General features: G+C 29.4%; 2 protein-coding genes across 2 annotated transcripts; one reads left to right on the top strand and one right to left on the bottom strand.

Moving 5' to 3' along the window:
- Window positions 1-37,731: 37,731 nt before the first annotated feature.
- Window positions 37,732-127,577, bottom strand: Ccn. The gene is made up of 9 exons (XM_065504106.1): window positions 127,520-127,577; window positions 94,657-94,755; window positions 93,816-93,837; window positions 78,776-78,855; window positions 68,332-68,476; window positions 64,104-64,483; window positions 63,796-63,948; window positions 59,786-60,079; window positions 37,732-38,682 (listed from the first exon to the last, which is right to left on the bottom strand). Exons 2-9 carry the CDS (start codon window positions 94,750-94,752, stop codon window positions 37,732-37,734), a joined length of 2,121 nt encoding a protein of 706 aa, XP_065360178.1. The 5' UTR covers window positions 94,753-94,755; window positions 127,520-127,577.
- Window positions 44,082-46,017, top strand: LOC135954070 (spermine oxidase). Its single transcript, XM_065504125.1, has one exon. It carries the CDS (start codon window positions 44,239-44,241, stop codon window positions 45,697-45,699), a length of 1,461 nt encoding a protein of 486 aa, XP_065360197.1. The 5' UTR covers window positions 44,082-44,238; the 3' UTR covers window positions 45,700-46,017.
- Window positions 127,578-144,179: the final 16,602 nt, after the last annotated feature.

Here is a 144,179-nt window from a genome sequence, read left to right as displayed (position 1 = left end):
CATTCATACACAATAGTACACCGCCAGTTCTTTTGGGGGCAATGTACTCATTTTTGCCAGTTAAAAACACGAATATTTTTGACTAGCGCAAAGAATGTTTCTAATTGTCAACTGGATTCCATAACAGCCAGACTGTTTCAGGCTATTGTGCAATCAACTTACATTTTGCTTTAATCAAGTTATCGATTACGAGGATATTGACTTTTTATATATGGCGAAAATATTGTCTACTCCTACTATCTTATCACATCTGTATAGTTAAATAGCACAGGAGCCGAAATAAAGTTAGTTTATTGTAAAACAAAATTTGACTGTATTCAAGTTAATGAGTATGTGGTAAAATTACTGCTGATCCCTTTTGCCTAGTTTAGCAACATCCCAGAACTACAGGGAAACTCTATATGCTAAGTCAATGAGTTAATGGATAAATTATATTGCTGTTTATGTAGTTGTTGTTGTCTCTGCCGTTGGGCTATCTATCTATATGTCAGTCAGTCATCGACAATTTGTCAAATTAACTTAAAGCCACCAAAAGTTACAATAAAACCCTACAAAAATTAAATAAAATAATAAAAGCAGCAAAAAGAAAAAGAAAAACAACAGGGTAGAACTTAATTTTATTGCTTTTGACAGCTACGATGACACAAAATATGAAAGAAAAAAAAGAAAAAAAAGCATAAACAAAAAGGAAGGAAATTCAGAAGAAAGTATTATGGACAACCCAACTAACCAACAAAAAGAAAAAAATGATGTTAGGGTTTTTGATTTTCCAAACTTTTTTGAATTAATAAATTCCAGGGAATTCCAGAAATATACATATCGCACTTGATCAACAAGAGGGTATTACTCAAAATTTTGAAAATTTCACTTTTTTCAAGAATTCAACTAACAACATCAGTATCTATCTAATGTAAAAATTTCAACGTATTCCGATTACTCTTTCATCTCGAAAACAACATTTGAGACCATTTTCGTGATAATGTAGTGACTACTTTTGTATCAACAAAAATGTATTATTTCAAGTTAATACAAAAGTTGAAATAGAAATGCATCGTATATTTTCATAAAGAAGGTATTATTTTGATTTGAGTCTTTATTCAAGTTAAAAATAATCAAATTGTTTTATTTATATTTGGTTGTATTTTGAGTTGATACTGTTTTGTTGATACAATTTGTATTACTTTATAATTTTAATTCGAAATGTGACATTTTTTATAATAAAATTGTTCATATTTTTTGAGAAAAATTGTATTAACACAAAAAATAGATTTTTTTTGCAATATTTGGAAAATTTTTAAAAAAAAAAAACAATGCAAATATATTTTCAAATAGAATTTACATACTATGATGTATTAGGATTTTCAAATTCTATTAAAATGTAACCACAAACAGTTTTTAACCTATACTGAAAATTTAAAAATTTTGAGTTAATACTAGGACGGGTCGAATTGTATGGACGATAAAAAAGTAAAAAATCGTATAACAGAAACGCAATCTACGGAAAATTCTAAGAAAGTTTCCTCAAGAAACCATAGGTCTAAAATCAAATCCTATCTTGCGCATTTCGACTTTTATATATATTTTTTTTAATAGTTTTTTTATTGGATAAAAGTCGAAATGCGCAAGATAGGATTTGATTTTAGACCTATGGTTTCTTGAGGAAACTTTCTTAGAATTTTCCTTAGATTGCGTTTCTGCTATACGTTTTGTTATGAAAAAAAATGACTCGGCCTAGTTAATACTCTCTTGTTGATCAAGTGCGATATGTATATTTATAATGTAAATTAGGAATATTATAGCCAAATTTCATATAAAAACCCAAGTTGTCTTAATAGGATTAAATATATCCTGGTTGTATCTAAAGGAAATGTTTTTTGTTAGTAGAATCTAAATTTAGATATCCCTGAGTGCATCCTGTTAAAATTTAATTATGTCGGTCTTAATTCCATTTTTGGATACAAAAAAATTAAAATAATGTGTAAAAAAATCTTTTCAGCTTTTGGGGGAAAACATTTGGATTCCAAATTCCCCACATTCCCGACAACAAATATAAGATAAAACCCTAACTGATATACATAAATACTTATCTATTAACATACAATATACATACTATAATATAACATACACAGACACAAACCTAGACAGACAAATTTATACACATCTTTATTATACACAAAGTGTTAGACTAACAGTAAAGAGCAAATGTTGCTATTTACTAGGATATTTTAAAATTTGTAGCTTTTATTTTGAAACATTTGTGCAATGTAAATTTATTAAAAGTGTTGGCCATTGTTAGCTATGACCTTTTCCCATCTTTCTGGCAACATAAGAATTCTGAGCCAAAAGAAGTGCTCATCTTTTGAACTTAAGAACCAATCAAATCAATCTCTGATACTCTGTTCCAAAGTGAAGAGTATCCCAGAGAGAGCGTTCTGATGCCATCGAAACACATAGTAGTCGGACGGGGCAAGGTCTGGACTATAAAGCGGGTGAGGCAAAACTTCCCAACCACTTCACTCGGTGCCCGAGTGTTGTCATAATGATATATTATAGTTTAATGTCTGGCCGCATATTCTGGGCATTTTTCGGCCAATGCCTTCTCTGTGATGGTCTGGTCGGATTTCATATGTTGTTTTGTTGGTACAAAATTCGACATTTTCGAAGCAGAAACAAACTTTGTTGTTTACACTAAAATTATAGATGTGCACTCTTCAAAAATACATATAAGTTATTAACAAGATACGGCATCTGTTGTAAATGTCGATTTTTTATTTCAAGAGCTTGCAAAATCATTGGGAGCTACTCAAGCGGCAATTTGAGAGATTGACTGCTTGAACGCTATAATAGAAAACCATTACGATAACCCGATGTGTGAGAGATCGTATCTAAAGCCCGGACAGCCAGCCGAATCGACACCAAAGCCAAATATACATGGTAATTCTCTTTATTTGGTGGGAGAGATGCTGAAATCTGACCAGACCATCACAAGGAACCAAAGCACGGCCGTATTTTACAATACCTATTAAAACGTTTTCAGAATGAAGTGGTTGGGAATCTGCTTAGCTTCACCTTAGAACAGAGAGAGAAACTATGACTTTTTCGGGATGCGTTGGTCGCACTTGGATCTCATGTTGGTTGGTATCGTCTCAAATTCGACAAGTTTGTTTTTTGACGAACCCATTCATCCCGAAATGGGCGAATGTCCAGAGCGTGGACCGAACAGAACACCTATTTCAATAAAATAATTTTATCATTTGCCAGCGTTGTTGAACGCTATATCCATCCATTGTGATTTGGAAAACCAAACTGAATAAACGACAGCAAATTCTACAGATTTAGCTTGAAAGTTATGGCTAATATCAACTGCCAAAGTTGGGAAGTCTTTATTGGAAAACCGTTTATATCCACATCACAACATGTCACTGTGTGGTGCTGATTTTGGGCTGAACGCATTATTAGATCTACTTCATTCAAAAAGAGGTTGTTCCAGTAGTGACTGATGCTTTATATCGCGATGTGATATCAAGTTTCTTCTGTCTAAAATGGATGATATTGATATCATTCATTTATATTAAGAAATAACGCCAATACATGTATATACAGATAAATAGGCTATAATTCGTTGCCCAATCAGTTACAAAGTGGCCTTAGTATCTCATCTTCTCGGATGATTGTACAGCTTTCTATGGTGACATGTTTGGATATTTGTAAAGTAAATGTAATCATCGAGAATTTTTTTCTGAAGGAAGTCGAAGGTAACGCGGTGCGATACTGAAACTTGACTGAATGTGTGGTAACGTGATATAATTATTTTAAGCCCGCCTTGCTATATAAATTTAAGCTGAGTTAAAAAAATTATTTGTTTTTTTGGATATTATTCTAGACCCTAAATTATCATGGATACTGAACATATACTTGTTTATCACACATGTTGTAACATATAATTCTTTTATATATAATCTGGTCTCGATATTGTGGTACATACTGTCAAAAACTAATTCAATTCGAATTAACTCTTATATAAACCTGTGGACCAATAAATTAAAAAAAGCTTGTCTTCAGTGAAAGTAAATTCATCCTCAACCAGAGTTGTAATCTATTATTCGTTTACCAGATGGACAAGTGAATTGATTTTTGGTTCTTGATAAACATTCAATACCTTTATTATACTTCACTGTATTTCAAAGACAAATGCATACGAGGGGATAATTGGAATTAGGATACTTTTTGAAAATTATACCACAAAGTCTTATCAGCACAAAATATATTTTTTATTGATTTAAGAGTGATAAATTCTAGAAAAATTAGGAACAATTCTAGACTATCAACACTTATCGGTATAAGATAGATGATTTCTAAAACCTATTAGTTGAAATTTGGCTCCTCAGTAGAGCAAAAATAGATGTTCGGTCATAATGTTTATTAAGAAGTCTCGCCTTTTTGTTAAAAATCATGCAGATTAGAATGGGTACCTTTTCATATTGTCTAAAATCATAAATTCTCTTTACATCCTTCGTAACTGCAAACAATATTCATTACAAAGGCAGCCGTCTCCTCGCACTCGCATACACAAAGCATATGGTTCGCATTCAACAAAACCGCAAAACCCAATATATTCTTTATTACAAACTTTACGAATGTATTAGTCTGTCTGTCTGAGTGTATGTTCCTGTGGCTATGTGTGTGTTTTTGTGATTGCAAGACTGTGGTCATAGAAAATAGAAAATAAAAAACTAAACCACAACAATTTTTACATAAAAACCACAACACTATTTAACATTTAAGACACACAAACCCTAACACATTTGTCACACACACACCACCCAGCACTTCTATGAGACAGTTCCGAACTAGTGATTTTACCCATCATTTAAGGTAAGAACTAGTTACTTCATAAGCTACATGACTAAATAGTTATTTTAACATGTGCATGTCCTAAGCAAGGGATCATTGACCGTTTTTGATTTGAATTACTCTTAAAATTTTTAAAGTGACTACACTCTAGATTACTTAGAGATACTTAAGTGACAATTGTCTTTACGCTGGATTACCTGGGATGTATATAGTAACCAATACGTGTCAAATGACTCAAATATATAAATTGGAGACAGCCAAGTGATAGGACATTAGTGACAATTACTGTCTATAGAGGATACATTGACTACTTACTTAACTGCTGGGCATAGTCAGGCTCATACTTCATACGACATGTGTTTGTTATAGTTGAGGCTGCCTAATAACTGCTATTCTAGAACATTTTGAGTGGGATGCCAGTCTCTTTTTGAGTCTGGTGTTGGGTTGTATGATTTTTGCTTTAAGCTTGTTGTTGTTCTTGTTGTTTTGTCATCATTCTTTTGGAGGGGGTGGGGTGTCGAGTTGTTATTCATATTTAAGTGACATTTTGTAGAGGATTTTTTTAAAGAGCTTTTGCATATTTTTGTTGTTGCTGTTATTTTTCAGTTAGTTTTTTATTTTGTTGTTTTTTTCTATAAGTTTACAAATGTTTTGTAACATTTAACATCCGTTTCCGGTATGTTATTTAAAACTATATTCTTTTTTGGGGAAGAGGGAAGGTTATCTAAGGTTAAGTATACTTCCTGAATAGTTATTTGTAAAAGTGAAAACAAGATTTTAATAATAAAATATGTCAGGATGTCAGGTATTTGTGGAACAATAAATTAGGTGAATATGCATTAAATATTGGAAAAATGGCAGTTATTTTGGGACCGAAATACAGTTTTGTATGATAAGTTTCAAATATCTGTAAGCGCCAGAAACTTTTGCATATTACGTTTATTTGGGAACAAACCCTGGATTTTTTTTTACTGAAAAGTATAAAAATCTGTGATCGTGAATGGTTCTTTTTTTTAAAGATCAATATTGGAGATATCCACAGTGATTTCTCAAAGTCTTGATTAATTCCACAGTGCCTTCTACATATTCATCTTTGGACCATCTCATACAGTTTTCTTCTCGGACTAGCACTCAGAGGATGAGCCTACTCATGTAAAACTTTGTGTTGTAACCAATAAATTATGTTATGAAAGGTTGGTAAGAATTTTTGTGGATATTTTCCTAAATAGAAAGTGATAAGAAAGACTTCAGCAGGAAGTTTATTCCGCATACGAACAGTACGCTTAAAGAACGAGTTTTGACTGTTATTTGTTAAGCGGTTTACTGGATAATCGAACAGAAATGGATGAGTTATTGTTTCAAAACGTGCATTATCGGAATTATGGTATCAATATATCACTGAAACATAATCCACATTGCTACGGAGTTCCATAAATTAACATACACTGTAATGTAAATGATAAGTCCCCCCTGGGGTATGTTATCTTGATGATTACCTCACAATGATGTTATTGCAATCCAGGGGATATGAAATGTCACCGATACCTCAGTCTGCACGGAACATAAAATTGATGAGAGTTTTAAACATGCAGCTAATTTGTGACTTATCCGGAACTACGGAGACCATAGGCATCAGAATTTGTCCTTCTGGTTGTTTGTTGGGGCTAGAAAACCCGAAACCTTGGCTTGTATTTGAGCTAGTGACAAATTTCCGACAACAAAATTGTATGTATCTCTAGGTGCTATTGCCGAAACAACAGAGCCATTGAATGAATGAAGTGATGGCAATTGGCTTTGTACTGGAGAAATGTATGGGACAGAACAGATTCTGTTGAGTTTGTTCTTTTGGATAATGGTATCAGGCTTTGCTGCTTAAATACGCTTTGGATGGCGGAGATGTGAACACTCAAGCTTTTTATCAAGGTGCTTGTACTTTGATCCCTTCAGTCATGTCAGAAGAGTTCACAATTACATGTTCTTTGCAAGTCTTAAAATGGTGGTGGTGGACTCATTGTTTCTGCCCAGTTTTTAGAGCACCCACAGATTAGGCCTACACAACAGGTACTTAAGTTAATCTCGAACACATTTGTCACTAATGAGCACTTTCGCCCTGTATAAAGTCGAAACTAAAGTTAGAAGAATCTGGAGTTGTAGTTCATTTTGGGTCCGGTATATTTAGTTTAAAGAGGTAGATGTCTAGATAGAGTGGAGAATTTTCCAAACCATTTAAAAAACCGAGACACTTCAATGTTTCCTTAAACACTTACAGCCATATGCATAAAAATTTACAGAAGGTTTATAAACCAATTATAGGAAAATTTTCATAAAGTTGTATTCATAAACGATTGATAGCTTAAAACATAGAGAATAGACATAGAGCGGAAACTCTCCTGTCAAAGACCTAACTCAGCTGTCAAAAACCTAAGTGGTGAGAATGTATTAGTAGAAAAAACTATGTGAAAACAAAAACAACATTCGTATGTGTGATTATTTTGAGTAATATTTTTGTTTGATTTTTTTCTAGTTTCCCCTCTATGTTCTCTATGGCTTAAGATACCTTTGATAAACAATTGTTAAGTTTATCAAACCTATTTTAAGGAATTCTTTTTACTTTTTATCTTAAAAAAACGAGGATTTTAAAGATAAATTTGGAATAATAGACGATACTATTGCTATTGCTAAACACTATTTCCACTCCGCTGGCGAATAAGTTTCATTTTAATAGTATATGATTTTGTTTGATATTCCTCCGGCAGTGATCTACATGAGGTGCACAAGTTAGTTTGATTGCCATTTTTGTCATTTACTTTTAACCTGTAACTCCATGTTGTAATAAAATGTGTAAACATTGTGGAAGAAGGTCCACACAATCGAATATACCCACTCCGGAATTAAAACTATGTGTTTCCGCATAGAAATTCATAAAACAAATTATAAAATAGTGATGTTTATTTTATCACAGAATATTCGTCAGTCGAATACTTTTAATAATAATTGTAATAAAATATATAAAAACGTTTGTATATTAATAAATTTTAGCTTAATATAAATTTACTAGAATCAAATATTAGTTTTTATCATCAAAAATTTATTATTACTAAAAACAAACATGAAAAAAGAGAACTAACGAATATTTTATCCTAATGTCAAGCAACACTAACAACGAAAAAGGAGAAACAACTGAGAAGCATTGCCAGCTTAGACAAAAATTAGTACATTAGTTATTGTGCCTTTAACAAACGTTTATGAATACAATACTTTTATAAATGGTTTTTAAAGCTAAAGTGTTCGTTAACAAAATTGTGTTTTAAATCTACAATAAGGTTTTTTATGCATATAGCCGTTAAACAATATGTTTCAAAGCGAAGCGTATCCCAGAGATTGCGTTCTGCATCGATCAAAACCAATAGAAGTCCGACGGGAACGGACTGTCCTTTAAAGCGGGTGAGGCTAATCTTCCCAACCACTACAGCCGATCGTTGTCTTGATGAAATATTAAGGTTTCATGTCTGGCCGCATCTTCTGAGCATTTTACGGTCAATCCTCGCTTCAAACGAATTAATTGCATTCGGTACAGGATCCCAGTTCAGCAGCTCATAATAGATAACACCCTATTGGTTCCACCAAAATACACAGAATTATCTTAGCGCATTTGGCTTTGGAATCGGTTTGCTTGGCCGGGCTTTACATACGATCTCTTACGCTTCGGGTTATCATAATGTATCCACTTTTCAGCTCAGTTAATGACTCGATGGAAAATCATTTTTTTGTAGCGTTCAATCAGCATTTCAGACATGCAAACGCATCTTTCAAGGTCTTTCAGCTTCAATTCATATGGTATCCAATTTCCCTGATTTTGGATGAATAGCTCCCAATGATTTTTCAAACTCTTGTTGAGTTTGACAATAATATTCATGCAGTAATGCCTCCTATTCTTGATCTTCAATATTTTCTGGCTGGCCTGGACGATCTTTATCTTCCGTATCAAAATCACAACTTCTGAACCGGACAGACTATCTCTTTCACCTTGAAACCGATAAGAATTGCTTTGCTGGCAGAAAATTCGACATTTTCGAACCAAAAAAAAAAAAAATTTAATATTTACACTAGAATGTTCAATAACTAAGTGAGAATGAATGACAGATAAGTTATTAAAAACAAAAACCGTGTTCAAAAGATACGCCATCTATTGTAAATCCCATATTTTTAAGTAACATACCCAATATAACGACTGATCCATGTTCCAAATTTCAGGTTTCCTTCCTTGAACAACAAAAACCTGAATTTTGTTTGTAAACTTTTTTTCCCTAACAAAAATTCAATGATTTTTGAATACAATTTTACTTTTACTATTGCTAGACTCTCACTACCGGACGATTGTTGCTTGCTCTCACTGACAAAACTCATGAATTATTAATTTTTTGCTCTAGTAGTTTTTTTACTCAGCAACATGCAATGGCATGTTGCTATAATATTTTTCGTTAGACTCTAATATTTCCCTTAACAACAGCAGCAAAAAGAAAACATTGTTTACAATTTTTCCTTCCTTTTTTTTGTTACGGTCATTAGTAAAATAATGAAAAATATCAAAAAAAAAAAAACAAAGACAAGATATTTAACATTTTGTTTTATTCACAAAATTTCGCTGTCCTTTTTTATTTTGGTGGTTTCCTATTAAAATGGCAAAAAAAAACAAGAAAAATCGTTTGAGTGACATTTTTATTAACAGTGACAAATCAACCACAGCCGACTTATTTGCGCTGGCGATTTTTCTTTGCTTTATTACGCCGAACAGCAGCAAAAACAACATGTTTTGCGTCCTTTTTTGTTTTACTTTCCATTAAAATCGAATGGTTGGCTTATCTCTCTGCCGCTTTTTATGTGTGTCTGCTTATATCTCTTCTTTTTTTTTTGGTTTATTTGTCTATTAAAACCAAGTTGGCCTTTAAGTTTTCTTGCCATCAATCAATCATTCAATCAAACTGGATTTTATTTGATTTAGTATACAAACTGTCAGACTTTTTTATACACCAAAACCAGTAACAACAACAGTTACTACAACATCAAAACCATGTAAAATGTCTAAAGGAAATCAAACAGTGATAAAGGATTTGCTTAACTAAACACATTTTTTTTTTGGTTGTGTGTCCTTCTTTAACTCATTTTAACAAACCACTTTAAAGAAAAATATATTCAAAATTGTAGTATACTGTTTTGCTATATCGTTTTTATTATCTTTATTAAAATGGAATATTTATTTAGTGGAGAATATTGGAACATAAAAAGCTTTTTTTTTGATTTATTTAAGTTTTAGATTTTTTTAATGAATTTGGGTTCACAATATTAAATGGAAAACATTTTAACAAAATATGCTAGTTTTTCCACATGCTCTCTTATTCAAGCGAAATTGAGAAAATTTGAATTTAATGGAAAATTGTTTTTTTGTGTTGTGAAAAACCTACAGTAAATGTGATTTATAAATATTTTATGAAGAATTTTATAGAAATAATTTCACAAGTGTTTTAAGTGCCGGTTAGTATGATACGATTTAAAGGATTTTCAGAGTGCTGCTCTGTAGTAATTCCATTGAAGTTTCAATGAAAACATCGCAGAATCTGTACTGCAATGGTTACAAAAACAGTCTTTGTAAATTACTATTCATTGTAAAATGCGGTGGTTATGGAATTTTCGTAGGTCGATATTGAAATGAAACAGACTGTCTGAGAGATATTAACGAAATTATGTTTTAGTTCAAGGGCTTTTCAGTGACTCTGACATATGAAGGGTGATTCATCGTGAGGTTGGATTTTCAATATGATTTTTTTACAGATTACGCGTGACTCATATCAAACGGCTTTGTCATTTTTGTACAATATAGTTTGGCAACTATTTAAAGAAAGAATTGTTCAGCTGTATTACGAAAATCAGAGTTCTGTGGGAAATGTTTTTCATGCAATTCGAGGAACTTACAGTGCGCATAATCGACCTACTGAAACCACTATTGCGAACACCATTCGCAAATTTGAGTCCCAGTTTAAGTTAGTGGATGATGAGCAACCCGAAGAGTACCATTACATTAAAACAACGGTATGATGTGGTTTATAAGGTGGTGGAAACATTGGTCCAGATTTCTTAAAAAATGTTGAAAATCAGAATGTTACCGTCAATGGTAACTGTTATAGCACCATGTTAACGGGCTATGTTCTTCCTGAAGTTCGAGCGTATGATCTCCATGATCTCTAGTTTCAACAAGACGGCGCTATGGCCCATAAAGTGCGTCAAACTATGATCTTGTTCAGAAATCTTTTTGGTGAGCACTTAATTTCACGTAAATTGGCCATCTAGATCGTGCGATATCACAATTTTCGATCATTTTCTCCGGGGATATGTAAAGTTTGAGATCTTCAGTAATAAGCCATCAACACAGAAAAAATTATATTTCAATTCAAACATTTATCACATTTACCCCCATTAACACCAAGTCTGGTTATGTGTTAACTAATAGTTAAACTGACAGTTTTCATACAAAAATATGTTTAACCGACAGTATAACTATTAGTTAGAGCATAACCTGGCTTCGAGTTAATGGGGGTTAGAACTGGTTTCAATTAAAAAAGCTTCATAACTTTTCCCAACATATACATTCAAATAATTGAAAATATTTTTCAATGAAAAAGTAAATAAAAAAAGAAATTTCAAAAAATTAAAAAAACAAAATGTACATAAAATTTCAAAACAAAAAGCTTTTTCTGAAATAATAAAACAACATTTTAAATTTGTTTTATGGTACGAAATTTAAAATAATAGTCAACTTTATGGACTTAAAATAGACTTTAAGGCTTTTGTAGTTAGGCTGTTTATGTTCACCTTAAAAGTTACGTGTTTTATCACCCGTTACATCCGGCGGAATTTGAGAGAATGGGTTATTTTTACTTTAGGGAGATCATTCAATTGCAGGCTAGATTTGCGACATCAGGAAATTCTACAAAGTTTTGCTCGGTTGCACACATATAACTTTTCGGTTCTATCAACAGAAAGTCAGTTGTTAAAGAAGAATTTCGGATGAAGCAACCAAACATTTGTTACCCCTTCCAAAATTTTGTAGCCACAACAGTAAAATTCGGTTACTAAGGTAGAATCATTCGATTGGCAACAAATTCGGTTGCTAACACGAATCTGTTTTCTCTGTGTAGTCCTTTCCAGTTCTATACCAAATAACTGTATTGGAAAGCATAGCCCCGGTACAACATCAAAAAAGCATATTTTTCATTTCGTTTGTGTCCTTATGATATTCTAAGACGATCTAGTTCTGGCCGTCCTTTAGTCTATCTGTTGAAAACATGCTAGGTCCCAAACGTAATGAGCTAGCTGGCTGAAATTGTCCACAAATTCTCTCTGTTGATAAGGTTTGATATTGAAAATGGGTAATATCAGTCCATGATTTCACCTTGCACTATCAATTTGAATTTAACGGTCTATAACGACTGCTTGCAACATTCATCTTATTTATAAACATGTCCATCAGTACACAGAGAAAACCGATTCGTAGTAGCAACCGAATTTGTTGCCAGTCGAATGATTCGATTGCAGACATAGAATTTTTCAGTTCTATAAATAGAAAGTCATTTGATAAAGAAGAATTTCGGTTAAAGCAACCAAACTTTTGTTATCCATTCTAAAATGTTGTTAATACAACTGTAAAATTCGATCACTAAGGCATCAAATTCGCTTGCTATCACGAATCTGATATCTCTTTCTATATAATTATCAACAATGTTTATAGTGCGCAGTTATTAGCATTGTTTGTAAGCTGTTATTAGCATTTTTTGCTAACATTAACATTGAAGCGGCTAAAAGCTGTAGAATTCGAACATTCTAATTTAGTCCGTTAAAATCATTCATTAAGCAACTGGAAGGAAGATGGCGCTGTGTAGAAATAGTGGCAGAGGTTGCAGTTGGTAGTCAGTATATTATAGGCGGTGTTAGAGTTAACATCAACTGCATTCTTTTTCTACAAATCTTTACTATCTAATATTGGTTATCTAAAGTTTGATTATGTCTGATTCTTGTAAAATTTTAGATAAAGTAAAATGTGCCGAAATTAATATTAAATTTCGGTACTAAATTTGAACTCAATCTGATAACCATCTAGTATGTATGTGAATTTTACCAAATAAAAAAAGATAATTTTTTGCAATTTACGTTGTCTGGTATGTGGCAACATGAAACAGCAACTTAAATAAATATTAAAGAGAGGGAAACATTTCAACATTTTCATGATGTTAACATGTGCATTTTGATTTATGTGTAAGTGTTCACACATCCATACATAGACGGAGAACAACAGTTTCAACATCGATTTAAACAACAATGACGACGACAGCAGCAGCAGCAGCAACAACTACATACAACAAAATAACCACAAATGATGGGCCATCAAATTGATGTTACAGTTAATGTTTGTTAAACCAATCAAAATAATGTTGATGTTGTAAACAGATAAAAACCAAAAAAAAAAAAAATACAGGCGCAAATAAACATAAAACAACAACGACAACAATCTCAACAGCGAAATTCTTAATCGCATAAATGGAAGAAAAATTGTGACAACAAGGACAAGCGTAGAAAGCACGACACGCATTAATGTATTTTTGTTCACACACACTAACTCTCACATAATAGTTGTGTGAATATTGGTTTTAGCCTACAATTTAATGAGGATGCGGATGTGTGTGGATGTATGTTTGTACGTGTGGTAAGTTCTTGTATGTGTTTTTAAATACTTAAGCGTATTTGTAAGAGAATTGCATGTCTGCTGCTGCTGTGTAAATGTGTGTGTGTGTTTATAAGAATGTAAATTATTTGATGACATAAATAACAAGTAAACACGCGTAAACATTTCGAGGATAAAAACACTGTATTTTGTATTTTTCTTTCTTCCTTTAATACCAAATGTCTGTCGTTTTTACCAAAAACATGCACCAACATTTTTATCATTCATTATACATGGCTGTAAGCCAACAGCAAAACAACATGAAATACAATTCTTGTATACAGCATTTACGAGTTTATTTTTTTATTATTCTCACTTGTGCTTTTGGTCGTATTTCATTAAACAGGAAGCGATATTTTACACCATTTTTCATTTATACTACTCAGTTTTATGTCGGTTGGTGTTGATGGTTTCTGTTTTGACCATTTATAAACTGGCAGGGATTGAAAAGTTTATGGTATGGCAATGTAAAACTAGTTTTAAGGAAGTGGAATTTGTTTTCCCATTAACACTTCGATATCAGGCTCTTCAAAACCTCTATCCTGATATGACTTTGTCAGTCTTACCACTGCAGTTCCCAATACTTCAGACAAGTCCTTAGGTATATGTTTGTTGAAGAACCATTTACATAATGAGAGAGACATTCATAGTGAAGAGGAAAATCTATCTCCTCTTTCCCAAAATTCCTACAACTGTGACAATTGTTATTGAAAGGTGCTCTGATTTTTAACTATAAACATGTTGCTGCAACATTTTTACTAGACTCTTCAAAACCTCCATCCCGATATGACTTTGTCAGTCTTACCACTCCAGTTCCCCATACAACTCCTTCAGTATATGTTGAAGAACCATTTATATAATGAGAGAGACATTCATAGTGAAGAAGAAAATCTATCTCCTCTTTCCCAAAATTCCTACAGCTGTGACAATTATCATTGAAAGGGGCTCTGAATTTTTACTATAAACATGTTGCTGCAACATTTTTACTATAAACATGTTGCTGCAACATTTTTACTATAAACATGTTGCTGCAACATTTTTACTATAAACATGTTGCTGCAACATTTTTACTATAAACATGTTGCTGCAACATTTTTACTATAAACATGTTGCTGCAACATTTTTACTATAAACATGTTGCTGCAACATTTTTACTATAAACATGTTGCTGCAACATTTTTACTATAAACATGTTGCTGCAACATTTTTACTATAAACATGTTGCTGGAACATTTTTACTATAAACATGTTGCTGCAACATTTTTACTATAAACATGTTGCTGGAACATTTTTACTATAAACATGTTGCTGGAACATTTTTACTATAAACATGTTGCTGGAACATTTTTACTATAAACATGTTGCTGGAACATTTTTACTATAAACATGTTGCTGCAACATTTTTACTATAAACATGTTGCTGCAACATTTTTACTATAAACATGTTGCTGCAACATTTTTACTATAAACATGTTGCTGCAACATTTTTACTATAAACATGTTGCTGCAACATTTTTACTTCGAACATGTTGCTGCAACATTTTTACTTCGAACATGTTGCTGCAACATTTTTACTTCGAACATGTTGCTGCAACATTTTTACTTCGAACATGTTGCTGCAACATTTTTACTTCGAACATGTTGCTGCAACATTTTTACTTCGAACATGTTGCTGCAACATTTTTACTTCGAACATGTTGCTGCAACATTTTTACTATAAACATGTTGCTGCAACATTTTTACTATAAACATGTTGCTGCAACATTTTTACTATAAACATGTTGCTGCAACATTTTTACTATAAACATGTTGCTGCAACATTTTTACTATAAACATGTTGCTGCAACATTTTTACTATAAACATGTTGCTGCAACATTTTTACTATAAACATGTTGCTGCAAAATTTTTACTATAAACATGTTGCTGCAACATTTTTACTTCGAACATGTTGCGCAACATTTTTACTTCGAACATGTTGCGCAACATTATTACTTCGAACATGTTGAGCAACATTATTACTTCGAACATGTTGAGCAACATTATTACTTCGAACATGTTGAGCAACATTTTTACTTCCAACATGTTGAGCAACATTTTTACTTCCAACATGTTGAGCAACATTTTTACTTCCAACATGTTGAGCAACATTTTTACTTCCAACATGTTGAGCAACATTTTTATTTCGAACATGTTGCGCAACATTTTTTCTTCGAACATGTTGCGCAACATTTTTACTTCCAACATGTTGAGCAACATTTTTACTTCCAACATGTTGAGCAACATTTTTACTTCGAACATGTTGCGCAACATTTTTTCTTCGAACATGTTGCTGCAACATTTTTACTTCGAACATGTTGCTGCAACATTTTTACTTCGAACATGTTGCAGCAACATTTTTACTTCGAACATGTTGCAGCAACATTTTTACTTCGAACATGTTGCTGCAACATTTTTACTTCGAACATGTTGCTGCAACATTTTTACTTCGAACATGTTGCTGCAACATTTTTACTTCGAACATGTTGCTGCAACATTTTTACTTCGAACATGTTGCGCAACATTTTTACTTCGAACATGTTGCGCAACATTATTACTTCGAACATGTTGAGCAACATTTTTACTTCCAACATGTTGCGCAACATTTTTACTTCCAACATGTTGAGCAACATTTTTACTTCCAACATGTTGAGCAACATTTTTGCTTCGAACATGTTTAGCAACATTTTTACTTCAAACATGTAGAGCAACATTTTTACTTCGAACATGTTGAGCAACATTTTTACTTCGAACATGTTGCGCAACATTTTTTCTATAGATATAGATGCAGTATGTCTTTTATTGATTCGTATTACTTTATCACCAGTATATCCGCTTGAAAGTTGCATTAAGAAAACGGACTCCAAACATCCTAGAGGTTCATAATTATCGATTTGAATTAAGTGGGGCAGAGTGGGGTCGTTCAAATAAAGTGGTAATAAATAGGAATCTTCTGAACATAGGCAACCATTACCGAAGACGAAGATTTCAAATATCGTTTAAACTATAATGGATGACTTAGTGAAATTAACAAGAATTTCTTCACCTTCCCACTTGCATTATAATATGTCCTCTTCTACGATTAATTTATTCATCATTTTGCAGTTTAGAAGATTTGTTACTAATGCAAAAAACCAAAATTTCAAAATTAAATGTATATTAAAGTACAAGATATAACTTAGAGGATGAACATGTACGATTCGTTTATACAAAATTTTGGAATTAGAGCAGCTCGACCCCATTGTGCGTTGGTCCATTCCATATATAAGATCCGCGACTTTTCAATCCTTGTAGAACGAGTAGTAACTATATATGTAACGAGTAGCACTATTACTGTTTATGTATCATCTCAATACAAGTTCATGGAAAAAGATAAATACGTATGGATGTGTGTATGTATGTATTTGTTATGAAAAATGTCTGTCTGAGTGTGAGAATGTATCATTGATAATTCGCCAACTGTAGCCGGAAAGCAAAATGTTCAACATGAACGCTTTTGAAAACCTCCAATAGCCGGCAGAGCGTAATGTGTCCTATAAACCCTTTCTCTATCTGTCTCTGGCCACCACAAACAATTCCATTTAATGCTGTAGTGGTAATAGAGTTGATGATGATGATGGTGAGAACGAACGTTGGACGTTGTAGATGATTATGACAATGACACTCCGAGGAATAGCAACAGTAAAATAAGCGTAAGTTAAGCACAGACAAATGCAGTTTAAACTGCATTTTGTGGCAACATCATGCAGGAAGGGCATAACCGGTTTGATGGCAAAATCTCTGTCGATTGTTGGGGTTTTTAAGTATGTGAATTATTTTAAATGTTTCCTGTGGTAAGTAAGTGTTTTCTGCTATTGAATAGATCTCATGTAATAAACAGTTTGGTTAGAGTTTTGGCAATTATTTTTGTTACACTGCTGGTAATAAGTTTGCACTACCTATTACCACTAATAACTTGTTTTCATAAACCAATTATCTTAAATTTTCTAAACATGCTACATTATTTTGGAACATAGTTTGTATATAAATTTATTCCCTGTCATTTTTCTTTCTTATTTTTGTAATTTTCTACTTCATAAAATGGTTTTAACATTTTTACGACAAATAAACTTTATTTCATGAGTTCAGTTTTGTTTAACGAACAGATACATTATATTTTATATTTTGGGCTTTAAATGTAGTCACAAAAGAATACGTTTATTTTTATTATTATTCTATTTTTTTGTTATATTTTTTTCGGGAAAATGCTTACTTAGCGGTCTGCTAAAATTTTTTTTACAACATTTTGATTTTTATTTTTATGTTTATTGACATTTGATTTTGTGTTGTGTTTCAAAATTTAGTAAACGTCTGATTTTCTTTACTTTTTTCCATTTTTACGATTCATTTTATCTGTCTGTTACATTTTTTTTGTTGGTAAGGGCGATAGTAAAATAAATCAACTGTAAAATGTTGTAAAAACAATATGTATTGAAAGTTAATATAAAATTTTAGAGGAATTTTCTCAATAAATTTATATTTTTTTTAATAAAATGAAATTTGACTGAAAGTATTAATATTTATTAAATTTTTTTTTTTGCAAAATAATGTTGATAAGGAAAAAAGGTAGAGAAGCGGAAATGCTTACTACTGAATTGTAAAAAATTCACAGTAGAATAGTTTTTTATATTAATAATATGGAACTGAATCATGGATTAAATTAAAAAAATGTTAAATGAGTTAAAATATTCATAAACTTAAGCCTCAATGCTTTTATGATGAATTGGGTGCTTATGTTTATTGAAATCGTTTCAGATATTGTTTTCGATAAGACTTCCTCGTTCTTGTAAATTTAATTGACATGGCTCCATCATTAGTAATTTTAAAACAAATAGATAAAGGTGAATTTTTATAGACAAAATGTCGAATAAAAATGTTTATAAAAATAATATTAGGGCAATATGTTGCAACATGTTTATGAAAAAAAATGTTGCATAAACATGTTTAAGGAAAAAAAAGTTGCAGCAACTTATTTGTAAAAAATATATAGCAACCACATAATGTATAGTAAACAATTTTAAAAGTGAGAAAATGCTTTAGCAACATTTTGGTAGAAAAAATGAGGAATTTACGATAGATGGCGTATCTTTTGAACGCGGATTTTGTTTTTAATAATTAATATGTCATTTTGAAGGGTACATATCTGTCATTTATTTTCATTTAGTTATTGAACATTATATTTAAACAAAAAAGTTATTTTTTTGCTTCGAAAATGTCGAATTTTGTGCCAACAAAGCGTCATATGCGGGAAGTTTTGCATTACTTCTTAAATTTGAAAAAATTACGCTGAACCATATCGATTGCTCACCAAAGCTTATGGTGAATGTGTCCCATTGGTTTCAATGTGCGAGAGATGGTTTGTTCAGCTCAGAAGTAGAGATTTTGACACGGAAGACAAAGATCGCCTAGGTCAGCTAAAAAGTTTGAAGACCAAGAATTGAAGGCTTGGTTTGCGAGCAGAAGGAAAGCAGGGAAATTGGATACCATACGAATTGAAGCTTAGAGAACTTGAAAGACTATTTTACATGTCCAAAATTATGCTTAACTCTTTGCGGATTAGTGGTCACTTTACTAACCACCTTTTCCACAGTCTTTAAAACATAGTTTATTGGGATCTATTGGCATTTTGCTAAACATTTATATTTTTTGAAGTCATCGTTTATGTTTTTTTGCAATACTTTGCCATCGAATGCTCTTGTTAGATAAATTTATTAAAAAAAAATCAGTTTTTTCGTTCACTCATTCAATAAAAAAAAGCACAGAGTGTTTATTGTTCAACGAATTCAGTGTTACTTTGCTATTTCCTTTATTTGGTAAGAAAATTTAGTAAAAAAATATTCAATTTCCAAAAAAATTTACGAAACGAAAATTTTTATCATAATTGTTTTTAATGCCAACCGCCACGGTGGTTAGTAAACTAACCACTTCTCTCCACAAAAACCCTTGGAATGGGGTGGTTTTTTATGTTTAGATTTATTTATTCCTACTTTTTATAATAAACTAACATGTCTACAAGATTAGATTATCGAAATTCGGTTCTGGGATTTCATTTGCAATAAAATTTATTCGAATAAATTTTATGCAATTATCGACAGATTGTGAATTTATTCGTATCTATCGTAATAAATAGCTCAATCTGATACGCTAGAAAAGACCTTATATTTTAAATTGGAAAAGCTCGTGTGAGTTGAGTCTTCAGGATTCTTCCAGAAGCGGTACAAAATTTTAAAACCTTTCATCACATTATTTCTTTGAATTTTTCTATTGAATATGAACTCTATTCATCAAAATGGAGAATTAATAATCCTATAAATTATGAATCAATATCAATTTGTTCAGTAATTTCTAAGTTTGAATGAGTTAATTTTAATAACAAAACAAGCAAGAGCCCAGCTTGCAAAATGATTTGAAGTTATAAAATTTCTTCGATATATAAGTCGATATCACGTCGAGAATGTACGTTTTTTCATATGTAGAGTGCAGAGCGATAATAAGTCAAAAAATGGTTTTATTCTGATTCTAATTTCTATCGCAATGTTTCCATGCTAAATTTTGTAAAAAAAATTAACCCTCTAATGCCCAAGCATACCCTAGGCACTCATCGCAAAAATGCCAATAAATGCAAATATAAGGGATTTTGTATTTCAAAAACTCATGTAACAGTTCCTAAAAAACGCACTTAAATAATTTTAAAAAGCTTTCAAAGTTTTTGAAATCAAATATCAGTTATATTTGCATTTATTGACATTTTGCGATGAGTGCCTTGAGGCATGCTTAAGCATTAGAGGGTTAATTTATTTTATAAGCAAAACTAAGAACTGGTTATCGAAAATTATATCGCTTTTTTATTTGTTATTAAAATACGATATAGTAAAAAAAGAAGATTGGATAGAGCTCCATAATAAATCCATATTTTCGATTTTAATTCGAAATAATTTCGATAATAAGGGAGGACTCGAAACACTGGATACTGGGAGAGCAATATTCGGCTGAACTAAATCGTATATACCCTTCACAAAATTATACTTAAAAAAAAAAAAAAAATTTCAAAATTTAAAAAAAATAAATTTTTAATACTTTTTTGAAATTTAAAAAAAAAAATTTTATTTATTAGTGAACAAAATTTTATGGTAAAAGAAATTTTTTTGTGAAGAAAATTTTATGGTAAAAAAAATTTTTTGGTGAAAAAAAAATCGGGTTAAAATTTCCGAATTTTGACCAATTGTAGGTCTGAATTATTATGGTGTTATATCCTTCGTTGCAAAAAGTCTATCATTAGATAGCCTATTGTCTATATTAATGACTTAGTAATCCAGATATAGATCAAAATTATGTAAAAAAATCTAGATAGTCGTGGTTTTTTGCTTATATCTCAGCCATTTGTGGGCCGATTATCTCTTTTGTGCTTTTTTGTGTATAAGTTTAAAATCAAAACAATTGCATTTTTACTTTAATCAAGGTTAGTTTATTATAAAATGTAAAAATAATCAAAACATGACAAAACCACCCCATTCCAAGGTTTTTCGTGGAGTGATGTGGTTCGTTTACTAACCACCGTGGCGGTTGGCATTAAAAATAACTATGATAAAAATTTTTGTTTCGTATAAATTTTTTTTGAAATCGAATAACGGAAATATCAAAGTAACACTGAATTCGATGAACAATAAACACTCTGTGCTTTTTTTATTGAATGCGTAAAAGTCTCTTAAAAAAAATGATTTTTAAAATATTTTCAAATTAATATATTTATGTAACCAGAGCACATGACGGCAAAGTTTTGCAAAAAGTCATAAATGATGACTTCAAAAAATATAATTGTTTAGCAAAATGGCAATAAATGCTAATAAACTATGTTTTAAAGACTATAGAAAATGTGGTTAGTAAACTAACCACCAAACCACAAAGAGTTAAATAGTAACTGAACCGGGACTATATCGGATATGTTGATGTGTCAATCATGTGTGTAACATATTTGGGAAAGTTGATTTCAACATCGACTCCGCTGTTTATAATGATATATTATAGAATATACAATATAATTTGTGGGGTCGCAAAATTTAAGAATATCAAATGGAATGAGAAAATTATATGTATGTGTTCGAATAATTCGAATAAGAGATTTTAACTTGTTCGAATAATTCGATCACACGTTTAAAATTAATCGAATTATTCGAATAATTTAAATTTTTTTTATTAAAAAAAAACAAAAAATAACGTTAAAGTTAACAATTCAAGTATTAATAATGTTAAAAAACATTCGAAAACAAAGTCCATTATTTAATTTTCAACAGAAATATACTGATCAGATTAACTCCCGAACAATCTACAAAACAATTGACTAGCAAACCCTTTAGTTTCCGTTTTGGAGCTATGCTTTGAAAAATTTGAGCGAGTTGGACATGATCCTGAATTCAAATAGAATATAAACGTATTAAGAACTTTTTTATGTCGTTCATTAATTCGAGTTTTAAATTGAGTAACTGATTCTTTAGTAAATTAATTATTCAATATTTCTAAATTATTTATAACAAATTGTATTATATATAAAGCTCTATCAACGTTGCCGAATCTTTGCTTTTGGGGAATTACACAATAAAGGTAATCTGTCCGAAGTTTGATATCATTGTCAGTGAACGTGGCTAATTTGAAGTCAGACAGTGCATGATTGACGCCATGTTAGACAAAGATGTTCAACGATGTTCAAAATCATGTACAAGACGAACTCCATGATTTTCTTGCAACAAAACGTTAGTTTGCAATATTTGTGTTTATCATTCAATTTATTAAATATTTTGCGGTTAATAACATCACTTATATACATATATTTTAAGATCATGGCCTTCATATATTTCAATGTAATCATTATAAATGTCATACTCAGTATCACTTTCAAAATCACATTCTCCATCACACTGAACTCCACTTTAATCTATGTTAAAATTTTGATTATTAATAGCGATTCTTCAAATATTTCGCCAGCTAAATAACAAATATTTTATTCCGTACCTTTTATTTTCATTGGCTAAAGTCCTGAGTTCAAAATTTTGAAAGATTTGTTTTTAGAATTGTAACTTCTTGCATTAATATTTATATATTTATAGAAGGAGCTAACGGAACACTCATCTACTGTGATCGAAAGTCCCTTTGTCTTTAGTAATTTGTCGAATTTCAGAAACAATACAATTTTTCTGAGTCATTATTACTTATTTAAATTTGAAATTATGAAAAATTTTAAGCAATTTAATAAATTCAAATATAAATGAACATTTATTCGTTTTATTCGATTATTCTACATAAAATTGTTCAAATAATTATTCGTAAGAAATTATTCGATGAATCGAACGATCATTAGTCGAATGAATACCCTAGTATATACCCATTGCCACTCATGTGATGGGTATAATAATACTTAATGTAGGGTCACACATGACAAATATTTGACGAAAAAGACGTAACCACTAAATAAAATATTTTTGAATTCTTTTATTTATTTTCAAAAACTCCTTTTACTTAAGACAATTCAAAACAAATATTTAGTTTTATTTTATTTGATGCTGTTTGATCTTACAAAACACTTGTAAGAGTAAATACGTCAAACAAATTTGTGCTATAAAAAGTGGTTACGCTTTTTTGAGCAAATATTTGCCATGTGTGACCGTACCTTTAGGTTTTAAAATTTACTTACAAAATTAAATATTCCAAAATTGAAAACTTCCTGTTAATCTTTTTCTTCTTAAATATCATTTTTATTCAATATCAATTTTAATTCATGTATGCAATATATATAATTTTATTTCATTTGTATTTTTATTCTTTTAAATTTAATTTAACTTTATCTTAAATTATTATATCTTTTAAATTTTTTATGTTTTTTTTTTACAGACACATTTTATTAAGTTTCACTTAAATAACTACAAAAAGTTTTGTTATATTTGTATGTATGTGTTGGTTTTTTTTTGTTTTATAGAAATATTTTAAAGAATTTAATTACATTTTACTAATTGTAGGTGTATGTGTATGGGTAAGACAGCATATTTGGGGAGTGTGAGAGTGTGGATTAAAGATAGCATACATGTACAAAACCCTGCAGTTTTAAAGGTAGTAAATAACAAATTTTCACTTTAATGTAATAAATTGACTAGTTTTATTTAGGAATTTACTGCACTATTTATTACTATTTACTTCTCTAACTTTTTGTTAACCAATCTAATTTTGACATGTTGTAGAAGTAACTAATGATTGGTTGGTTAGTCAAGGGCCTTGCTAGTAGATTGGTGGGTAACTAGTTCCATGAACTGCAGTGAAATGTTAACTTGTACATATATGATTTATAATTATACATGTGTGTATTCGTCTGTCTGTCTGCCTGTAAGTATGCCCAAGTTTGTGTATAAAAGTTGACGTAAAACATTTCATGTGTTAAAAAAGTCAAGTCATATAAATATTTCATCATCACAAAAAATTACAAGAAAATGTATGAAATGAAATATTCTCGGGTGTAATGATGTGTATCAGTATGGGTGTGTGTGTGTGTATTTGTTTAAGGATCAGTAAATCCTTGAGAGGGTGTAGGAGAGTTAGTGGTGTGTGATTGTGAGAGACATAGAGTTAGGGAGTGTGTAAATGCTTTAATAACCTATTAGAACCATAGCCATTTTGTGATAGAGCATTTCCATTTATTTTCAAATTTATTTCTAGAGTAAAAGGTGTTTACAATTACATATTATTATTTTTATGTCAAATATAAATTTTTCTAAAACATATTGTATTTTTTTTTTGTCAAATAAAACTTATATTTAAATATTTGTTTAGAACAAAGTTTCTTTTTGGGGGTTTTTTTATACTAGTAATTATTTATTTATATATAATAAATAGATATGCAAATGTTACATGTATCTTTCTCTTAATAACGAGTTTATAAATTGCCAATATTGTAGTAAAACTTTAAACCAAAATATTTTTTATTTGGATGTATTTGTAAAATAATAGTTATTTAAATGTTTGTTCGTAACTATCTTACAATAAAATGTCATTTTAATATCAAGTTTCACTGCATTTAGAATTTATGTATTTAAATATGGTTTTAAAAAACTTTTTTTATATTAAAATATTTTGTTATAGTTTTTTTTTACAATTATTTAGGTGCAAGATACTTTTTGGAACAGGGAATCACTAACATTTTGGGTTCCTGCAGCGCGCTGCAACATTTTTATTATAAATATGTTGCTGCGACATTTTAGGTGACAGCATGTTATTGCAATATAATTCAACATTATTTTCTATTAACATTTTACTATAAACATGTCGATTCAACCTTTTTTTTCTAATAAACATGTTGATGCAACATTTTTTATAAACATTTTGCTGAAATATGTTCATCTTATAAGTACTATAAACATGTTACTGCAACATTTTCATTAAAAATATGTTACTTGAATATTTTTTCCTTATTAACATGTTGCCGCATCACTTTTTTCCTATAAACATGTTGCCGCAATACTAGTTTTAATAGAAACTAGCCGAGATATTTTTATTATAAACATGATGCTGCAACAGATGAAGTGTCAACATGTTATTGCATTATAATTCAACAATATTTTCTATAAACATGTTGCTACAAGATTTTTTTGCTATAAACATGTTGATGCAACATTCTATTCTTAAATACATGTCGCTGTAAAATTTATTTCTTATTAATATGTTGATGCAACATTCTTTTCTTATAAACATGTTGCTGTAAATTTTTTTTCTCATAAACATGCAACTTTCTTTTCTTATAAACATGTTGCTGAAACATGTTCATATTATAAACTTTATAAACATGTTACTACAACATTTTCACTAAAAATATGTTGCTTAAATATTTTTTCTTGTTAACATGTTGCTGTAACACTTTTTTCCTGCAAACATCCTCAATATGTACTCTATTTTATTAGAAACTAGAAAACCCGTGTTGCTGAGATATTTTTACTAGATATATATATTGCAATATATTTCTTGCTGCATCATTATTTTCTGATAAACATGTTTCCGCTATATTTTTTGCTATAAACATGTTGGAGCAACATTTTTTTCTTATAAACATTTTGCTGTTAGATTTTTAGCTTTTTATAAACATGTTTCTGCAACATCTTCACTAAAAATATGTTGCTTGAATATTTTTTTCTTGTTAACGTGTTGCTGCAACACCTTTTTCCTATAAACATGTTGCCTCAATGCAATTTTTATTAGAAATTGGCCAACCCGTGTTGTGGAGATATTCTTACTATAAACATGTTGCAGCATATCATTGCAATATATTTCTTTTTGCAACATTGTTTTCTATAAACATGTTGCTGCAAGAATTTTAGCTATAAACATATTGATGCAACATTATTTTCCTATAAACTTGTTGCTGAAACATATTCATCATGTTACTGCAACATTTTCACGAAAAATATGTTGCTTGAATATTTTTTTCTTGTTAACATGTTGCTGCAACATTCTTTTCCTATAAACATGTTGTCTCAATACTATTTTTATTAATAACTTGCCAAATATAACTTGCTTAGATATTTTTATTAAAATTAAGTTGCTGCAACATTTTAAGTGTCAATTTGTTATTGCAATATATTTATTGCAGCAACATTATTTCCTATAAATTTTTTTCCTTATAAACATGTTGTTGAAACATCTATATCTTATAGCCATGTTGCTGCAACATTTTCACTATAAACATGTTGCTTGAATATTTTATGAAAAATGTATCAAAAATAAAGAAAAACTTTACCCCTTAAGTGTTTGAATATGTACCAAAATTATATTTCTCATTTATCAAGATGTAAAGAATATAATTTATTTCTATGAATTTCGGATCAAAAGATACATGTGGACTCCAAAAGGTACCAACATTTTACCCGTTTTATCTCACAAAATATTAGAAATTCAAAAAAGTACCCAACACTTGTAAACTATTGATATAAATAGTTGAAATGCATTGAATTAAATAACTATTTACCAAATGTATATTTTTGCTACCCTAATCCCCTCACTCTTTGTGAGGGGATTTGGGTGGCAAAAATCTATAGTCCAAATTACATATCTCTACCTTTTGGATTTTGATCTGGACGATGTTTAAGCAGGCAGTCATCCAGTAACGTCAATCTTTTAGCTATGTATTGAATATAGAAAATTTTGATTTAATTACTTTCAAAATCGTTTGAATAACTCGAAATATATAGTAGATAGTGACAAGTAAATCTTTATAAATCATCGTTTTGACTTGTCCGTTACTCTAGTTATTAAATGTTGTAGGTCTTGAAAAAGCAATTTTGTTTTATTTTAAAATGCAAGAATCTTCTTAGTACAACCAAAATTTCGATTACCCAGTTCCTTTGCATCCATCACTTAAATAATGTTTAGCTATTTCTATTATTTTTGGGAAGAGGTGGAGGGGTTTTTTTGTTTTTGGATTTTCATTTGTCTGAGTATAATTTTCCATAAATACATTGATAATATTTGTTCACAAAAATACATACGATTTTATCATTATTTATTTATTTGTATCTCTGGGATTTCTATGTATAATTTTAACTTTTATTTTAATTCATATATTGTTCTTTTTTCCATAACATTTTGCAAAGTTCTGTTTTCGATTTTAGTTGTGGTAAATATTTGTATTGTTTTATAATTACAATAATTAAATTGTCTTAAACAGATTGCAGATTTCGTAATCTAATCACACATGTAACAAAATAACATTTATTTGCTGCTATTATTATAAAGTTTAATCATAAATAATTTTATTTATACAGCAATTGTTGGTTTAGATAGATTTATATAATTAATACAAATGTAAAAAAAGTTGTAACGGCTGAATTACAAATTCAAAGAAAATAATTAGCATAATTTTTGGGGATATGTTAATCAAATTCAATTATAATGTTTTAAATCAATCATTATTATTTAAGCTTTTTCATTATTCCCTTCTTGTTATTGTTTTTTTTTAGCATTATAAGCCTAATTTTTCTAATTTAAATATAATTAAATGTTTTTCTTATTTTACATAAATATTTAAAATCCTGCCTAATTTTGTAATTCTAAGATGTATTTTTTTATATTTTACCTTTTTTTATTGTACAAAAATATTTATTTCTACTTGTTAAAAGTTATAAATTATTATTAAGCTTGAATTTATTGAAAAAAATTATATAAAAATAATAAAATTAAGTTATTTATGTTTTAATTCCAGTAGGCATCAATGCTTTGTTTAAGAAAATTTCCTAATTATTCTAATAATGTTTTAAAAAAAGTAAAACCTAATAAGCAAAACTTTATATAAGTAGATTACAATTTACTATAAATATTTTACAATATATGATACAACTTGAAATATGAGATTAATAAATATTACCAGTTGTTAATTTTTACTACCCTTTCACTTCCTTACTCAAATGATTAAATAAATAATGGCGATAAGTTCCATTAATGTCAATAAAACCTTAGATTTTCTGATTTTGTGGTGACACTTAAGCTTAACCCTGTAACATATTTGGCAGCATTAAGGTAGCTACTCTGTATTCTTTCAGTGTTTAGAAAAACTTGAACATTTTAAAAGTAATTTTATTAATATTTATCCCTTAGTAATCCTAACATGCAGTGAGTAAATCATTTTTTTAATTGAGTTTCCTAACAGACTATAATTAGCTCTTTATAACGTTAAAGGGTTAAGGTTCGAAGGACCATCTAAAAGAATAATACATTTAAAATATTTCACATAAATGCCTTGGTTATTACAGATCAAATTATGATCTTCTTTGAATGTATCTGTTTACATTTAATTTTTAAGAAATAATTAAAATAGTAGGTTCGAAGGACCACTTGAATCGTTGTTCACATTCATTAAGAATTGTGTTTGATTTAATTAAAAGTTTGTATTTATATTTGTGTGTCACTCCATTGGCCATTTGTACAATACTCATTTACAACATGTTGAAGTATATATTCTGGATTCTTATTTACGATTTCTGTCCAAATTACTTACTACCTATTAAATACATCAATTTATCGTGTATGCTGTGCAGAATTTCAATATTAATAATCACAAATATCTAATGAATCTGTTAAAAATACTTTCAAGGAAATATCTCAACAAAAATTCGTATAATTGGTTCTTTAATGATCGAGATATCGACGAAAATCCCTTAAAAATACACTTATTGGCTAATAAACCGTATTTTCCTTAAAAACCGGGTTTTGAATATAAATTCGATATTTCGCTGTTAAATTGAGTTTGCAACAAAAAACTTGATTTTTCACTAAAACTCGATTTCCCTCTAAAGATCGGATTATCACTAAAAAATGGATAAAAAAGCCAAGTTTTCACAAAAAAAAACAAACCGGAATGTCATAAAACAAGATTTTTCTTACTAAACGTTTTTATTAAAAACAATTTTCAACCAATTTTAATAAAAACAAGTAAGATAGCTATATTCGAATGTGTCGAATCTTATATATCCATCACCAAACTATACTTTAAAATACAAATTTTAAATATTTTTAGGTAAAAAAAATAGTTTTTTTTCGAAATTTTTGTTTTTAATTTTTTAAAAAAAAAAATTTAATTTTTTTCCATTTTTTTTTTAATTTTTTATTTTTTTTTAAAATTTATTGAAATTTTTCCGGTTAAAATTTTTTTCCCGATTTAGACCCACTGTACATCGTTGAAATGGATTTTGAATATCTATCATTATATATCTATCTATCTATATTAATGACATAGTAATCCAGATATAGATAAAAAATAGGCAAAAAATCGAGGTTGTTGTGGGCCGATTTTCTCGATGTTAAATAGCAACCGAGCCGAGCAATCGCGCAGAGAATTCCTGATACATTGATTTACCCATTTTTCATGAAATTAAAAATTATAAGGTCCGAAATGTCATAAAACACGATTTTTTCTTATAAAAAGATTTTTTTATTAAAAAACGATTTTCAAGCGATTTTTAACAAAGACAAGTAAGAGAGCTATATTCAGCTGTGAATTGTTATTTTAAAATTTTTTAAATTTTAATTTTAAAATTTTAAATTTTTTTTTTTATTTTTTAATTTTTTTTTGGTAAAAAAAAAATTCGGTTTAAAATTTTTTTTCCGATTTTGACCCATTGCAGGTCCACCTTACTATGGTCTTATATACGTCGTTGCAAAGGTCTTTGAAATATCTATCATTAGATATCCATATTGTCTATATTAATCCAGATATAGGTCATAAATATAGGTTGTCCTGGTTTTTTCCTCATATCTGAGCCATTTGTGGACCGATTTTGCAGATTTTAAATAGGAAGCTTCTCGAAAGCATGTCTGACAAAATTATTGAAGATTTGGATCCCGAAGATATTTGGGGTCTTCAGAAAATTGATTTCAACAGACAGACAGGCAGACAGACGGACATGGCTTAATCGACTCCGCTATCTATAAGGATCCAGAAAATATATACTTTATAGGGTCGGACAATTATATTGTGGAAATTACAAACGGAATGACAAACTTCTAACGAAGGAGAAGGGTATAAAAAAAGTTTTTTTTTAGAAAATGATAACACCGTATTGACATAAACAAATTTTTCCGATTTAATAAAAAACGGACGTTTTATAAAAAATCATTAGACAACGATAAAAACCGAATTAACATAAACAACTCTTTACAAAACGCTGTAAACAAAATCCGGTTTACCCAATTTTCATGAAATTAAAAAGGGATAAAAACCAGAAACCATCCAATTTTAATAAAAAAAAAACGGAGTAAAAAAGAAAAATCTGTCATAAAAACTTGTTATTCTTAGAAAACGTTTTTACCTTACAACGATTTTAATAAAAAACTTATTTTCCGTTAAATGATAAAACCGGATTGAAATAAAAAACTTTCTTTCTTAATAAAAATTCGCTAGGCAACGATAAAAACCGGATTAACATAAAAAACTATTTTGTCTTACAAAACGCTTTTTACCGATTTTCAACCGCTTTTACCTATCTATATATATAAAAATGAAATGGTCCATGTATGTAATGGCATCACGTAAAAACGGCTGGAGCGATATGGCTGATTTTTTTTATTCGATTCGAAATTTTCAGGAGATGGTTTGTAAAGAAAAAGAAATCAAAAATTCCGGGTAAAACTCGAATTTTTTTTTGAGTCCAGTCAACTGTAATAAAAAAGTTCCCTAAAGTATGCAGTACAAATTTAGATATTTTATTTGCAAATAAATAAGAACAGGCAGGTGTATGTGGGTTGGAGAAAGTTGAAGAACTAACATTAACATAAAACGTTTTTAACAAAATTTTCCAACGATTTTCCAACGATTTTAATAAAAAACGAATTTTTCATAAAAAATTTATTTAAAAAAAAACGGGAATGTCCAGATTTTATGTACAATCGGTTAGAGAACGATAAAAATCAGATTGGCATAAAACCATTTTTACACAAAACTATTTTCAATCGATTTTACAAAAAATTTCTACCAAAAAACGTCTTTCAACTCGGATTAACAAACATTAAAAACTGGAATTTTTCTGACAAATCGCTTATATAAAAATCGATTTTTTTTATTAAAAACCTGATTGTCATAAAAACTATTTTTTTTAATCAAAAAACTATTGAAACTGATTTTAAACAAAAAATTTATTTTTCATTAAAAATCGAATTTCAAAAAAAAAACATAATTCATTAAAATGAATGGGATTTTCATTAAAAAATATTCCACGTGGAAACACATTTTCACTCAAAAACAAAAAAGTAAAAAAATTAGGGTTAAAAAATATTGTTTACGAACTTGACCCATTTTTGGTTCGAATTTGGAAAGGTCTTCGAAATGTCTGTCATTAGATATCCATATTGTAGATCGAGGTAGTTGTGGTTTTTTGCTCATACCTCAGCCATTTGTGTTCCGATTTCCCCGAATTTAAATACTAACCTAAGCGGGGCTACAGCGGATATATTGATGTGTCGGTCATGTATGTAAGTTATTTGGGGACTTCGGAAAGTTGATTTCAACATACAGACGGGCATAACTGCATCTCATTATTTGAAAATATAATAAAATTTTTGTTTAGACGATGAAATTGTGTTAATACTGAGCGACACTAAGCTTTCAATGGGCTTCGGAAAATAGTTTAATTTAAACTATTTTGACAACGATAAGGGTTTAAAAATATTGTTCTATTTTCACACAATACCTTGCTTAATTATTGATTCTCTTAAAAATGTGCCACCACAAGAGAAAACTGATTGTTAAAAATACTTACATTAAAGAATATCGCAACATTAACTAAAATATTTAGCAATAAGCAAATAATTTAATAAAAAAAATTCAATTTAATTAAATTATTTTCATTACATATTTAAATTTATTATGGTAGTTTATCTTAAAATGACCCTATATGACTTCAAGTAACATTTTTCTTAATTTAAATTTATTTTTATTACTTAAAATTATCAAGATATATTTGTGTTTAGAGATATGTAACTGTGTAAGTTTTTTTTGTTTAAACATTAAAATCCTTTGTTTGAAACACTAAAAATATAAATAAAAAAGTAATTTTTACAATATAATATTTACACAAAATCTAAAAAAAAGCCAGTAAATGTTTGTATGTAATTGTTTCCCTTCGATGATAATTGTTTTACTTTCTCCATAACTTGTATTTATTAGAAATAAAAATTAATTTAACTGAAATTTTTAAATAAATAAGACTTTATTTTTTAAATAATAAATAAAAGATAAAACCATAAACTTGTTGTATACGGTTGGTTTTATTCTGCTTACTTGCTTGGGGTGGTTGTTATTTTTTAATGCTGAAATTCATTTAATTTTTTTTTTATTTATTTGTTTTGTGACATGCCAGTTGCCACAAGAATTTTCCTTTTTGATGTTTGTATATTTTCTTTTTTTTTTTGTTATTTTATATCCCTCACTACAGGATCAAAGTTGGCATTATGGTCATACAGAGTATTTACGTGCTGTTGGTTTGTCAGTTTGTATTTGAATTTAAGCCTTTATTTAATACTTGCATCTGTCAGCAGACTTTTAAATAATAAATAAATCGTAGAAGTACTTGTATAGTTTTTATTTAAATGTTGTTTGTAAAGATTAAATTATAGTATAATGCTAAATATCTGAATCCTTTTAGCAACCTATTTAACTAATAAAAATCAAGGATGGATCAAGGCCATGCAGTAGATAGAATTAATGCTGAAATAGTCTTCGTTAATTGTAAGAATTTATGAAGTAGATAAATTCCTTCACTATATTCTGAATTCTGCAGATTATCCAGGTCCTCAATAGTATCAAGTGAAACGATAATTTGACCTTTACTCCGTAATGACTCGAGTCCCATTGTTATCTAAGCGACATCTCTAGCAACCGGATGCTTTTCTACAGGCAAGAACTTCCAGCAACAACGGAACTATGATAATAACAACTAGATATTCCGGATAAACTTTAAAATACTAAGATTTGTATTTAAGAAAGTCAAGCAATATCTCTTACACAGGGCAACTAAAGTATTATGAGGACACTATAATGGAAAGAGAACAATTATAATTCTGAAGATTAACCAACCTGAACTCTAGTTCGGGTGCTAACTGGTCATACCTAGCTGAAGCACTTCTTATTATTCTTGGATCAGCAATCAGGTTCCAATACAGTTCATGCAAAGAACTGTATTGGAACTGGGAAAATAGGTTATGGGAGGGAAGAGCGAGTGAAGAGTGTTTGTAGACATTCGATTTGACCTTTCCTACATTTAAAATGACAGGAAACACTTTAGAGGGAAGTTTGTTCCACATACCTAAAGTACGACTAAATAACGAATTTTCCCTGTAGTGTGTTGTGAGGTTCACTGGCCAATCGACCACAAATTGATGTGTTTTTAATGAAAGACTTGTATTATGTTAAAATCTGCAGGTATCAGGAACAAGTTCCATAATTTTATCTGAAAACACGTGACGGTGCTACAGCGAATCAATAGAGTTGGATAACCTACTGTCACCAATAATCACCTTCGCTTTCTCCTGTACGCAGTCGTGAAGCTCCAAAATAGGCTTTGAAGCACCGGCCCATACATGGGAATTGTATTCCAATTTCGGTCGGATATAGGTGGTGTAAATAGTGAGGAGATTAGATGGCGTGAAGTAATTCCTACACCGTTTCAGCAAACCAAGACACTTGAATGACACCAGTTGACATCACATTGAATTTGGATACTCAGAACATCAAGAGCTTCTGACTCCCCAATATTTACACCAGCCATAAATACAGATAAAGCGACATGGATTGTGATTAGTTTTTGTGTCAACATGCAATCATGAGTCTTAAAAGCGACCCAATCTCCGACAGGCTTGGTCTGTAACTGAATGAATATGAATGGCAAATGTTGCAAAACTTCAAAAGAATATATAGGGTTGCATATTTGACGAAGGTGGACATTTAGAAAAATAAGAAATAGAGTAGGAGAAAGAACGGAGCATTGCGGTACCCCTGAATATATCTTGAATTCGTTTTATGAGATCCCAAGATCGACATAAATCAAGAGAAGTTAATACCTACACCAAAAGCGATAAGTTTTGATAAATGTGCACCATGCCACACTCTATTAAACGCCTACGAAATATCTAGAGCCACAACTTTATATTAGACAAAACGCTGAATGGAACGACACCATTTTTCCGATAGGACTGCTAGTAAGCCTCTGATAGAGCGTCTCTACGAAAGCCATACTTCCGGTCGTTAAGTAAATTGTTGGACTCCAAACATTTAACCAGATGATAGTTTTCCATACTTTCCATAACCTTGGAAAGCACTGCTTCAAGACCAACACTGGTATTCTATCTGGCCAGGAGGCATATTTACGCTGAGATTCGATAAAACCCTTTTACAGAACGAGTTCGAAATTCGAATTCGTAGCCTAATTCCTACATTTTTGTCATGTAAATTGCACGCGTGTGTACCCTTTTTTTGTACCAGATTGTGAGCAAACGCGGCAGCCATTTTATGGAAAGATTGCTCATACCCAAGTAATCATTCAAAATTGAAGCCACTGAGTCATGTGATGTGAGGCTATGGTTTTCGCAATCTATCGCACTTTCAATCTCCGAACGGGCAACACCATATCGTTATTTTGTTCAATTGTTTCTGGTGTAGAGATCTCAACTGGGCGTCAGCAACTGGGTCGGCCACAACAGAATTCAGTAAATCACTTTTTTTACCATTGAAATTGATGGTGCTGAGTTCCCAAGCATTTATCAAGTTTAGCCTTTATTTTAGTGATGGTTATTTTCCGCAAAAAATAATGATTAATGACCACAAAAACAGCCTACACCAAGGCAGATCTGTGGAAATAGCTCGACATTCGTTAGCTATAGAGTCGTATGTGCTCCTTTGGCTTCATTACTGTTTCAAAAGTGGCCAATCGTGGTACCTAGCAGGGAGGTGTACTATTACCACTTCTGTGGAATATTGTTATGAATATCCTGTTGCTCAAGATGGACAGCAGTCGCGAGAATGCTACTCAACGGAAGGCCATTGAACGAGTTCTAAGGACTATCGCGATACTGATTACAGGCGCTAAAAGGTCCACTTCCTGTATGGTACTTTTTATTCTTTTAAACTGGTTACAATTTAATTTGATGGTAATACAAATAATTCTCAACCCTGCTGTGAGACTGAATGCTGTCTGTTCGTGGTCTGGTAAGGATCTTGGGCATTCTAAGATACTGAATTGCTATGGGCACATAGTATATAGTAATGTCGATTACTGCACTGTAAACATTTTTTCGATGGGCATTTTTATATTATAATCCCGAACAGGGATTAATGGCAATGTGTATCCTTCCCCCCTGATGATGTTATAAGGGAATATACTGACGGCTCTAAAAGGGGCAATAGGATTGGTGGAGGTTTCTACATTGATAACTTTGGTTGCCTAACTTCTGTACTGCTCTTCAGGCAGTTGGCTGATATGTATATTTACTGATAGCAAGGCTGGCGTTAACGGAATAGCGAGTGTGTTCACGACATCTGGGTTAACTCAGGAATGCCGGATATTCCTAAATGAGATTAGCAAGATATTCTAGGATAATGCTTATATGGGTCCCTGGACACAATGGAAATCAGGGTAATTGTATAGTAGATGAATTGGTCAAAAGGGGTGCGATGATGAATGAGGAGGTGATCGACCCCTTTTCTGGTATTTCCCTTGTTAAATGCAAGATGACTGAACAGCAGAAACAATATGAGACTGCACAATATAGGTGGATCAATGAACCATCTTGTGCTACAACGAGGTCGACCAGGCCCGAATAAGAGGACAGTAGGACGAATCTACTTATGGAATTCCGTCGTGAGCAAATTTGCCTAATTGTCTGCGTTATTACAGGACACTGTATAATTGGGACCCATGCTACAAGTCGAGGACTACGATAAAACGACTACTGTAGAAGCTGTCATAATGAAGGAAAACCTTGGATGAGCTATTAAGAATGAATCTTAGACGAATATACTTCTTCATTAGAAAATTTGGTTGGTTTAACTCGGAAGTATTATAAAAAACCATGCTGTTTACCACTTGGGTATCATAATGGGATCTGTTTGGAATGGACCCAAGTGTGCGGCTTGACGAATGGCTGCCAATGAAACCTAACCTAACTCAAAATTAACCTTTTTCCAAATTCTCCTAAAGTCACTAGGTAGTCTGCTATCAATGTCTGTCAAACAGAAAGTAAATGACGCAGCTAGTTCAAATTTTGACAGGAGTCAACTGACAGATGCCTGTTGAGCTGTGTTGCCTTTTAGTCAAGAACCGGGAAATTTAAAATGTCGCGGAGTTATTCACTCACCCTCGTAATTTGATTTCATTTAAAATTTATTTTCTTCTTTTTAATTTGGTAAACAAAAAATATTAGCCGCGGTTATCTGAGTCATTTGTGTGCCGATTTTAAATAGCAACCTAAGTTAGACAACAGCCGATATATTGATGTATCCATTGTGTATCCAGACTTACTCCGACATGTAAATGTATTTTCAAATTTAATTTCCGTTGCACCAAATTTAAGAGATTCACTCTAAATTGAGCCGCACTGCTCAAAATTCGGAAAATTAATTTTTAGTAATCTTTGAACGGGTTTGCATTATCCAATTTGATACTTCTAACTACACGCAGAGAAAAACTATAATTGGGCATGGTTACTGTAACCATTTATATAGTGTTACAAGTTTTTTAACTATATTATATTATTTATATCATATAAATGGTTGTCACAAACATATATATGTTTACTGTAACCATATATATGGTTGAGACAATCATGTGAATCGTAAGTTAACCATATTATGGTTACCACAATCATGTAAATGGTTACTGTGACTATAATATAGTTAAAAAACTTGTAACAATATTGAAATGGTTACAGTAACCATGCCCAACTATATTTTTTCTCTGCGTGTAGTTTCAGTAATATCAAAGTAAGACACATGATATTGGATAAGAAGTGAAAATTAGCATGAATGTTTTGCTGGTAATTTTACAAGGATTACAATACCTAAAGCGAAGGAATCTCATCTTATACTTTGATCCCCAAGTGTAGGGTATATTAGTTTCGTAACTGCTGCACGAAACAAAAACCCCTTTAATATTTTATTATCATGTTTCTTTTTACGTTTAAATAAAAATTCTAAAAATTTTACTTCCTCGAAAACAAAGAGAGAAAAAAAAGAAAGAAAGCTAAACTAAACTAAATAGAAACATCTGACATTTTAGCCATTTGTTATTTTATCTACAAGTTTACTCTTCGGTTTTTGTTTTGATGTTTTTGTTGCATTCTACTAAAAACTATCAAGTTGATGTTTATGGTAATTCTGTGACCATTTTAGATGCTGTTCCTTTAGCTGGTGCTGGTGATGGTTTTGGTGCTGTTGCTGTTGTTGCTGTTGGTGGTCGTGGTATTGTTTTTGTTTATGCTTAATTTGTTTTTGTTGTTGCTGATAGTGATGATGCTGCTATGTTGCCAGGCTTTCTCTTTGATATGGCTTGTTGTTGTATTGTTGTAGTAACCAGTGTTCATAGTATTGTTTTTGTTGTTCTTGTTGCTGCTGATGTTTTTGTTTACTGTGCTCTAGTTTAAATTTCTCTTTTAGCCAGTTTGTTTGTGTGTTTTTGTTGTTATCATTATCATTATTATTGTTATTATTATGTTTATTGTTATTGTTATTATTTTTGTTGCTGTTGTTGTTGTTGTTGCCACTGACTGTATGCTTATTTGCGGAAAATGGTGGTGGCGGATATGGTATTATATCTGGTTGTATTTCATCCGATGATGTTGCCCCACCAACAACACCACCACCAGCAGATGATGATGGTGCTGATAACAACGAGGATGACAATGAGGTTGACCATTCTTCATCCTCTATGTCTTCGGGTTGTATTTCCGGCTCATGCTCTTCATTGTTTTTGTTTGCATTTTGGTTTTTCCTGTTACTGTTGTTATTTTCTTTATAATCTTTTGTTGTTTGTGTTTTGTGGTTGTAGCTGTAAATGTGTTTGTTGCTGTTGCTGTAACTGTTGTTAATGTTTATGTCGCTGTCATTATCCGCATCATCATCAGCATCATTCTCATCCTCATCAAAATTCTCATTTCCATCATCATGCTGCTGCTCAACATTGTTATTGTCGTCTGGTATTTTAGCAATGTGTGTTGCTGCTTTTGATGCTGCTGCTATTTGTTGTTTATAGTCCTCATAGTACATTGAATGTTTCTTATTGTTTTTATGGTTAAGCTTAAAATAGTTGATATTTTGCATATTTTTGTTGTTTGTGTTGTCAGTGTCAACATTTTCATTGTCATCGTCATCATAGTCATGATATTTGTGGTTGTTGCTGCTATCTCTGTCTCTGTTGCTGTTACTGCTACTTGCTGTTGTAGTTGCGTTAACAATCCGTTGACAATTATCCTGTAATTGAAAATCATAAAATATTTAAATTGTTAATGCTGAAAAGTCTTTATTGTAATGAGCAAATAAAATATTTTGTTCACTTTTTTTTATATTTTTGGTTCTTTAATTTATGGTTATGGTTATTGTGTTGCTGTTTTTGTCTTTTGTCTTCTGGCATTTTATTAATGGAATTTATAAATTAACAACTTATAATTTTGCAAAATATTTCCACACAGGATATTTATTTTATCATATAAGCAAACATAAGTACATCAAAAGACTGAAAGTTTTTAATACATATTAAATGTTCTTTGAAAATTAATGAAGAATTTCTCTTTAAAACAAAAAAAAATTTAAAATTATTGTTAATCTTGTGGCTTAGCTTCATGTTTCAGCTTGTGTCCAATATTAATGCTCAAAAATTATTTAAAACTACATAAAGTTGTTTCATATTAAGATTATTTTAAAATATCCTGAAATTTTTAAATATTGCAAAATGGTTAATATCGCAAAGTTCTTATCATTGATAAATACACATACAGTGACTCACAGCTTACTTGATGTAGGTAAAATTACTTTAGAAAATCGAAAATTAGTAGATCGGAAACTCTTCTGTCAAAGACCTAACTGAGTTATCAAAAACCTGTGTGTTGAGAATGTATTAGTAAAAAAAACTATGTGAAAACAAAAACAACACATGTTCATGTGATTATTTTGAGTAATTTTTATACCCTACACCACCATAGTGGGGAGGGTATTATGCGTTTGTGCAGATGTTTGTAACGCCCAAAAATATTAGGCTAACACCCACCTTAAAGTATACCGATCGACTTAGAATCACTTTCTGAGTCGATTAAACGATGTCCGTCCGTCCGTCCGTCCGTCCGTCTGGTTGGCTGGCTGGCTGGCTGGCTGGCTGGCTGGCTGTCCATGTAAACCTTGTGCGCAGAGTACAGGTCGCAATTTTGAAGATTGGCTGAAATCGGTCCATTATTTCACCTAGCCCCCATACAAATGTCCCCTCGAAATTGGACTTTATCGGGCATAAATGTTTAATTTATCTATGTATCTACACAAATTTCGCTCCAAATAAGTTTTATATATACAAAATTCATGTCACCAAATTTTGTTACGATCGGTCCATAATTAGTCATAGCTCCCATATAGACCCGCTTCGGAAAATCACTTTAACGTGCATAAATCGCTTAAAAATGTTGGTATACACACAAAATTCAACATAGTTAACTTTAATATAGACATAAATCACACGACCTAATTTTATGGTGATCGGTCCATAATTGGTCATAGCTCCCATATAAGGCCCACTTCCGAAAATCACTCAAAAATAAAAATTATTAAAATTTTAAAAGAAAAATATTTTTACTCATTTACTTGGTGTAGAGTATTATATGGTCGGGCTTGACCGACCATACTTTCTTACTTGTTTTGTTTGAGTTTTTTTCTAGTTTCTTTTCTATGTATATTTCTCTATGGTTCTGATCGTGATTAGGTCATGTTTTATTTATTTTTAATTACATGTCTGCTCAAATACTTGAGTGGTACAAAATATTAGCTATACAAAGTTTGTATTACAAAGAAATTCATAAAGCTCAGTAAACTGTAAATTTTTAATTCGTTTTTATTCATATTCTAATGTCACGTTCGTGACGGCAAACTATCATTTATTCTCATTACATCGATTCTGTTTGCAAAAACTAAACAAGTTTAGTATGAACAATTTTATTTAAAAGAAAAACTCGGAGATATAAAGTAGAGTTAATTTCTGTTAAATTTCAAAATTTGTTACGCAACGTCACCTAGCTAATATTATCCTAAGTTGAACCTATTGCATAGTGAAATATTCTTATTTTAAATTATTTTGGGTGTATGACTTAAAAATGTGGAATTTACAATAGATGGCGTTATATGCGGGATGTTTTGATTTACTACTTTCATTTGAAAAACAATTTCGCTGAAGCTCACCGAATGCTCAGTTTTGCCTCACTCGCTTTATAATCCTGTCCCTGTCCTAATAATATTTGTTTCGGTCTATGCAGAATGCTCTCTCTGGGATACGCTTCACTTTGAAACAGTTTATCCGTTATTGGCTTGATTCGTTCTTGGTCATACAAGATAAGCAGTTCTTTTGGCTCGGAATCAATATGTTACCAAAAATATGGGAAAAGGTTATTCAAATGTTGTACCAATGTTTCAACATAAAATCTAAATATTTATAAGTCATACTCTCAATATATGTTTTACGCAGATGGATTTTGTTTAATTTCTAGAGATCGCCTTCTGAAATTTGATGCAGATATTGTTCTAAAATAATGTACAATAATAATAGTTGTGTTTTTATTTTAAATTCTATGTCCTTAAATATTTAATTTTAGTAAAATTTGCAGCTGATATGAGTTTATAAAAATCCACAAAATGTTTAGCTTCACGCCAGCCTGACTCTTGAGTACCATGCACAATGGAATAGAGTGGAACTCCTAAGGAAGCAGCATACCTTGACATGGTTTTCTTGCAGCCAGTCAATATTTTGCACTCAATGGTTCAGTAACATAAGTTTTTCCAATATACCGCGGTGTTTTTGAGCTTCATCTTTCATAAGTAATTACAAAAAGGTTTTAAAGCCTTCAGCTTTCCAGTTGAATAATTTTTTTATAAATAAATCTGGTATTTCTAAACAGCTGTTCCGATCGGTAGTATTCGAATTTAAGTTATTAAAATGAGCAAACCACGCCGCAATAGGGGTACCTTCGACATTTAACATTTTTAAACACGTGCCATTTTTTTGTTTCCCATTCGATTTTTATCTTTTATTATTTCTGAGTTATAGGCAATTGAAAATTTAAATTTAAAATTTATTTTTAGTTAGACAACTAAATTACTAATAATATACAGAATATTTCAGAAAAATAGCAATTATGAAACCAAAAATAAATTATTTTCAGTTTAAAAATTAAAAAAATAGTAGATTTTTGCTGTTTTTTGGGCGAAAAGGTGACTTAACTCTTTTTTATTAAAAAAAAACTTCCTTTAAGAACAATTTTATGTTTTTCTGTAAGCCATCTTTATGGAGAACATTATGGTATAAAAAACATGTCTTATTTTTTAAATAAATCGCACCTAGGTCCTTTGGAATTTGGCCAAAGCTGGAATCAGAAAACGGAAAGCAGCTTTGGGAACCTTTATGTGTTTCCTACTTATCCCCAAAGTATTTTCCCAGCTTCGAAGGAAATGTGGACTCTATGGGATCAGCCGTTTACAAATGCCGTTTATTTTCAAACAATTTTGATACTGTCCCACTGTGTGATCCCATTCACATAGCCAATACTCCAAGTGGCTTTGCCAGAAACTTGAAGTAAATGGTTCACAGATTTCACAGAACTTTTAAATTTCTTTAAGCTTTCTAAAAACTATAAGGCCATTGAAAGATCTACTTTAATTGATAATATCACGCTATATTTCTCTATATCACGCTAATATTTCTCCGTAAATTAGCTTTTATAGGCCACTATGCGTCCTTAATGATTTATTTTGAATTTAAAATGAATTCTCGCATGCCCCTCGTACAACTTATTAAATACTTAAGATAAGTAATATTATTTTAATCAAACTATTTGTTATCGTTAAAATTTGCCATACGAACGATTTTATTTTTAATAAATTTAAAATCCTCTACAAAGTTTAACTAATTTAACTACAATTAAAAATACCATGGAATCTATGGTAGGCGTTCATATTGTTGAGGTTACGATGATTTTCGTCAAACAACCCGAATGTGAACAAAAGAGCGTAATAGAGCGTAAAAATACACACAATTCATTCAGTTTCTTGATGTGTTGTGGATATTTTATTTTTACCCAAAATGCCTTTTTTTGCGTACCACTGCCATAGATATTCCCACTTAGAATTTTTTACTGTAAATTAGTAAATTATCTTACTAAATATTGGCTGAGTATTATTTGCTAGCAACAAATTTGATAAGATTTGTTCATTTGATATGAGATACAAGGCGATTTGTAAATACACTGATTAAAATATGAAAGCAAAGACGACTTTAAAGTATACTACAAGAAAGTCGTTGGTTTAGTTAATAATGTTTTCTTTTTAAACTCTCATTCTTAGAAATATTGTTATCTTTTTCAATAGTTATTTGCAGGGATGGCAAAATTGGTACAATTGTACTTTTTTTTGGTACAATTTGATTTTAAAAAGTACAATGGTACACCAATGACTCATTTGATACAATTTGAAAATTTATTTCACAGTTAATATATTAAAACCAATTTACCAATTTATGTTCTCTATCAATTATACCAAAATATTAACAATAAACTTTTTAAAATTATATTTATGAGTTTTTAAAATAAAGAAGAAATAGCGGTATTTGACTAGTCTTGTCACACTCGTAATTTTAAGTGTTTTTCAAGACCAAAAAGTATGTAAACAAATTTAAGCTATTAATATTGCCATTATTTTCTGTTGAATATGAATATCCACAGAATTTGTAATTCTTAGTGACAGAAATTTTCTGCTGTGGCTAAGAAATGTTAGATGGGTGACAAAAATTCGATAATTTAAACTACGATGCTTCATTATCAACTGAATATCTGTTGCTAGAACCAAAGGAATGAAGGGATGCAATGGAATCGATCAAAATTTATTCATTACAACTATTCATTTGTTAATTGTAACTTTAAAAAAAATCCCGAAATTTCAAAAAAATATTCTCGGGAAAAATTTTTCCTTGCAGGAACCCTAGTTTTGGTACAATTACAGTCGAAAAAGTACAATTTCTGATGCTGATTTGGTACAATTTTTAAATTCCACTTAGGCCATGTTTTTTGAATAGAATTTGAGAACTAAGTTTCAAACTAAAATTCTTAGAGCTAAACATAATTTTGATCAACACTATTTCAACAAAGTCCAATATTTTTAAACAGAATACCAAATTTGTAATCAAATGGCATTGTTTTCAAATTTTTCTACATGTCACCAATGGATGGGGAATTACACTACAACCTAATTGTAGCAAAGGGTACTTATAGCTCAAATATTTAAATATATTGATTACACTTTGTGTTACAGTTTATTTTTAAATAATTTTATTACGGTTGTTACTTTTAATCTATTTATTTACATGATAAATAAGATGCAAACATAATATTATAGCTTATTTAGTTATAAATATTGTATATTTTACCTGCTTGGAAACCAAAAAGATTCTAACACAATTTAAGAGCATTTTCCAACACACTCTCTTAATATCCATAAAATACAATAAAACTCTTTGCTAAGTAAATACACTCAGAGATAATGCGCATTTATTAAATACAAAAACAAAATAAAACTGAACTAAAAATATCCAACAAGAGTAATTTTATAATTTAGTAGCAAACACAGTGTTGAATAGATACAAACATAAAGTGGAAATCGTGCGTGTTATTTTATTATTTAAATGAATTATTAACAAAGACTATTCAAACTATAAACTAAACAAATAATAAATATTGTTTATTGATAAAATCAATTATTAAAAGGGTAATAAAAGCTATAACCAACATGTCTGTAGCACCCACTGTAGCTCGCAAGTCTTTGCAAACTGCTCGCGTTGTCATAATCGGTGCCGGACCTTCAGGTATAGCGGCCGCTACCAAATTATTACAGGCCGGCTGTCAAAATGTTATCATATTAGAGTCGGAAAATCGTATTGGTGGTCGCATACACACCATACCCTTTGGCGACAATGTGGTGGATTTGGGTGCCCAGTGGTGTCATGGTGAGAAAAATAATGTCATCTATGAGACCGTACAAAAGTTGAAATTGGATGTGTTGGAGAGCACGGGTAGCATTTACGATGACTACAAGTGTATTAGATCTAATAAAGAGATTATGGATGACAATTTGGCTGAGCAATTAAAATCTATAGCTTTTAATTCTATACCAGAAAGGCAAGATGATTTGGTGGCTTATGAAGGCTCCTTGGGTTCCTATTTGACGGAGAAATACTGGAGTGAGTTGGAAAAATTATCAATTAAAGTAGATCGTTCGCTGGCCTTGGAGTTTTTGGAGAACTTTAAGAAATTTGAGAGTTCAGTGGAAGCAGCCGATCATTTATTTGAAGTTTCGGGCAAAGGCCACTTGGAGTATTGGCTATGTGAGGGGGATCTGTTACTTAATTGGAAAGATAAAGGTTTTAAAACCTTTTTGGAAATACTAATGAAAGCTGACGCTCAAAAACCCTGGGGCATATTGGAAAAGCGCATATTACTCAACCATAGAGTAAAAAATATTGACTGGTTGCAAGAAAACCAAATCAAGATACATTGCTTTAATGGCCAGGTTATAACAGCAGATCATGTTATATGCACCACTTCCTTAGGAGTGCTAAAACACAATCACTCTACACTATTTACACCCTCTTTGCCAAGACAAAAAATTACAGCAATAGAAGGCTTAAAACTGGGCACAGTAGACAAATTTTTCCTAGAGTTCAAAGAAACCTTTGGGCCACCGGAGTGGTCGGGCGTTGGATTCCTTTGGCTAGAAAAAGAATTACAGGAATTAAGAAACTCCGAGTTATTCTGGCTAGAAAGTGTGTTTGGTTTCTATCGGGTCTCCCATCAACCTAGAGTCTTGGAAGGCTGGATTATAGGACCACATGCCCGTCATATGGAATCATTGTCGGAGGATGAAGTCTTAAATGGTCTTTTGTGGTTGTTTAGAAAATTCTTTACATTCCCTGTACCCCAACCCATCAACTTTAAACGTACTCAATGGTATTCCAATGCCAGTTTTCGTGGCAGCTACACTTTCCGTTCCATGTATACGGATGAGTTGCGTACTGGTGCCTGGGATTTGGCTGCGCCTTTAACGGATGTTCAGGGCAAACCTAAACTGCAATTTGCTGGTGAAGCTACGCACAATCATTACTATTCCACTGTGCATGGTGCTGTGGAGTCTGGTTGGCGTGAAGCTCAACGTTTGGAGGATTTTTATAAACTGGTGCCATCTCAGTTGTAAATTTTGTTAGAATGGGAAGGTGCATAAATGCATAGTTTAAAATTGTAGAAATTTTAATTATAAAATATGTACAATATTTAATCTTCTTATCTTAAATCATTTATAAATGCAATATAAATTTAAAAGCAGTACTTATTTTTTTTTTTACGGTTTAATATTAAATTTTATGTGACGCCTAAAATTATGCTTTTTTATCTTAATTTTTTTTCAGTAACATGTACAAAATATTAATATTTGTTTAATAAACCTTTAAGACTTCTGCCGTGTAATTAAAATAAAACAAAGCTATTATAAATAAATATATTTAAAAGAAAGAAATAGTGTCTAGTTTAATTTATTTATATAATTTAAGAAATTGGCGAAGCACAGTGGGGCTGATCGTTAGAAATGGTAATAAGTAGGGGGAGTTATAAGTATGTTTTTTCTAGCAGGTACAAATACCATGTAGACATATACATATTTGCATATTTTGTTATATTTAACTTAAAAATACATATTTATATGAATATTATGCCCATTTTTAATAATAACATATAATATGTTGTCGTGAATACATTGCCTCGACTAAAAGCTTTTTGTTGACTTGGTTATGGAAATATCATCAAATGTTGTCGACTAACATATGTCCACATCGAAGGTCTTAGTCATTTATCAATCAGCAATTGCTTCAAAAAGTCTAGAGATATTTAAAAAGTATCAAAAATTCATTAGTTAAATCAAAAACAATCATATTTTGTTAAATCATTTTAGTACCTAAATATCAAATACCACAGTGGGGCAGAATCAAAATTTTTTGGAAATAAATCCGGCATTTCTAAACCGCTTGTCCGATTGTGATAAAATTTGACGTGGGCATAGCCAAGGAGTATTAGAGTTTATGTTATAAAAATGGGCCCTACAAATGGTCCTATGAGAGCATGTACAAAGTTTTTTTTTAATAAATAAAAAAATTCAGCAAAAATCTAGTATTTTTTTAATTTTTATACCCTTCAGCTTCGTGAGAAGGGTATATATAAGTTTGTCATTCCGTTTGTAATTTCTACATTTTTCATTTCCGACCCTATAAAGTATATATATTCTGGATCCTTATAGATAGCGGAGTCGATTAAGAAATGTCCGTCTGTCTGTCTGTCTGTCTGTTGAAATCAATTTTCTGAAGACCCCAGATATCTTCGGGATCCAAATCTTCAATAATTCTGTCAGACATGCTTTCGAGAATTTTGCTATTTAAAATCAGCAAAATCGGTCCACAAATGGCTGAAATATGAGGAAAAAACCAAGACAACCTCGTTTTTTGACCTATATCTGGATTACTAAGACACTAATATAGACAATATGGATATCTAATGATAGATATTTCAAAGACATTTGCAACGACGTATATAAGACCATTGTAAGATGGACCTACAATGGGTCAAAATCGGAAAAAAAATTTTAACCCGAATTTTTTTTTCACAAAAAAAAAATTGAAAAAACAAAAAAAAAATTTTTAAATTTAAAAAAAAAAAATTTTAAAATTTAAAAAAAAAATTAAAATTTAAAAAAAAAAATTAAAATAACAATCGAAAATTTTTTTTTTCCAAAAAATGAAAAAAACAACTGGAAAAAAATTAAATTTTGTTTACCTAAAAATATTTAAAATTTGTAAGTATAATTTGGTGAAGGGTATATAAGATTCGGCACAGCCGAATATAGCACTCTTACTTGTTTAATTGAAAATAGTTTATTTTTGGATCTAGTATAGATATTGCTCTGAAATCATTTGCATGTTATTGTAAATTTTGTTGTCTAACCAACAAAAAAATTAAAGTTCATTCGGTCTAAAACTACAGCCTATATTTTTAAAAAAGCGGACCAAGGTATGGAAATATTTTTAAATTTAAATATTCAAATGCCTATAACTCGGAAATTATAAATAGGACAAGGCTTAGCCGAGCGCTTTCCAAAAAAATATAAAAATCTTTGAAATTTAAAAAATTTTACATGTCGAAGGTACCCTATATTGAGCCGCCCCTGGAGCATTTGTAGGGTTTATTTTAATAACCTAAACTCGAGTACTCCTTGCCTACCTCCACGTGCAATTAATGTTTAAGTATTAATTGCAAAATATTAGGCGTATCTTTTGAATGCGGTTTTTGTTTTTCGTATCTATTATGAGCTGCTGAAATTTGACCAGATAATCACAGGGAACCTATGCCGCATGCAACTGATTCATTTGAAGCTAATATTGACCGTAAAACGCCCACAATAAGCGGCCAGACATGAAACAGAAAAATTCACATATACAGTTGCCGCTCTTTACAATAATTTATTACGAGATGGAAGTTAGGCTTTACTTCTTTAATTTGAGAAATGTGCAGCGAAACATCGCCCAGCGTAGCCGAGAAAGAAAATCATTTTTGCACCGCAGCATTATTTGCAATGAAAAATGGATTCATTACGATAACCCGAAGCCAAACTCGGCCAACCAGCCGAATCGACACCAAAGCCAAATATCCATTTGGTGGAAGCAAAAGAGTGATATCTATTACGATTTGCTGATATCTAACCAGACCATCACAGGAAACCAGTACCGAATTTGTTTCAAGTGAACAGTGGCCGAAAAACGCCCTGAATATGACAATATGTTGCAATACCTGTTAAAAACTAGTTAAAATGAAGTGGTTTGGAAGTTTTGCTTAACCCAGACCATGCTCCGTCAGACTACTATTTGTTTCGATCGATGTAGAACGCTCTCTCTGATATATGCTTCACTTTGGAACAAATTAAGTATTAAGTATATATCCCAAAATATTATATACATTGTTTTCTCTGTAGAACAACTACAATTTTACGTTGTGTTTTAACAAGACCATGCCACAATTACCCTTGAAGCATTACTGCATGAAACATTTATTCGTCCGGAACTCTCTCATTTCGCTAATCATAATTGACAATTCTATGATAACAAGCCCAAAACCATCAGTGCACTGAAGAAGGAAATTCATAGCTGTAACAGCGAAATTCAGCTACATTTATGCTAAATTGTTATGGAAAATTTTGACGTAAGAAGACCATTTTCCCGATTTAATATTCCATACATAAGGCTATCCTGTGTACTTTATGATTCAATAAAATAACCAATCTGAAGTCTATAATTGCTCCCAATACAAATATGTTCCGTATAGATAGATATCACCTGTATAAATTTCATGACGATCGGTCAATGATTCAGTCAATTCTTTTAAAATAATTTTTATATTAGCGCCACTTTCGAAAATTAAGAATAATAAATTATTGAAATTTTAAACGAAAACTGTTAATAAATTTGTAATATACCGAAATTTATATTCTCAGCGATACCAAACACTTAGATAGTTTCTCTCCAATGTGCATTGTTGGATTAAGTTAAACTTTTAATCCCTTTTTAAGTATTTTATTTACCAATAAGCTAAAAAAGTTATAGTTTATATTAACATTTCCCCCTGCCAACCTGTGGTATTGCATTAAATTACAATTTATAATTTCAACAAAATTTCTTTGTCTAACAAATTCTAAAAGTGCCAGTAGTTTTGCTAAACCAACAATAAAATAACTAAGTAGCAAGATTATTTTCCAAAATGTCTGACATTTAAAATATTTATTTATCTAATATCCATTACAATTTTGTTTTTTATTTGCATACACCAGCTGGTTGTCGGGCTATTATGCATAATAAGCTTTTTCTATTTTTCTTGCACTTCTAACACACAAACAAATAAAAGCAACTAAAAATGCAAATTAAACACAATGATATTCTGCCATCAACTCAACTCACACACAGACAGTCAGCAAAATTGCACAAAAAAGAAAATGGCGGTAAAACATTCATTACGTTTTTGCACTTGACTGCTGGGTCTTTTATGCACTCTTTTTATAATACACAAACACACGTTTTGCTGTGAGTAGCTGTAAAATGCGAAGACAAAGAGAGCAAAATTTGTTTTTTTGTTTTGGTTTTACAGTTACGAGGTGCTTGTCGTGCTGTTAGTGTTGATTTCTATTGTTGTTTTACAGTTATTGTCTAGATGGTGGGGTTGTGTGTGTATCTGTGTGTATATGCGTGTGTTTTGTTTGTGTTGTAATATTGTTTAAGCTTTATTAGCATTTTAGATTGTTAAAAGTCACTCAGACTTTCATTAGAACGGAAATCAAAAAAGACAAATTAGACGTTGTACATTTTACGCTTGATGAAAGTGATAAATGTCAAATAAATGTTTGTATTTCGTGCTCAACTGTTTCTGTTGTGTAAATAATGACTGGTTGGATTTGGTGAGAATTCCGCAATAGAAATGTTAATTTTTTAAAGTCTGCATAAGATATTAGCTGGCAGATTAAGTGTTGCCAGAAAATGTTTTTCAAAAATATGCTAAAATGTGAAAAACAAAATGCTAAATTGTTCTACAGAAGAAAAAAAAGCAAAATTTTGTAAAAGGGTGTCAGTAACAGTCCACTTTTTAAATTTAGTGTCTTTTGTTTGTGCCGTGGAGGCCATTTGACGGTTATTTTATTCCATACTTAATCGGAACATGTCTTCTTTACAATCCAATAAAACAAATCACAACTATATCAAAAAATATGTGTTTTTATTTTAAAATTAAAAAGTGCATTCTTACTGAGACAACCTTTTAATTTTCATGTTAGGGTAATTTTGTTGCTACAAATCACACTCATTATAAACTGTTATAGACAAACTTTTCCATTTAAAACTGTTATACAAATAAGTTTCTTTAAAAAGACTGTTATACACAACATTTTCTATAATAAAAACAATTTCACATTAAATTTTGTACAGATAAAGTGTTATGGAAAATTATTTTTATAAAAAACTGTTATACAAACTAAATGCTGCAAAAGAAACTGATATACAGATAATTTTCTATACAAAAAACCGTTATACACAAACTTTTCTTTAGAATAAACAGTTATATACAAAATTTTACGTAAACTATACTGTTATACACAACATTTTCTATAGAATAATCTGTTATACAGAAATTTATCTATAGAATAAACTATTATACACAAAATTCGAATGAAATACTGTTATATATAAAACTTTCTGTAAAAAACTGTTATACAAACAAAATTCTGCAAAAGAAAATGATATAAAGATAATTTTCTAAACAAAAAAACTGTTATACTCAAAAATTTTCGAAGAAAATATTGTTATACATAACATTTTCTTTAAAGAAATCTGTTATACATTAAATTTTTTATTGTAAAACTGTTATACATCAAAATTTCTATATAAAAGAGCTTGAAATACAAACACAAAATAAACAGTATTATGACACCATTGCTTCTTTGCTACACTCAAATTGGTTCAGCTTCTTTGCAATAGGACCGAATTCAATAAAAACAAAAGAAAAGAAGATTAACATGACATTAACGAACATACTTGTATCGAAGACAAAATCATTCTGAGTCTACAGGAAGATGTAAATTTGTGATTAAAAAAATACAAAAAATTGCATCGCGAGAGTACTAAGCTATTTTTGAACATGAAATAGTATCAAATAAAGAATGTCCGTGGACATATCCAAATAATAATTTGGAACCATTTAATTAAAAGTTGCCACAATAATACTGAAAGTAAGTAAAAATTTTGGGAGTATGACTGAACAATGCGGAATGGTTTAAAATTTTTTGCTTTTATTTTGAAACATTCAATTTATTCAGAGTATTGGCCATTTTTTGACCTTTTCCCATATTTCTGGCAACATATGGATTCTGAGCCAAAAGAACTGCTCATCTTTTGAGGCCAAGAACGAATCAAGCCAATTTCGGATACTCTGTTCCAAAGTGAAGCGTATCCCAGAGAGAGCGTTCTGCATTGATCGAAATAAATGGTAGTCGGACGGGGCAAGGTCTGCACTATGAAGCTTTCCAACCACGTCTTTCTAAATAGTTTTTTAACATATATTGCAACATGTGGTCATGATGGAATATTACAGTTTCATCTCTGGTCGAATATTCTGAACGTTTTTCGGCTAATACTCGCTTTAAACTTCGGACAGGTCACATGGAAGATGGTCTGGTCAGATTTAAGCAGCTCATAATACATAGAAGCCTGTTGCTCCCACAAAATACAGAGCATTACTTTTGGCTTTGGTGTCGATTCGGATTGTTGGCCGGGCTTCACATACTATCCATTTTTCATTGCAAATTATGATTCAGTGCAAAATATGGTACCCATACCGATGAATCCTGCTGCTTTCAAAGGTTTGGCTGCTTGAGTAGCTCCTAGTTGAGTTTGACAAGAATCTTCATGGAGTAATGCCTCCAATTCTTGGTCTTCAAACTATTTTTATGGCTTGGGAACTTTGCCTTCCGTGTCAAAATCACCACTTCTTAACTGTATAAAACATCTCTCGTACATTGAAACCGCTCATGTGTTCCCCCATGAGCTTTGGTGAGCAATCGGTGTGCAAAACTTCCGGCATATGATGCTTTGCTGGCACACAATTCGACATTTTCGAAGCAAAACAAACTTTGTTGTTTACACTATAATGTTCAATATCTAGGTGAGAATAAATGACAGATATGGACCCTTCAAAATTGCATATAAGTTATTAAAATCCAAAAGCGCGTTCAAAAGAGTCATGCACCCAATAATATTTCAAAAATGTTTTTGTTTCTTCTGTAAAATTTTTAAAATTGTAGTCAGCTTAATACAAAAAACTGTTATACATATAATATTCTGTAGAACAAACTGTTATATAAACAATTTTCTTTTAAAGAAACTGTAAAATATAAAAATTTCTGTAGAAAAACTGTTATACAGAGAATTTTCTGTTGAACAAAACTGTTATACAGAAAATTTTCTACAGCAAAAACTGTTATACAAAAAAAATTATATAGTCTGCTTTTACACAGGGCAAGTTTTCTTGCGCAACTCTAGAGTTTATAGGAGAGAGAGGCAAGAAGAAAGAAGAGGGGTACACACTTGCTTGTACTGGCAAGTCTCTTCAATTCTCTTTTGTTTTCTCATTTTCACTATGGCGTCTATAAGGTTTTGACATGCAAAATTGAAAACAGACTTGCTATGTGTAAACAGTCGAGCAAGTTTAAAAGGAAATCGAAGAGACTTGCTTCATGTAAACTTGCTGTGTGTAAAAGCAGACATACAAAATACAGTTATACAGTTATTCTGATACAGATATTTTATTGAAGAAAATATTGTTATACACAAAATCAGTTACAAAAATTTGCCATCCTTCTTGATGTCAGTGTAATAATTTTAAGATTTTAAAATTATAAAACGAGTAAGTGATTGTTACCCAACTTTATGTAGATCTGAATTTATTATACCCTTCACCATGAGTGACAAGGGTGTATATAAGTTTGTCATTCCGTTTGTAATTTCTACATTTTTCATTTGTTATTGATATCGACTTTCAGTAGCCCCCAAATAACTTACAAACATGATTGATACATCATACATACATATCGGGAATTTTTCTGGTTCGGTTGCTATTTAAAATCGAGTAAATCGACCCACAATGCCTGAGATATAAGGATATATAATTGGCTTATTTTTTATCTATATCTGGAATACTAAGTCATTAATATAGACAATATGGATATCTAATGATAGATATTTCAAAGTCCATTGAAACGATGTATAAGGCTAAAGTTGGACCTACAATAGTTCAAAATCGGGAAAAATAATTTTTAACCCGAATTTTTTTTCACAAACAATTTTTTTCACCAAGACATTAAACATTATTTTTTTAAAATAAATTTAAAAATAAACAAGTAAGAAAGTATGGTAGATCAGGCCCGGCCATATAATACCCTACACAAAGTAAAAGAGCAAAAACATTTTTCTTTAAAAATTTCAATAATTTATACTTTTGAGTGATTTTCGGAAGTGGGCCTTATATGGTTGCTATGACCAATTATGGACCGATCAGGTAGTGTGATTTATGTCTATATGAAAGTTTACTATGTTGAATTTTGTGAGTATACCAACATTTTTAAGCGATCTATGCACGTTAAAGTGATTTTTGGAAGCGGGTATATATGGGAGCTATGACTAATTATGGACCGATGGTAAGAAAATTTGGTGACATGCATTTTGTATATATAAAATTTATTTGGAGTGGAAATTGTGGTGATACATATATAAATTAAAAATTTATGATCGATAAAGACCAATTTCGGAAGGACATTTGTATGGGGCTAAGTGAAATAATGGACCGATTTCAGCCAGTTTCAATAGGCTTGGTCCTTGGGCCGAAAATAATATGTACCAAATTTGATCGAAATATTTTCAAAATTACGACCTGTACTCTGCGCACAAGGTTTACATGGACAGCCAGCCATACGGACGGACGGACATCGACTCAGAAAGGTGGATGTTAGACTAATATTTTTGGGCGTTACAAACATCTGCACAAACGCATTATATCTTCACCACTATGGTGGTGTAGGGTATGAAAATTGGAATAAAATTAAAAAACAATTTCGAAAAAAACTTAAATTTTGTTCACCTAAAAATATTTAAAATTTGTATTTTAAAGTATAATCGGGTGAATATAGCTCTCTTACTTGTATTCATTCATATTTAATACGACTATTTTTGAGCTAATAGCTTTATTTTTTAGTTTATTGCAAATATAGGAATTAATACTGTTATTCGATATTTGTCTATTTCAATATAATTTTCATTAGCTAGCAAAATATCTGTATTATATAAATGCAATATAAATTATTGAAAATTTAATTTTGCTATCTTTAGGTCATATTTTTTTTTTTTGCTTTCATTTCAATGAATATTTAATTCCATTAATGTAAACAATTTGTATTAATCTTCCTCTGCTTTGTAACTCAGCCAACATAAATTCAATAAAAAACCCAGCGAAACAAAGAAAACTACAAATCGTAGAAAAAATAATATTTGTGTATGCACTGACAAAACAACATGAAATGACATTATTGCAATAAAAAGTAAAAATAACAGAAACAGTAAGAATTTTCTATTTCCATAGCCATTTCTATTGTCTTGCTGATAACGAAATCTGGCATAAACATTTGTTTTTCCTTTCTCCTGATGTTTTCTTAAGTTTTTCATTCATTTCTCTTTAACATCTATTGTTAGTTTGATTTATATTTTTCGATTTCTCACAAAACAATCATGACAAATAAAAGAAAAATATATACAATTTATTGTAGCTGTTGTTTTTAAATAACAGCTTTTCTTTTCGAGCAGTGTATAGGAATATTGTTTGCATTTGAAAAGGATTTTACCATCTGAAGCGGAAATCAAGAAAGCAAGAAGTAAAAATAACATTAAAAATCTTATTTTAGTATTTGAACATAATGAAATTTCAACCAACAAAACATTTGCGAAAAAATATACTTTCGTTTATATTTTTATTAACGATTTCCATTCAATTTATTGTGAAGCACAGAACGTACATTTATTTGATTGTTTTATGATTATTTATGTACGTATTCCCTGCAGTTCATAGCAATTTACCAACTTTTCTTTGCTTCTAACGCCCATACTACTCATAAGTTACCTTTAAAACCACTGCTAACATTTAAAGTAATGTTTCATTTATAAATTAACTATGATATTTAGTTAAAACTAGTTTATTTGTAAAGTTCAGGTCTTTATATTATTTGGAGACTTCGGTAAGTGAATTTTAACAGAAAGATACAGAAATGTTACGTTTTTACCTTTTAAAAACGATGGTTTATTTATTTTAAATAAACCATATTGTTTTGATTGCAACTAAAAGCAGTTTAGTAGATTAAAATTATAACAACTCTTTATTTATTTAAATTTACACAACAATTTAAATAGTCAATTTCTTTTAACACACACATACACCGATAATACAGTTGATGTTAATTCTAACAGCGCATGTGATCAACAGACTGACTGCAACCCGCTGCTACTATTTATTTACACAGTGCCATCTTACAGCAGTTTCATGAATTATCTTAACGGACAAAACTGGAATGTTATAATTCTAGAACTTTCAGCAGCTTCAGTGTTAATGTTAGCAGTTTTAACATTTAATGTTATCATACTTACAAACAATGTTAATAACTGCGTATTTTCAGTCGTTACATATCGTTAAAACTGATAGTGAAATTTCGTAGCAATATAAAAATTTTATTGTGGTAACAATGAAGGTGCCAAAAGACATTCAGTTAAAATTTTAGTAATGGTTCCAAGAACTGTCGGACAGTTATAAATTCATTGAAATATGTATGCATAGATGAATGTTGCCATGTTGGTTTGTACATTAAGTTATAACATTGTAATGATTTTAAGTGATTTTTTGGTTTTATGACTTTCATTTTATTGTTCTTACCATTTCCATTTCATTTTAATTTTTATTATTTTTTATGTATTAGTTATATTCCTCATATATTTGAATGTAATGGTGTATGTACTTTCATTTTTTTCCGTTACTTGTTTATCTTATAAAAACGATTTCTTTATATAAAACTGAATCTTTGTACCCTACAGTCGGGAGTTAAGAAAATTGTGGTAAAAATATAACTACCCGAAGGCAGGTTTATTAGAGATAGAGACGAATTGAGTCTTTCAACATGTTTAGGGAACATTCCTTTAGAAAAAATACCTTTCTGTTTCCTATTTACGATTTAACTGTAGACAGCCTAATTATATTGTTACGAAATTGTACTTGAATTCAAATATAACGATTTTAAGGGCTGATTTAAAAGTAGCTAATGCTTTCAAATAACAGTGCTGTAATAGCAAACTGTAACATATCTGTGGTCATTATTAAATAAAAGCTTTCAGTTGACCATTGATCGTAAGTTGGCAACGCAGTTTGAATTCGAATATTCAGTTAAAGAACATTGTAGAAAGTACACCACAGATGGCGTATGTATTAATAAGATCTAGAATATTCGAACTTTGACAGTTAAAGTGCAATCTAGAGTGCAGATGGCAGTGTTATAAATAGTGGCAGAGGTTGCAGTCGTTAGTCAGTTTATCAGAGACGCTTTTCGAATAAACATCAACTGAGTGCCTTAAAGTGTGTTGTGTTTTTCAAGTAAATTCGTGTACATTATAAAGTTTGCCTTTAATTCTGCGAATTTATAAACGTGTATAAAAAAAACACTGAGTGACTATTTAATTCTGTTGTTGTACATTTTAAATAAATAAAGAGTTGTTACAATTTTCAAACTACTAAACGGCTTTTATTTGCAATCAAAAGTATCCGGTTTATTTAAAGGAAATAAACCAGCGTTTTGAAAAGGTTAAAACGTAACAATATGCTGTGGTTTCCCTATGAGAAAGTGAACTAACACAAAACATATCATGTGATTAGTTCCAAAGTGATAGCGACCGGTTCTAGTTCAAACTCTTCATATGAAGAGGACATGTCCTTCGCATTCGTTCTGTTTTTAATATTTAAAATTTGATTAACAGTTTTTTCCAGATTCGTTCAAAATTCATTGATAAATTATCATATTTTTGGCATAAATATTAGTTGGTTTTTAAATATCAAAAATTATTATCATACGAAAACGGTATCATTGGATGGTTCCAATTAAGTCATTTAGTAAATTTTTTTAGACAAATCAAACGATACTTACAAAAGAAAGTTAAAGTACCATTACGCTCCATTTACCGTATATCTACTTGACCCAGTAATAAATGTACGTGCTAATGCTTATACTGCTAGATTTATAATGCATCTAAACATAAAAAAGTATCATCAAGACCCATTTGTCTGAACCTGAAGTATGGAAACTAAGTTTACAAATGTTGGTAGGCTAATTTGATTATTTGTGATTTCAAAAGGCATCTTTAAGTAAATTTTACCAGTCTGAATATTCTATGACATTTTTTGTTGAAATTTATAATTATCTGTGTTAATACTGGTCACATAAATTTTGTGAAAATAGAATTATAGTAAATTTTAAATGGCTTAACAAATATTAGCTGACAGAATAACATCTCCGTAGTCAAGAACGCGACATTCGCACGCCTTTGAAGTGAAAAATATAGCGTTACTATTTCTTGTTAGCATTTGTTTTAGTAGCTCTGTGTTTTGTGTGAGTGTGAGTTGCAACATAATTTATTTTTTATAACTTTTAGTATGATTTAGTACGTGACATACATATTTTACCGTCACGGATTAGTTCAAGTTATTTCAACAAAAGCTTCGCATTTATTATTTATTGTTTCGCATTCTTTTTTATACAGTGCTGCAACAACTCTAACTCCATCTCACCCTGAAAAAAAAATTACGATGTTAACCCTCTTGTGTTGTTTTCCACACATGGGTTATGAGTACGTTTATATAAACTTATATAGCAGAAAAAGCATTATTGACGGCAAAGAATGCTATTCCTTGTGCAAAGACATAGAAATTACATATGTGTGAAAAACAACACACCAGGGAAGGCAACGTAACTTTTTAAATTTCTTATTATCAAATTATTTTTGAATAAATTAATGCGTTTTGTATGCTAAACTGATGAAGCAGGAAATGTCAAGAAACTTTGTGAACATCGGTTAACAATTTTTTATTAAATGTATAAGAAGTATTAATTTTTAGTGGTTTTCCACACATGGTGTAGACGGAGTTTAACACTTTAAACAGGCACGGTTGATGGGTAAATGAAGTAAAATTTGTTTTGCCCCCTTTTTATATTAAAACTTTGTTTTTTTTTTAATTTCCTTTTTTTTGATGTGAAATAAATTTGTCAGCCACTAAATCTAGTCAATTATGAGTATTGATTAAGTGGAGTGCTGATCAAGCGGAGTACTGATAACAAGCGATGAACAATAATCCATCTTTGTTTGGTCTCTTTTATTTTCTTGATATTATATAAATATGTATGTAAACCATAAATATTAAAGAGCAAATGTCATTGAAAGTTTCTCAGATCGAATATATTTTCAGAACTTTGTCAGCGTTATATCCTCTTGATAAAGTATAATTTCAAAGCCCACCAAACAAATTAAAATGTCACCAACTAACTCTCATTACCCAATATGCTGCCTTTTTTAATAAAGCAAAATATACTAGGTTTTTTTTGATTTTGTTTCCCAATCATTTACTTATTTTTATTTCAATGGTTCCTTAAGTATATGGCAAACATAAAGCCAAAATATATTGAATGTGAAATGCGTGAATAATGAGGATTTTTATTGTGCGACATCCTATTATTGTATTGTATACGACAATAAAAAATAAACTCCAAATAAAAGAAGAAAACCAGAAGCTTAGAAAAATGCATACAAATTGCTGCGATAATATAATGAGAAAACAATAAAATATCATTTATATGCTCTCGATATAATAATGGATGAACGTAAAAATAATGTGACATTTTAATAAGAATATTAAAAATATTTGTATAAGTGGAATTTTAAAAAGAAAAAAGGTTTTATTTTTGAAGGCAACATTATTAAAATATTACCCTCGCTCTAACAAAATGTTTAATGGAACGAAAAAAAATATTTTTAACTACAGGTTGTACATCAGAAGTTTTGCTAGAAGGGTATTTGTTTATTTAACAAATCTGCCATGCCCATTTTTCTTAGAAATGTAAATATTTTGAGTTGAGAAGCATCTCTTCACATAATGATAACTTTAAAGCACTATTTATTTTTTTCAAAGAAAGCATAAGGTTATAGTTATTTCAAAAGTTCTGTTTCAAAATACCAGCTACATGCTAACATTTATCCACAAAAATCCTTCACTACTATAATCCCTTATAAATACCAAAACAATTTCTAAAAGTGTTCTTTGGAATCTTGCAATTTAATCTGTGTTTTTATTTTTCTTTTGTTTAACAACCTCTTATAATAATTTTTTTTTGCAACTCAAGAAGAAAAGCAGTTCATGGATAGAAAAAAAAAACAAATTTCCTTTTAATGATTTCCAATGAAATTGATGTCTTCCTCTTCAAATTTATTTAATTTCCTTCCTGTCTGCACTTTAGCTACAACTTTTTATCAGTCTCTATATCTTTATCTGCTGTAAGTAACTTTTTTTTTTCCTACAAACACACTTCAAATAAGACGTCCTGTATTCATCATTTATAAGGATATACTTACATTTTTTGTACATTCACATTTTAAAATCCATTCGACTGCAATAAATTTATTTGCAATTTGTATTTGATGCGACTGTAAATATTCCTGATCGATGGCATCCAGCGACTGTGTATCCCATAATGATGTCAATGTTGTTGACGATGATGATGATAAAGTTGACGCTGAGTCTGCTGACATTGATGCTGATGTTTTTGGATAATAAAGTTGCCCCTGTTGCTGTTGTTGTCCAGCAGTTAATTGCTGCTGAACAAAACTAATTGGATCGATGGCATTTAAAGGACAAAGTAATTCCACCTGATCGATTACAATGTTAAAGTAAAAACACAAAATTTGAGATATTAATTTAAATTGTTGAGTGCTTGAATAAATAGAATTAAATGAGGAAAGAAAAACAGAAAACAATTGCAAATTTGTCCACCAAGAAATTTAGTCTTCGTCTAAGACTAAAGGTAGGGTCAGACTACGCAAATTATTTGACACAAGATGTTTCATGTGTTTGATCAAAACTACATCAAATAATTCATGGGTTGATTTTGTGTTCACACTGTACACATTTATTTGCCATATTTGTTTAATCAAACTACACCGAAATACTATCAAACACACAAAGGGGAAAATATATTTGACTTGTGGTCACATTTATGGTAATATTTGTTCTAAATAATTATTAAATAAAGCTGCAAAACAACTTTAATTTCTTTCATCAATAAAAAAGACATTTCTAGAAAGTAAAATATTACCAGATTTTGCTTTACATTTGAAAGAGTTATGAAATTTCAGTACTTTTATTTAAGCGTCAAATATTTTATGTTTCTAGTTTGAACACAAAATATTTTTGCACTGCAAACAAGAAAACAGCTGAATTTGGTCAAACAAATTTATTTGCCAATATGAAAACATTCTTGTAATGTGACCAATGTGTGACCACTAAACAGCAAATATTTTCCTGCATTTTGGGTATTTTTTTATTTGATCTTGCAATTCATTTGCAAGATCAAACAGCGTCAAATAACAGCTGTTGTATCATGTGTTATCGCAAAAGTAGTGTTGCTATATCTTAAATTAAAAATCGCTAAATAATGAAAACAAATCGCGAAAAGAACACAAGCTTGAACAATTTAATAATATAATTATTAAATGTTTATTTATTAAATTATATTACTATCACAATTCATAATTGAAATTGAATGGAAATGTAATCATATTTTATACTTGAAAAATATTTGAAATATTAAATATTTTTCAAACAAAAAACATATGGCTTGAATTTATGTTTCCTTTTTACTGGAGAATGCTATTGAAATAAAGTGTAATACAACTGTAATTCAATTGCTTGACTATAACTCAAGGCTTGAATTACACTTGCTATCAACTTGAATTCCAGTAAAAATGCTTATTGGTTTTTTAATACATATTATTAATCGAACACGACTTTTTCCAAACTTTTTTCATTCAGAATAAGAACATGTTCACAAATATTGTTAAATTTTATGGAAATGTTTACCTTTTTTACATAAATTTTTAATTAATTCCAATTCAATCGCATTATCTAAAAATTTATAATAAAAATTTTTTTATGATACTAAAATCAGAAAAGTGAAAAATGCTATTAGACAACTCTTCTTCTGTAGTAAAAAAAAATTAAACAGATCATACTGTTTAAGAATTATTTTTTAATTACAATCAATTCATACTATTTATGTATGTATAAAAAATTTTCTTTGATTTTAAATTCAATCTGTATAAAATTTCAGTTAATATTCCATATGTACATATGAGCAATTTTAAATTTTGAAAATAGACAAACTCCGTGTATAAATAAAAAATAATCAAACATCAGACTATGTTAAACGTACAAAAATATAAATCGCATAAAATTGTAAAAATCGCAACATAGACTTCATGTCTTCAATTAGTTTTTCTCCCAGTATGTCATCCTATGGTGAATGACTTTTATGTGAAGAAGAAGACTTCATTTATTGATGCAATTATTTAGTGAAAATAATTTAAATAACAAATATTCATGAAACATTGAATATGTATTTATGTTTAAAAAAAAAATAGTGAATTTGTGTCTTTAATTTAGTACGAAAAATATTTAAATAATCTGCTCCTATTTTTCCGCCATGTTGAGCAAATAATTTTCTGTTTTTTCTATTTGATCAAACAATTATTTTATGAAAGTGTTTGATATAGTGTGACCACACGGCAAATATATTTACTGATTCTTTTTCGCAGCAGTTTGGTCAAACAAAAAGTGAAAAATTAAATTCAATATATGATAACAAAATTCAATAAATCTCTAATAATATGATTACTTTACAATTCGAAATAAGTGCTTTAACCTTAAAAATATTTGCAAGATCAAATTATATATTTTTTAGGTATTTATGTAGCTAGTGGTCACACTTTGTTCACATTAAGAAAATATTTTGTTTGCCGACAAATAATTTTGTTTGACTAAAATCATCTGTTTTGTTGTTTGCTCTAAATTTTATTTGTGGTCAGATTCAGGCAATGAAATATTTGACGATAAACGTCAAATATTAGCTGTGTGTGACCGTACCTTAAGAAAGTCTTAGTATAAGACTAAAGTCTTAGTCTAAGACTAAGAAAGTCTTAGTATAAGACTAAGAAAGTCTTAGTATAAGACTAAGAAAGTCTCAGTATAAGACTAAGAAAGTCTTAGTATAAGACTAAGAAAGTCTCAGTATAAGACTAAGAAAGTCTTAGTATAAGACTAAGAAAGTCTTAGTATAAGACTAAGAAAGTCTTAGTATAAGACTAAGAAAGTCTTAGTAAAAGACTAAGAATAAGAAAGTCTTAGTATAAGACTAAGAAAGTCTTAGTATAAGACTAAGAAAGTCTTAGTATAAGACTAAGAAAGTCTTAGTATAAGACTAAGAAAGTCTTAGTATAAGACTAAGAAAGTCTTAGTATAAGACTAAGAAAGTCTTAGTATAAGACTAAGAAAGTCTTAGTATAAGACTAAGAAAGTCTTAGTATAAGACTAAGAAAGTCTTAGTATAAGACTAAGAAAGTCTTAGTATAAGACTAAGAAAGTCTTAGTATAAGACTAAGAAAGTCTTAGTATAAGACTAAGAAAGTCTTAGTATAAGACTAAGAAAGTCTTAGTATAAGACTAAGAAAGTCTTAGTGTAAGACTAAGAAAGTCTTAGTGTAAGACTAAGAAAGTCTTAGTATAAGACTAAGAAAGTCTTAGTATAAGACTAAGAAATTCTTAGTATAAGACTAAAGTCTTAGTCTAAGACTAAGAAAGTCTTAGTATAAGACTAAGAAAGTCTTAGTATAAGACTAAGAAAGTCTTAGTATAAGACTAAGAAAGTCTCAGTATAAGACTAAGAAAGTCTTAGTATAAGACTAAGAAAGTCTTAGTATAAGACTAAGAGAGTCTTAGTATAAGACTAAGAGAGTCTTAGTATAAGACTAAGAGAGTCTTAGTATAAGACTAAGAGAGTCTTAGTATAAGACTCAGAGAGTCTTAGTATAAGACTCAGAGAGTCTTAGTATAAGACTCAGAGAGTCTTAGTATAAGACTCAGAGAGTCTTAGTATAAGACTCAGACAGTCTTAGTATAAGACTCAGAGAGTCTTAGTATAAGACTCAGAGAGTCTTAGTATAAGACTCAGAGAGTCTTAGTATAAGACTCAGAGAGTCTTAGTATAAGACTCAGAGAGTCTTAGTATAAGACTCAGAGAGTCTTAGTATAAGACTCAGAGAGTCTTAGTATAAGACTCAGAGAGTCTTAGTATAAGACTCAGAGAGTCTTAGTATAAGACTCTGAGAGTCTTAATATAAGACTCTGAGAGTCTTAGTATAAGACTCTGAGAGTCTTAATATAAGACTCTGAGAGTCTTAATATAAGACTCTGAGAGTCTTAATATAAGACCCTGAGAGTCTTAGTATAAGAATCTGAGAGTCTTACTCTGAAAGTCTTAGTCAGAGACATGCTGACAAACATATCATAAAAAAAATACTCATTAACCCACCTGTATAGTGGTTGATACTGAAGGCACACAACATTTTGTATTTTGATGACATCGTCCACAGATTTTCGGACGGTACAGTTTCTTTGAAACACACTCTCCCAAACGTATACGCGCTGGTCCCAAACGCTGTATGCTGCGGCATTCATGTCCCTTCTGTTCCAAAAGTAGAAAAAAGCAATAAAACCACACAAAATAAATATTTACGAGTAAGACATAAATTAACAATTTGAATTCATTATTTATTATGATTTTTAAAAAGATAACAAAGAGTAATTAATGTTCCATCATCATCATCTACTTTAACTTACTCTTATTCTATGTTCATGTTCCGGCTGCTCCTGTTGCATTTGCTGCTGCTGCTCTTGCTGGTGTTTGATGTCATGATGTCGTCTTTGCTGTCTTTTTAATTTATGCTTCAGCTGTTTTGTATTCATTAAATAATTTTGCTTTTCTTTAGTTTTCTTTTCCTGTTGTTGATCAGCGTTTCTCACATCTTCTCGCCGTTTATCTGTATTGTCTTGTTGCTGTTGTTGTTGGGTATCGCATTTGCGATTTTCACATAATCGCAAATTGCTTAATTGATTACAACCTGCTGTTGTTGTGGTAAAACGCGTTGATATGCCAAGGCCGCACATTCGACTGCACGGTGTCCACGGGCTGGTTGATGAATTGTGACAGGTGGCATAAACTGCAAATGATGTATAATAAAAAAGAAAGTGAAAATATTTATGATTAATTGTTGCGAAATAATTAAGAGAATTTTAAGAAGGGATTTATATATTAATTTTTTGTTTAAAGAAGTTTGACCCTAGGTATATAAATATGTGCTGAGGATTTAAAAAGTTTAAAATTTAATTGTATTTAATAGAATTTGTTGCTATAGAGTTGCTATAAAGTATTGGCGAGAGCAGCGATTAGTAATTAAGTTGATATCCTTATAAAAATGTTGGGAATTTATTTTTTTAAATTTAAGTTAATAAAGGATGTCTACAAATTTTAATTTACTTGAAACTAAAAATCAACATAATTTCCAAATTTGTTACAGAATAGATGTAAAGTAATAAACAAGTACATCCTAGTTTTCTATTTCTTAATATTACAATTTACATAAGAATGTTTACTGACACTAAAATGTTCAAATACATACATTTTTTAACCCAACATTGCTTTGCCATGACACATCTTTAAATTTTATGATTAGTGACTGCGTTTTATGCTATTTTTTCTATATTTCTGTTCGTTTTATTTCATAATTTTCTCATAAAAATTTTAGAACATTCAGGATGATATCCTTTTTTATATTAAGATATTTCAATAAGATGTTACCACAGTCATCTTGTTGTGCAATTTTATTTAACTCATCTAAATATGTTGGCATAAACAATAAAGATTAAGAAATCTCATAATTTGCTTTAGAAATACATGCAATATCTGCAGATTTCTTTTATTTTCTTTAATAGTACAACCGGAAATTACAAAGCAACCTCGTTTTTATTATCCCTACACGTATGCAATATAAAATAACCAACACACTGGCATAATTATTGTTATCCATACAGACATATATAGGCAACATGTTAACGGTTTCATGCAATAACATTTTGTTCAGTATGAATATTAGACCAGCTCGGATTCATTATAAAATACTTTATGGAAACATTTTGCAAAAATTCACGAAATGATGTTTGAGGTTGGGAGATTAAAAGCGCGAGATATTGTGGAAGCCATGGGCTCTTACATGGCTTTGTGGTTTCAATTATGAGAAAGCTTTTTAGTCCCGAGTAATTATTTCATTTTTCCAAATCTGAGAAAATGGCTTGTCAGAAAGAGATTGGAGTAATATCGATGAACTCATTCCACAAAAAATAATTATTTTGATGACCACAACAATTTTTGAAAATATGAAAAAGTGCAATATTTTTGAAGAACTAAGTTTTAAAGTGGCATATTTTTTAATCTAATTGAGATATTGACTTAAACATTTTTTTTGCAAGACCAAAAATTAGCTTATCTAAACAAAACAAAATTAGTTCGGAATAAATGTGGATCAAATTGTTCCTAATATTTGCAATCCAATTAAAATTTTAATACAAATTTTGGTTTTATAAACTAATAAATAAAACTCAATGAAATTTTCAGCGTTGTTTATACTTGTCATTCGTGTAAAATGTAGAAAAACATGTGAAAAGGTCAAAGGGAATTCCGTAATTACTATAAATTGGAGCGAAAATCCCAAATATGGTATTTTTTTACAATTTTGCCCTTAGGGTCCATATTTCCTTCGGGGCTGGGAAAATACTTTGGGGATAAATAGGGAACACATCAAGGTTTCCAAAGCTGTTTTCAGTTTTCTAAACCCGGCTTTGGGATTTTAGAAGATGTGACCCAATGTGGAAATTTTGACATATTCGAAAAATAGGACATGATGTTTATATCAAAATGTTCTCCGTAAAGATAGCTTACAGAAGAACATAAAACTGTTATATGATCGTAAAGAAAGTTTTTTTTTTTAATAAAAAAGAGTCACCTTTTCGTCCAAAAAACATAATTATACCCTACACCACCATAGTGGGGAGGGTATTATGCGTTTGTGCAGATGTTTGTAACGCCCAAAAATATTAGTCTAACAACCACCATAAAGTATACCGATCGACTTAGAATCTGAGTCGATTAAACGATGTCCGTCCGTCCGTCCGTCTGGCTGGCTGGCTTGTTGGCTGTCCATGTAAACCTTGTGCGCAGAGTACAGGTCGCACTTTTGAAGATATTTCGATAAAATTTGGCACGTACAATTTTTTCGGTCCAAGGACCAAGCCTATTGAAACTGGCTGAAATCGGTCCATTATTTCACCTAGCCCCCATACAAATGTCCTTCCGAAATTGGACTTTATCCATAAATGTTTAATTATACCCTACACCACCATAGTGGGGAGGGTATTATGCGTTTATGCAGATGTTTGTAACGCCCAAAAATATTAGTCTAACACCAACCTTAAAGTATACCGATCGACTTAGAATCACTTTCTGAGTCGATTAAACGATGTCCGTCCGTCTGGCTGGCTGGCTGGCTGGCTGATGTTTGTATACTCACAAAATTCCACATAGTTAACTTTCATGTAGACATAAATCATACCACCTAATTTCATGGTGATCGGTCCATAATTGGTCATAGCCCCCATATAAGGCCCACTTCCGAAAATCACTCACGAATATAAATTATTGAAATTTTAAAAGAAAAATGTTTTTGCTCTTTTACTTAGTGTAGGGTATTATATGGTCGGGCTTGACCGACCATACTTTCTTACTTGTTTTAATTTGAAAATAGTTTATTTTTGGATCCATAATTGATATTCCTCTGAAATCTTTTGTATGTTATTGATAATTTAGTTGTCTAACTAACAAAAAACTTCGAGTTTATTCGTTAAAAAATACTCCCTATATTTTTAAAAAAGCGGACCAAGGTATTGCAAACTTTTTAAATTTCAATTTTCAAATGCCTATAATTTGGAAACTATAAGAGAGAAATATGAATCTTTGAAATCGGATGGGAAACAAAAAATGGCATGTGTTTAAAAATGTTGCATGTCGATGGTACCCATAGCGCCGCTTGTGGTGCATTTGTAAGACCCATTTTAATAACTTAAACTCGAATACACCATCTACTCTACTACTCCCACGTCAAATTCTATCCAGATCGGACTAGCCGTTTAGAAATGCCAGATTTATATCCAAAAAATTTTGATTCTGTCGCACTGTGCGTCAGTAGAAATACGTTAAAGGCAAAAGTTTTATTATGCTGTGCAGTCAATAGGTATAGTCAGTAGTTCAACAAACTACTGGCTGATTTTCAATGTCAAGCTAATGTTAAATGTAAATTTTTTAGCAACTTGCTGTTACTATTTATATACACAGTGCTATCTTCTAGTAGTTTCATGAATTATCTAACGAAAAAACTGGAATGTTCTATTTCCACTATGATCACATTGAAATCAACTTTCTCACAAGTAATTAATCAATATATTCGCTATAGTCCAATTTAAATTGTTATTGAAAATCGAGAAAATCGACCCAATCAATTTTATCAACAACATTTTTTTTCACCAAACTTTATTATACATCTTATACTTTGGTGAAGGGTGTACAAGATTCAGTACAGACAAATATAGCCAGCACTCTTACTTGTTTTCATAACTCATGATTTGTAACATTTTGAAGTATTTTTACAAGTAAGGTAAAGACAGTAAATTTTGAGCAAATATCACAATTTTTCTGCTGGAAAATAATCTAATTTTAGTCATTAAATTAATTTAATTTTAAGACATTTTGTAAATTTCCTATTTTAGTGTTTGATATTTTTCCATGAGCCGTTCTAATATAGTTGCTTTTGCACGTGTATGTATTTTAAATACACACGAGTTTCCTTAAAGCTTATTTATGTTTGAGTCTCTGTGTTTGTGTGGGATTCTATATATCCTTTCTCAGTTGTTTATTTGTGTATGTTGAAACTTGCTTTGCTCATTTTATAAATGTACTTACCATCAGCTGTTGGATTCTCACACAACCACATTTTGCAACAGTGACCCGGCACTTCTACCAAACGTGGGCTTCGGCATGATATTGTATCCTCCGGTGCCGGAAGTTGTTCTTTCGGACACAACGAAGAGCAGGCATGACGTCCATTCTAGAAATTAGAAAAATTAGAAGAAGAGAAATATACATAAAAGTTAATGTGAACAAGAATGTGAACAAATATGAATGTTAAATTTCTTAAATTTTTGAAATAGCATTTTAAAAACAAATGTCGTACAGCAAATAACTATAACCACAATAAGAAAATTATTGTTGGTAACCCAAAAATTTGCCAAAACAAAACAAAAAAACTGTATAAAGTCATGACTTTTCAGAAATGGTTTTGTAAAGTGGAAATATTTTAGTCCTTTTTTTTTCTCAAAATTTTTTTTGCAACTTGAGCTTTCTTAAGCCAACCACAATAACAGTAATAACAAGTGGTAGAGATATTCTTAGTTGTACAATGTTGTACATTCAAGTGATGCTGCCTTGAGCAGGTTGGTGTAGTTACTCTCGCATTATTTCCAGAGGAATTGTAGTTTTGTGTTGTGCTCAGAAGTTGTTAGTCTGTCTATTCAGATTATAAATTCATAGAAAAACACTTGGCTGTTAAACAGTGGAGGGCAGCAAAATAGTACAAGTTAAAGGGTTTAATGAAAGTAAAATTTTAGTTATATGTATTAAGGGTTAGTGTGGGGACCGTTTTGAAATTGTGCGATTTCGGAACGGAATTTAGTTTTTTGTCACAAATTTGTGCTATTTACCGAACCTCCTCTATACATTCACAATTCCCAAATACATTTCCATTCATATTTTATTTGCCAACTCTCGAGTACTGTGTTTTATTTTCATCTTAAATAAATATTATTTTGTGTTTTTATACCCTTCACCATGAGTAGCAAGGGTATATATAAGATTGTCATTCCATTTGTAGTTTCTACATTTTTCACTTGCGACCCCACAAAGTATAAACTCGGGATCGTTATAGATAGCGAAGTCGATATAACCATGTCCGTCTGTCCGTCTGTTGAAATCAACTTACCGTAACCTTCAAATAACTTACGAACATGATTAATACATCATTATATCGGGAATTCTCCCGGCTCGGTTGCTATTTAAAATCGAGAAAATCGGCCCACAAATAACTAAGATATAAGCAAAATACGGGACAACCTTGATTTTTGGCCTATTTTCGATCTATATCAGTATTACTAAGTCATTAATATATACAATATGGATATCTAATGATAGATATTTCCGTTGCAACGATTGGCTATAGTAATTTGGACCTACAATGTGTCAAAATCGGGAAAAATATTTTTTAACCCAAATTTATTTTTAACAAAAAATTTTTTTTTGTGATAAATTTTTTTCACTAATAAATTTAAAAAAAAAATAAAATTAAAAAATCAATTTCGACAAAATTTTTTTTTTTTTTAATTTTAAAAAACATTTTTTTAGCCTTAAAAGCCTGATTTTTTTTTGAGCTGAAAAAAATTCGCGTTTTTGAACAACTTTTGTTCTATGACTTTGTTCATAGGTGTTTTTTACCTGAGCTAAGTAAGAAAAACCTGGTTTGTTCTTTGCGGAACCCCTAGGCACCCGGAGATAACAAATTTTAAAGGTATAATTTCTATCAGAGAAATTTTTTTTTAACAAAAATCAACATTTTTTATTCAGGTAATTCAAAAAAGTTACAAAAACAATAAAGAATTAATAACATTAAGATTTAGTTTTTGTGAAACTCATCAAAACGTCGAAAAACACAAATGTTTATCATATTTTTGGCATCGAACTTTTGTTCGGGATGTACATTTCGGATTTTTGCATCGTTACCCTTCCTTGACATATTCTGATAAATGGCCAATTTTATCAAGGCGAATGTCACGCGGCGGCATCGGAGCAGACATTGGGCGACTTCGAGACCTTTCGTTGTGACTTTATGCGGATATGACTACGGCCGAGTAACGAATCTAAAAGGTCAACACCTCCCATGTATTTGTTATGTTCCTGAAGTATGTTTGGACATGGAATGCATTACCTTTTTCTTTTTATTATATCGCTCAATGGTTGATGCATTCTCAGGCGTTTGACTATCGGCCAAAATATATGGCTTCATTCCAACCATTGTTTATGCCATATTTACAATCTTATTGTTTCATTTCATGAAACATTCCCACGTATTCTTCGCAATCACCTCTATTGGCGAATTTCTGTGGTAATTTTCATAATGGAAGTCGTGGGCAGCGATCTGTTTCAAGCGAATAGATGCCTTGTGTAGCAAATATATCATCAAGGGAATCGATGTGTAGTAATTATGGAGTGATTTATGAATCGAGGAACACAGCGAGGCAATCGCACCACAACTTTCGCAGATGCACCCAAATTCGGTTAATTTTCCTCACGATTTTTACGTATTTAACACCAAATTATTTTTCTGAAAGTACGCAATTTCGCAAAAGTTGTTTTTTTCGAGGTTCCGACACCTTACTGAACATACGTCAGTCAAATAAAGTCGGTTTCAAGTGGCAATCGGCGCAAACTGTGGCGCTCGTATCAAGAAATATCCTTAAAGTCTCAGTGGGAAGTTTAGACATAAATCGTTGAACAAAATTTTAATTTTTTTTTTGTTGGTTCCTGGCGGTACCAGTGGGATATTAAGGGTTAAACATTTTGAAAAACCTTTTAAAATTATTTTTTTGATTTCAAAGGCAAAAATATTTAAAATGGTTCGGTTGCAATTTAAAATCGGAACAACCTCGATTTTTGGCCTATTTTTGATTTACATATATCTGGATTACTAAGTCATTAATATAGACAGATATCCATATTGTCTGATAGATATTTCAAAGTCCATTGCAAGGCTATAGTAATTTGGACCTACAAAAAATTTTTTTGGGAAACATAAAAAAAAAAATTTAAATTAAAAAATGAACAAATTCGTAAAAAAAGTTAATTTTCAAAGACAAAAATATTAAATTTTTTTAAATAAAAAATTTTTTTTTTTTTAAATTTTCAAAAACAAAAATATTTAAAATTTGTATTTTAAAATATAATTTGGTGAAGGGTATATACGATTCGAATATAGCTCTCTTACTTGTTTATAAACAAATTCTTCTTTTTAATACAAAAAGCAACTATATAGATAAATAGAAAAGAAAATTGCTTTGTTAGTGCAGCAATATCCATATTTTAAATATCTTTCTCACTCCAACCTACATGTAAAAAAAAATATATATTTTTCCTCTTCTATCCTTTATTATAAAATGTATGATTGCGTTTCGCTATTTGTAGTCAGCTTTTTGCTTTACATTTTTTGTTCTTTTTTTCCTGATGGCTTAAAACATTTTGGTGAACAGGATTATATTACAAGTAGAATGAAGGATTATTTAAAATGTATGTCTGTTTGTTTGTGGGAGAGCAAACTTTTTTTTTCTGTTAAACTTAAATTGAGGATCATAAATTCTGTGTAACACAAAGTCTTTTTTAAGCATGATGTAGTGAATTTTTTTTTGTTTGTTTGTTTGCCACTCGTTTGGTGGTTTAGTGTGGAAAAACACCTCAGTTGTGTTATTTTGCATATTTATTATTATTTTATTTATTTATTTGACTGGAAAAACTGCATGAAATATAGTTGGTTTGTAATTCCAATAATGGAGCATTTTATTGTTAAGAATCTCTTATGAATGATTTGATTTATAAAAAATATATGGAAAAACAATCAGAGTTAAATAGCTTTAACTAAAATGAAAAATAACGTAACATCATTTCAAAAATGTTTAAAGTGATGGGCAAAAAACGATTGAAAAGTTAAATGTATCTATGATAGTAACTTAATTTCTCCCATTTGATCATTAAATAGAATGACAAACACATTTCCAAAATAAAATTTAGCTTTTTCTGTGTTAGAAAAAAATATGGCGAACGCGACACAATTTGTCGTTTTTTGTGAAAATGTATGTTTAACAGTTGAGGATTTAACACTTACTTCGGAGGCCCATAGTGCTGTTAAAAGTTTGTAGAGCCCAATATTTTACTGCTTTTAAATATTCATATTTATATATTTTTTTTAATACTTCTGCCACATACTACATCCATTCATGTATGCATATGTGCAAGTGCACTAAGTCGTTTTATCTATTGTATTTTTATGTAGCCAACTTTCTTAGCTGGCGGAAACACATTAAAACTTTAAGACTTCGCTATTAAATCCAGGCTGTTTGGCTTCTATTTCTTTTTCTTTAATATGAGAAAATAAGCTTTTGTTTTATGTGTAAACTCCTTGAATGAAGTTATAAATATTAAAAGAATAACTTGCAGATAAAACTTTTGTTTCTGCTTCTGTTTTAAACCCAGCAAGTTATTAAATATGCAATTCTTTTATACAAAAAAAAAACAAAAGTAATAAAGTAAAACAGAAGAAAATATTTGACTTTATTAAAATATAAAATATAGAAAAGAATTAAAGGCATTCTTAAGAAAAGAAAACAATATAAATATTAATTAATTTAAATGAATAACATACAACAATTAGCCCTGAAATAACAGCTATAATTTGCTTTAAACAAATTGTGGATTTCCTTAAAATCTATGCGTGTCTACAATAATCCCCAGACATTAATAAAATATACAATTCTTTTTTTAATTTTTTTCCGAAAACGCAAAACATTGTTAAGCCATTAATACAAATTTTTTTATTTACTTTTTAAATTCTTTGATAAAAACGCCCTGTACTAAATGGCCATTTCCAGTTGAAAGCAAACCAAAATAGAAAAGAGAAGGAAAACCTAACGAAATGAGAAAAAGGGTTTTATTTAATAAAAACCCATTAATCTTAATTGAAATGTTGTTAAAATGTCCTAATCTGTGATGGAAAGTGAAATAAAAAAAAACATACATAGAGGGCATAGAAATGGAATATAAAGTAACAAAATAAAACAAATCTACATATACACACACACTGTACTCTTACATACACTCATACATAATAACAAAATAATACCAGGTAGTTCGAAAGACGAAAACTGATTTGGATACAAATGTATATTGTCATCTTCATGTTCAAGAACGCGACATTTGTACTTTATTTATGTGCAAAATATTAAGAAATCTTAACGGTTTCTTGGATTTTAATTTTTTTATATAAAAATAGAAATTTGGGATCAAGAAAAATTGAAATTTCGACTTTAGCTAGAAGGATGAAAAAAATAATGTTCAGTGTCGTCTTGATTTTTCCAATATATTATATATTTGGATCAAGAACGTGACTAAAACTAAAATCCAAAGGATGCAATTGGGAAAAATTATGTTCAGTGCAAAAAATAGTTTTGTCGTTTTGATTTTTCCAATTATTATCAATAAACTTAGAATCCAGAACGTGACTAAAAGTAGAAATCGTTTTTGACTTTATCTAAAAAAATTCAAAAATGATAAAATTAATGTTCAATCGTTTTGATTTTTCCAATATTAGCAATTAACATTGGATCAAGAACGTGACTAATAATAGAAATCGTTTTCGAATTCATCTAGAAGGATGCAAAAGTAAAAAAAAATGTTCAATGGAAAAGATAGTTTTGTCGTTCTGATTTTTCAAATATATTATCAATAGACTTAGAATCAAGAACGTGACTAAAAGTAGAAATCGTTTTCGACTTCATCTAGAAGGATGCAAAATTGGGAAAAATTATGTTCAGTGAAAAAAAAGTTTTGCCGCTTTGATTTTTCAAATATATTAGCAATAAACTTTGGATCAAGAACGTGACTAATAATAGAACTCGTTTCCGACTTTATCTAAAAAAATTAAAAAATAAAGTTCAATCGTTTTGATTTGTCCAATATATTAGCAATAAACTTTAGATTAAGAACGTGACTAAAAAAAGAACTAATTTTCGACTTTATCCAAAAGTGAAAAAAATAATGTTCAGTGCAAAAAGTAGTAAAAAGTAGTTTTGTCGTTTTGATTTTTCCAATATACCTATTAGCAATAAACTTTGGATCAAGAACGTGACTAAAAATAGAACTCATTTTCGACTTCATCTAGAAAGATGCAAAAGTGAAAAAAAAATGTTCAGTGAAAAAGATAGTTTTGTCGTTTTGATTTTTTCAAATATATTAGCAATAAACTTGAGATCAAGAACGTGACTAAAAATAGAACTCGTTTTTAAATTCATCTAGGACGATGAAAAATATTTGCATAATTTTTTAACTGAAATAGATTAATGTGACTTTCTGTTGTTGGTTGTCAAGTTGAATTATTTGTAAGCTTTCCACAACCTTAAATATGTTTAGCACGCGACATATTTATTTTCCTGGCACTTTCGTAATAAGGGTTAGTTCAACTAATGTCAACAAATTACATTAACTACCAAAATGCTTCGTATTTATTTTTTATGAGTTTGTCATTCTCTTCAGATTGTGGTTCACTAACTCTTCAACTAAGTCCACTGGTAATATATTTTCTACCTTCTTTATCACTTTTCCCTATCGCATCTTTCTATCGCTCAACTTGTTAAACCTTCTACGATATTTTCCTTCTTTTTTCGGCAGCTAGCTGTATAGCAATATTCATTAAACTTTAGTGGATATCTGTTAATTTTTCTCAACTACAGCATTGTTACTTGTCTACCTTCTTTCAGCACATGTTTTACCAACTACATAATGATGTATGTATATTGAAATAATAAACAATTTGTTTTTAAAACCAAATTCAATTCAGTAGCGAACGCGACTCTTTTTGAAAATCCAAAGTAAATGTTTAGTGTGATCATTTCATGCAGTAACTTTTTGTAATTTTTTTACAACGAAAGTAGAGTACTGATAACAAATAATGAGTTAGTTAAGCACAAGAACGCGACATTAGAACATTAACCAAAGAAGGAATCCAACAGACCTGCGCTGATGACAGGATCTATAAATTAAACATAATTTTTCGTCCAACTGTGGTGGGACGTAAATAAAAACAAGTAAGAAAGTATGGTAGGTCAAGCCCGACCATATAATACCAGTTTCAATAGGCTTGGTCCTTGGGCCGAAAAAATAATATGTACCAAAATTGATCGAAATATCTTCAAAATTGCGACGTGTACTCTGCGCACAAGGTTTACATGGACAGCCAGCCAATCAGCCAACCAGACGGATGGACGGACGGACATCGTTTAATCGACTCAGAAAGCTATTCTAAGTCGATCGGTATATTTTAAGGTGGGTGTTAGACTAATATTTTTGGGCGTTACAAACATCTGCACAAACGCATAATACCCTCCCCACTATGGTGGTGTAGGGTATAACTAATATTTAGATTTAAGATTTGAAAAAATTATTGATAGTTCACATTACTTTGTGAAGATACAATAAATAAAATATGAAAAAAAAGAAAAAAAATAACCAAATCAAATGGTAAAATTACCGTTTGGCCTCTATTTTTTTTAATAAAATTTTGAAAAAAATCATACGTATGATATTTTCGACCATCTACCTACTCTACTTTGATTACAAAGAGACAGTCTCTCTTTGTAATTAAAGTAGAGTCGATTATCTTTTTAATAGGACAATTATTTACTACAATGCAAGTTAACTAGATAGTTAGTTATTAAATGGCGATCTTGAATGTTAGCTAGATCTTTGGTTAGGTATTACTAACCAGAACAGGTGGGTAAACTAAACAAAACATTCTAGCAAGTCCTGATGAATACTCGTACATATGTATGTGTAAATCCTTGAAGGTAATGTTTAAATGTATAAGTATCTATACGAGTAGTGTTGATAACGTTAGTTAAAAAGTATGTAGTTACAGTAGTAACTGAAACATATAAAAATCAATTTAAATTTTTTTTATAAATCTGTTACTGTTACACAACTATAAACTACATTATAAAACACATGCATATATGAATACTAGGGTGGCGCTTATTTTATACTTTTTTGGATGATGCTAGATGCTCACAATATTGTTTTCCGTGATATACAAAACCAAATTCTGAAAATTTGTGCAAAATAGGATAACGTTAAGAGGTTGCACATTAGGGTGGGTCAATTTTTTGGTCAACAAGCGTGTAGCAAAAACGTAATCTACGAAAAATTTTTAGAAAATGTCCCCAAGAAACTGTGGACCTAAAATCAAAACTAAGTTCCCGGTGAAAAAATTTCTAAATCTAGTAAAAATAGTATAAACGAGCAAGTAAACGAACAGAGCATAATTGTTGAATAAAATCAAGTTAAAATAAGTTTCTTTACTTCATTTATAGACATAGATCATTAAATATGTTTTAAAATTATCTCAATTTAAAAATAATACTTTGAAAATCCAAAAAGTGTAAAATAAGTGCCACCCTAATAGATATATACTTTCATATTTACACATGTAGTAACACTATACGGGTACATGTTACTGTATGGCTGTAGTAAGTAAGTAGAACTTTTATAACAAAAACTATTAGGTGTGTTAGGTATTGTATTCTATACACCTGTATGTTGTTGTTATTGCTTTTATAGTTTAAACTATGAATGGTCTGTTTATTGGGTAAGGTAAGATTATACACGCAGAGAAAAATATAGTTGTAAATGTTTACCATAAACATTTCAACATTTTTACAAGTTTTTTTTTACAATCATACATATTATGTTTAAGTTACCATTAACGTGATTATGGCAATCATATATATGATTGTAGTAATTAAATATATGTTTCTGGTAACCATGTTTATAATGCAGTACTTTACCATATTATGATGTTCTTGGATTTGGCTACCATAAACATACAACATATTATGATATAATGATTCATCATGAACGTTATTGCCATAAACCTATACATGATTGCTACAATCATGCGAATGGTAACTTTACTATACTATGGTTATAAATACAGTATAATATAATTACAGTGATCATAATATTGTTTAAAAACTTGTCAACACCCTGAGAAAACTATATTTTTTCTCTGGTAGTAAAAATGTATAAAGGGCAATAAACAATTACACAGGTCAACAGCAAAAAAAAGCTTAACTAACCATTATATAGATTTGATGCATCATCGCTTCCTAAGTACAAAAATGGTAATATTTATACCATACACCACCATAGTGGGGAGGGTATAATGCGTTTGTGCAGATGTTTGTAACGCCCAAAAATATTAGTCTGACACCCACCTTAAAGTATACCGATCGACTTAGAATCACTTTCCGAGTCGATTAAACGATGTCCGTCCGTCTGGTTGGCTGGCTGGCTGTCCATCTAAACCTTGTGCGCAGAGTACAGGTAGCAATTTTGAAGATATTTCGATCAAATTTGGTACATATTATTTTTTGGGCCCAAGGACCAAACATAGCCCCCATACAAATGTCCGAAATTGGACTTTATCGGTCATAAATGTTTAATTTATAAATGTATCTCCACAAATTGCGCTCGAAATAAGTTTTATATATATAAAATTCATGTCACCAAATTTTGTTACGATTGGTCTATAATTAGTCATAGCTCCCATATAGACCCGCTTTTGAAAATCACTTTAACGTGCATAAATCGCTTAAAAATGTTGGTATACTCATAAAATTCAACATAGTAAACTTTCATATAGACATAAATCACACGACCTAATTTCATGGTGATCGGTCCATAATTGGTCATAGCCCCCATATAAGGCCCACTTCCAAAAATCACTCAAAAATATAAATTATTGAAATTTTAAAAGAAAAATGTTTGTTCTCTTTTACTTAGTGTGGGGTATTATATGGTCGGGCTTGACCGATCATACTTTCTTACTTGTTTTTACTAAATAACAAATATTTTATTCCGTACCTTTTAAAGTGATTAATGGGATAAGTTTGAGCATGCCTAAGTATCTGCGTATAAAACTACAAAATTTTTGATTTTCTTATATATTTGATCATGATCAGAAATACGCCATAATTCATCTGTACATCTGGCAACAACCATAATATGGTCATGTTTACAGCTGGAATTATAATAAGGAGCTGAAATAACAATAGATATAGTTGGGCACAAGATCATATCAGCTAACACTCTTTACATTAAATTACGGTAGAGGTTGGACATAATCATATTATGGTTGTGCTACTATTATAAAATGATCGTTAAACCCTAATGTGATTACCAAGGGATTTATTAATGGTTAAGTTGGATTATATTATTAAATGTTAGATAGTAATAATATAGCAGTAATTATAAAATCCAATCATAATATGACGCTGTTCAATTATGGTCATGACAACCATGTTTTTTCCTTTGTGCACAGTTATACGACTTTATTTGCTATTTTGGTAACTGTATTTTCACTAAACCACAAAATAGTTTATTTTTTTTTTGTGAAATCTAAGGAAATTACTTTCGCTATTACCCCATATTTTTCGAAATGATTTTTCGTATTGTTTTTTTATATTTCATTGTAACTTACCTCACAAACACATTGTGTTTTACAATCCAATTTAAATGTCTCTCCATGTGCATACGTTGTATTGGCAACATTACAGTTTGCTACATCAAAGTATGATCGTTGTTAGTGTTATTATTGTTGTAGTAGTCGTTGTTGTTGTTGTATCACATTGTAATGCATTCAGATACCAAACCAGGGAATAAAACGGAAGTCAACATCATGTAAAAAGAAAGAAAATGAAAACAAATAATGAAAAAACACTGAATAAGTATCTTTATTCGTACAGATACAATGACTTGTTCAGGTATACAATACATACATAGATATGTTTCTAAAAAAAATCGCTGAAAAAATGTAGTAAGCGCAGCACTAAAGCTAAATGTAAAATAAAGTAATGAAATTGAATTGCATTTTGTTATAGTTGTATGATTATTTTTTTTGTTTTTGTTCAAGTTTTAGCTTTTGTTTTTTAACTTTTATATTACTAAAAGAAAATTCTACAACAGATAGCAATTCTAGAAGAGAAAAGCAATATTTATAAATTTAAAATAAATCTTTTTCAAGCGAATTTTTGGTAAAACTCTAAGAAATAGTAAAAAATAACACTATCACATCACATTCATTTATTAAGAAATTTAAATTAAAAACATTTTTTGCTATGATTAATAAATTGCCCCTACAATCTGCCAATAATTAATAGCTGATAAAAAAGCAAGAACAGAATCAACCCTCCTTTCCAAGAACTACTTAATTTAACCTTCTACTCACCCCATTGTGTATCCCTTTAATCAACTCTATTTTTATAAGCTTGTATGATTAATTGATTACTTTCATTTATTTTATTTTCTATTTTTTTTTTTTTTATTTTTCTTAATTAAATATTTTTCATTTACAACAGTTAGGTTTTCATTAGTTAAAATTAGAAATGTTGTAATTGATTTTTAATGAAACTCAACAGCAACAGTAAACAGTTGAACGTTTCTAAGAATGTGGCAAAATGCACTCACTGAGTTTATGTGAAACCTGTAGCAAGCAGCACAATCTAAGTGAGGAAATTAAAATATTTTCTAAGGAAATTGATTGTATTGATGCAGGAAATAGATTTTGTAGTAAATAATATTAAAAAAATAGTTTTACACTTACTAGGAAAATAAATAAGAAAAAACTTATTTATCAAGTCATTAATTTAACCTTAAGTAATATTAAAGAGAATAGGAATTTATAGAATTTGAAGTGTGTTTTTAGATAAAAGCTGTTGCTTCAGATTTAAAAAAAGCTTTGTCGTAAAAATTTAGTTTTTCACAAAAGCTTTAATTTTATTAACCTATAAGCTTTCCACAAAAACAATAAGTTTTCGAAAAAGCCCCGATTTTCTTGTAAAAATCCACAAAAGAGCTTTTTTCTCAGACATGATTTTTTTAATAAAAACTTTTTTACAAGACTTCAGAAGTGTTTTGAAACATTTTAAGGAATTAAAGTTTTTTGAGAAGCGAAAATTTAATAAAATTGTTTTCGGACAATCAAATTTTTTGCAGAAAAAAGCTTTAATCACATTTTTCACACTAACTTTTGTTTAAAAACCCTTTTCTTTATCTCTTTCAACAAAAAGCTTTTTACACAGACAATTTATTTGCATAAAAAACACTTATCAATATAAAAACAATTTTTAACATTAACAGGAAGTAAGTTTTTTTGCCCAGAAATAAATTGAAAAAAAAGCTTTTTTCGCAAAAGTTTATGGAGGACTGTTTTAGGTAATTCAAAGAAATTGGTGTGTTTTTTGATTCGTAATTAAAAAGCCTATGTTTTGACAAATCTATTTTGCTTTAGAAGGAAACTTTTATCACATTATTCGACAAAGGATTTTTCAAAAAACTTTTTATGAAAATAGCTTTTGTAAAAAACAGTTTTTCTCATTGAACGATTTTTCAAACAAAAAACTTTTTCACAGAAAAAAGCTTCCATTCAAAAAAGCTTATTTTTAGAAAAAAAGCTTTTACATATTTTTTTTAGCAAAAAATCGTTTTACACAGAAAGTAGTTTCGATAAATGATTTTTCATATAATTTTTTTTTTTTAAAAAAAGCTTTTATCATATTTGTGCTGGTGTGCTGGTAAAAAATCTGTTCCTCTCATTAAAAGATTTTTAAAAGAAAAAAGTACAGAAAAGCTTTTCACAGAAAATGCATTTCCATTCATAAAAGCTTTTTTAGATACAAAATTTTTAAAACCCCTTTTTTAAAAAAAAATAATAAAAATAAATTTTCACGAAAAAGCTTTTTTCTAAAGAAATTTTTTTTTGAGAATAAATCTGCCAGCAAATAGAACACAAAGCTTTTTTATGAAAAATAATTAATTTGGGGAAAAATCTGTCAATAAACTCGGTTGAGATTTTTCATATTAAAAATCGTTTAATTGAAAAACTTATTTTAGTGGCCAAATTAATTAAAGTTTTTCTGTAAAAAAATTTAAGAAACATTTCTTTAGAAAAAAGCTTTTTCATGAAGATTATCTTTTCTTAAATTTTTCTTACAGAAAAACTTTTCCTATCAAAATATTTTTTTCGTTTAAACAAGTCGTTACATGAAAAATCAGAAACGAGCTTTTTCCCCAGAAATGTTTTCTTTCCCCAAATTATTTTTTTTCATTAAAAAGCATTGTGTTCAATTTGTCTGTCAGAAACTTATCCACTTTTACTCTACATCAGTTATTTTTTTCACAAAACTATTTCATAGAAACTTTTTCCCAAATTGATTTTTCTTTTTTAAACACATATTTATATATTAACCCTTCTTTTGTCTTTTGTGTTATATTTCTAAAAACTTGTATATAATTAATGTGAAATACTTTTGAATTAAACCCTAGCATGTTCATTTTTATTTAACTTCAACTTCAATTAAACAACAAACTATTTAAGTACTTACTCAACTAACTTTTTATACATACACATGCAATACAATATAAGTATTTATCATTATATTTTTTTCATTTTTATTGCAAGTGCTTTTCATTTAAATTTCCATTATCATTATTATTATTACTTGTATTTGGCAATTTCCAAAGAATAACACTCACTAGTTCCCTCTCTTGTACACACATTCATAGGTTAAATGGATGGACGGACAGACGGACTAGTCCAATATATGAAGTTCAATAAGCTAAAGTGCCATGACTAACAATTTACCAGCGTAGTTTTTCTTTATTGTGTCATGGTCAGTTTGTTAAAAAATAAATTTAACTTTAAGCCATAAAAACTGACAGACAGACGGAGGGACAGAACGAGAGTTAAGGGCAAAGAAAAAAAACTGGAAACAACACTTTCACAGTACTGACTATGGGTAATGAAAATGGCTGTTAAAAATTACACAAATACAACATAAAAATACAAACACAATAATAAAAAACAGAAACAGAAAAATAAAATCATATAAAGCTGAAAAAAAATAAAATAAAATAACATGTAAGAAAAAGGTAAAGTTGCTGATATGAATGCAGGAGAAAACATTTTAAATATTTCGGTTGAGAAAAAACAAAAAAATACGTAAATTCTCGACATACGTAACGTATACGTACTATTTAATAATGTTCATAGGTGTTTGTTGCTCATACGTAAAGGTGTCCCAAAAATGAAGCATTTCGAATTGTTAAGTAAATAATTCTTTTATTGGCAGGAAATAAAACATTGTAGGCAAGGCATTAGACCTTACCGTTAAAATTTTTTTTCAAATTGGTAAACAGGTTCAACATTTTTAAAAATCAATGAAGCCGTGAGACACCCTAACTTACTTAGAGATATATTTAACAAAGTTACGTCAAAAACAGAACTTACATAGTATGAGTTGAACGGAAATGTAAACAAAACATCACACAGACAAAAATAAGTAAAATATATTAGTCCACAATGGTATTTCAATGTATAAACTTTTCAACATATAAGCAAAGGTTTATATAAGACAGCATGTGTATGAGTCCATATATTTATCAGACTGTGAAGTAAAATGTTATAAAGCTAGAAAAAAGGGTTTGTTTTTATGATCACAGACAAAGTCAAACATACAGCTACACATGTGAATACACGCTCCTATGTGTATTTTCTGACTGTAAAAGAATTTCTATGTATATTCGTTTGTGTTAAAAACATCATCATTCTCACAAGTCTATTTACTTAAAATATATGAACACGTTCGCATATATTGGTTTCTTTGGAAAATAAACTAGTGAATAAAAACTAACACACTTGCACTCACATTTTTACGGTTCCATCTAGCAGCTTGTAACGGTATTTATATATAAATCTTTAGACAAGACAACGTAAACGAAAGTAATATTGTTGAAAAATCTGTCTGTACAATCAATCAATGTTATGGCGGGCATTTAAATTTGTATTAAACATAGACTCTAGATGAATGGAATTTCAACATATTGACACAAGTGAGAGAATCAATCAATTAAATATTTATACATTAAAGATGGCAGAATATTTTGGCAACAAATAAGTAATTCGTTATAAGTTAAAGTTAAGTTAATATAAATGTTACAGAAACCAAATTTTAGGGAAAGCAGATAAAATTATATTATTTAAAAGTACTTTCATTGAAAAGGTGCTTTCTTTAAAAAGGTAGTTTCTTTAAAAAGGTACTTTCTTTAAATATGTACCTTCTTTAAAAGGTACTTTCTTTAAAAAGGTACTTTCTTTAAAAAGGTACTTTCTTTAAAAAGGTACTTTCTTTAAAAAGGTACTTTCTTTAAAAAGGTACTTTCTTTAAAAAGGTACTTTCTTTAAAAAGTTACTTTCTTTAAAAAGGTACTTTCTTTAAAAAGGTACTTTCTTTAAAAAGGTACTTTCTTTAAAAAGGTACTTTCTTTAAAAAGGTACTTTCTTTAAAAAGGTACTTTCTTTAAAAAGGTACTTTCTTTAAAAAGGTACTTTCTTTAAAAAGGTACTTTCTTTAAAAAGGTACTTTCTTTAAAAAGGTACTTTCTTTAAAAAGGTACTTTCTTTAAAAAGGTACTTTCTTTAAAAAGGTACTTTCTTTAAAAAGGTACTTTCTTTAAAAAGGTACTTTCTTTAAAAAGGTACTTTCTTTAAAAAGGTACTTTCTTTAAAAAGGTACTTTCTTTAAAAAGGTACTTTCTTTAAAAAGGTACTTTCTTTAAAAAGGTACTTTCTTTAAAAAGGTACTTTCTTTAAAAAGGTACTTTCTTTAAAAAGGTACTTTCTTTAAAAAGGTACTTTCTTTAAAAAGGTACTTTCTTTAAAAAGGTACTTTCTTTAAAAAGGTACTTTCTTTAAAAAGGTACTTTCTTTAAAAAGGTACTTTCTTCAAAAAGGGACTTTCTTTAAAAAGTACTTTCTTTAAAAAGGTACTTTCTTTAAAAAGGTACTTTCTTTAAAAAGGTACTTTCTTTAAAAAGGTACTTTCTTTAAAAAGGTACTTTCTTTAAAAAGGTACATTCTTTAAAAAGGTACTTTCTTTAAAAAGGTACTTTCTTTAAAAAGGTACTTTCTTTAAAAAGGTACTTTCTTTAAAAAGGTACTTTCTTTAAAAAGGTACTTTCTTTAAAAAGGTACTTTCTTTAAAAAGGTACTTTCTTTAAAAAGGTACTTTCTTTAAAAAGGTACTTTCTTTAAAAAGGTACTTTCATTAAAAAGGTACTTTCTTTAAAAAGGTACTTTCTTTAAAAAGGTACTTTCTTTAAAAAGGTACTTTCTTTAAAAAGGTACTTTCTTTAAAAAGGTACTTTCTTTAAAAAGGTACTTTCTTTAAAAAGGTACTTTCTTTAAAAAGGTACTTTCTTTAAAAAGGTACTTTCTTTAAAAAGGTACTTTCTTTAAAAAGGTACTTTCTTTAAAAAGGTACTTTCTTTAAAAAGGTACTTTCTTTAAAAAGGTACTTTCTTTGAAAAGGTACTTTCTTTAAAAAGGTACTTTCTATAAAAAGGTACTTTCTTTAAAAAGGTACTTTCTTTAAAAAGATACTTTCTTTAAAAAGATACTTTCCTTAAAAAGGTATTTTCTTTAAAAAGGTACTTTCCTTAAAAAGGTATTTTCTTTAAAAAGATACTTTCCTTAAAAAGTTATTTTCTTTAAAAAGGTACTTTCTTTAAAAAGGTACTTTCTTTAAAAAGGTACTTTCTTTAAAAAGGTACTTTCTTTAAAAAGGTACTTTCTTTAAAAAGGTACTTTCTTTAAAAAGGTACTTTCTTTAAAAAGGTACTTTCTTTAAAAAGGTACTTTCTATAAAAAGGTACTTTCTTTAAAAAGGTACTTTCTTTAAAAAGATACTTTCCTTAAAAAGGTATTTTCTTTAAAAAGGTACTTTCCTTAAAAAGGTATTTTCTTTAAAAAGGTACTTTCTTTAAAAAGATACTTTCCTTAAAAAGTTATTTTCTTTAAAAAGGTACTTTCTTTAAAAAGGTACTTTCTTTAAAAAGGTACTTTCTTTAAAAAGGTACTTTCTTTAAAAAGGTACTTTCTTTAAAAAGGTACTTTCTTTAAAAAGATACTTTCTTTAAAAAGATACTTTCCTTAAAAAGGTATTTTCTTTAAAAAGGTACTTTCTTTAAAAAGGTACTTTCTTTAAAAAGATACTTTCTTTAAAAAGATACTTTCCTTAAAAAGGTACTTTCTTTAAAAAGGTACTTTCTTTAAAAAGGTACTTTCTTTAAAAAGGTACTTTCATTAAAAAGGTACTTTCTTTAAAAAGGTACTTTCTTTAAAAAGGTACTTTCTTTAAAAAGGTACTTTCTTTAAAAAGGTACTTTCTTTAAAAAGGTACTTTCTTTAAAAAGGTACTTTCTTTAAAAAGGTACTTTCTTTAAAAAGGTACTTAAAGGTACTTTCTTTAAAAATGTACTTTCTTTAAAAAGGTACTTTCTTTAAAAAGGTACTTTCTTTAAAAAGGTACTTTTTATAAAAAGGTACTTTCTTTGAAAATATACTTTCTTTAAAAAGGTACTTTCTTTAAAAAGATACATTCTTTAAAAAGGTTCTTTATGTAAAAGGGTACTTTCATTAAAATGTACTTTATTTAAAAAGGTACTTTCTTTAAAAAGGTACTTTCTTTAAAAAGGTACTTTCTTTAAAAAGGTACTTTCTTTAAAAAGGTACTTTCTTTAAAAAGGTACTTTCTTTAAAAAGGTACTTTCTTTAAAAAGGTACTTTCTTTAAAAAGGTACTTTCTTTAAAAAGATACTTTCTTTAAAAAGATACTTTCCTTAAAAAGGTATTTTCTTTAAAAAGGTACTTTCTTTTAAAAGTATTTTTTCAAAAGGTACTTTCTTTGAAAAAGTATTTTTTCAAAAGGTACTTTCTTTGAAAAAGTATTTTTTAAAAATGTACTTTCTTTAAAAAGTACTTTTTCTAAAAATCTCTACAATTTTGCAAACATCTATATTTAATAATTTTGCAATGTAACCCACCTTCAATTTCTATAGGCCATCTCTGTCTTCATATTGATATATTTATTTCCTACATGTTTTCTACAATCAGTTTAAAAGTTTTTCAAACTGAAACAAGATGAATGAAATAAATAAGGAAAAGAGAAATAAAAATCAGTAAAAACTAAAAGTAGTAGTAGTAATGGATGCCGATGCAGTACATTAACCAAACGTACTATACTGCTACTACAGAGTATGAACAGAAAAAAAACAGAAAAACATTAATGTTAGCAGTTCTTTATTTCTGTGTTATTTTTATTTTTACATTTTCATTTTGATGAAAAGGATTTATATTTGAACATTCGAAAAGATTTATTTATGTCTTTTAATATTGATGTATGGGCAAATGGTTGCATGTAATCGCAGGTGGTCAATAACTTCAATGTTGCTAACGAGCTTAAAGTGATTTGGAAAATGTAAAATAAAAGAAATGATATTAAGTAATAAAGCAAAATATAGTGTTATACTTTGTTGAAAAAATCATAGGAAAGTTTAAGAAATTAAAAATATTTTATTTCTAAAAGATATTTAAATATTCATAGTTAAATTAATAACAAAATTCTGTTTTTTGTAGGGTGAGGGAAAATATTTATTTTATTAATCAACTGGTATTTAAAGTTACATTTATGTCATTATGTCAGCATGGCACAGTCTTAATTTCAAACAAAATAGAGCGTTAATAAAATTTTGGACAGGTCTTCACAAAATCAACAACCGTCACAACCACATCATCATTGCAGTTCATGTTATTATAATCGCGGTTGTTTTCAGGATAATAAAGATTTTTATGATGGCATAAAGGAAATGTAAAAAAAAATATATATAAATCATGTTGATGGAAAATATTATTTTAGCCAAAAAAATTTATGAAAATTGTAAAATACCTGGTGAAAAACTTTAACAGATAAACGATGTTTTTCTTATAAAACATAATGGTCTGTCCAAACCTTTAGATAGTGCATACTTTTAGGCATTCCAGCCAATAGTTACACCTTTTTTTTGAAATAATAAAGCTTTTATAAAATATTTATACTTTGTAATAAAAACATAGACATTTTTTGTATATGGCTATGTCTGTTTATGCTGTTAATAAAATGCGTTTCTTTGTTTTATTCGAGTTTTATTGCCCAAACACAGTGGTAACGATTGGAAAAAAAAAATGGAGGAAAACCCCAATTTAATCGTGAAAATGTGGGCTTTATTTTATATAGAGGAACTAGTGGCTAAAATCGATTTGTATATCCTTTAACATCATGATAAGTTTATATGGTTTGCTCAGTGTGTTAGCTCATTTACACACTGAGCAAACCATATAAACTCCGCTTTTATATAGGTGTATTTCGACGGCCCCAAACATTTGTAAGCCTTTAATGTAAAAAATAAAAAAAATAATTTTTATTTATAGATTTTTAATATTTACTGAAAAAGATAGGCTCTGAACATGATATCGATAGCAGTGAAAAAAAGTAGATTATTCCAATATATTAGTAATAAACATGAGATCAAGAATGCTACTAAAATTTTTCATAAGTTTTTAAAGCGATTTGTTTTGAACTAAATTCGAAAAATATGGCTTTCAATTGATATTTGTTGAGTTGATATATTTGCATTCGATTCTTTTTAAATTTTTGTTATGATTTTAGATTTAGTTAGTTTCGATTAGTTCAAGAAATTTCAACAAAAGCTTCGTATTTATTATCTATTGAATGGTTCAATATACTTCCTATTTACTCTATAGAATACAGAAAAATGCAAAAATCTGCGAATTAAAACAAACATTTTTAAAGCTATCTTTTTTCAACTAAGAAACTAGAAAATGCGGGTGAGGCAAAACTTCCCAACCAATTCATTCTAAATACATTTTAAAATGTATTGCTGATGATGGAATATTACGGTTTCATGTCTAGACGGATATTCTGGGCATATTCAGTTGCGTTCGGTACAGGTTCCCTGTGATGGTCTGGCCAGATTTCAGTAGCTCATAATAGATATGACAATTTTGTTCTCACCAAATACAGAGAATTACCTCAGCGGCATGAATATTTGGCTCTGGTGTCGCTTTGACTGGTTGGACGGGCTTCAAATACGATCTTGGGATTATCGTAATGAATCCAATTTTCATCGCAAGTAATGATTCGGTGCTAAATTGATTTTCATTTGGGACATGCAAAATCGTGTTTCAAGGCTTCATTCAATTCCTATGGTACCCAACTTCTCAGCTCGAAAATATTTTTAAGTTGCTGTTTGAATATTACCCAATTATTTTGCAAGCTCTTGCTGAGTTTGACAAAAATCTTCATGGAGTAATGCCATCAATTCTTGATTTTCAAACTTTTTTGGCTTGGTTGTCTTTCGTGTCAAAATCACCACTTCTGAGCCGCCCAAACCATATCTCGCTTTAGTTAGGAATCTATTTTAAGTCATACACGCAATAGTTTAATGTGGAGTACTGTTGATAGTTGTCATATTGAAATATTTGCAGACGTGTTTTAAAACCTGTAATATGATTTAGTACGCGACATATTTTCCCGTCTCGTTTTTAGTATATATTGGTTCAAGTAATTTCAATAAAAGCTTCGTATTTATTATTTGTTTAATATCTCTTTCAATTTGTTGATTGCAAACGCGACACTTTTTGAAAATCAAAATAAAGTGTTGGCCTTGATTATTATATGTAATCACTTTTTTTAATTAAAGCCACAAAAATTTTATTTGAATTTTTTTTTTGGAAAATTGCAGATTAAATGATTAGATCGATCTTGGGTACTGATAACAAACGATAATTGAGGAAAATCAAATGAAATATTTACTGTTTATGGAGCATTGTTTGGTTTGTTTAAGATTTCATATAGTGTGAGCAATAAGAATTAAATATAGTGAACGCGACATACTTTGAACATGTTTAGTGTGCTTATTATATGCAGTAATTTGTTAGTTTAGCTAAATATACTAAATTATGATTAGAATTTAAATTGTTAGCCACTCCGATCGAGAAGTACTGAACGCGACATAACATCAAATGAAAAATTAATGTTTGTTCCCAGATGACTTTTGTATGGAATAAGTTATAAAAAAATATATAATTTTTGTTCATTTATGTATAAATGGCTATTTTTTTAAAAATGCTAGAATTAACCTGATTTTTATGTTTTTTCTAGTATGTCATGTCTTGCATGTTGGAAGCAATGACTTGACAATTTTCTTTATGACACTTGTCTCCATACTATTTTTAAAGAAAAAAATTCTATAAAACAATTTTTCAAATTTCTAATCCTTTTTGAATTTCCTTAAAATTTATAAATATTAGTACATATCAATACTGACATCTTAAACCACTGTCCACTATGGCAGGCTTGTTAATGCTCCATGCTTTTACGAACGAAACAGAAAAAAAAACAACCTAAATGAGAAATAACTTTGTCAGATTCCCTTTCTTTTTTTTTTGCTTGTCTTTTGTAGTTCTCTCTTTGTTTTTACTGCTGTTTGGCTTTAACATGAAAGAAAGGAAAAAAAAACTGAATTAAAAATCATTGTTGTAACACTGTATGTGTACGTGTTATAGCCGCGATAATTGACAATGTTCAGCTTTATAGAGACACAAACACTGATGGATCAACACACATACAAACATTATAAATAGGGTGGCTTGATTGTTAGTGGCGATGAGAAGACTGTGTGATGTTGCTTTTGAGGATGGTAAGGATGATGATGACAATGATGACTATCCTCTTTTTATATTTTATTCTGTGTAACATTTTGATTGACAAGATTTCATAAATATTCTCATACACAGCCATATTTACAAATTTAATAAAACACTCACACAAAGAATTTTTAGAGAAATACCCCAGTTGTTAAGCATATAGTCAATGTAACTCTTATAGACAGTAATTGTCACTAATGTCCTATCATATGGCTGATTCCAACATATATTTTGGTTTATTTGATACGTTTTTAGTGCAGTGAGAAGATAATTGGTTACTTTATACATCTCAGGCAATCTAGCGTGAAGACAATTGTCACTTATGTGTCTCTAAGTAATCTAGAGTGTAGTCACTTTAATATTTGTAAGTAATTCGTACAAACTGGTTTTATACAAATTGTGTTGATATAATTCTCATACAGTTTATTTTTAGTTTTGCTTAAGTTTACACACCAGAATCAATTTATTGGAGAGTTGTCGGAGGATGGTTTGTTTATAAGCAATCGTTTATTGGACTGTTTATGATGTGTCTTTTTAGATGACTATTTGAGAGTAATTAGTACCCGTACATGTTAAAATAACTAGTTCGGGACTGTCACCTAGAACTTCTGGGACTTCTTTATATAAATGTATGTATATATATGTTTATGCGTTAGAACCATTAATATTATAAAAGGTGTCCCCAAATTCACACTATTTGTACAGTGAAGTGTTGCCAAAAATTAACAGATTGAAAGCTGACAGTTTAGTGTTTATACATCTGTGAAGTTAATAATTTAAATATTCAGGGAGATTGAATCAAGTGGCCTCCAAAAACAAGCAGTTCAAAAACAAGCCACTTGTGTTAATTCGTGCTAAAGAATTACAAATTCCAAGAATCTTTCTACAGCGTTGCAGGATTATTGAACATAAACTCGTGCAAAATTATCCTAAGCGATGAACTACATATTCATCATGATATCTTTGTTCATCATCAAAATTGCTACGTTTGGAGTTCAAAGAAGCCACGTGAAACATTTTGGACCATACTACTTCGAATATAAGGCTGGAGCTGGATATTGCTACACCGAAAGCGTTCCTCCTGCCTAGATTTGATGATATTCATAAAGACGACATGTGGTATCATGTCATACAACCCCAGAAATAATTAAATTATTGTATGAAACATTTCCTGCTTCTGTACTCTCTCTCTTCTCTGTAATCCGAATAGGCCACTAGATCGTGTGGTATCGATCTAGTCAAAGGGCTATTACAATATTATCTGAGGACCCGCACATTGAAGGAGGAAATCTAACACTGCATTAACGATACTCAGCTATTTCATCTGATACAAAAATTAGTTTCACCAGATTTACCTTCACTATGCATTCTAAAAGCTTTTTTAAATCACCTAATCAGTCGCGTTTGTAAAGCTACAGTGAAATGCTACACTGCTCAAATTAAAGGTATCGTTTCAGATTTATCACTGGTAGATATTAATTTATGACTGCACAATTATGAAATTCTAAATTAAGTGTGTGTAAAACACTCTCGCCTCTTAAATACGCAATCCAATGTAATAAGATTTATCCAGAATATTTATCACTGTATTAGGATAGTTGCTATTGAAAATTAGTTAAATCTGGTTATTAGAAATAATGTTGTGAAACAAAATTTAAGACCACCTTCAAAATTAAGGCCCTAACGTAAGATATTTTCAATATTACACATTTCCAATAAGTCTTAAGTCGAGGACTCAAAGAAGGAATCACAAGCATCACTAAATATCAGCAACATTTATTCAAAATGGTTTTGAAAATTTAAAAAAAATATTGCGAATGTGACAACACAGCAAATGTGCTATTTCATATATAACCCTAATTGCCTAATTTATGATTCAATAATAAATAACAATCTAAAGGAAAGAGAACAGTGTTTAATATTTAATTGAAATCTTGGGTAAATTTTAGGACACCTTTTACCGAGTGAGTCTGCATAAGTATATTTCAACTAACAACAAAGGAATGTTAATAAAATTGTTACAGAATTTTGTTTGTGACAAGTGGTTGTGAACAAATTTCTCTATTTTTAGCCATCATATTTTAATAAAGAAACGCCAACAGAGGCAGATCTATAGTTTTTATAACCTCCACCCACATTTATAATAACAAATTGAGTGCGTGTATCATGAAAATGACAAACTACAACATTATTGTTTGTAAAGGACAAAAGGCTTCACTTTATGGCTTTCTTGGTTTATCATACTTTAGATAATTCACAACAAAAGAAAATTAAATTAACTATTTAATAGTTGTGTGAATGGTTCACGAAAAATGCCAATAAAACGATCTCTTCACAGCGAATTCTGCAACAAATAAATTTTTTAAAAATGCTTTTATTTTAGGATGTAAAGGATTTGTTAATAACATTCACCAATAGTTTGTCTTTATGTTCTTTTATACTAAATCAAAGTTGCTTTATGAAAAAGCAAAACTAAATATTTTCATAATGTTGACACTATATAAAGGGTCTTGTGAAGATATAAAATCAATAAAACTGTATCTTCAAGATCAAAATCGCAAAAAACTTTAAAAAATTAGATTTTTTTATCTTTTAACCTCTGTTCAGTTCCATAGGTAGCAAACCGTTTAAAAATCAAGGAAACAGTCAACTACAAAAATCTACCTAAGAACTCAATAAACAACTTTCTAGAATATATGAACTTCCTAGGAATGACTTTTAACAAGGTTTAGTTAGGCCAATATAAGTTAGTAAGATAAACTCAATTAGTTAACTGTTTTTGATCTTGAAGATGAAGTTTTTTTGATTTTAAATGTTCAGAATTTTTATTCTTTATGACAAGGGCTACAACTTTGCCTCAGAGATTAAATTAAAATTCCGAATTGTTTGCAAGATCTGAGCCTGAGAAAATTATCACTTTTTTGCAAAAATTGCACCGAGGCCGCAAATCTTTGGGGGCCGATAAAAAAGTACATGACTGGGCAAAACTGGGAGACACGGTTCTCTATTTTGGTCTATTATCACGTTTTTGCACTGTGTTAATTTTCAAATAAAATTTATTACAAAATGTTGTTTAATGGTGTTAAAACTAAACAACTAAAATGAATAAACTTTTTTCTAATTTTCCTTACGTTACAGCAATGTAATTTATTTATTTACTATTAAATGTCGAGGGTTTTTCCATATTTTACTAAATTTTTTTCTTCTAGGGTTTAGTAAACTAAAACTTTCCATATAACTCCAAACAGTTCCCTATGTTTTCACACTAACATGGTGTCTGATTATATTTTAACTTATAGTTATACTGTCTGCTAAAATAATTTTTGCATAAAAACTGTCAGTATAACTTTAGGTTAAAACATTACTTTATATTGTGATAATGGGGGGTAAAACAAAAACAAAACTAAATTTGATTTTGAGTTTAAAATCATTTAACTAATACTCATTAAAAGTTTGTTAAACAAAAATAAAGCAAATGGAAGTTTATTAAATAAATTCGTACTTATTTTAGTTTATTAAACAAAAATAATGTAATAAAATAATATATTAGCTAGTAGCATATAATAAATTTATTTAAATAAAATAATATTTTATTTGGTTAAATGGTTGGCTGGTCAAATGTTTGGTTGGTTGGTTCATTGGCTGGCTGACTGCATTAGTTGGTTGGTTGGCTGCATACACATGTTACTATTATTACTGGCAACTTGGCAAAAAGTTGCTGATTAAATTTCGGTTTTTAGTTTGCAACCATCACAATATAAGTTGCAAAATTTAATATTGAATTAAATTAAGTGGCTGGTAAAAGATTTTTATACAATATATTTGCATAAATTTCAATTGATTTTTATGTTAGATAAACACACAAAATGCAATTCAATTTTATTTTATAAATATAAAAGAGAGTAATTTTTCTACTTACCGGGTTTGTGATTGGCGGATATCTGGTAAAGGGATAAAAAGAGTAACATGAGTTAATGGTATTAAAAAAAAACTCAACTTTTTCATCCCTAAAAGAGGAGTTTTGTAAATTTTACTAAGTATTTAAACTGTAATAAAGTCAGCATTAACAAGTTTGATATCTTGTAAATACAACTTTTTCAGCCTAATTTTAAACCTCAGTTCGCTATCTCAAGAACATGCAACAAGGTTTAGTTATTGGTTTGTTATTAATATTATAGATAATAAGATATACCTTAATGATAATACATATCCCCGAAATATTTTTAAATATCGCAAATAAAATCCCCAAAAGCCTTTTAACTTCCCACGTCTACCAATCCTTAATGTGGGTATCTTTTCATTAGGTGTCTAACACTGAGTAATATTCATTTAAGTCTCAACAATTTCTGTGCTTAATTCTTATGAAATTCTAAATAATGTGTGTGTAAAACACTCTCGCCTCCGAAATATACAATCGAATGGAATAAGATTTCTACAGAATATTTATCACTGCACTAGACTGTTTGCTATTGAAAATCAATTAATTTGGGTTATTACAAAGAAAGTTATGATTGAAAATCTGAGACAATTTCAAAAACAATAGATCTCAAATAAATATGACAATATGGATATCAAATAAAAGGCATTTCAAAGACCTTTCCAATGGTAAAACATATTAAATGAAATACTTAGAATTTTTCCCCAAAATGTGTCCATAAAAACCTGTTTTTTTAACCTTCCTCTTAAAGTATACACTGCTATAAAAGATATGAAACAGCTGTGTTTTATTCCAATTGTTTTATTTATATATAAGTACTCACCTTTGTTACTCTAAAGTCTAGTGTAAGATTTGCTTCAATACATTGTAAAAGAATATTGAATATTATACCCAACACAGGCACTGCAACAATATGCATTTTCTGAAATTATAAAGAAGCAAAAATACAAAATTAATAAAGATATCATATTGAGTTTATAAAGAAATAAAAATGATCTGGCAATGACATACTTAACAAGTAAGAGAGCTATATTCGGCTGTGCCGAATCTTATATACCCTTCACCAAATTAAACTATAAAATAAATTTTTTAGGTAAATAAAATTTATTTTTTTTTTTAATTGTTTTTCAAAATTGTTTTTTATTTTTTTTTAAAAAAAGTTTTTTTCAAATTTTTTTAAATTTTTATTTTTGGAAAAAAAATTTATGACAAAAAAAATTTTTTGATAAAAAAAAAATTCGGTTCAAAAAATATTTTTTCCGATTTTGACCCATTGTAGGTCCAACTTACTATAGCCTTATCTACATTGTTGCAATGTACTTTGAAATATCTATCATTAGATATCCATATTGTCTATATTAATGACTTAGTAATCCATATATAGATCAAAAATAGGTAAACAAATCGAGGTTGTCCCGGTTTTTTGCTCATATCTCCGTTATTTATGGACGGATTTTGCTGATTTTAAATAGCAAACTTCTCGAAAGCATGTCTGACAGAATTATTGAAGTATTGAAGATTTGGATCCCGAAGATATCTGGGGTCTTCAGAAAATTGATTTCAACTAACAGACGGACAGACAGACGGACATGGTTTAATCGACTCCGCTATCTATAAGGATCCAGAATATATATACTTTATAGGGTCGGAAATGAAAAATGTAGAAATTACAAACGGAATGACAAACTTATATATACCCTTCTCACTAAGGTGAAAGGTATAAAAATAGGACAATTTAGTTAATTTCATGCTGATCATAGGAAGTGAAAATTTACATTACGAGAACAGAAAAAATCTTTGATTGTGCTCTGAAAAGCTTTAATGATATCTGAATTTGTTATTCGAGCATATCTTGTTTAGAAGATATAAATAATTCCATATCATACCATGTTGTACAGAATTTGATGGACTTGACATCAGTGCTATGTGGAACTAATTTAATGTCATATAGCTGCTAGTGTTATTTTCCACACAACATAATTTTTTTATTGTTAAAGGTGTTAATTAATCAAATTAGTTTATTTTCAACATATTTTACAAAAACATTTCGGTTATGAGTATTTTTAAATAATAAATAAAATGCTGTTCCTATTGCAAAATTAGATATGTGTGGAAAACCACACACAAGGGTTACCAACGTAAATTATTAAATATCTGATTTTGATACCGAAGGCAATGATCGCCGAGCTAAATATATTTAACGACCAAGAATTGTAGGCATTACTTCATGAAGATTGTTGCAAACTCAACAAATGCTTGCAAAATAATTGGATATTCAGTCACCAATTTCGAAATATTTGGATACAATACGAATTGTAGCCGAGAGACCTCTAAAGACGATTTTGCATTTCCGAGAGAAAATAATTGTAGCACCGAATCATTACTTGCTATTAAAAATGAATCCATATGCGTAAGAGATCGTATATAAAGGCAGACCAACCATCAGAATCGGCACCAAAGTCAAAGGTAATTTTCTGTATTTGGTGGTTGCAAAATGGGCCTCTCTATTATGAGCTGCTGAAATCTGACCAATATTGAATATTGAGTTAAAAACTATTTTGAAAGAAGTAGTTGTGAAAGCGGGCGACTTTTTAGTCTAGACCGTGCCCAATCTGACTACTATTTATTTCGATCGATACAGAACGCTCTCTCCTGCATTCGCTTTTCTTTAGAACAGAGTATCTATTGGCTTGATTCGTTTTGGGCCTCAAAAGATGAGCAGTTCTTTTGGGTCGGAATCCATATGTTGCCAGAGAGATGGGAAAAGTTCATAGCTAACAATGGCCAATTCTTTGAATAGACTTACGTTGTTTACCAGTGTGTGGAAATTTTTCTTAGTGAAAAATACTTGGAAATTACATATGTGTGGAAAACCACACACTAGGGTATGCAACGTCAATTTTTAAATATCTCGTTTTAAACAATTTATTGGAATTAATTTTAGAAATTTCTTGAACTTAACTTAATAATTTTTTTGTTTGAAATAAATAGAAAATATTCAGTTTGTGTGGTTTCCCACACAGGTGTGTGATGAAGGTTAATTTCAGTTATATTTAGTTAAACGACATTAGGTTGTTGATAAAACTGAAAAATTTTCAATAATTCATTACTGCATACAAACTTTTGATCTGTGCTTTTAAAATTTTTAGTAAAATTTTTCAAAATCCTTGTAGTTTTTTGTCCAGCTAATAATTATGATTAATTTTATTACAATTAATAGGCCAAATTCCTATTATAGAAATCACTAATTGTATAATTTTTTTATTTTTCGGTGTCAAACAACAATATGCCAACACTTTGTGGTAAGTTCTATTGATGATGATATTTTTCTATTTCTTTTTTAAACCATTTTGTTCCTTAATTAATGTTTAACACACACAAATTTTATTGCCTATACAATAGGGTGGCAGTGTTTGAATGGAGCCAAAATAAGTCAAAGTTTCCAGAATAAATTTATAAATCTAAAAACAAATAATTCAGTAAAATAGGATATTGATTTGTTTTTATTAAATTAAGCATTTCAATCTAAATAAATTGTTATGAAAATGTAAAATTTTTGAAAAAAAAATTATAAAAAATTTGATATTCGGAAATTAGCTTAATGTTTTTTTTGCATTGAATATATAAAAAATCAGAAAACCAGAAAAAGTATGATTTTGTTCTTTGATCCAACTCTCCAATAGCTAAAGCTGTAAGACAAATATTGATACTTTAAATGTGAAAACAGACGAACTATTTTGGATTCATCCTAATACACACAGTTTCAACAAAAAAATCTACAAAATCACCTTTAAATACCCATTTCAAAGCCTACTACCGAAAAAGAATCAACAAATTTCCTTTCATATTACAAAAAAATACAAATAACATTTAGAAAAATCCTTATTAAGTAATATATGTAATTTTTTTTTTAGGTTTCCATTGTGCCAACAATAAGAATAAAAAAACCTCTCGAACCCTTTACAGGGCATAACATTTTATTTAATGTTTAACACTTTATTACAAATTTGTCTAAATTGTTTTCTTTATTTTATTTTATTATTGGAGTGTAATAAGCTGCCTTTTTGTTTGTTTGCTTGCGTTTCGTTACGTTTTCCACAGCGGATTACATTCGTTCATTCACTTTAGATTTTCCATTCGTTCTCATTTATTTAAACCTTTTTTATATATATTTATAGTATATACATTCGTAGGTATATTACTTGTATACATATATATATTTTTTTTGATAACACAATGACCTTTGGTGGCAGAGTTACTTAAGGAAGTTTCGTATTATATTTCCACCTTCAGCTGTAGAGACCATTTTTGTCCCTTTTCTTAATGCTTGAATACTAATTTAGTTGTTTACTTTTGTATTACTAAATTTCCTGGACATTTTAACGAAAATATTTTGTTATTTAAAAAGTCTTTAAAAGGTCTTTAAGTAGAATTAGTGAAATAAAACAAGTGGAAATATACATTTTTGATTTAAATGCGTTATAAAAGTGCTTCTCAGTAAGTGAAAGTTTCAGTTCTTAAACAAATGGGTTAAGCCAATGTTTGGAATGTAATCTTCTATATAGACTAGTACCACAAAATAATTAATTTGTAAAAAAGCTCTTACATTTGAACCCATTACGAATTAGATTTGAAAAATTTTGTGAACATTTCCACTAAAAATCAAAATTTTATAAAAAAATATAGTCACTTTATTGCCAAATTCTTAAATGAAACAATTTCTGTAAAAAGGTACTTTCTTTAAAAAGGTACTTTCTTTAAAAAGGTACTTTCTTTAAAAAGGTACTTTCTTTAAAAAGGTACTTTCTTTAAAAAGGTACTTTCTTTAAAAAGGTACTTTCTTTAAAAAGGTACTTTCTTTAAAAAGGTACTTTCTTTAAAAAGGTACTTCTTTAAAAAGGTACTTTCTTTAAAAAGGTACTTTCTTTAAAAAGGTACTTTCTTTAAAAAGGTACTTTCTTTAAAAAGGTACTTTCTTTAAAAAGGTACTTTCTTTAAAAAGGTACTTTCTTTAAAAAGGTACTTTCTTTAAAAAGGTACTTTCTTTAAAAAGGTACTTTCTTTAGAAAGGTACTTTCTTTAAAAAGGTACTTTCTTTAAAAAGGTACTTTCTTTAAAAGGTACTTTCTTTAAAAAGGTACTTTCTTTAAAAAGGTACTTTCTTTAGAAAGGTACTTTCTTTAAAAAGGTACTTTCTTTAAAAAGGTACTTTCTTTAAAAGGTACTTTCTTTAAAAAGGTACTTTCTTTAAAAAGGTACTTTCTTTAAAAATGTACTTTCTTTAAAAAGGTACTTTCTTTAAAAAAGTACTTTTTTTAAAAACGTACTTTCTTTAAAAACGTACTTTCTTTAAAAATGTACTTTCATTAGTACTTGTGCAAAACGTACTCTCTTTAAAAAGTACTTTTTTAAAAGGCACTTTCTTTAAAAAGTACTTTTTTAGAAGGTACTTTCTTCTTTAAAAAGTACTTTTTCAAAAGGTACTTTCTTCTAAAACTACTTTTTTAGAAGGTACGTTCTTCTTTAAAAAGTACTTTTTCAAAAGGTACTTTCTTCTAAAAGTACTTTTTCAAACGATACATTTTTTAAAAAGTACTTTTTTAAATGTACATACTTTCTTAGAAAACACTTTTTCAAAAGGTAGCTTTTTTAAAAAGTACTTTTTCAAAAGGTACTTTCTTTATCAAAAACTATCTTCACTTCATAGCCAAATTCTTAAACAAAAGATAAAAATCAATTCTTACATTTAGTTTTTATAATATTTAACTTTTTTTATTAAAAGTAGATATTTCTGCCCAGTTTAATAGTTCCTTGTAAATAATTGAACATTTCTACAAACCAACTCCATTCCGCTCAATTTAAGTTTTCGCCAACAATGATTGAACAGTTTTACAAGGAATAATTAATTTCATTAAAATTGTTTTAAACTTAAAACTTGGTTGTTAAACTGTCTTAACTAATTCCTTATAATTTAAGCAAATTATTATAAACAACAAAAACAGCCAGAACAAGAACAAAAAGTATTTTTCTTTCTTCAAACTAAATAATAAAATTGCGCGTTGAATTAGTTTTTAATTTTTTTCTTTTTTTGTATTTTACCTTCAACTTGTTCTTTTACTTGTATTTATTTGTTCACCTTGTTGTTTTATTTTTTGCATACAAAAAATTAAGCAAAATAAAATAAAGAAATTGTGTTAAAGAATAAACTTTTCTGTTTGGATTGTTTTAATATTTTGTTTTCTTCGTGTTGTAGCAGCAGTTGTACTGTTGGTTTTGTTGCTTTAGTTTTCCATTTGTTTAAGTTTCTTTCTCTGATTCACGGAACTAACTGTTTTGCTGTGAAAAGTACAACAATACAAAAAGTTGTTTTTATTGCATTTTATAGTTTTATTGCAGTTTTTCTTTAGTTCTTTTTCTTGATTTTTTTCCCCAACATTTTTGTTTTTTTTTTGAGATTTTATTTTTCTGTATTTCTCATACTTAAAGGTCAAGATGAAAACAGTTGATATAAGTGTTGGGCCCAACTGAAGAGGTTATTAAACTGTATAAAGGTAGAGAGGGATTGTATGCTAAAGGCTAACATAAATTTAATATCAATTATAAATGAAAAGAATTTGGATTCACAAATTTATATTCAGGTATCACTAGATTCGTTACTTAAAGCAGCATCGATAGAAAATATTTATTTTAAAGGAATCTTTTGAAAAAACGAGAGATTTTAAGCGACTCTTTCAAAATACCTTTAAAAAAGCAGAAAATATATTTTGAAAAAACAGTTTCTAGAGAAAGTAATTTTTGAAAAAGTACCTATTAAAGAAAATATCTTTTGAAAAAGTACTTTTTAAAGAAAGTACCTTACCTTTTAAAGAAAGTACCTATCGAAAAAGTACTTTTTATAGGAAGTAACTTTCGAAAAAGTAGTTTTTAAAGAAAGTACCTTTTGAAAAAGTACTTTTTAAAGAAAGTACCATCTGAAAAAGTATATTTTAAAGAAAGTACCCTTTAAAAAAGTACCTTTTTAAAGAAAGTACATTTTTAAAGAAAGCTCCTTTTTAAAGAAAGTACCATTTTAAAGAAAGTGCCTTTTTAAAGAAAGTACCTTTTTAAAGAAAGTACCTTTTTAAAGAAAGCACCTTTTTAAAGAAAGTACCTTTTTAAAAAAAGCACCTTTTTAAAGAAAGTACCTTTTTAAAGAAAGTACCTCTTTAAAGAAAGTACCTTTTTGAAGAAAGTACCTTTTTAAAGAAAGTACCTTTTTAAAGAAAGTACGTTTTTATAGAAAGTACAATTTTAAAGAAAGTACCTTTTTAAAGAAAGTACATTTTTAAAGAAAGTACCATTTTAAAGAAAGTACCTTTTGAAAGGAAGTACCTTTTTAAAGAAAGTACATTTTTAAAGAAAGTACCTTTTTAAAGAAAGTACCTTTTTAAAGAAAGTACCTTTTTAAAGAAAGCTCCTTTTTAAAGAAAGCACCTTTTTAAAGAAAGTACCTTTTTAAAGAAAGTACCTTTTTGAAGAAAGTACCTTTTTAAAGAAAGTACGTTTTTATAGAAAGTACAATTTTAAAGAAAGTACCTTTTTAAAGAAAGTACATTTTTAAAGAAAGTACCATTTTAAAGAAAGTACCTTTTGAAAGGAAGTACCTTTTTAAAGAAAGTACATTTTTAAAGAAAGTACCTTTTTAAAGAAAGTACCTTTTTAAAGAAAGTACCTTTTTAAAGAAAGCACCTTTTTAAAGAAAGCACCTTTTTAAAGAAAGTACCTTTTTAAAGAAAGTACCTTTTTGAAGAAAGTACCTTTTTAAAGAAAGTACGTTTTTATAGAAAGTACAATTTTAAAAAAAATGTACTTTTTTAATGAAAGTACCTTTCAGTCTCCTTAAATATATTCCTGAAAAATTACAAATATTTCAAAAATAAGCTCTTGTCTTCTGCAGTGAAATGCTTAATGATTTTTAATTTTGGAATACTCTGGCGTATAATCATTTTAAAGCATAATTTCAAATATTAATCACACAACCAGTTGTTCAAGCTATTTTTAATATATTTCCTTAAATTTTAAAAATTTGTGCAAATACTTTACTGGCATAATTATTCTTCATTAAAATGAAGAAAAAAACACATTGAAGCATATTATTTGTCTTGTGTTGTTTCTAGTATAATTTTTAATGATAACTATTTTTCAATACAAAAATTACTTAAATATTCTGGTTGTCTAAACAAACTAAAAAAAAAAAAATATTAAGAAAAGACGCAAAAAAAAAAACTGCTGGCATAAACAAAAAAAGCATAGCCCCGGTAACATCATCATCATTACTTAAATGTTGTAATAGATGTAAATAAGTGTTTTTGCAGCAGTCTAGCGACACCAAAAGCAGCAGCCGTTACAAATGTTGTACGACAGGAACAACGACAAACACAAACAAAAATGTTTCATTAAAATGCAAATGTCGTAGTTTAACTCATACCTAAACCCCATCTCCCCCTCCCTCTCGACCCAACACACACAAATACTAACAAACAAACAACTAAATTCAAATTGTAGGAAATACTGGCAAAAAAATGAAAGAAAAAGACAACATGACTGCAAAACACAAAAAAATTAAATTAAATAAAACAGCAGTTTGTTAACAGTTTGGTGGCAGTTGCACACTCATACTTGCGAACACTTAAACATTGAATAGATAGTTTAGTTACACAATTTTGTTGCTGTTGTTGTTATTGTATTTGTAAGTGTAGTTGTATGTGTCAGTGTGTGTTTTTAGTTGTAAGGATGTTGCTCATTAAAATTAATGATTTTGCAATACACACTCACTTAAAACCTTGTTTGCCTTTCCTCCTACTATCATTTTCTATTTTATTTAACTACTAGTTTTATTTTGTTTTTATATCCTTCATCATAAGTGGCAAGGGTATATAGGTTTGTCATTCCGTTTGTAATTTCTACATTTTTCATTTCCGACCTTATAAAGTAAATCATTATAAATAGCGGAGTGGATATAGTCATTTCCGTCTTGAAATCGATTTTCCGAAGCCCCCAAATAAATTACATACAACTTAGCTTGCTATTTAAAATCGAGAAAAACTTTTTTCTCAAAAAATTTATTTTTATATTTATCCTAAAGTATACTTTGGTGAAGGGTATCTAAGATTCGTCACCACCGACTTTAGCACTCTAACCTGTTTATTATTATATTTTTGTAAGTTTTTCTTCTTACTATATTGTATTATTATTTAAAATAATGTAATTTTGTGTTGTTTTGTTTGCTCATTTCGTATTTAACAAGGATGGTGTTTATTATATGGATGGCATAGTTATAGTGAGAGAAAAACATGTTACTTATATTCATCATAGACTTTATAATTATGCATCGTTCATTCTACAGTACTTCGCCTAAAACTCTGGCGTGGCTATTCAGATTTTGTTAATTTTTGGCACTCATATACTCCATGGAGCCATTTTCACATTACCATTCTTAAGTTTAATAATTTTTCGATTTGTATGAAGACCAAGAATTCAGCATGAAGATTGTTGTAAAATTTAATAAGAGCTTGCAAAATCATTGGCTACTAAAAATCAGAGCCACACAAGCAATAATTCCAAACTTTTGCAAGGAGCAGGATTCCTCAAAAAGCAGGGAAATTGGTTACCTTTCCTGTATCCTTTGGGAGCAAAAGTGTGAGCTGCTGAAATCTCACCAGATTATCACAGGGAACTTGTACTGAATGCAACTGTTTCGTTGAGAACGAGCATTGGCCGTTTAAAGCCCAGAATATGCGGCCAGAAATGAAACCATAATATTTCAACATGACAATGCTCGACCACATTCTGCATTATCAGAAAATTTGCCTATCAAGCTTTATAGGCCAGACCTTGCCCGATCCAACTACTATTTGTTTCGATCAAAGCAGAACGATTCACTTCAGAACAGAGAATCCGAAATTGTCTTGATTCGTTCTAGACCTCAAAAGATGTGCAGTTCTTTTGTCTTGGACTCCATATGTTGCCAGAAATATGGGAAAAGGTCAATGGCCAATACTTTGAATAAATTTATATTGCAGAAATGTTCTAAAATGAAATCTAAAAATTTTAAAAATCCCTCATTTTTCACTGATAAACCCAATATTAAAAAACTTTAAAAATAAATAGGGTGGAAATTAGTCAAAATTTAATTTGCATTATGAATTCACTTTTGCACAGAGTTTCGAATTGAGTTAATGAAGCTAAACTATTAAAAAAACAAGTAAGAAAGTATGGTCGGTCAAGACCGACCATATAATACCCTACACTAAGTAAAAGAGCAAAAAAAAAAAATTTCTTTTAAAATTTCAATAATTTATATTTTTGAGTGATTTTCGGAAGTGGGCCTTATATGGGGGCTATGACCAATTATGGATCGATCACCATAAAATTAGGTCGTGTGATTTATGTCTATATTAAAGTTAACTATGTTGAATTTTGTGAGTATACCAACATTTTTAAGCGATTTATGCATGTTAAAGTGATTTTCGGAAGCGGGTATATATGGGGGCTATGACTAATTATGGACCGATCGTAACAAAATTTGGTGACATGAATTTTGTGTGTATAAAAATTATTTGGAGCGGAATTTGTGGAGATACATATATAAATTAAACATTTATGACCGATAAAGTCCAATTTCGGGAGGACATTTGTATGGAGGCTAGGTGAAATAATGGACCGATTTCAGCCAGTTTCAATAGGCTTGGTCCTTGAGCTGAAAAAATAATATGTATCAAATTTCATCGAAATATCTTCAAAATTGCGACAGCCAGCCAGCCAGCCAGCCGACCAGTAGGACGGACGGGCGGACATCGCTTAATCGACTCAGAAAGTGATTCTAAGTCGATCGGTATACTTTTTGGGCGTTACAAACATCTGCACAAACGCATAATTACCCCCCCCCCACTACGGTGGTGTAGGTTATAATAAAATAGGACCTTATTATCCTACCTTAAAATTAGTTAGTTTTGATTTGTAGAGACTGACTAATTAAGTCTTTATATTGAATTTCTAATTTCTGAAAGAATTCTTTAATATTTGTTTAACAAGTTTTTTCAAGTGGCTATAATATCCAATATATTTGAATAATAATTTGTGCTCCATTGAACAGCAATTGAACAACACAAAGGAAACTTAATAAAGTATAAATTACTTTAATAAAATTGTTGGTAAAAAGTTAGTTTTTATGAATGACTATTAGGGATGTTAACAACAAATTTTTTCTAATTTAAGGGGGAATCGAATTTTCAAAACTTCTGTTTAATATTTTAGAGCATTTGTTTATCAATATTCAATTCAAAAACCTACACAGAGTAAACAGATTTGTAGTAGTAACCGAATTTGTTGCCAATCGAATGGTTCTGATTTTGATTTTAAAAGGAATAACAAAATTTTGGTTGCTTCAACCGAAAGTCTTACCTATTAACTGATTTTCTGTTGCTAGAACCGAAAACTTTGATATGTGCAACCGAATCATTCGATTAGCAAAAAACTCGGTTGCCACTACGAATCTGTTTTCTCTGTATAATAATTATTACAGTATCTAAATTCTGAACTGTGGACTTTGTCTCATATCCCGAGAAACAATTCAATTACTGCATGAGACATTTCTTGGTTGTATACTCCCTCATTTCGATGAATTGAATTTGACCCTAGATCAAGTGATAAACATATATTTGTTTACTACAATCATATATATGATTGCTACAATCATGAAATCATATACATAATTACAGTGACCATAATATAGTTAAAATGTTGTAAAAATATTGAAATGGGTGTATTTTCTTCCCAGTTATAAATGTGAATTGGATAAATTCAATTTATTGTTTCACTACACCATTTCCAATTGTATTTCAGAAGTTTCTAATTGTATTTCAGAAAATTCCAATTCAATTTCAGAAATTTCCATTTATATTTCCGAAATTTCCATTTATATTTCAGAAATTTCCAATTATATTTCAGAAATTTCCAATTATATTTCAGAAATTTCTAATTATATTTCAGAATTTTCTAATTATATTTCAGAATATTCCAATTATATTTCAGAACTTTCTAATTGTATTTCAGAATTTTCTAATTGTATTTAGAAAATACAAATTGGAAAATTCTGAAATACAATTGGAAATTTCTGAAATACAATTAGAAATTTCTGAAATATAAATGGAAAATTCTGAAATATAATTAGAAAATTCTGAAATATAATTAGAAATTTCTGAAATATAATTGGAAATTTCTGAAATATAAATGGAAATTTCTGAAATATAAATGGAAATTTCTGAAATTGAATTGGAATTTTCTGAAATATAATTAGAAATTTCTGAAATTCAATTGGAAATTTCTGAAATACAATTAGAAACTTCTGAAATACAATTGGAAATGGTGTAGTTGCTTAGGCCAGATCATCAGGAAACCATTTCCCAAAGCCTTAGTATATGCTAAAGATATTATATAAATTAATCTATAGAGCGATTGAGAATTACATACAGTCAATTGTTTATTGTAAAACAAGTAAGAAAGTATAGTCGGTCAAGCCCGACCATATGATACCCTACACCATTCTAATTATGGACCAATCGCAATACAATTAGGCGGCATGACTTCTGCATATATGAAACCTATTTGTGTTGAATTTTATTTGAATACCAACTTTTTTAAGAAATCTACACTCATTAAAATGATTTTCGGAAGTAGGCATTATATGGGAGCTATGACTAATTATTGACCGATCGTTATAAAATTTAGTGACATGACTTTTGTATATATGTATATATAAATTATTTGTGCTGAGTTTTATTAGAATACCAATATTTTTAAGAGATTTATGCTAGTTAAAGTGATTTTCGGTAGTGGGCCTATATGGTAGCTATGTCAAATTATGAACCGATCGTCACAAAATAGACTTCGTCCTTGAGGCATTAAAGAAGCTCGTACCAAATTTTATCGAATTATCTTTGAAATTGCGACCTGTAGTTTGATAAATCGACTCAGAAAGTGATCCTGAGCAGATTGGTATACTTTAAGGTGGGTATGTTACAAACATCAGCACTAACCCAATATACCCTCCCCACTATGGTGGTGTAGGGTATAAATAACAAAGCTTAGGGCACTGCTACACGTTCAATATATATTGTGATATTTGGATCGCGATCCATTGTAATCGATCACGCAAAATTAGGTTAGTCTCCGATTTGCATCGCGATCCATCAATACTGCATGCTACACGTTCAATAAATATCGCGATATTGGATCGCGGTCAATATATATTGAACGTATAGCAGTGCCCTTAGACAAAACACCAACAATAAACAGTGATTTTATCTCTTCTTACTATCCCTACTACAATGTAGCGTAAATGAAAGTAGAACAAAAAACGACAATGAACTCCTGTACTCCTCAAAATTCTCCTTAATTCATATATTAATATATATATACTACAAATATACATATATATATCAACTCTTTTATTTCCTTTATAAAACTACATGTTTACTACACAAAATCTATTTGCCTAAACAGTTTGACATTTAATCAATTATTCAATAACAGGCTTTTACACATTCGTAAATAAATCGATAGAAAATAGAACAAAAGAATTGTTATAACAATTCTAGATAAAATAAAAACACAAAAACTACAAGCATAGACAGACAAACCCTCAATAATCTTATTAGATTTTTAGCTTAAAAAAATCAAATAATATAAATAATTTATGGTAAATATTTAACAAACCATACACTATGAAATACTCAGGTTTAAGTGCAATATTTGTATAGATTTGTTTTGTGTTTTAATATTTCTTGTAAATATATTGTATTGTTTAAATTGAAAGGATGAATATAGTAAATAAATAAGTTTTAAGTAAATTTATTTTAACTATGTATGTATATAAAAAGCCAAAATTAGGTTAAGTATTTTATTTAAATTGTATAATGTTCAAAACTGTCTACCAAAAGCACTTGAAAATGGTTAAAAAATTAGAGATTTTGGTCAGTAGTTGAGCTTCTAATTTAACAATTATGGTGACGTATAATCATTATTAACCATAAATATTAATCATACTCCTAGTAGTTCAAACAATGTACAGTGAGCCTCAAAAGTGAGTATACACTAAAAACTATTTGATTTTTTTAAGATAATAAAAATCCTAAAATTTATCTATAGATTAAAATTTAAAAGTTTCGGTTTGTTGGAGAATGGGCTGAAAAATAGATTCGGTTGTGAAAAAAAAAGATTTAAGTCGGACTATAATGATTTTCGTGACCTTAAAAAATATCTAATAATTTTTGGTGTATACTCATTTTTGAGGCTCACTGTATATATGGGGGATTTAATGGCAAGTGAACAAACTTTTGAAATCGATGTCTTACGATTGGGATTAGCCCTAATTAGCCACAAAGCTTAGCCCTATTGGATAGTAATTAAGACACAATTTTTCAACAATATCGGTCAAGAACTCTCTTGGTTAGAGGGGGTTAAAATTTTATATTTTAAATTTTATTTAAAGTCGCATTTCATGCAGATATCTAAATCGAAATTATAATTATAATTTGCCAGTAATTTTAAATAAATACATATATGCTAAATATAAATATTCTTCCAATATCAATATTTTGTTTAAAAAACCTTTTCATTTTATACATTTTTTAAATATTAACAATAATAACCAGAAAATATCATAACAAAAAAAATGTATATATCCAGGTATTATGTAGCATGTATAATAATTGGCAAAACTGAATAAATGATAACATTGATTGAACTTAAAGCACACAAAAACTGCTAAAATGCTACAAAATTATATAAAAAAATCGATCAATATTTGTAATAGAGCTTATACTTCCTCAATTTTCACCCAAAAAAAAGGTAAATAAATGTTCATATATGAATACATTGTAGAAAATACATGTTAATGTGTGAGAATAGGAAAATAAAAAAACGTGGTTGATTTGAAAAGTTCTTTGAAATTGCAGCAGAATTCTAACTCAACTTTCATTGTAGCTGAAACAGAAGGTTGGCTTGAATTGTCAGTGAAGACAATGAAGATTTCATTTGGTAACATTGTCAGGTCGCATTATAGAATGATCAAAATCTGCGCAATATTTGAATATAATACTTTAGAGCAGAGGGTCTACCCCGGCCATATAATACCCTACACTAAGAAATGAGCAAAAACATTTTTCTTTTAAAATTTCAATAATTTATATTCATGAGTGAATTTCGAAATGGGCCTTATATGGTAGTTATGAACAATTATGGACCGATCACCATGAAATTAGGTCGTTTGATTTATGGCTATATGAAAGTTATTTATTTGAATTTTATGTTTATACAAACATTTTTAAGAGACTTATGCATGTTAAAGTGATTTTCGGATGCGCATCTTATATGGGAGCTATGACTTATTATTGATCGTTCATTATAAAATTAGGTGACACGAATTCCGTATATATAAAATTAAATTTGTAAAGATACCTATATAAATTAAACATTTATGACCGATAAAGTCCAATTTCGGAAGGACATTTGTATGTCGACTAGGTGAAATAATAGTCCGATTTCGATTTCCGATTTCAATAGGCTTGGTCCTTGGGCAAAAAAAATTATATGTACCAAATTTTATTGAAATATCTTCAAAATTGCGACCTGTACTCTGCGTATAAGGTTTACATGGACAGCCAGCCAGACGGACGAACATCGTTTAATCGACTCGGAAAGTGATTCTGAGGCGATGGGTATATAAAAATTTGAACATAGAATATGTGAAATTCGGAAGCGGTAACTTCAGGCCCTTCTATTTTAAAGTAATTCATGCGATCCGTCCATCCACCCTTTAAACAAATTAAGCTTTTTTTATAAACTTTGTTTAAAACTCAACGTCGATTATTTTTGGATTTGTAAAAGAAATAGCTTGGAAACATTTTATAAGATTTATTTATTTATTGTGGTGAAATTATAAAATTTGAGTTTTCTCCTCTTTCAATTAAAGGGCATCAAATAACCCCATAATCACCGAATCGAGAGCGTATACGATCAGGAAATGTCTCATGCAGTAATTTAAAGCCAGTTTAGGCAGAAATAACTCTGCTACTATGTCGCTATATACACTGGTGCATATTCCTATAAACGCACACTACTTTTTTTTAAAAAGATTGTAAAAATTAAACATGAACATATTTAGGAGGATACAAATTTGTTTTTTAAATTAGACTTCACTTAAAATATTGTTTACAAAAAAAAATTCATTTGCACTTTATTTATTTTTTTTTTACTGAATTTTCAAGATTAACAGCCATTTTTAAGGGTATTTTCCTTTAAACGCACTTTAATTTATGGGTAACTGTAGCATTATTAATAATGTGTGGATGATCCTTTGTTATGGATTCTTTCAAAAATACGGTCTGGCATTGATTCCACTTGTTTAATTCTTAATTTCAGCTCTGTCACTGTCATTATGCTTTCATTCTGGGCATTATTTGCATAAACTTTACGGGCCATGTATACCCACAAGTTCTCCATCGGCTTCAAGTTCGGACTACAAGCCGGCCAGTCCAACAGAGGAATGCTATGTTCATTAAACCAAGATTACGATTGCTTAGAAACATGGATTGCAGCATTATCTTGTTGAAATATGCAATCTTCATCAATTTTTTCATACATAAATTAGAGAAGAGCATCTTCCAACAGTTCGTTATAAATCGCACTATTAATTTTTGTCGGAACAAAACATATTTTCGAATTGCCAACTGCAGAAACCATAGCACTGCCACCACCGAAATTACGTTTTGACATCCGAACATCGTTTGATCTCAAATCGTGCCAATAGCACGAGGACCGTCTAAACTAAATTTTTTTTCGTCAGAGAAAATTACTTTTTTCCACTCATCTGTCCATTTCATATATTTTCTTGCGAATTTTAGACGATTTTCTTTATGGTGCTTTTTTAGCATTGGTTTACATTTCGGCTTTTTCCATTTTATGTTTCCATCGTTTCGTAAAATGTGTGCAACGTGTTTGGAAGTCACTGGAAGATTCAATTTATTCTTTATTTGTGTGGAATTCAATTTGTTGCGGGTTGCTTCTTGTTTTATTAGGTTAAGTTGTCTTCTTGTTAGTTTTGTATTTCCCATTGTAGGTTTGCGAACTCCATAATTTTGAACTTTCTTCAAGAAATTTCGCACCACACTTTCCGAACGATCGATTTTACGTCCAAGTTCTCTATTGGAAAATTTAATTCTAATTTTTTCCTGATCGGACAAAAAAGTTCTCTTGGGCATATTTAAAAGTGAAGAAATTTATTGATTCAAATAGAAAAAGTTACAGCAAATTGAGATGTTACTATTAGAAGCGTAACTTTGGTTGGAAAAATACTAAAATTGATAATATTTTATTTTTGGTAACTTTTTTGAAAACAAATTTCACGCTTAAAATAGCAGCAAGAACATTTGATCGCATAATTAAGGCAAACAACAAGAATAAGAAAAAAAACTTGTTTACTTTCAAAAAGTACCGTTAAGTTGTCTCTCATTAAAAAAGTTAAATTTTGCTTTTGGATGAGAACAACAAAGATATAACAAAAATACAAAAAAAAAATTAAGTGCGTTTATAGGAATATGCACCAGTGTAGAGGATTGTTGTTAGCAGAACTTTACTGCAAAAATTCCGCCAAATTCAAATCTTGCATGCATTTTGTGGTCGAAAAGATGTTGCCGCATAACATGGCTGATTTCCACTGAAAATCCATAGACAGTAAATATCTTTTCAATACATTGGACATTTTTCAACACAATTTCCAGAAAAACGACAGCATTAAAGCAATCGTTAATGTTATTCTAATGATCAGGTTATCTTTAAAACTACATAGAGAAAACTGATTCGTAGTAACAACCGAATTTGTTGCCAAACGCTTGATTCTGTCTTAGTGAGCGAATTTTACAATTGGATTTATTTTAAACAATATAGAAAATTTAAATGAAATATTATGTTTTTACATTCTGCCCTCGTATGTAACTAGTTTATGTCATACATTTATATAAAGTACCTTTTTATTATTTGTATGTGTTTGAATGTATGTGTGTAGGTATTAACAAACCCTGCAGTTCTAAAACTCGTAATTTAACATTTTTGAAATAATTAGCTATTTATACAGATCATGACGGCACATATATGTATACCTTACTTTATTTCGAGTTGTAAACCATTTGTACAAAATATTAAAATTAAATTGTGGGTCGATAGCAATGTTTCCTTCTGCCCAATCATCAAATGCGCGAACGAACCCTTTAATGCATATTGTTGCCAATTGTCTACATTCCAGTTCCACTCGATTTTAGACAAAAATAAGCTTGATACTTATTCAGATTATCTTTCAGCAAAATCAAGTGGAGTACGAAAAGTTTCAGCTAAAGAAATTCTTAATCAAACTAAAGCTAAAGGAAATATAATAAATAAAAATCAACTAAATATTTGATACTTTATAGAAAAATAAATGTAAAAATCATGCACTTAAGGGTTAAATCTTGCATGAAAGCAAAACAAGATTCTTACCCCAAATTGTGCGAGTGTGTGCGAGTAAAGAGTAAATGTATTGGGACAACGATTCATAGTTTCTCGAATTGATCGCTCTGATGAACGATTATGAGAACCATAAATTTCACGTAATGATTTTCAAAATAAAATTGAACGATTTGGAAACGTTGCTCTGGTGTGAGTCTATTCATCATAAATTGCCAAACAAAACTAACCTCAAAATCCGAGCATTGAAAAATCAGCTGTCGCAGAAACGAACCTGTCAACTTTAAAGTTCTCCGCCTCTAAAAAAAACACCCTTTTATAACCAGTAATAACTAGAAATTACATTCACGAACTGCAGGGCATATTTTAATTTTTCCTCTCTTTAATGTTGGTTCGATTTTTTGATTTTATATGTGTACGTTTGTATATGATTTTTCTTTATTGTTGTTGCTGTGGTGTCTGTTGACATTAAAATGCCACAAAATGTCAAATGATGGGTGGCAGGGTAGGGTATTGCATGTTTGTTCTAATTCTAGTTATTTATATGTAACTTTTTCATTTATATGCGAAGTGTATAGAGGTATTACCCATCTAATATTACCACAACAACAAATAAAAAAAAAAAACAGGAAAAAAAACTTTGACAAATAATGACATAAATTTGTCATTTATATAGAAATGAAAAAACATTTCCCCAATTTCTATTTTATTTTCTTTTTTGGGTCACTTCGAAACTAGTATTTTTTTGCAACTTTACAACTTAATGCTAATATTTAGTTTTAAAAAGGGAGACTAAACAACAACAGAATAGAAAACAAAAATCTCTAATATCCTCTAAGGATTTGCCAGGATAATATTTGCAAAATAGCACTTTATAGTTACGGTTCACATCCCTTATCATTATGAAAATTATGTCAAATTGTTGTCAGCTAACAGTTCTTTAGGGAGAGAACAGGAAACTAAATGAAAAAAATAAATATAAACCATTTTAGCTTTATAAGAAATATAATTGAATTTAGCACACCTTGTGCTAAATGAAATTAGCTTTAAAAAATATATTTTAAACGAAATAATGTTAAAGTTTTGTAAGGTTTACAAGAAATAACAATTCTAGGAAAATTGTTTGACCCTTTATGTGTTTACATAAGAAAGTTGTGTTAGAGATTTGTATTTATGAATTTTATTAACAAAGTGTTAGGTAAGAAAACTTAATTTTAATACAAGGGTTTAAGCTTTGAGTTTTTCAAGAAACATATAAGTAATAGCTTAAAAACTTGTAGGTTTTCTTAGAAAGGAATTTATACTATTCATTTAAAAATATTTAACAATGTTTCATGATTTAAAAACCCTGAAACATGTGAATAAAAGTTCTCTCTATTCATCAATTGAAAATCGAAGAACAAATTTAATGCACTTCAAACTCATTTGTTTGAAACCATAGCTACATTTCCAATACCATTAGTTTCGAAAAGAGAATTGAAGACTGAATAAAAGTAGAAAAGGCAACAGCTCAAACAACTAAAATCATTAATTTAAAATCGTTTTGTTCAATAAAAAGTATTAAAACAAAACCAATAATAAAACAAGAATGAAAAATATCGAAATATAGAACTATTGTGCGAATAGAAAGGAAGAAGTACATTTGTTAAATAAGAATTTTATCTTATTTGATTTTCAAACAAATGTCCTTTTGTCATTTAACATTGACAAAAGGACAAATGAAATATAAAGGAAGTGAGAGATACAATGACAACTACATACACATACATATGTGTAATCATTACTACAACAAAAAGCAACATAAACAAACATGTGGTTTTTATTGACACAAAAATATATAAAGAAACCTATTTGTATTAAAAAAAGCATAAGTGATTGTGTGTATACTGTCAAGTACATACCCACTAAACATTTTTAAGTGATTTCCTACAAAATTCCTAGCCAAAGTCTGTATAAGTTGCCACATACGTATGTAGCTCAAGTCTAAGGTTGTTAAGAAATCGTTACAGCTTTGTCTGAGCATATTAAGAGAACTTGTCAATCTGAAGTAATTTACAAGATGTCTAGCAAACGACTAACAAAAAATTAGAAAATTATCTAATTTTTAAGACTTTTTTACATTAATATCTCACAAATACTGTAATTTAATTTTTATTTCATGTTTTATAAAATGTTGCAGCAACATGTTTATAAAGAAAAATGTTGCAGCAATATTTTTATAAGGAAAAATGTTGCAGGTACATGTTTACAGTAAAAATAAAATGTTTCAGCAACATGTTTATAAGAAATAATGTTTCAGAAACATGTTTATAAGAAAAAATTTTGCAGCAACATGTTTATAAGAAAAAATGTTGCAGCAACATGTTTATAAGAAATAAGGTTTCAGAAATATGTTTATAAGGAAAAATGTTGCAGCAACATATTTATAAGAAAAAATGTTAATGCATCATGTTTATATTAAAAATGTTGCAGCAACATATTTACAGTAAAAATTAAAAGTTGCAGCAACATGTTTATAAGAAAAAATGTTGCAGAAACATATTTATAAGAAAAAATGTGTCAGAAAAATGTTTATAAGGAAAAATGTTGCAGAAACATGTTTATAAGGAAAAATGTTGTAGCAACATATTTATAAGAAATAATGTTAATGCAACATGTTTGTAGTAAAAATTTGACAAAACCATGTTTATAAGGAAAAATGAGGCCGGAAAATGTTAAAAAAAAAAATGTTATAGCAACATATTTTTTGTAATAATTTTTAAGCAACATGTTTATAAGGAAAATTTTGCTAGAATATGTGTATTTGAAGAATGTTATGTTTATAATATAGCATTGTAGAACATGGGTAAAAACTTTTGCAATTTATAGAAAAAAATTATATGAATAGAAAATACAGTCGTAGGCGCTGCACATTGGGCCAAAATCAAAATGTTGCCCTACAAATAAAAATGGGCCCTACAAGTGATCCAGGGGCGGCGCTATGGGGACTCAAAGTAGGTACATTTTTAAACACGTGTTATTTTATTGTTTTGCATCCGATTTCAAAGATTTTTATATTTTTCAGTCCTTCAAAAATATTGCACTTCATGTTTTAGTATAAAATGTGACTAAATATTAAGAAAATTTATACATCAAAATAAATAATATGAAATAGAGCTGAGTTTTATAGTGGCATATTTTAGAATCTAAATAAAATATTGACTTGAAATTTACAGTTTACTTAGCTAAACAAAAAAGTATAGTTCGGAATAAATGTGGATCAACTTGATACTAATATTTGCAATTCTATTAAAATTTAGTTTTAGAAACTCAATAAATATGTAATATCTAATAAAATCGTTATTTATTAACAAAACTCAATGAAATTTTCATTGTTTTTTAAATTTGTCATTCTAAATAACAATGTAAAAAAACTAGTCAAAAGCTCAAAGGGAATCTCGCAATTCCTAAAAACTGGAGCGAAAATCTTAGAAATAATATTTTTTCCAATTTTGCCCATAGGGTCCACATTTCCTTCGAGGGTGGGAAAATACTTTAGGGATTAATAGGGAACACATCAAGATTTCCAAAGCTGATTTCCGTTTTCTGATCCCAGCTTTGAGATTTTAGAACATGTGGACAAAATTTGTAATTTTTATAAAAAATAGGTCAAATTCTAGACGACATATTCGAAAAAGGGTATATATATTCGTGAGAAGGGCATATATAAGTTTGTCATTCCGTTTGTAATTTCCACAATATAATTTTCCGACCCTATAAAGTACATATACATATCCTTATAGATAGCGGAGTTGATTAAACCATGCCCGTCTGTCTGTCTGTTGAAATCTACTTTCCGAAGCCCCCAAATAACTTACTTATTCGATGTAGACAATATGAATATCTAATGATAGATATTTGAAAGACCTTTGCAACGCGCATATAAGACCAGAGTAAGTTGGACCTACAATGGGTCAAAATCGGAAAAAATATTTTTTAACCCGAATTTTTTTTTCACCAAAAGTGAAATATTAAAAAAAAATTAAAAAAACCAAAAAAAAAATAAACTTTAAAAAAACAATTCGAAAAAAATAAATTTCCAAAAAATTAAAAAAACAACTTTGAAAAAAAAATTTTTGTTTACCTAAATATATTTAAAATTTGTATTTTGAAGTATAATTTGGTGAATGGTATATAAGAATATAGCTCTCTTACATGTTTATACCAAAATCTTCTCCGTAGATGTAACTTACAGAAAAACAGAAAATTGTTATATAGTCTTAAAGAAAGTTTTTTTTGAATAAAGCAAGTATGATGAAAAGAGACAGATATATATATTAATGCTGCAAAAGCTCTGAAAATATTTAACCTAATTGTGCGTAACAAAAATTCAAGATTTTTGCTCCAGGTCAAATAAAATTGTATAGATATTTTTTTTCCAATTTTTTTTTTTAATTAAAGAAAAGTCATACAATATCAAATATATCAATCACTCACATTAAGAAAGAGTTAAATTTTAATTTCAAAATGGGTCAAATTTGACCCGAAGACCTTATAAAGGTTAAAGGAAATAAATCACCATTTTTAAATGGTAAAAACGTAACAATATATTTGAAGGTTTTGAGTATTTTTCGAAATATAAGGACATTTTTAGCTGATGATATAATAATTTTAATAGTTAATTTCCTCATACAAATGTTCCTTATCAGACTTATGTTAAAAAATATACTCTGGGTTGTCATATTAATAAGAAAATCATACATATGTATGTAAGTATGTTTGTATTTAAGTGCATGTGTAGGAGTAGATATTTGAGTTTGTAACAGAGTTTTTTTATTTAAATCTACCTCCTCTATTTACATACAAATGTATCTTTTACGTTATACAATGAGAGTAGATTTTCTTTTCTGCTTTTCATTTCATTTGATTGCTTAGCCAGATTTCCATTTTTTTAAAGATAGAAATAAAAATGAAAACTCAAATAATATTATTTTTCTTATTGCCAAAGCAACAGTTGCTAAAATGACGTTTCTAATAGAACATTTTGGGGCTTAAAAACACATGTATACAAGATTTTATCTTAATTTTTTACAAAAAAAAAACTTAGCAAATATTATAAAACAAATAATTGTATGAGCATCAAGATCAAAAACGTATTTTACAAAACTCAATTATTTTCAATTTATTTATCAGGAAATCTTGTAATCAAATAGCAGTACAAATGAATTAAGGTAAACAAATTTGAAAGTCATTTAAAAAATATTTTAATTAGAAGAAGGGAAACAAATATAATAAAAGAGAAATTGTGTTGGGTTATTTATATGAAAACGAATTTTAAAGCTTCTGGGTCCTTTATGATTCGTTTGGTCATGTACAGTGATCTGAATTTTTGGCAGAACAAAACTATACAGCAATAGGAACAATTATACTACGCAGCACCAAAAATATATAGCAAATCTGTTTTAATGCAGTCAATAAAATTTGTGAGGCATTGGTTGTTGGTTGAACACTACTTTATAAATTTAAAATTTTGAAAATTTTTGTTAACATGTATGCTTTGGAAATTTGATTCAAACGTTTTTTTTTTGGAAAAATTAAAAATTTTGGTTATTATGTTTTGAAAATTTAATTGAGTCGGTTGTGTCAAGTTTGAAAATTTTGTTTTTCTTCTTTTGATTGTGTTCAACTACATTTTTTTTTTTAAATACGTAAATTGGAATCGACAATACAATTGAACGAAAATTAATTTGTTTGTCCATTGGATTTTTGCTGAAGAGATTAGCATCTTCTGGTAAGAGAATTTAGAGTCAAAATGGCTATTTGTTTGGTTATTGAGCAACTTTTCCTTTCTTTTGTTGTTTAAAGGCCTCTACATTGATCTTTGTTTTGAGATTCCTGTGTACCATTTGGAAACAGAGACAGCTAAATTTCGATTTTTGGAAGAAGATTCCCAAATTTTAGGGAAGGGAATTGAAAATTTGTATTTTTACCAATAGCTGGACCTTGGCAAGAACGAAAATTAAATATCCTTCAAATATTCGAATCTTCACAGCATATACATACAACCGGACTTACAAATACTAAATACAACTATTAACGGATCAAGATTCGCAGTTATTGTAACTGTGGAATCCTTGAATCCTTTCTATTATTGCAATTCTCCCTGAAACTGACAATTTTAATCATTTCCAAACTACTTTTGGAAGTCATAATCTGATTTTTCAATACATCTACTAATCCTGGGATAGGAAATATCTAATTTAGTACTTATTCTAATTTTTAACTTAAATTTTAACTTACAATTTACTATTAAACTCATAATTTATTTGCATACATAATCTTTTAAAATCAAATTTTTCTTCAGTTTCTTTCCTAATATAAGTTTTTTTTTTATATATTTTAATTCAATATTAGAATCTAATTCATTTATCAATCTACGTCATAATATATAAAAACATTAACAGAATAACATCACAAACAAAAACATATACTCTAACATTCATTCAAATACTTTTACATTCGACCTAAAACAATTGAGTGAAAATTTATGTATATACATTTAAAATAACAAACTTCGAAAGAAAATAGCTCAAGTTCCATCGACATCAGGCCTGAAGTCTACGTGGGAAAATATGTGGTGAGTTAAACGTCATTTTTTTTTATTTTGTTTATAAAATTTATTTTCACTCAAAAGTAACATTTACAAATTTAAAAAAATTCAAATATCTATACACAAATAAAAAGTTTGACAATTTTTGAAATTAACATTTTTTATGTTGTCAATAATTTCAACACATAATTAAAAATGTTAATAACATAAACATAAATATATTACATATAATTCTATTAACATAATAAAAATAAACAAATATGGAATAAAATGTTAACAACATAAACAAAAATATATCAATAACTGTTATACTAAATGTTAATACCATAAATTTCAATTTTAATACAATAGAAAGAAATTTTATTTGTTGTTTTTTTTTGTAAATTTTATTTGGTTATGTTGTTAACATGGTATAAGAATTTAGATTCTAACATTATTATTTTGAATTTACACGTTGTTTGTCAGTTTATTCTTCATTAATTTTCATATGTTTAAATTTGTTAATTTAAAATCTTTTATAGTTAAAATAACAATTTTTTTTGTCTAAATGTTTTTTTATTTATAAATAATAAATTAATATTTGTTAATAACAATATGATTTGTTAGAATTTTAATTGTTTTTAATTTCATGAAAGGTTAAGGTCATTTGGTAGGTAGGTCAATTTTGGGCTATCTAAGGATTATATAGTACGATAGTATGGTTAGGGTGGGTATTGAATATCGAAGGGGAAACAACACCTATCCCTCTTCAACCTGGCTTCTCTCAAATTATTTTTTTTTTTTTAGTTTTTTTCTTTATCTCTCTATCGCTCTATTTCTATCCCATTTTCGCTTTTCATAGTCGATTTCGAATAAAGCTACCTAATTTTTGAATTGTGTAGTGTACCGTAAACTGACATGATAGGGGAAAGAACCACCCCATTTTCCACGAGCTCGGCCGGTATATATAGGTAGCAGCCCCTTGAATGTTAGGCCCTTGCGGCTAGGTTCGTTACATAAATTTAAATGGCGCCCAACGTGGGGCATCAGCATATGTCGTTTAACATTTTTATGTTATATAAATTTATTTCTCATTATTACATCTGTTATGTTGATGCTTTCATAAATTAAAATCTTTTATTTTCACTTTTTCGACTTTCACTTTTAAACCCTCTTTTTCGCTTTTCATGTCCTTTTGAAAATTCTGGATTTTAAAATTTTTTTTGTTGAAAATGTTTGACCGAATTTTTATAAGGGACGTTTTTTTTTTATTTTGTATTCTTTTGTTCTTATGTTAGAGTTGTTTGAGATTTCTTAATTCTGATAATCTATATTTGGAATTTTACTTGCGAAGTCTAACATAGTTACCAGTTTTTGTTTAATTTCGTCTTTAGTTGCAGGATTTAACATAGGTTTGAGTTGTGATGAGATTTTTGCTTTTGGTTCATACTAATTGCCTACTCTCGCACTAACCTAATTGTTTTTCTTTCAATTTATTTTAATTTCGGTATCAAAAGTTAGGATTTATATTTTAAACTGTCATGGTTTAATGTATACTTAATTTTAATACTACTTTTTTTTCGTTTTTTTTTTTTTTTTTGATCTTTTGTAGTGATGCTTGGTGATATTATGATGTTTATTAGTTTTATTATTATTTTATTAGTTGACTACCTACTATTTTTCCTTAACTGAGTAGTGAAATTATAGAGTTTTGTTGATTGTTTTATTGAGTATTATCTTTAAATCACGATGCCGATTACGAGGAGTATGGATAATTTAAATAACGTAAATGAGCCTATTAATTGTAGTTTTTCAATTCCCATGGATGGACCAAGCACTTCTCAAGCTGCGGTTCAGGGGGGACAACCTAGAACGAATGTTAATCGGAGTGCTAATGATAACAATGTTAATCAGGAGCAAGTAATGCAATTGGTATCCAATTCAATGGTTACATTTCGTGGCGAGATTACCGAATTTATTAGGAATGAATTTAGGACTTTAGTATATGATATGAATTTAGGTGGCAATGTGGATTCTCGGAATTCACGGCCTCGTAATGACACTAACTTTTCCAATTCTTCTCCAAGGACTAATAATGGTCAGGAACCTTTTGTGGGCGAAAAAGTTTCCAACATTATTCGTAATTGGAGAGTAAAATTTTCCGGATGTGACGACCAAATGACTGTTGACGACTTTATCTATAAAATCAATGTACTGACGACTAATAGTTTAAACGGTGACTTTGAACTCTTAAGCAAACATGCACACGGTCTATTTGACGGCAAGGCCTTGGACTGGTATTGGCGTTATCACCGCCAGGACAGTGATCTAGATTGGTTTTCATTGACAAATGCCTTGCGCGAACAGTACAAAGGTGACTACAATGACTTTGATGTTATGGAGGACATACATAGACGGAAACAACGTACTGGTGAGTCCTTTGATGACTTTTATGACACCATCTCGGCTATGACGGACCGATTAAAGGTACCAATTACGGACTCTAATTTATGTGCCATTCTTGTTCGTAACATCAGAAATGAGATAAGACACGAATTGATCCATATGGACATAACAAATGTGGCCCATCTTCGGCGTGAGGTCAAACGACACGAAAAATTTATGAAAGACGTTCGCGGACATGAATCTAAGAGACCAGTGAAGGGACATGTATCTGAAATTGACTTTTCGAATACAGAAACGAATGATTTAGAAACTCCTGTTTCAGACATTTGTGCAGTTCGTACTGAGAATAAGTGCTGGAACTGCGATAAGACTGGTCACAATTATTACGACTGTTTGGACGTTCGACGGGTATTTTGCTACGGATGTGGAGCAAAAGATACCTATAGACCTTCTTGTCCCAAATGTGGTGTTAAGCCACAGGGAAACGGCCAGAAGGATGTCCGTCGGAACTAAAGCGGACATCCGGATATGATAAAATGGACAAATATAATACTAATTCGGATATGACTACAATGATACCTGACAATAATAAACTTAAACATCCACTAATGAGACCCTACCATGAGAGATTATTAGCATATAATAAGGCTCGTGAACGAATATTTGCGGATTTCAATGGGAAGTCAAGACCGAAACGTTCAACGCGCATACACGATTTTTATCGCAAATTGAAATCATTACGTTCCGTTATTATATCACCCATTATTTCACCAGATGATGACACTCGACCATTTGTGAATCTGAGAATAGGTGAGAATAGATATTTGGCATTATTGGACAGTGGAGCCAGTAAGAGTGTAATTGGCGGGGCTTTATCGTCTGAGGTACTGACAATGGAACATTACAGAAAATGCAAGGGAAACGTAAAGACTGCAGACGGTCAACGACAAAACATTTTAGGGACCATAACCTTGACAGTGACGTTTCAGAAACTGACGAAACAGATAGAATTTTTAATAGTTCCAACTATCCAACAGGATATTATATGTGGCTACGATTTTTGGACTGAATTTGGTCTGAAAATTTTAGTTCCAGAAATCGGTGCGATGGAATTTGACGAATCTGATCCTGACAAATTAGTTTTAACACCTTTACAAAGACATCAGTTAAACAATGTGATTGCCTCTTTTCCTAATTCGGATACTGACGGTTTAGGGTGTACATCTCTCATTGAACACCAAATAGATACGGGTTTGGCAAAACCAATAAAACAGAGATATTACCCTATATCTCCTGCGATAGAGAAGAAACTCTGTTCAGAATTGGACAGAATGCTTTCCCTTGGTGTCATTGAGGAAGCACCTAGCTCTCCCTGGTCTTCTCCGACGGTTGTGGTTATAAAACCAGACAAGGTGAGGATGTGTGTCGACAGTAGAAAACTAAATTCTGTGACTGTAAAGGACGCTTACCCCATACCAAACATTGACGGACTGTTGTCGAGACTTCCTTCAGTTTATTGCATTTCAAAAATAGATTTGAAAGATGCCTTTTGGCAAATTAAACTGGAGGAGAGCTCAAAACCAAAGACAGCTTTCACAGTCCCTAATCGGCCATTGTACCAGTTTACAAGAATGCCGTTTGGACTGTGTAATGCACCGCAAACGTTGTGCAGGCTTATGGACGTAGTAATTCCGTATAAATTGAAGGCACATGTCTTTGTGTACTTAGACGACCTCTTAATAGTTTCGACCAACTTCGACGAACATTTGACACACCTGATGGAGGTGGCAACACAATTGAGGAAGGCAGGTTTGACAATCAACATCAAAAAGAGTAGTTTTGCCCTTAATAAGGTGAAATATCTTGGATATGTTGTAGGGAACGGGACTTTACAAGTGGACGACGATAAGGTTAGGGCAATACAGGATTTTCCAGTACCACAATCAATTCGACATTTACGGCGATTTTTGGGAATGACAGGGTGGTACCGTCGTTTTATACAGGACTATTCTACGTTAACTTTTCCACTGACGGAATTATTGTCCAAAAAGAAGACTTTCAAGTGGACTGATGAAGCTCAAGTGGCTTTTAATCAATTAAAAACTAGACTGACGTCTGCGCCACTACTTGTGCATCCTAATTATGATAGGCCTTTTATATTACAATGTGATGCAAGCACATATGGCATAGGTGCAGTATTGGCGCAGAAGGACGACGATGATACGGAACGACCCATTGCATACATGTCACAGAAACTTAACAAGGCACAGCGCAATTACACGATCACTGAACTTGAGTGCCTGGCTGTGGTTATGGCAATTAGGAAATTTAGGCCATATATAGAAGGTCAAGAGTTTACTGTGGTCACCGACCACGCGAGCCTTAAATGGCTTATGTGCCAAAGGGACCTGTCTGGTAGGCTGGCGAGGTGGTCCTTAAAGCTTCAGGGGTTTAATTTTTCTATTCAACACCGTAGCGGAAGGGACAATATTGTTCCAGATACCTTGTCGCGTGCGCACGAGGGTGAAAATTTTGTTGATGCTCTTGAAATTAATAACTTACCTTCTATTGATTTAGAGTCAGCTTCTTTTGATAGTGATGAATACAATAGATTACGCGAAGATTTTTCTGATTCTGAGTTTCCTGACTACAAGGTAGTAGATAAATATATTTATAAAAGGGTAAATTTTTCGTCAGGTGAGTTGGATGAATCCGACTCATGGAAACTTTTTGTGCCTAGAGAATTGCGAAATGATGTTATTTATTCTGCTCATGATGCACCCAATTCTGCGCATGGCGGTATTGCCAAGACTTTGGAACGGATTAGACGACATTTCTTTTGGCCAGGACTTGCAACGGATGTAAAAACATATATTTTAAATTGCGAATTATGCAAGACCTCTAAGACTCCGACTTCAACATTGAGACCACCATTGGGTAAGATGGTTACGACTGAAAGACCCTTTCAACGGTTATACATTGATTTAATTGGACCCTTACCCAGAACTAAATCCGGAAATATTGGTATTTTAATAATTTTGGACCATTTCTCTAAATTTACGTTTTTGAAACCACTGAAGAAATTTATTTCAAAACACATTATTGACTATTTACGTAATGAAATTTTTAGTTGTTATGGTGTACCAGAAACCATTGTCTCTGACAATGGTTCTCAATTCAAAAGTAAGGAGTTTGAAGCATTTTTGAATAAGAATGGCATTGAGCATGTTTTGACTGCTGTATATAGTCCCCAATCTAATGCTAGCGAACGGGTGAACCGTTCAATTAATGAAGCATTGAGGAGCTACGTTAGGGATGACCAGAGAGAGTGGGATCTCTATATACCCAGTATCAACTGCTCATTAAGAAACAGTGTACATCAAACCATCGGCAACACACCATACCAAATAGTTTTCGGACAGAATATGTTGACTCATGGAAAGGATTACGAAATTTTACGTAAATTGGAGATTTTAGCAGACACTGACGCTTGCCTAGAAAGACAAGACCAATTTTCTTTGATTCGAGATAAAATTAAGAATTATATGCGTAAGGCATATGACAAGAACGCTAGGATATACAATCTAAGATCTCGAACAAAGAACTTTACTGCCGGACAGGATGTGTACAGGCGGACTTTTAACCAAAGTTCAAAGGCGGAATATTTTAATTCAAAGCTTGCTCCGGTGGGAATGAAAGCGAAAGTACTGCGCAGAATTGGACACGTATATTATGAGCTACAGGATATTGACTCGGGAAACAAGGGAACATATCACGCAAAGGATATTTGGTGTTAAACATTTTTTTTTATCTGATGGTGAATATTTTTAAATTTTTTTTTTTCTGCCTTTTTCAGATTCAGTTTGTGGGAGTATAACTCACAAACTTTATCTGTTTTGTGAGGCATTGGTTGTTGGTTGAACACTACTTTATAAATTTAAAATTTTGAAAATTTTTGTTAACATGTATGCTTTGGAAATTTGATTCAAACGTTTTTTTTTTGGAAAAATTAAAAATTTTGGTTATTATGTTTTGAAAATTTAATTGAGTCGGTTGTGTCAAGTTTGAAAATTTTGTTTTTCTTCTTTTGATTGTGTTCAACTACATTTTTTTTTTTAAATACGTAAATTGGAATCGACAATACAATTGAACGAAAATTAATTTGTTTGTCCATTGGATTTTTGCTGAAGAGATTAGCATCTTCTGGTAAGAGAATTTAGAGTCAAAATGGCTATTTGTTTGGTTATTGAGCAACTTTTCCTTTCTTTTGTTGTTTAAAGGCCTCTACATTGATCTTTGTTTTGAGATTCCTGTGTACCATTTGGAAACAGAGACAGCTAAATTTCGATTTTTGGAAGAAGATTCCCAAATTTTAGGGAAGGGAATTGAAAATTTGTATTTTTACCAATAGCTGGACCTTGGCAAGAACGAAAATTAAATATCCTTCAAATATTCGAATCTTCACAGCATATACATACAACCGGACTTACAAATACTAAATACAACTATTAACGGATCAAGATTCGCAGTTATTGTAACTGTGGAATCCTTGAATCCTTTCTATTATTGCAATTCTCCCTGAAACTGACAATTTTAATCATTTCCAAACTACTTTTGGAAGTCATAATCTGATTTTTCAATACATCTACTAATCCTGGGATAGGAAATATCTAATTTAGTACTTATTCTAATTTTTAACTTAAATTTTAACTTACAATTTACTATTAAACTCATAATTTATTTGCATACATAATCTTTTAAAATCAAATTTTTCTTCAGTTTCTTTCCTAATATAAGTTTTTTTTTTATATATTTTAATTCAATATTAGAATCTAATTCATTTATCAATCTACGTCATAATATATAAAAACATTAACAGAATAACATCACAAACAAAAACATATACTCTAACATTCATTCAAATACTTTTACATTCGACCTAAAACAATTGAGTGAAAATTTATGTATATACATTTAAAATAACAAACTTCGAAAGAAAATAGCTCAAGTTCCATCGACATCAGGCCTGAAGTCTACGTGGGAAAATATGTGGTGAGTTAAACGTCATTTTTTTTTATTTTGTTTATAAAATTTATTTTCACTCAAAAGTAACATTTACAAATTTAAAAAAATTCAAATATCTATACACAAATAAAAAGTTTGACAATTTTTGAAATTAACATTTTTTATGTTGTCAATAATTTCAACACATAATTAAAAATGTTAATAACATAAACATAAATATATTACATATAATTCTATTAACATAATAAAAATAAACAAATATGGAATAAAATGTTAACAACATAAACAAAAATATATCAATAACTGTTATACTAAATGTTAATACCATAAATTTCAATTTTAATACAATAGAAAGAAATTTTATTTGTTGTTTTTTTTTGTAAATTTTATTTGGTTATGTTGTTAACATGGTATAAGAATTTAGATTCTAACATTATTATTTTGAATTTACACGTTGTTTGTCAGTTTATTCTTCATTAATTTTCATATGTTTAAATTTGTTAATTTAAAATCTTTTATAGTTAAAATAACAATTTTTTTTGTCTAAATGTTTTTTTATTTATAAATAATAAATTAATATTTGTTAATAACAATATGATTTGTTAGAATTTTAATTGTTTTTAATTTCATGAAAGGTTAAGGTCATTTGGTAGGTAGGTCAATTTTGGGCTATCTAAGGATTATATAGTACGATAGTATGGTTAGGGTGGGTATTGAATATCGAAGGGGAAACAACACCTATCCCTCTTCAACCTGGCTTCTCTCAAATTATTTTTTTTTTTTTAGTTTTTTTCTTTATCTCTCTATCGCTCTATTTCTATCCCATTTTCGCTTTTCATAGTCGATTTCGAATAAAGCTACCTAATTTTTGAATTGTGTAGTGTACCGTAAACTGACATGATAGGGGAAAGAACCACCCCATTTTCCACGAGCTCGGCCGGTATATATAGGTAGCAGCCCCTTGAATGTTAGGCCCTTGCGGCTAGGTTCGTTACAAATTCAGAAAAAACTTTTATTTTTTCTCGATTACTTCCTTTAAAACTTGTTTTTATTAGCAAATATAGGGAAATAATGATATTCTTAAAGTTACATTTAAAAAAAGTCTTTTATTTAGTTCAGAATTTGATAAAATTTACAATAATTTACTTACGTGGTGTTAATTTGTTGTTAAATTCTATACGTTGCATGAGTAATTTAAAGCACAATCTAGAAAGACATGAACAGAAATATTTATTTAGTATAAAAACAAATAAATAAAGTTTATTAAATTTATGTTTTCAATATAAAACAAATAGATTTATAAAAAGGTTTCTTCAACAAAACTCCAGCCCTAATTCATTCATTTATCAAATTCCTGGTAATCTCCTTCAACTTTTTTTTTCTTTGTATTCTATTTTTTTGTTGCTTTAATTTAATTGTTTTGTTTAAACTCTTATTTTCAGATTCCTCCAGGGACCTCATTAATGCTAAAAATGTAACTAATAAATTTGTTTCTCATTCTTTTTTTCTGTTTTTTTCTTCTTTAAATAAAATTTATTTGCCTAAAATTTACATAAATGACTTCAAATTTCTGTTACTTCCCTTGGTTTTTTTTTCGTTACACATTTTTGTCTGATCCTTGCCTTTATTTTCTTATTTTATTTTGATTTATATTTTAGGCACAAACAGTCAGGTTCTTACTTAAAACTTGGCTAAAAACAAGTATTTTTTTTGTCTCACAAAAAAAAGAAACACGAACATGAAATATTTCCTTATTTTTTTTAAATTTTCTTCCTGTAAATAAACGCAAAACAGAAGAAAAATAACACTAAAATTTGTTGGAGCTAAAATAAATTTTTACTTTTCTCCAGAATTTAATATTTAAAGACGAAAAATTCTATTCACTTAGTTGAAAAAGTGTTGAGAGTGGAGGATATTTCTATAACCAGGTTAGTTAAGAAAATTTTCTTGTTTTTTTTTCTCTTTGGAGGAAAGTATGAAGCAGGAATTTTTAAGCAAACTAAACTGAACAAACAAATGACATACAAAACTTAATATTAAGGGAAGGTTGTACAAATCACTTGCAAATATTTTGCTCTACATTATACAGCTTCCAAAAATTCCAATAGATGGTATCTTTCCCCTTCTGTTTTCATACACACATATTTTTACATAGCATGTAGAATACTGTGGTCCTTATTTTGCAAGTTTATCATTGTCCCCAGTTCTGAAATTGCTCTGCTTAGCATTAGGTCATCTTATAACCTAATATTTAGCATTAGGTTATAAGATGACCTACAAAGCTCTAGATTTCTAGCATACGTGAAGCTACTGGAAGGAAGATGGCGCTGTGTATAAATAGTGTAGTGTATAAATAGGCATAGAAATTTAAATTGAAATTTAACAGAGAAAGACGTTTTTAATGTCCTTCCAATTGGATCTATTAGTTGGCAAAATGTATTGCATTAATGTTTAAATATGATTTCAGACATGTAGCCGCCATAACCATCGGACAGATAACCACGGATAAAATCCGTACGGATTAAAGCGAGCATAACTTTTAAATGAAACAACGTATGTTAACATTTTATACATGAGTTAAAGGTAATTTATTAAGCTTTAAAAAAATATAACTGTAGGTCTTTATTGCGAATAAAATTTCTGGCTTTTCTTCTTATGCCTCCCATTAATAGCTGCACAACTTTTCTTCCCACTTCTACCATTATTCCAGCATATTTATTCCATTTTGTTCTCATCAAAATCTGGTTATTTACTGTACCTGCAGTCTTTTTCAATTTACGTTTAACAATTGCCCAATATATCTCGATCGGACGAAGATTTAGGCAATTTGTTTAATTGATGTGTTTTGGTATAACATCAATATTATTCTCATTATACTACTTCATAGTTGTATTTCAGTAATGACAACTTGGCTAAAACTTTGTATCAGATGTGTGGTGTCTTATAAATGACAGCAATCGCTTTTCCAAACTCTCTTTTTATATAAAATTCTTTAAAAACATATCTGAAAAGCTTGACTTTTCAAATCGCAGCTGCAGATTGTCTGTCAAATTAATATTTTTGTTCAATTTGACGGATTCATGTTTAAAGTCTATACAATCTCTAGCTGCCTAGACGTAAAACTTTTGATATGATATCTGCCGAAAATCAGATTTTGGCTATCTTTTAATAAGACAAAGTTGAATTTTCTAGATATTTGTGCACAATTTTATTTCTAGCTTCATTTTGCATTGTGTATACACTTTTTAAAACCAAACATAATGACTTGCAATTCATTGTAGAATAATGGTAGATTTGTTATTAAAAATCTGTGTAAATCTTTTTCCATTTTGATAACAGGGGGCGTTGTTATGATTACTATAGTGTGTACGAATTTTAAGTGGCCACTTCTTTAACCTGACGGTCCAATTTTCATACAACCTTTGCAGTAAATGAGGCTGTATTTCGGCAATAACTCGCCGAATAGTCGCTGCTGATTTATCTGCATTGACCTGGGACTTTACATACCCCCGGATAAAATAATCTAATGACATCAAGTCACATGAACGAGATGGCCAGCTAACAGTTTAATTCACAGAAATAAAAAACTCATCACACAAATAAAAAATTTTAAAAATTCGATTTTTCTCAAACTTTTTGGAAAAAAATCTGAGAAGATTTATAAGGAATTTATACTTTTTTAAAAGCTAACTTTACATCAAATATTTCGGATAAAAATAAATATTAAATTCATGTAAAATTAAAATTTAGGAGAAAAATTCTCAAATCGCGTATTTCATATCAAAATATAGTAACCCATTTTAGATAGCCCAATATATTCTCAATTATTCTGTGAAGGATTCCGATAACCTCGACCCTGATATGGATATCATAGCAAACAAACCAAAAAATCCCATTTTATGGGATATTTCAAAACTTTTTTGGGAATTGGGGGATTTCTAAATATAAATTTCAAAATTTTTTTCTATTTTTCGATTTCTAATAGAAAAATCTATGTAACTGTAAAATTTTAGTAACAAATATTCATAAATAAAAAATTGATTTTAATTTGAAAAATTTTTATTTTTGCAAAAATTCATTAAAAATTCAATATTTGTCATACTTTTCGAAAAAGTATTCCATGAATTTTTTACTAGTCAAAAGTTAAATATATTTTTGAAAAGTAGACAAAATCCCCTATACATTGATATATAACATGTCTACATTATGTTTTTTACATCGCAAAATAATTAGAGAAAATTTAACCTCTCGTAGAGAATTTTTTCTTTGCTAAGATTTATTTCTCTCTTTTTATACCCTTCACCTTCGTGAGAAGGTTATATATAAGTTTGTCATTCCGTTTGTAATTTCCACAATATAATTTTCCGACCCTATAAAGTATATATATTCTGGATCCTTTTAGATAGCGGAGTCGATTAACCCATGTCCGTCTGTCTGTTGAAATCAATTTTCTGAAGACCCCAGATATCTTCGGGATCAAAATGTTCAATAATTCTGTCAGACATGCTTTCGAGAAGTTTCATATTTAAAATTAGCAAAATCGGTCCACAAATGGCTAAGATATGAGGTAAAAACCAGGACAACCTCGATTTTTGACCTATATCTGCATTACTAAGTCATTAATATAAACAATATGGATATCTAATGATAGATATTTCAAAGACCTTTGCAACGACGCATATAAGACCTACAAGTTGGACCTACAATTGGTTAAAATCGGAAAAAAAAAATTTTAACGTGAATGTTTTTTTCACCAAAAAAATTTTTTTTTTTAAATTTAAAAAAAAAATTAAAATAAGAATTCGAAAAAAATTTTTTTTCCAAAAAATGAAAAAAAAAAAATTTTGTTTACTTAAAAATAATTAAAATTTATATTTTGAATTCTAATTTGGTGAAGGGTATATAAGATTCGGCACAGCCGAATGAAGCTCTCTTACTTGCTTTTCTATAGCACTGTGCGACATCTTTCTGGATACGTGTTATTGAACAGCAGAAGATCCACAACTGACCTATAAAATTGCCGAAATGGACCATGACTTTCAAAATAAATTTGAATAATTTGAAACGCTGTTCTGCCGTGAGTCTATTCATGATAAATTGCCAACTAAACTAACCTCAAAAAAACACAATTTAGATACAATTGTTTAAATTGCATTTCTTATTCTCATTGAAATTTTGCTTAAAACATTTTGAGATTTTGAATTCTTTTATTTTATTATGAAATTTTAGACCTTTGTAGAAAAATCGAAAAAGTCCAATATAAACGCCACCCTAATGTGAGAACTCTGCATATAAAATATTGGTTTTGTTGTTTTATTCTCTTCTTCAATTTTACCAAAAATAAAAAAATATAACTTTAACACTCATTTACACTTACACATTCCCCTAAACTTTCACACTTACACGACACAACATAACTTTTGCTATAGATTGCACCAGGTTAAGAGCATAAGAGTGAAGAATATCCTTCGTTAATACCAACTTTTCTTTTCTTTTTATACTTTAAAACTCCCATAAAACACAAGACCTTTAAAACTTATACAATTCGTAGCCAAAGTATAGAATTTCTTAAGAATCTAGCAAAATATTTTTGTTTTTATTTTCCTTCCCAAAAAAAAGTTGGATTTTAAATATGGAGGTCACGTTTTATATTCATATTCAACAGTCAGCAAATGTTATGACATTCATAGATTGTTTTTCTTGTTAAACTACAAAAAACACAAAAAGGGAAAATGACAAAAGGACATGATATATAAAGTCAAAAATAAATCTTTAAACTTTTTGGTTTTTTTTTGGTTGCTAAATATTAATTTTGAATATTGAATTTCTTGTTGTCTGCAAATGATATATGAACTTTGGGGACATACATTTAAAGGAGGTTAAAGGAATATAAATGATATATATTTTTGTAAAATTGTTATTAGATAATGGTTATTTGGCAAAAGGGATTGCATAAACAAATACAAGTCAATAAGGTTTGGTAATGCAAATTTTAATATTTTAAATATTTTTTTTATTTTAGTTAGTTTAAATCATATTTGTGAACAGCTTATATAATTTAGTCAATTGTCTAATTCATCCATTTATTGGTTATGCTTTCGAGCAGTTTGCTATTTAAAATCAAGAAAATTGGTATATAAATTGTTGAGTTATAAGATTGAAAAAAACCTTAAAGTTTCACAAATATCAACTTCAAAAAGATTCCTGATAACTGAACAGATCTAATTAAAGTACTTCAATTTAATTTAAATTTCAATTTAAAAAGTAGCCTGGACAAAGTTTTATTCTTAAAAATGAGTGGTGTCAATTTACACAAAATGAGTTTTATTTTATGACGAGAAAATAAAACACCTAAAATGAGTTTTATTTTATTTACATTAAATGAGTTTTATTTATTGACCGGAAAAAATAAAACTCATCAAATGAGTTTTATTTTAAAATTCCTTTTTAAGAGTTTTTTTTTATTTTTTCGTTGAAAAATAACTGTTAACTGTGGAGTGGAAATCGTTTTTTCAATATCACCATGGATTCTGAAAGAGCCTTTCAGTCTTCAATACAAATCTATTGGTGTATGACGGTATAGGTTTCCGTTGACACTAATATAAAGAGTTTTTGACTTTAAATTTTCTGGATAAAATGACAAATACGGTAATTTTTACATGTTCCAATTTTGTGTAAGTGTAACTTTTTATAGGGACGAGATAACTGTTAGAAGCTGTTTTTATTTTATTCGGAATTTTATCAAAAATATAGCTGATATTCAGATCTAACAAAACGAGATCTTCTCAAGGACTATATATATTTTAAATTTCAGCTCATTCAGATCCTAAATGAATTTTTTTGGCGATTTTTTTTTAAAAACCACACAGGTGGCGTATAATTTTTATGTAAATGCCTTAATATATGTAACTCTGACAATAAGAATTCCTTCAGACATTAATTTACAATTTTTTTTTTCATTTAGTATAATTCTCTCTTCGAGCAATAAATGAAAACTTTGACCCACTGTAAAAAACTCAGACCAGCTGAACTATAATCATAGAGAAACATAGAGCGGAAACTAGAAAAAATTCTAACAAAAAAATTATTCAAAATAATCACATAGTTGGGTTTATGACAACTGAGTTAGGTCTTTGACAGGAGAGTTTCCGCTCTATGTATATTTCTCTATAAGTTTATTCAACAACAATTATCTACTCAATTAAATTTTTTTTTATTTTATTAGTGAAAAAAATTTTATGACAAATTTTTTTTCCACATTTTTTTTTTAAATTTTTTATTTTAAATTTTTTAGTGAAAATATTTTTATAAAAAAAAATTTTTTGTTGAAAAAACAAAATTCGAGTTAAAACATATTTTTCCCGATTTCGGCACATTGTAGGTCCAACTTATTATGACGTTATATATGTATGTCGTGCAAAGGTCTTTCAATAATAATAATAATGACTTTGAAATGCAGATATAGATAAAGAATAAGTAAAAAATCGAGGAAGTTTGCTATTTAAAATCAGCAAAATCGGTCCATAAATAACGGAGATATGAGCAAAAAACCGGGACAACATAGATTTTTGACCTATTTTTGATCTATATCTGGATTACTAAGTCATTAATATAGACAGTATGGATATCTAATGATAGATATTTCAAAGTCCATTGCAATGGGTCAAAATCGGGAAAAATATTTTTTAACCCGAATTTTTTTTTCTTCAAAAAACTAAAAAAAAAATTTTTTAAAAATTTTTTTTAAAAAATTTGGAAAAAAAAATTAAAAAAAAGAAAATTAAATTTAGTTTACCTAACAATATTTAAACAAATTTATTTTAAAGTATAATTTGGTGAAGGGTATATAAGATTCGGCACAGCCGAATATAGCTCTCTTACATGTTTTTTTTTATCTCAGCCATTTATTGCCGATTTTCTTGATTTTGAATAGGAACTGAACCGGGTCTAGAGCTGATATATTGATATAAAAAACACGTATGTAAGTTTTTTGCGGGCTACGGAAAGTTGATTTAAACATACAGACGGACAGACGGACGTGGCTATATATAGCGATCCAGAATTGTTTAGCCTCATGGTGAAAAAATTTGGTTAAAAAAATTGTTGGTGAAAAAAAAGTAAATTTTGGTGAAAAAAATCGATGTAGTCGCGGTATTTTGCTTACATCTCAAACATATGTGGTCCTACAGTTTGTGCTAACCACCATTTAAACTGTTTAAGAAATTTTAAGTTTTAAATTTTTACTTCCACAAAAATTCTTAATGAAAAACAAACAAATTTAAAAAAGAAAAATTTCAGCAACATTTCAACAAATTACCTGCAAGAAAAGCAAATAAAATATTTATAAATAAATTGCTGGCAAGACAAGGCCATTTTACAAGAAATTATTTAAGTTGTTTTACTGTTTCGAAATATGTAGTATGTAATAGTAATCAGCCATCTGTTTGCTACAATTTAAAAAAAAACTCACAATTTAAAAAATTAAAAAAAAGCAAATAAAAATGTAATACAAAAAACATACAAATATTTTGTATAGAACATTGTTTTATTTATAACCAAGGATGAGTTAAATATAACCAAAGCTCCCTAAACTTTTGTCTTATTTGTAGATGATTCCCCAGCAGTAAATTTAAAGAAATCCCAAATAAATTTTCATTTCCTGTTTGTTACAACAGCAGCAAAAAACAGAAGAAAAGAAATCTTGTCTTGTTTGGATTAAAAATAAAGTTACTCCCCATTCTAAACAAAGCAACAAAAAAAGTCGGGGGGAAAAAAGTAACAATTTACTGTTTAGTATATAAATAACAATTACATTTAACAATCTATATACTTTTTTTCAATTGTGGTGGCTGTTTTATTTCAAACATTTCAACACATTCTATAATTCCCACCATCAACAAAAGACAAGCAAGCAACCTACTATACAAATTTTTAGCACGTGTAACGTGTAGTAAGTGTAGCATTGTATTGTTCACAATGTGGCAAGATGATGTGGTGTGGTGTGGTAAACATTGAACACCCTTGTAAATAAACGTCAGCTGTCAGTTGTAGTAATAGACGAGAAGGAATAAAAGAGAACAAAAAAAACTTTATACCTTCATTCATTTCGTCTATATTCTAAAGCAGTGTGTTACAATGTAGATTCCGTCATTCACTCACTCACTCATTCTGCAACATTCATTCACACCGTGAACATTCAACTTTGCTGTAATATATTTTTTCAGTTTTATTTTATATATTTTTCCTTTTTTTTTGTTGTTCTCAAGCTAATTTGAAGGCATCAAACTTTCTTTATACAAGTTTTTATTGTATGTAGTTATATGTATGTACTTCTTACATTTTTACACACTCCCATCAATACTCATTGTTTGTGTGGAAAAATGGAAGAATAAACCAAAAACTAATCTAAAAGTAACGCGTTCCTTGAAATAAAATTGTATAAAATATCGCGCGCTAAATAAAATCGCTTTCTCTAAGTTTTGTTTTCTGTAGATGTTGCTCTGCGGTTTTCACAAATACTTTTATATGGATTTGCTTAGTGTTAATGCTACTTTGAAATGGAGGAGTTTATTAAGTAAATCACTTAGTTTGTAACAAGTCGATATAGTATATAGAAATATCTGCCAAATAGTTTATACATTAACGAAATTGAATTAAAGTTATAAATGATATTCTTTATTAACAAGTTTCAGACAGCTTTATATTAACAAAATTTAAATTACTTAGTGCTATAAATGTTTGGATCAAAAGTAATTGTCCTAGTTCGCTTATCAAAAATTCACTAAATTGATTTAAATTTCTGTGAAAACATATGGCCATTTCCACAGAAAGGTCCTTCGAATCCGAAAGTTAAAATATTAATATTATGATTATTAATATTGTTTTCCTGAGAAAATTGGCTTGAAAACTTAAAATATATATTGTACTTTTAATGATATTTTATATTATTTATTGTTCTTATGTTTATATCATGATTGGCACTCATCTTATAAAATCTTTCTATCAATAAACAAAATCATTAGATTTTACCGCGTTTCTGTACCTAAATCATTTTATGAGTGCTCCTATATCGTACGAATCATGTGGCTGAAAATGTTAAAGCAAATCAAAACACTGTGCTGCAGCTCAAATCGGACAATCATATACATATAACCATATGATTGTATAAATATATATTTTATGGCAATCACGTTCATGATGAATCATTATAATCCGAGAATAACACAATATGATGAAGTAATGTTTGTTCCATAAAAATGTTTGCCACAAACATATACTTAATTACTACAATCATATATATGATTTCTAAAATTATATGAATGGTAACATAAACATATTATGATTACCGCAATCATGTATATATAATTGCAGTAACCATAATATTGTTAAAAATCTTGTAAACATTTTGAAATGGTTAAAGTAAACATTTACAACTATATTTTTTTTTAAGATAACTAATGAAAAAACTGATTTCCCAGGGTTCCACTCAATGAAGACCAAAAATATCACTTTTCTTTATTGACAATATACAGATAAAAAAAATTTAAATTTTCCCTATACTAACTTCAAATCGATATATCTCGATTCCTACACCGAGACACGTATAACTTTTATTTATCAATCTAACTATTCCCGGTGGGCAGAACTCCCGCAATATACGGACATTTAGATGGTCAAAATGCATGAAAAAAGCAAAAAAAATACAATTTTCCCTATACTAAATTCAAATCGATATTTCTCGATTCCTACGCCGTTGGGCAGAAACCCCGCCAATCACTGATCCCTACTATTTGTCGCATAGTGAAAAGTTTGTGCATATTATTTCAATATATTTCAATCACCTCAAAGATATTATTTTGATTATTAAAGTGTGTCTGGTTCAATATCGTAAGTGTATATTTTCCTCAAAAAAATGATGGAAAAATTAATTGATATTCACTAAATTATTAATGGTATTTAGATAAAGCACATGATCAACATAGTAGAAATTGGTGAAATTAAAGACTAAGCTACTGAAAAGGGAAAAGATTCAATAAGGTAGAAAAATTTGAGTGATAGAAAGAAAAATTATGCTAAAGAAAAAGAGAGATTTGAGCCTAAATAAGAGAATGTCATTGGTATTACAAAAAATTATTGGGTGTGAGAGATTTACAATGGATCGTTTGAACGCGGTTTTTGTTTTTAATAACTTATATATTTGCCATTTATTCTCACTTAGTTATTGAACATTATAGTGTAAACCAAATGTTTTTGTTTCGAAAATATTGAATTTTGTACCAAGAATCGGCATATGCGGGAAGTTTTGCTTTACTTCATTAATTTGAAAAAGGTAACTAATATAAAAATTCATAAAAAATTTTGAAAAATCACAAAAATGGGCGGAGTTAGGAATATATTGAGCCATCTATGATGTGTTACTATATTTTGATATCGACTATGCGATTTTAGAATTAAAAAAAAACGTTTTTGGGATGGACTTTGTCCCTCAGTTAGAAGTTACAGACTTATTTCTATACCACTGTACACTGTTTTTTCACCAAAGCATACAGTGAATTTGTAAGGTTTAGAATTGGAGATTTTGACACGGAAGATTGTTGTAAAACTCAACAAAAGCTTAATTTCATAATGTTTGTGAGCAGTAGGATTCATCCAAAAGCAGGGAAATTGAGTACCATGCGAATTGAAGCCGAGAGAATCATTTTTTCATCAAAGCCAAATATCCAATGCACTAAGGTAATTCTCTGTACTTGGTGGAATCAAAAGGGTCCTTTCTAACCACACCACCACAGGGAACCTGCACCAACGCAGCTGATTCATTTGAAGCGAGCATTGGCCGAAAAAAAAATTTCGTTTGTTGGTCAAAAATGGGTTTTGCAAAAAAAAAATATATTAAAAAATTTATAGATTTTTGGTAATTATTCGAACTTTTTATATATATAATTTGAAAGTAAATTTTTAATTAAGCTTAAGTTCATTTTTATTATAATTTATTTGTAATAATTCAAAGAATATCACTGAATACTAAAATTTTTAGACAATTGGCAAATTGGAATGCATTTTCTACCCTGCCAAGGGCGTCATCAACAATCTTCATTGTCAAGGTCTATTTGTAAATATCATCTATTTAACTTACTATTATTAGGAATTAGAATATGGGAAGCCTAATTCATATTTATATTATTTGTAAATTAGACGAAATTTCAAATATTTTTTATTATATATGTGTATTCTTATTATTACAAATTTATCATTTTATTAGTGTTGCTGTAGTCAACCTTTGGTTAACAATTCAGCTATGAATGTTTTTGTGTTTTTCTTTCTTTCTCCTTGGTGTTGATTCGTTGAGTCAAACTGGAGATTGAAAACTGATTTTAGTCTTTTACTGTGCCATGTGTATATTTTATTTATAGATTTTTGGTAATTATTCGAACTTTTTATATATATAATTTGAAAGTAAATTTTTAATTAAGCTTAAGTTCATTTTTATTATAATTTATTTGTAATAATTCAAAGAATATCACTGAATACTAAAATTTTTAGACAATTGGCACAGTAAAAGACTAAAATCAGTTTTCAATCTCCAGTTTGACTCAACGAATCAACACCAAGGAGAAAGAAAGAAAAACACAAAAACATTCATAGCTGAATTGTTAACCAAAGGTTGACTACAGCAACACTAATAAAATGATAAATTTGTAATAATAAGAATACACATATATAATAAAAAATATTTGAAATTTCGTCTAATTTACAAATAATATAAATATGAATTAGGCTTCCCATATTCTAATTCCTAATAATAGTAAGTTAAATAGATGATATTTACAAATAGACCTTGACAATGAAGATTGTTGATGACGCCCTTGGCAGGGTAGAAAATGCATTCCAATTTGCCAATTGTCTAAAAATTTTAGTATTCAGTGATATTCTTTGAATTATTACAAATAAATTATAATAAAAATGAACTTAAGCTTAATTAAAAATTTACTTTCAAATTATATATATAAAAAGTTCGAATAATTACCAAAAATCTATAAATAAAATATACACATGGCACAGTAAAAGACTAAAATCAGTTTTCAATCTCCAGTTTGACTCAACGAATCAACACCAAGGAGAAAGAAAGAAAAACACAAAAACATTCATAGCTGAATTGTTAACCAAAGGTTGACTACAGCAACACTAATAAAATGATAAATTTGTAATAATAAGAATACACATATATAATAAAAAATATTTGAAATTTCGTCTAATTTACAAATAATATAAATATGAATTAGGCTTCCCATATTCTAATTCCTAATAATAGTAAGTTAAATAGATGATATTTACAAATAGACCTTGACAATGAAGATTGTTGATGACGCCCTTGGCAGGGTAGAAAATGCATTCCAATTTGCCAATTGTCTAAAAATTTTAGTATTCAGTGATATTCTTTGAATTATTACAAATAAATTATAATAAAAATGAACTTAAGCTTAATTAAAAATTTACTTTCAAATTATATTAAAAAATATTAAAAAAATGGGTTAATCATGATATTATAAACATTTTGAGAAAAACACAACAAGTACAGCAAAAACACAGTTTAGGCCAAAAAAGTGTATTGTATTTGGGACCTATGTGCCATGGCACAGTGGTTTAGAAACGTTTTTTTGGAAATAATTCGGTATCTCGGGATATGGTTAGAGCGTAGCCCCTCAAATTTAGTCATCTGGAGTCTCAAAAATCGCCAAAAATTCATTTATGATCCGTTTGAACTGAAATTTTAAATATAAATATTCCTTGAGAAGATCTAAAAAAAATACAGGTTTATTGATTTATTTTTTTTTATTTAATCTTTTTATAGATTCTTTTTATAGATTCATGGCCGTTCTACGGAGGGTCGAAATTAATTATATTAAAAATATCAGCTATATTAGCGATAAAATTCTAAATAAAATAAAAAGAACTTTCTAACAATTTTAAAACAAATTTAGGTTTGAGTAAAAAATTCTAAAAAGGCAAAGTAGCGATCCTCGAAAGAGATCCACATTTGTATAACTCTATATGATTCATAAATAATTGAAATGTCTCTTTTACTATCACACGGTAAATAATGTCACAGTAGTCACTTTTCTAAAAAAACTCAGTTTTTGGAACACATTTTTCCTCTTTAAGGAATTTCCGTATTTGAAAATGGGGGCAATGCACCACTGTGCATGGTGAAATTAATGTCTTAGATTTTTATCCAAAATAGTAGTTAAATAGTAGTTGTGTGTACGAACTGAAAGAACATTCTGCTCGTTTTTTGGTGGCAATGACTGCCGACTACTGCTGTAAATGATCGCTAAGATCATAAGTTCGTTAACAGTCATCAAAACTACTGGGTGGCTTTAAGTTAATTAAATTATATTTTTGACAATTAAATTCGACTTGAATCAAATTATTATTTTACTTTGTTCTCCTATATATTATATTTTAACAATTGTTAACAACTACTACAAATGAACTTCAACACCCCAAACCAAACAAATACTCATGTGTATGTGTAGTAAATTAATGTTGTTGCTTTGTAGTTGTTGTTATTTTTTTCGGTTTTTGTTTTACTGGTTTTAGGAGCATGAAGTATAAGTTTAAGCTTTAACATGTCTGAGGTAATGAAATTTTATTACACATTTTGTTGGGAGTTTTATTGAAATCGTCGTTGTTTTTTTTCTTCTTTTTTCAGTCATCTATCTAATTTATATAAATTTATGTGTGAATGTGGGTGAGTGTGTATAAATTTATGTGTATATGTATGTGTAATATATTTCAATTTCTTCTAACGAAAAGTTGTTCTTGCGAGTTTGATTTAATATACAAAAAAATAAAAAATTGTACATTAGTGAAAAGGAAATTGAATATTTAAAATTATAATTTAATATTTTCATATTTGGTTTCAATTAAAATTTTGTTAATCAGCGGAATATTAAGACAGTGATGAAGTTTGAAGGTTAAATTTAATGTTGTAACTAGGGAAAAAGAGTTAGATTTTGCAGTGTCGAATATTTACCTCTACAAAGAGGCTTTTGAGATATAATATAAAGAGATTATTTCAATATTAGCTTCCTAATGTTTTTAATTTCACATTTTAAATGGTTATGACCTTCATACAAGAATGCTACCTAGCGTTCCATAAATGATCCTTTGGCGCCATGTGCTTAGGGGTTCCTTAAATCGAATCTAAATTTCTCTATATTTCTAAATTCTCACTTGGACTTGATAGATTTATTGAAATAAAGGGAAATACGTTTACATAAAAGAATCGTTAATATGAATGAAGCTAATTCTTATATAATTCCAAGAATTTCCAAAATTTATCTGTTTTTTCACGATTCCTATAATTAGCCTGTTAAAACCATATCACTTTGAGAGTCACTTGCAAACACAAACATCAACATGCTCCAAAATGTTGCTGCTACACAATTGTAAATGAGAATACAAAAGGACTAAACACATTTTCAGAGGAATCAATAAACTAAGCACAAAATGTACTTAATTAACTAAATAAACATTGTTTTGTTTTGTTTTTATTTACATTTCGTTGTTTAGTGCTTTATTTTCTCTTACTGTTGTTGTGCTTTTTTTTTTTTTGCCAATTCAACAATGAGTTTCATGATGATGTTGCTGCTGCTGCTTTTGTAAATGTAGATGAGTATAATGATGACGACGATGGCTAATGAGTATTTATAGGCCTTTTTGATTTAGGAAATTAAACATGTTAATCTTATTTAAGAATCTATAAATGGTTTTCATTTCCAAATGACTCCACAAAGGAACACATAATGCAAAGAAAAATGGAAAATAAATAACAATAAATGAGCTTATGAATGAATGGAAATCCAAATGGAAATTAGTGTATTGAAAAAATTATAAACCATACAATTTTGGGTAAATATTTGGTAAATGCATACTCAAATTGGGAGTGGCAGGAATTAGAAAGTTGTTAAGAAAAAAAGTTTTAATCGTGTTTTAAAAATAAGTTTAGCTTAGTTAATCAAATCACTTAGGTAAGCTATTTGGCAATAAAATGTTATTTTTAAAAAATTTTGGAGTTAGCATTTTTTTAGTATGGGCTCACGAATACAGTTAACCTTGTGTTATACCCTTCGTCTTAACTTAAAAAGGGCTCTACCGATTTTGATGAAATTTTCAGGAATCTTCAGGTTTTTTCAGGTAAAAAAAAATAATTGTTTAATTGTTGATCGACCTTTTCTTCAATTCTTATAGATAGTTTATTTAGTTTCTTATATACAGGCTTTCAAGTTCAGTGATTGTTGTAAAAAAAAATGGGAAAAAAATTTTTTCAAAACAACTGTCGACTAAAAATATATATTTGTTTTTCATTCGCGAAATAAATATTTTTATCATTACCAACGTTCAAACAATGACAAACTATACTTAAAAATTATTTTATTTTGTTTTTAAAATTGTTTTTTATTTTTTTTTAAAAAAGTTTTTTCCAATTTTTTTTTCTATTTTTTAAAAAAAATTTGTTTGATGTAAAAAAAATAGGGTTAAAAAATATTTTTCCCGATTTTGACCGATTGTAGGTCCAACTTACTATAGCCTTAGTATTCCAGACATAGGGCAAAAATCGAGCTTGTCCCGGTTTTTTCCTTATATCTCAGCCATTTATGGGCCGAATTTAAATAGCAGCCGAGCCGGAAAAATTACCGATATATTGATGTATGCATCATTAGAGTGACAGCCGATTTTTTTTTTTTAGATTTCAAAGAGTGCCGGGTGGAATATTGTGACACTAGGCCTAAATGTTAAGTGCCGAAAATTTGAGCCAAATCGGGCAACGATTTCTGGTCGCGCATCGAGGTCAAAGTTCAGATATATGCAAAATTGTACTGTTAATATGGAATAAATAGGTGAAACTCGTTAGCTTTCTGCATTGTTTTCTAGAAATATGTAGATTTATTTATATTAATGAATATTACATTAAAAAAAAAGTTTTGGAAATTAACCCTGTATCTCCTTTGGTTCAAAATGACCCAAAAACTGTATTATCGCCAAAATCAGAGAAAAATGCAAATTTTTCAGTTTTTGAAAAAAATTTGCTACTAAATAAATACTTTTGCAATTGAATGCAAAAGAATCGAAATATGTACGTAATTATCGTTGTAATGAGATATAAATGACAAAATTTGATTAAAAAATGTTAAAGTTATTACAAATTCGCCAGACCATTACCGTGTTTCAGACCACTTGAACAAAAAATTTTGAAAAAAAAATTTAGATATTTCGAGAAAAAATAAAATAAAAGCTCATTTTTACTTAAAATATGTCCATATTTACTTGTATATGAGTTTTTGTCTTCGTAGGATACCGTTAACCTATTCGCAGGTATGGCCAAAAAAAATAATTTTTTTAACGGCTGTTTCAAAACTCTATTTTCAAATTTTTAAAAATTTTGTTAAACAAATTTCAGATTTTTTCGATCATCACATTGGGGTTTATTGACATCAAAATAGGGAATAAAAATATGAAAAAATTATGTCAATACCTTTTACAGTTTTTCCGTACCTGCGATTTAAATTTTGCGTTTTTCAAGAAAAACAAATTTTTTGTCCATATTTAGGCGAATGAGTCCAATTTCCTTACTGTTATAAATTTTAAGTAAAACCTATTCACAATATTATAGTCCTTGTAATTTTAAATATGTTCTGAAAGTTTTACTAAAATCGGAAAACGATAACCTTTGAATCGTGAAGGTCAAAAGTCAAATTTTTCAATATTTGGAATTTCTAATGAAAAGATAGCGAAATGTTACATATTTT

The sequence above is a fragment of the Calliphora vicina genome, chromosome 3, assembly GCF_958450345.1.
Source record: "Calliphora vicina chromosome 3, idCalVici1.1, whole genome shotgun sequence".
Lineage (NCBI taxonomy): Eukaryota > Metazoa > Arthropoda > Insecta > Diptera > Calliphoridae > Calliphora > Calliphora vicina.
This window is presented reverse-complemented; position numbering and strand designations above follow the sequence as displayed.

Coding starts and splice junctions, on each gene's coding strand:
- Ccn (XM_065504106.1), bottom strand. CDS start 94,752: ATGCATATTGTTGCAGTGCCTGTGTTGGGTATAATATTCAATATTCTT. Junction 93,838..94,656: donor TAGACTTTAGAGTAACAAAG/GTGAGTACTTAT, acceptor TCCCTTTACCAG/ATATCCGCCAATCACAAACC. Junction 78,856..93,815: donor ATCCGCCAATCACAAACCCG/GTAAGTAGAAAA, acceptor ACTTTGATGTAG/CAAACTGTAATGTTGCCAAT.
- LOC135954070 (XM_065504125.1), top strand. CDS start 44,239: ATGTCTGTAGCACCCACTGTAGCTCGCAAGTCTTTGCAAACTGCTCGC.